Source organism: Crocodylus siamensis, chromosome 1 (assembly GCF_052110815.1).
Source record: "Crocodylus siamensis isolate JL-2025a chromosome 1, ASM5211081v1, whole genome shotgun sequence".
NCBI classification, from domain to species: Eukaryota; Metazoa; Chordata; order Crocodylia; family Crocodylidae; genus Crocodylus; species Crocodylus siamensis.
This window is the reverse complement of record NC_143395.1, coordinates 289,156,941-289,301,119: the sequence shown is the minus strand read 5'-3', so window position 1 is coordinate 289,301,119 and position 144,179 is coordinate 289,156,941. Positions and strand designations below refer to the sequence as shown.

General features: G+C 43.2%; 2 protein-coding genes across 3 annotated transcripts; both read left to right on the top strand.

The window, feature by feature from the left end:
- Positions 1-48,928: 48,928 nt before the first annotated feature.
- On the top strand, positions 48,929-97,136 carry LOC149874584 (CD99 antigen-like). 2 transcript variants are annotated; one of them, XM_090064230.1, is made up of 10 exons: positions 48,929-49,084; positions 69,839-69,874; positions 70,929-70,982; positions 72,865-72,891; positions 78,456-78,509; positions 85,617-85,673; positions 89,803-89,841; positions 90,814-90,924; positions 91,759-91,815; positions 95,183-97,136. In XM_090064230.1, the coding sequence occupies exons 1-10, from the start codon at positions 49,024-49,026 to the stop codon at positions 95,215-95,217; spliced, it is 531 nt and encodes a 176-aa protein (XP_089920356.1). In that variant the 5' UTR covers positions 48,929-49,023; the 3' UTR covers positions 95,218-97,136. The 2 variants fall into 2 exon arrangements, with proteins under 2 accessions (XP_089920356.1, XP_089920346.1); XM_090064220.1 differs by having other exon boundaries at positions 72,865-72,909.
- Positions 97,137-104,292: 7,156 nt separating this feature from the next.
- Positions 104,293-138,238, top strand: LOC149874583 (uncharacterized). Its single transcript, XM_090064207.1, has 8 exons — positions 104,293-104,599; positions 121,549-121,590; positions 121,989-122,039; positions 129,418-129,477; positions 132,111-132,167; positions 132,865-132,903; positions 133,242-133,361; positions 134,805-138,238. The coding sequence occupies exons 1-8, from the start codon at positions 104,539-104,541 to the stop codon at positions 134,819-134,821; spliced, it is 447 nt and encodes a 148-aa protein (XP_089920333.1). The 5' UTR covers positions 104,293-104,538; the 3' UTR covers positions 134,822-138,238.
- Positions 138,239-144,179: the final 5,941 nt, after the last annotated feature.

Here is a 144,179-nt window from a genome sequence, read left to right as displayed (position 1 = left end):
ATACTGAGGGTTTCCTGTAATTTATTCTTTAGTGCACCCTACAATGATCATGCAAGCCATAATTACATTCATACTGGAGAGACAAAAGAGTCATTGTTGATAAATACAGGAGTTTCATCACCTACAACATCTTTTCAGATCAAGGAAAAACTATTTGGCTGTACAAGTAGCAGATAGTTTTTTTTTCATAGGGCCAGACACCACGAGGGAACAAGCACATTTACTGAAGTCATTTCTTATGAAGACAAGGCTGTAAATCACAGATTAGCAATCATGCTCAAGGCACTACAGATCTTAATGGCCCTGCAGGACTTATTTGCAGGAGAATGGAAAAAAGTATGGGGGTTGCCTGTTTGCTTCCTGGATTGGCCTGTGAGGAACAGGTTATGGGAAAGGGAGACTGAGGGCCTAATTCACCACTACCCTGCACCTTATAGTCACTTATACTTAGTTTGCACTGATGTGTTTTACCTACACTGTGCATAAGTGTGTAATTAGTTTTAGGGGACAGCAACTAGAGCAATTGCTGTGTGTTCCTACTAGATTGTATTAGTTCACGGTATCTGATGTCTAGGTGGGAGAAGCAAGAAACCAGATGCCTTCACCTGGGCCTGTGGCCCCCATGGGTCTAATATCTACTCTGTGAATATGATAACACAAGGTTCAAGACAGTGGTGATTCTGATTCAGGCCACAGGTGTCCAATAGGGGCTGATGAAAGTTTCAATCACTGAGGAAAATTTCCAGCAGCCGGGATATAGGAAAGAGTCAAAGGGGTTGGTCACCTGTCCATCTATCCCTTCCCACAGCAGGCATTTCCCTTGTGAAGGCAGACTTCAAAATACAAACCAGTTCTGAGGACCAAATTATTTATTACAATGATTGTTCTCCTATTAAAGACACACACATTGCACAATGTCATAGGTTTACTTGTCCAACTTTCAAATAGCAGAGAGCCACACTCCAATGGCTGCTCCAGTGAGGGAGCCAGGGCAAGCCATGGGCCCCTAGGCCAGACGCTGAACAGATGCCCCGCTCTCAGTTTTACTAGTACTCCCAACAACATTGTGGGAATAAGTAAGAATATCCAGATCCAGTACCACAGTATCAGTACCTAGTGAGATAAAGTGGCCAAGCATGGGCATTTAGGGTGAGATATCTCAGGCAAAATGCAAGGGAATTGAGGAAATGGGGCACCTAGGAAACATATTCTCCACTTAATAGGGAGTGGGGAATTAGCTTTTTTCTCATGGTTTTCAGGTAGATTTGAGGTTCTGAAAACCGTGCTCTTTTCCTCCTCTTCATTAAAATACTGCCCCTAAAGAAGAACAAAGAAGGATGCAACCCAGGACATGATTCACATACACAGAGATGCTGAAGATGAAAAATAAAGGCAATAAACACAGATTCAGATATCTAAGTGAGGTCTGTCAGCGTTCAGATTTTAGTGTTTTCAAGAGCTAGAAAGTCTGAGCTTCTCTATCAATTCCCCACAAAGCTAGTTCAATTATTTTCTTCTACCTTTTTACCCTTGAGCTTTTAAGGATACAGGCATTTTTAGAGATGCCTAACAACTAGTTTTTAACACAGTTTTACAGTGCAAAGAGCCAGATGCTGAATATCACAGACAAAAAATTATCTCTTGCCTCTTGTCTCAGCTATACTGCTTACAGGCAGTGTCAATTACTGGACACTGATGGTGCAATCCAACGTCCATCTTTGGACATACATGAATAGTTACAAACTGTGAGGGCAGTTAAAGGCTCATTGGCTCTTGGACTCCATAATGCTGTGTTTTCTCTACGTGATAACGTGAACAGTCTATAAAATAAGGCATTGGATTCTTAATTTCAGAGAGCCATTGGAAGCATGAATCATTGCAGAACTTTCATTTGATTACCTCCTTCCCACACCTATAATAATTGGGCTGCAGAAATATTAGGGTTTTCATTTTAAACACTTGATTAAATCACTTGATTAAACCAAAATAAGAACTCAAATCATACAGAGGCAATGATTATAAGATGCAGTATTTTTTCCCAAGGACTACTGAGAGAAGGTGTCCCAAATTTGGAAATTAGAAATAATAGGAAATAGAGAACTCAGTAGGCTTTCTGCAAAAAACCTTCCTTTATGACATATGCTTTAGTTCTTTTAATAAGGATAGCATATGAGAAAATTTTAGCTTAATTGGAGACTTTAGTCATAGCCTGCTGATGGCTGATAAGAGTTCATAAGAGAGAACTTTTCAGACATGAGCTGAGGCTGTTTATGGTAAACCTAGGAACTTACAAAATCTTATGAGTCTTTTCTTAAAGAGCAAAGCAGTTCTGCAAAAAACCCTCTGAGGACAGAAAGCCCCTTGTTCAATTGGCCCCAAAGGCCTATTCAGAAAAGACTAGTCCTTGGTTGACCACTTGGTTTTATAACAGTCTCTTCTAAAAAGTATCAACTTCTGGTTTTAGCTATACAGCATGATGAATAGAGGAACCTAGGGACTATGTTCAAAAGTTAGCTATACCAGATCCTTTTCTAGATCTATTTTGCATGATGTCACCCATTGTCCAAATCTGAGGAGGGAGACAGAAACTTAATTGGGGAGCTGAAGTAGGTAAGAGAAGATATCATTTTAGAATGAGTAACTGGCTTCAGAGGTGTTATTTATAAAGAAAGAAATGGAAAGAAACAGCTAGTAATGCTGATTCAAACAGGTAGTTGTTACGAACCACAAGGAGCTAAGAGAAACATGTAATAAACTACAAGAGTTTACACTTGTATACACTTCCATCTCAGAGCAATTTGCAGACATTTGGTTTCCCTTCATGCAGTAGGAAAGTTATTCTCAGTTCTTTAAATGACCCTTTTCCCTATAATGCCGTTAAGAGAGTTGAAATCGTATAGGGCATCTATACATTTGCTCCAGAGTGGCAGAGGAGGCGCTTTAATTAGGGTGGCTCTAGGAGCCACTCTAAAGTGCCTGCAGTGTCATGTGTATTCAGTATCCAAAATGGCGGTGGGGGTGCTTTAACTAAAGCTCATTCTGGTTGCTGTTGCTTTTTGTATACAGGCTGCTAGGGTCTGTGTTCTGGAAAGCTGATGTTAGAGGGCTCTGAGAGCTGCTCTAATTAAAGCGCCCACAACATCACATGCATTCAGTGTCCTGTGCTTCAAAATGGTGGCAGGGGTGCTTTAACTAAAGCACATTCAATAAGCTTTACTTAAAGTGCCCCTGCCACTATTTTGAAATGCAGGGATGCTGAATACATGTGATGCGAAGGCTGCTGGAGCATGCTAATTAGCATGCTTCAGCAGACTCAGTTAATAGAGTCTGCTCTGACACATGATAATTAGCAGGTGTTGGAGCACAGGTCTGTCATGTGTATAGGTGCCATTAGATTCCAAAGGTGATGTAGAAAAACAACTTGGATCTGTGTCCAGTGGCAAAAGTTCAGAAGGGTTTATTATCCTGGGACAGTATACCAGTTGGTCTGATTAACAGTCAGTCCAGCTTAATGAAACTTTTCTTTGAAGGTAGAGACACTATAGGTTATTCATACTCCCCTAGGTCTCTATGATGGACATGCATGCTGCTCCCCCCAGTCTCATGCCCATTCTTATCTTTATCTTTATCAGCCTGTTCATTTCTACTTGGTTTTTTTGCCAAGTTTACATGCCCGCACTTTGGTTCTTGTTATCTCTGTCTCATTAGTGAGTTTATATTTTTTACATTTTCCACTTAAGTTTTTCAGCAACTGTTTATGTAGTCCCTTCAGTGTCTTTATTTTTATTCCTCTGTCTTATCAGGTTATCCATCAGTTATGAGATTCCTTTCTCCCATACTACTTTTCAGGACCATAGCTTATTATAGTTTAGCATATCTATGGTCTAGCACAGGGGTGGGCAAAAGGCCTGCAGGCCTGATCCAGCCTGCCAATTGGATCTGGACTGTGGGCAGGCAACACAAATTGTTTGTATCCAACCTATGGTTGCCCCCACAACACTTTGCATGGGACTGAGCCCTGCTCGCTTCCACCCTGGGCAGCCCATGCCACCCTCCTGTCCTTATGCATCTGACACTCCTTCATTGCCTAGTGTGCAGCTGCAACTGCACAGGCATTGCTCAGCTCTTCCCCATCTCCAGTGACTCCTCCTCTTCCTCCTGTCCCTTCTGTACCACTCCAGGCAGCAGGGAAACTACATTCGGGTGGCTCCTTCCCCAGTGTATGGGACTTCCACCAACTCCACCTGCCTGGCATGATGAGCAACAGGTTTCATGGGCAGGGGTATATCAGGAGCAGATCATGGCTCTGCTGTGGGCCCCAGTCCTGAGCTGTCACCACCCCATGATCCTGGCCTCACCCCTGTCCCCAGCCCCATCTGTCCATCCATCCTGTTCCCAGATGCTGGTCCTTGCCCACCCATGGCCCCATCCCATCCATCTGGGCAGTCTCCATGGAGGCCCTGGGACTGCTGGGTAGTGGCAGCACAGGGCCAGGCCCAGGGCAGAGTCACTTAGGAAGATTTAGTGAGCTGTTGTGGGGGGCGGGGAAGGTGCTGACCAGCCCAGGATGAGGGGTGGGGGCGGTGCTGATGTGCCTGGTGACAGCTTACAAAAACTCCCTAAGTGGCCCTCTGGCTCAAATAACTGCCTGATTGGTTTAGCACAACCAGAACTCCTACAAATGAGTTGGATACACACTTGGCTGGAATGATTTAGTCAGGGGCAATCATGCCTTAAGCAGGGAGCTGGACTTAGATGGCCTTGTGAGGTCCATTCCAAACCTTCCTATGATCCTATGAACAATTCAGCATGTCTTCTTATTTTTTAAATGGATGCATCTTAAAAAAAGCAAAAAATAAAATACCTATTTCAGAAACAAAATCTCTTCTATTTTTAGATGTGCCCACTATATGGTAGGCATTTTCTAAGCACTAAAGAAAATGGTCCCTGTTTCAGTCTAGTCTATATGAATAATGAGTTAGGTATATTACAACCTGAATTTTCTTTAAGTACTTGCCTTGGAAAGACAATGTGAGCCAGTAGGTAAATGACATTTCATTAATCTTGCTACGTCAATGACAAATGGGTAAAGCACAAATGCATCATTCTCAGAACTGTTAACAAACTTCAGTTCTCAAGTGTCCATGACATGTCACTTTTTTATTACTAGGTAGTAAAACACATGGCATAAGTATAAAAACATTGTAAAAATGAAAGGACACAATGCCTTTTTTTTCTTGGGTAGCCTACAAGATGCATTCACTGATTTCCATATTTTGGAGAAATCTTAGAAAGTTAATGCAAACTACTTAAGGGTGTGAATTTAAAGTCCCTTAAATCCCTAGGCAGGTGCTTTCACTGAGAAATAACGTGGCCTTAATCACCTTCTGAATTAGATTAAATCCAGGCCACTTCTGAAAGAGCACATCCACAAGCCAGCAGGGCCTGGAGGATTGAAAGTAAGAATCCCTACCTGTAGCAAAACCCACAGTTTTTCTTTTTTTTTCTTTTAAAATGCATTCCCTCCCCTTCCCCAATCATTTCTGACTTTTTGTTTCCCTCTTTATTTCCTATAGATAAGTATAAGTGAACTAAGACATAGGATAAGCTTCAGCATTTTATTTTGGTAGCAAGTTGTATTTGTTTTGTTTTTTCTCCTTCTTTATGTTGAATAACTATTACGTTTATATTGATTTTTACTGTTCTATATTACTGTTTTACTGGTACTATATGATTTGGGCCTACATATGTAAGTTAGCATAAGTTGTGTCAAGTTTCCATTTTGTTTGTCAAGTCTGCATCCTATCCCCAGGCCTAACCCATGACTCACACTTACCCTTCCTATGTAACTTGGTTCCTGAATGAATGGGGATGAATGAGGGTGCTTGAGAGACAATGGCAGTAGGTCTAAAAATAGCTCCCTCTGAATGACCGAACCATGAACACCAATATCTGCATCAATGACTCAGCCCTTGAAATGACCCTCAGCATTCAAGAAACAAAAGATGAGGCAACCCACCATTGTTCCAGGCTGCATGTGCTCAGTAAGAACAGCTGGAGCCCTCTGGAACAGGATTGACATTGCCTGGACAGGCCCTCCCCATAGGAGCTCAGAGGTAGTCTGCCCCATAAAACGGGTAGTGAAGACTGACTCTTCGGGCCACCCTCCTCCATCTGGACCAACACTATGCCACACCACCTATCCACCCAAAGGCCCTGCTGGCTACCCCCCTCTGGACAACACCTACTGGACAAGGACCGTTTTCCAGCCTGGATAGGTAGCTATCTCCCCCCACTCCGTCTTCAACCAAGGACTTGGACTCTGTTTCTCTTCCCCACCTGCACTCCAACCCTTCCACTGAGTCTCTTTCTCTTGCTGCCATTGTGTGTGTGTGTGTATGTGTGTAAACCAGTAACTTCATGGGGCTGTGTAGTGTGTTGTCTGTTTAATAAACCTGTTATTTTGAAACCCTGAGTTGGGTTTTTGTCTGTTTCTTGACTGTTTCCTCCTTTGCCACAACTTATCTGCGCCCCCCAGTCTCTGAGCTGTCAGCCTGTTTCCAGCCCCAAGCTCCCAGGTTTCTCCCTCTCTCTCTCTCTCTTTCCTGGCTGTCTCCTCCATGCCACCACTTATCTGTCCCCCCCCGACAATATCTCAGCTGTCTGCCTCAGTTTCCAGCCCCAATCTACCTTAACCCCAAGCCGAAGTTCCTCAGCCAGCTTCTCTCTAGTCTACTGGTTCTAATCTCAGTTCTGGCAACTTTCACTCCCTACGCTTTAACTCTCTCTCTCACCTGAACCTTCCCCCAGGTACCCCAAGCACACACATACATACTGTGCCATCCAAGTTAAGAACTTACCTATGTGTAGGTGGGTTGTATGTGTGTGAAGTGGTTAGTGTATGTATGTATGCGCATTTATATATATATATATATATATATATATATATATATAATTGTGTGTATGATATATGAATTAGTGATCTGAATCGAATCGGAATGCTCTTAATTGATTTGGACAGATTCAACAGTTCAGACATAGACACAGCTTTATATGTTTTTTCTACATACCTCAAGGTACCAGGTGACTTGTGAATGCTGGGATGCTGGGGCAGATGGAGCATCCCACGGAAGCGCAGGGGGTGTGGAACTGGCCCCGCTCTTCACTTGTCTAGGGTTTTCTCTTTCTGTTTCAGTTACCACATAATCTTCAGTCAACCTCAGTGCTTCTACAACTGATTTGGATTGGTTTCTCTTAACCCACTTCTGGATGCTTCTCCCTAGGTCAACCAAGAATTTTTCTAATAGAATCATATCTATAACTTCTCCCACCATTTTATCTTTGGGGTGGAGCCATTGCTCTACCAGATCCTGCAGAATCTGGGGTAATAACTGTGGCCAGAGATCCTCCCCTTTCTTCCAAGCCTGGAAGAAAGGGGAGGATTTATATGATTGTCTATATGATTCTGGGGACAATTCTAGGTGGTACAAGATCACTGCTTTTACTTTATTATAATCTTTTGCTTTGGACCTGGTCAAGGCTCAGTACATGGCTTGAGCTAGTCCTATAAGTAGGGGCCCTATCTGGGTGGTCCAGGTAGCAGGGTCCCATTTAGCTGCTATGGTCACTTGTTCAAAAGCTTCCAGGAAAACCTCAAGGTCATCTTGAGGGCATATTTTGGGCATTCTGGGTCCTTCCCCCTCTTGGGACCAGTTTATCTGTTGTGCCTCAATCTTTTCGCTTAGGCCTTGCTGGCATGCAAATAGCTGGATCCTAGCCTCTGCCTCCTGGGCTCTCATCCCTAACAATTCTTCCATCTGTGCTTGCTTTCCTTGCAGGGTCAGGGTGTGCGCTTGTTGCCAATTGATGGGAGCCTGAACCTCCATGGTTTCCATCCAGCTGGGGAGCTGTTGTTGGTGTTCCCAGCCAATGTGCTACTTGTGGCCAAGTCAGGGTTGACTAACAAATGATTTCCTTTGGGAATCGCCTGCTTCTTGTTACACTCATGATTGTAGGTATGCCTGGGGCACCAGCAGAATGAACAGGAGGAGGGTATAGTCACTGGGGCTGCCTTCCGCCTGCTGAGATAAATCATCTTGGCACGGCTGTTTGAGGACTCCTGGTGCTCGGGCCACGTCCCTGAGGACTGGAAAAGAGCCAATGTGGTCCCTATTTTCAAGACGGGGAGGAAGGAAGAGCCTGGCAACTACAGGCCAGTCAGCCTCATTCCTATCCTGGAGAAGGTCTTTGAAAAATTATCAAGGGCCACATTTGTGAGAGCCCTGCAGGGGAAGTGATGTAGAGGGGTAACCAACACTGGTTTGTGTCAGGCTGATCCTGCCTGACTAACCTGGTCTCTTTCTATGACAAGGTAACAAAAAGCTTAGATGTGAAGGAGGAAGTCGATGTCATCTTCTTGGACTTCCAGAAGGCCTTCGACACAGTGTCCCACCTAATTCTGGTGGGCAAGCTGAGGGACCATGGCATTGATGAATGCACAGTCACATGGGTGACAAACTGGCCCTAGGGGCACACCCAGAGAGAGTGGTGGTGGACGGGTTGATGTCGACCTGGGAGGGTGTGGGCAGCGGAGTCCCCCATGGCTCGGTCCTTGGGCTGGTGCTGTTCAACATCTTCATTAGTGACCTGGATGAGGGTGTGGAGAGCACCCTGTTCAAGTTTGCTGATGACACCAAGCTGTGGGGTTAAGTGAAGACACCGGCAGGCAGGGACCACATCCAGGCAGACCTGGATAGGTTAGAAAAGTGGGCGGATCTGAACAGGATGCGGTTCAACAAGGACAAGTGCAGGGTGCTGCACCTGGGGAGGGGGAACCAGCATTATGGTTATAGGTTAGGGGCTGAGCCTCTCAGCAGCACAGAGGCAGAGAGGGATCTTGGAGTCAGGATTGACTCCAGGATGAGTATGAGTCACCAATGTGATGAAGCAATAGGCAGAGCCAACCGCACCCTGTCATGCATCAACAGGGGCATCACTAACAGGTCCAGAGGGGTCTTGCTCCCCCTCTACACAGCACTGGTCAGGCCGCAGCTGGAGTATTGTGTCCAGTTGTGGGCGCCACATTTCAAGGAGGACATGGAGAACCTGGAGAGGGTCCAGAGGAGGGCCACTCATATGGTTGGGGGCCTCCGTAGCCAGCCCTATGAGGAGAGGCTGAGGGACTTGAATCTCTTCAGTCCCCACAAGAGGAGAGTGAGGGGGGATCTTGTGGCTGCCTACAACCTTATCAGGGGCCACCAGCAGGGACTCGGGGAAAGTCTGTTCACCAGGACCTCCCTTGGAGTCACCAGGAACAATGTCCACAAGCTGAGGGAGGGTAGGTTTAGGTTAGATATTAGGAAAAACTACTTCACTGTAAGGGTGGGCAGAGCCTGGAATAGGCTTTGCAGAGAGATGGTGCTCTCACCTTCCCTGGAAATCTTCAAGAGGAGACTGGATATGCACGTGGCTGGGGTCTTATGACCCCTGCCACCCCCAATGCTCCTTCCTGCCCATGACAGGGGGTTGGACTCGATGATCTTTCTAGGTACCTTCTGACTCATTGATTCTATGATTCTATGATCTTGAACCAACTTGGGTACATGCTGCAGGAGGATGCTTGGGCTGTTTTGATGGTGCAGGGGATTGCCATCCCACTGACACCTACCTGGAGAGGGCACCTGTGGTGATAGTGGGGAGCAGCCAGCCTCTCATCCCAGTTGTCTGGCAGGGACCTCCCTCAACCCCAGTCAGAATATTGTGTGTTTTCCAGCAGCTGCATGCTAGCTCTGGATCATCCAGCCTATAAAGAGGGTGGTAGGGCATCTGCCTTGCATGCAAGCCTATTGTGCACTTTGGGAGGGCCAGGAGGCCAGGACTGCAGCAGCCAAGATGTGTTTATGGGCACACACTAAATGAATCAGAGGGAAAATGGATGGTCTGACAGTTGCCTGCCTACCCTGGCACCTCTGAAAGCTTACCATCCTTCCTGGCCACCTTCCTTGAACTGCTTTGTATTGAACTGAGGCTGGGAACAGCTGCGGCCCCTGTTATGGAGCATCTCATCTGTGCAATGTTGCAATCTAGCACAAAACCCCTGTGTGTATTTCCTGTTCATCGTCAAGATCTGGACATGGGGGTGAGGCAGAAGGGTTTTGGGGTACTGCTGTATCAAGGGTGCCTTTCAATACCCACAGCTTCACTAGATGAGGCACGCACCAGGGACTGGATCCATATCTAGATTTGGCTTCAAAGGATGCTCAGTGGTATCATTTGTGATTGTGTCTCATTCACTGACCAAATGCCATTACAAGTGACTGAAAGCCACCTGATATCTTTTCACAGGACAACAACCACAACTGAGGTTCAAAGACATAAAGTGTAATTCAACACCCAGACATTATAAAATTATATTACTACCACCCTAGCCCTACCAAAATGCACACCAACTCTTATCTAAACAAGGACTGCACCCTTGAAGTTAGAAATCCATGAAAGGCAAACTTTGTTAACATGAGACAGTAATACAAACTGAGAACAGAACAGGAATACAACTAAGTATGAGTCAATATTCTTAATGGTATTAGGCTATTTTAAAGCAATTACTACAATCTAAAATAGACTAACCAAATCTGTGAAATAAAAAATGAAACTAAGAACTTGATTAAAGAACTTTTAGAAACAGCAAGGCAGTCTCTAATCAGAGCTTGATTGAGAGCTCTCCATTGTGAGTGGTTGAATACTGGGGACCCATGGCAGTGGACTGGCATGAGAAGGTGCACTGGGGCCAGATGTCTCAGTTCCAAGGACCATCAGCACCAGAACAGTGTGCAGTACACCTGAGAGCCCCTGGCAGTCATCATGATTTTCTGTATGTTTCCTTGCAGCTGTGTGGCTGCTTTCACGAATGATCCACATAACACTGCCTATATACTGTTGAACCTGTCTGACCAGTACTTTGATCCAGTATGCGTATTCGTTAAGGCTTCTCACCAGCTTGTCTGTTCTCACATCAGATGCATGGCTTATCCACCTAATAGTTCTTGGTGGGGGGGGGGGTTGTAATCAGAACTGGAAATGAACAAAAGAAAAAAAAGTAACACAAATGTGATTAACAAATTTAAGAGTGGTTTGCACTGCACAAATGACACACTGCATGAATCCTGCAGTCTATAAAGCAAGAAGTTTTACAAAAAACACACAAGACAAGTGGTCCATGATTATCTGTAAAGAAGTTGGCTACATAGGCATAATTTGGGGCAGTTAAAAAAAAATATCCCCTACCCCAAAAGCTCACAGCCAATTATAATCAGCTTTCAATGTAGCTGACAGTTTACCGAACACTGGCCAGGGCTTTTGCATACCTTGTGTGGAGGTGGAGGTCCCTGGTCTCTCCTTCTGCTGTTCAGAACTGGCCTGTGACATGCCCCCGTCCCCTGTGCTGTCATCTGAACTGGAGTCACTGACAGGAGCACGAGTGGCAGGTGTGGTGGGAAAGCTGGCCGCAATCAAATTGGCCACAGGAGAGGACACCCTGGTGGTCTCAGTGGGTTGCACTTCACATCCATCCACTACCTCCATAAGTGGCTTTAGAGGCTGGTAATGAAGCACATGATGATTGGGGGTGCCCAGGCACTGTGCCTTGGCAACACCCCTACAGAACTTTGCCTGCAGCATATTTGCCTTGTCCTGGCAGTGTTCCATGCTCCTGTTGTGACCACACTCTGATATTCTACATGCAACATCTATGTAAATGTGCCAGTTGGCCCTCAATCTGATCATGAACTGTCAATGACCTCAGGGTGCCCCAAAGCATGAATGAGGCCCTTCACTTCAGGAAAGGTCCATGCCCTATGTGGTGATGTCTACTAAGTTCTTTCACGCTCCTCAGACATGTTGGGTTGCTTCAATGGGTATGCCCCAAAGAGTTCTGTGGTCACAATTCATAGATCTTGAGGTGACCTCTCATTCAACCCTCTCTCCCCTCCTTGTAGCGTAAAGGACCAGACATGGGGGACAGGGAAGTAACTATTTTGGATGCCTGGCAAGGATAGATGAGGAAACAATGAGAGGGACGGCAAGGTTCAGCAGGGTCAAGGGGAGCTGTTAAAGTGTGCCTTCACCTGTACACTTTGGGGGACCCCAGGTACCTAAAGGTGGGGTACTGAGTGCAAATGTGAGTGAACCCCATTTGTCAATGAGGGGGGACTTGAATGGAAAGAAAGGGTACTTGGCTGCTGTGTGGTCTGGCATGTACAGGAGCCTTATAGGCTTGCTTCACCTCCAGGCAGCTGCATACTTTGGGGGACTCTGCAGACCTGAAGGTCGAGTACCAAGTGGAAATGTGTACCAATGAACACACCCCATTGCTGAGTGATGGGGAGACCAGCTTGCAAACACAGGTACTGGTTGGCATACTTTGGGGTACACATGGGACCCAAAAGTTGGGGACCATTTCCCATTCTGTAATGCTGAGTGACCACACACCATTTCTCAGCAATGAGGGGGGGACCCATTAAGACATCAGTAACCAGCGTGTACCCACTGGATGTTCAGGTTGGGATTCAGAGGAATAATTGTTTTGCTGAGTGTCCATCCTTTTTTAACTCTAAGGGGTATGATGGTAAAAAGAGGGTAGTGGGAGGGAGACATCTCCATGTTCCCTCCCCCACCCCAACTGTGCAGAGCTAGGACAGCAGACATGGTGCAGAACTGTTGCAAATTTTGGCACCACAACCAGGTGTTCACAGGGAGTATTTTAGGGAAAGGGTGGTTGCCCCCACCCCCCAGCCCCTTCACCAACAGCAGCAAGGACATGAGTACAAGCCAGAGGCAGAAGCCGAGCCATTGTTAAGTCTTCTGTTGCAGGGGCCTTGGGGATATGGTAATAGGGGAGACAATGAAAAAATTGCTTAGTGTAGGTATGGACAATTCAGGCTAAATGTTGTCTTTCTCTGACAATTACCCAGATATGCATCGCTTGACCACAGACACAACCATACAGACCACTGCTGTAAGGGGAGGGAGTAAAGAGTTTGGGAGTATGGGACAAAGACTTCTTTCTTCCACTGGATCACGCCACGTGCTTGTCAACCAGGGTCCCCTGTTTTTGTTGTTTTCAAGACACAAGAGATGATAGCACTGAGGGAACATTAGTGATAGCAGGGTGGGGAGGGGAATGGGTATTTTTCCTATGTTAATATTTATAAAGGAAGTAAAGTTTGATTCTTGTAAGTTTCTGTGTTTTCTATCAATGCTTTAGTTGGGGGGGAGGGGGAAGGGGAAGGGTGTCCCATGGCATCCATAACAACAGGGGTATGGGAAGTGACACACACATTAGCTATTGGAGCCTGAATTTGGAGTTTGGGTGAGAAGCCGTGAAGACATGCTTGTTCCAGGGGAAAATTTAGAGTTTGGGGTACACATAAGACCCAAAAGTTGGGGAGCATTTCTGACTGTATAAAGCTGAGGGCACCCGATTTTTCAGCAATGAGGGACCTGCTTGCCAATACAGAGACCTGAAAGTTGTGGACAGTTTCTGATTGTGTTACGCTGCGCAAACCCCACTTTTCAGTGTTGAGGGAGAGGCCTGCAAAAACTTATATCTGTTACAGATCAGGAAGCAGGGAGAGGGAGACCTGGATCTGGCATTGTCAGGAGCCTCATTTAAGACAGGGGTCATCAGTGTTGAACTGGATGTCAGCTGTACACAGGAGACACCAAAGTCAGGGACCATATTTGAAAGTGTTTCTTTGACAGACACAGACAGTATTACCTCAGAGGAGTTCACATTAACAATTGCAGGGCAGAGTACCTGGCATAGTTCCAACTCCCTGATCTTTGACACATCAGCGCACATTGTAGCTGTCAATAGGGAAAATTTCAAGACAACCAGTAGTAAAAGGTTTCATTAAAAAACCCCAAACTTTTCGTTTAGTTAATTAACTTATTAAGGCAGAAGGACTGATCCGGCTGAAGGACATTGAAGCCATGTTGGCTTCTTTAGTTTACACCTGCTGTGATAAAGCATTCGTTACACGAGAAACCTGCCAACCAAACTGCAAATTACATGAAATTACCAGTGAGTTACAGTGGCACCTGGTGGCCAAGGGTCATCAGAACACGTAAACTGGCAAGTTAATCTGTACACGACAAGTACACGTGACAGATTTGCCACGATAAAACTAAAATACTTAGGAGGTGGTCTAAGTTGCCACCCTCAAAGAAATTGTGACATGACAAAACATTGGCACATGTACATGGTGACACCATTATGCTAGACAAATGGCAATTTTCCTCACTCTTTGTCATGTATACATGGTGAAATCATCACATGTACAAGCCCCCCTAGACATACTTTTAGGTGGATTATAATGCAACCATTACTGCTATCTAATAATCAGAATATTTGAGTACTAAGGAAAGGCAAGATTCTGTCATAGTTCCAATCATTTTCTTCAAGCCACTTACAAGAGAGTTTTGCTGAAAATGTAAATACCATCTAACATCAACTTTTAGACCTGCTCTCCAGTATTTCCTTTCTAGTGTTCTATAAAGGTAAAAGTAATGAGGGCACCTTAAATAATTCCAACTGCATGTAGTTTACTTACACAGGATGAAGTAATATTTTTTCTTTTGATTTATAAGCTTACACTGAAGAGCCGTTAAATAGGTTTTATGGAGCAAATCTGAAATTGTATGTTACCAAATGGAGAAAAGTAAAAGGTGTATTTCATTCAAATGCAATTATTAAGGTATCAGAGTCATTTTAAAGATGCTGCAATCTGTGCACTCTATCACCTAGTCACAGGAAGAAGGAAACAAAAATTCTATTAAAACAGGTGTAGGGTTCAGATTTATGAAAATTGCAGCAGATAGCATAAATTTAAATTATACATTAAAAGGAGTGTGTGTTTACATACACACACACATATACACTCACTAGTAAGAGGATGCTTGTAGCATGAGTATACATGCGCGCACGCACACACATATATACACTCATGCTATAAGCATTCTTTTAATATATCATTTCAATTTATGCTATCTGATACAATTTTCATAAATCTGAACTCTACACTTGTTTTAATAGAATTTGTTTCCTCTTTCCTCTGATTAGGTGATAGAGTGCACAGATTGAAGCATCTTTTAAATGACTCTGATGCTTTAATAATTGTATTTGAATGAAATATCCTTTTCACTTTCCTCCATTTTGCAGTATGCAATTTCAGGGTTGCTCCATAAAAGCTAGAATTGTTTCTTAGTATGTCCAATAAAGCTGCACTGCTCCCCAGGCACCTGTAGTGCGTGGCTTTGTTCCTAGGGGATTCAAACCCACAACAAATCAGAGAAGGGGGAGAAATAGAGAGGGGCATGGCTAAAAGCAAGCTGAGCTGTGCAATGGAGCAGAAGTCAGAGGTAGGAGGGAGTTGCAAAGTGGTGTGGGGTGAGGAGGATTAGGGCATTTTGGGTCTGATAGGTCAGAGAGGCAGATGGGGTTTGCACCTGAGAGGGATGGTGAGGTCTGTGGGGGTGAAATGAAATCTAATGAGGGTTGGGAACAAGAAGGATTGTGGGTGAGGGGTCCATATGATGTAAGGGACTGCAGTGAGGTTTGAATGCTCAGAGGAGTACAGGAGACTTTAGTGGGCTATGAGGGTGGATAGTGAGTTGTCAGGGGGCCAGAGCATGACAAGTCTATTGAGGATACAATGGATTTTTTTGGTGGGAGGATGTTAGGCCCTGGTAGGGCATAAGGCAGATGGTAGAGTCTGATGAATTTGGGGCATGGTAGGGTGGGACTAAGCATAGGAATATGTGACATAACAGGAAACAGAATACAGCCAGGGGCAAATTAAGTGACAGGAACAATGCATAAAGGGCAGTGAGGGGCATTTTGGGGCCATGGTGGAGTGTTTGCTTATGCAGCTTATGCAGGGGTTCAGGGAGCAAGTCTGTCCTTGTGGGGGGGGGGGGGGAGAACAGCAGAACCCCTTTGGTACCAGGTGCCTGCCTCACCTTGGAGGTGGTAGTCAGTAGGCCTGTGTGAAGCAGCTAGCGTTCACTTTGGATTCGGATTCAGCCAATTCAGGGGACAGTGATTTGGGACAGTGATTCAAATCACTGTCCCGAATTGATTCAGCCGAATCTCTGAATCCCCTGCCTGCTCTCTCAGCCCCAACAATGGCTACTCCACCCAGCCCCAGCTCCTGACTCTTTGAAAAAAAAAAGCCCAGCACTCACTGGCTGCTGCCAGGTGTAGGGGCGTAATTCCTGCTGCTTCCCACTACCTCACACTGTGTGAAGGGGTCTGTCACAAGCCCCCATGCCCTGCCTGGCTCTAGCTCCCAGCTCTTTTAAAAAAAAAAAGCCCTGACTCACCAGATGCTGCCAGGTCAGGGGTGATCCCCACTGGGGGGCGCTCTACCACAAGACCCCAGAAGCCCCCAGTAGCCACTGCAGCATCCGGTGAGTCTGGGTCTTTTTTTTTTTTTTTAAAGAGCCATGAGCTGGGGCCGGGCAGGGCAGCCATGGGGAGGGCTGGGAAATTGGGCAGAGTCAGGGGGCCCGTGGCAGAGCCCCCCATACAGCAGGGGGTAGTGGGAGCAGCAGGGATCACCCAGTGAGTGGGGCTTTTTTTTAAAGAACTGGGAGCTAGGGCCCGGTGGGGCAGCCATGGGAGGGGGGGCTGGGAGAGCAGGCAGGGGATGGGGCACTCAGGGAGGGCTGGGGGGAGTAGGCAGGGGATGGGGCCTGGAAGAGGTCCCCCCATGGCCCATTCCCCACTCCTCCAGCCCCCCCACTCCTCCTACTTACCAGCAAGGACCTCTGAATTGAACCAACATCCGAAGCTTCACACAGCCCTAGTAGTCAACTCATCATAGACTCAGTTATTTGTTTTTGCTTGTTTATTATTAAACTAAATAACACAGCCCCAGGCCCCTAGCATATGAGTAAAGCTTCTAGTTTCTGTTTAACTGGAGAAAAATACTCATTGAGTTACAGGATGATGTACCACCACCTGCACACCCCTTTTCAAAACCCTAGGTCATGCTGTGTTTGATTCTCCCTATTTACTCCCCAATTGGTTTATATGAACACAATCCATCACCTACTGTTTTTAAAATCAAGCTAAGCAGATGTTCCCCATCCCTAAAAAGACAGCGTCAAGGACGTACTTAGTGAAGGACTGCCTTGCTAGATTTTCCAGTACCAGGAAAGGCCAAAGCTAATAACATTAATAAAAAAGGAAGGAGTGCTGAGTCACAAAGCCAATAGCCGAGGTACAAGATTAAAAAAATGTTCATGCTCTCTGAATAAGCAGTTTGCTAGTTTACCAACTTTAATGCCTCTACACAATTTAAGGCGCAGTAGCCATTTAAGGCGCAGTAGCCATTTAAGGCACATTAAGTGTGTGGGTCTACACATATGCACCTTAATGCACCTAAAAATGGTGAATTTAGGCTACTTTCTAAAGCACTTTAATGCACATGTAGACATGCTAATGTGCATTAACACTGCATATGTCGACTGTGGGACTAACTTTAGTCCCAAATTAGTCCACGCACTGAGTTAATGCACCTTAACACATTCATGTGTAGACACATACCTAAATCATCTTAATGTGCATTAGGTAAATGTACATTAAGTTTAGGCATGCATAAAAGCACATGTAGACATGCCCCTACACATCTCCCCCCTCCCTTTTTTTTTCTTGTTAGAAGCAATGTAACTATTCCAAATGGTCAGATCCTACTTGCATTGGTGAAACTGTTAGGTTGAAATATGACATATTTTAAAACTTGGGACAAATCTCTGCCTTTTTGATAAAACTTCCATTTTTATAGTATCTCTATTTAAAGTGGTTCTAGGGAGTTAGCATGGCTGTTTTGCAAATATATTATCCATCTATGTTAAATGTGCAGTATATGATCACAGTGCATGGTGCTAGATAAATGGACATGCAATTTAGCAGAGTTAAGGTAGAGGGAGCAACATTAGCGGTTTGAAACTTCTAGACTAGTGATATTTCAAGCAGACTGTTATACTTTGTACTTTGAGACTTCATCAGAAAACATATACAGCTTTTACATAGGCACTAAATCAGATGTCACATGAAAAGCATGCTTACAGTTTTTACTTTTTAAAATACAGCATTTTAATGTCATCCAGTATACCATGTATTTCAGTATTTAAGCTAAAGTAAAAACTTCCTCTACCTCTTTTAATCTATGTACTGTTTCACACCACTTCAGCAGTGTGAATGCAGTAGTCACTTTGACAACTATGATCATCTGTTAAGAAATACAAAACTACAATTTGACAAGTTCTCAGTACACATGCAGGTATATGAATTCTTACAGCTAATTATAGCTTGCTTAAACTACTGTGACAGTTCAGCTGGTGTTCTCACATTAATATTTTATTGAAGAACAACTTAGTTGGAAGGATAATACCATGATTTACTTTCAGTCGACATTGCTGTAAATTGTGTTACTTCCTGTAACAGGAAGGAAGCATTGTAATCTTTAGTTTTCTGTGAGTAATATCATTGAACAGGCAAATTACCATGAGATGTCACATGGTCATTCACAAAACAAATCAAATCTTAACAATAAATTTGCAAAGAGTTGGAAGTTTAATTTTGCTCTCTGGAAGATAATGTAATTTTTTGTATAGGATAGTAAAGATCAAACTCTATTCTCACATAAAACATCATGATGGCAAAAGAGTAACTTTCTACCATAATTGCCCTTAGTAAAATAATTATTTGATGCCATTAAAAAAACGCCAAAACAACTTTATCCCTTGTGCATGCAACTAAGGGAATAGATTTACAGTCTTCTCTGCGGGTTCATTATATTTCTGTTTATACATCAGATCTTTGGCTACCAGTTTAATATACATGAGAAAGCAGCTTCTATTAGTTATGGACTAGATCCACTTTGGGATGAAGTTTCTACTCTGAGGAATGCATTTAGTACAAGTACTGGTGGCTGGGTAGTAGAACTTCTGCCAACCCTGGGGGAGTGGTCAGTTCAAGTCCCACCTGGGGTGAGTGAAATGACAGGGAAAAGTTCTTATGCCCTTGTGGGAAAACTGGAAGATTGTGGTTCAATGGGTGGGAAACTGGCTACAGGTTAGGACCCAGAGAGTTCTCATGAATGGATCTGTGTTGTCCTGGTGTGAAGTGGCCAGTGGTGTCCCTCAGGGGTCTGTGCTTGCATCAGTGCTTTTCAACATCTTTATCAATGATTTGGATGGGGGAGTGAAAAGCTCGCTGGCCAAGTTTGAGGATGACACCAAGGTAAGGGGCAGTGGGGACATGTCAGAAGATAGGTTGCTGATACAGGCAGACCTGGACAGGCTGGAGAGTTGGACAGACTAGAACCAGATGAAATTGAACACTTTAAAGTGGGGACAAACAACCCTCAACATACATATAGGCTTGGTGGTGACAGCTTGACTTGCACCATGGCTGAAAGGGACCTAGGGGTAATGATTGACCATTGCATGAATATGAGCCATCAGTGTGAGGCGATGGTCAGTAGGGCAAACAACACGTTGGCATGCGTCAACTGATGCATCTCATGTAAAACTAAGGAAATGATACTCCCACTGTACTCAGCACTTGTGAGACTGCAGTTGGAGTACTGCACCCAGTTCTGGGCACCGCACTTCAATAAGGACATGGAAAAACCTTGAGAGGGTCCAGAGAAGAGAAGTATGATTAGGGACTTGCAAGGCAAGCCATACGAGGAAAGGTTGAGGGACCTGGGCCTCTTTAACCTAAAGAAGAGAAGGTTGAGAAGGGACTCGGTAGTGGCTTACTGCTATATCAGAGGAGTCCAGACTGTGGAATAAACTCCCTCCAGAGGTGATGGATTCACCTACCTTGGAGGTTTCCAAGAGGAGACTAGACAGTCACTTCACTGGGGTCACCTAACCCCAGTTGTCTTTCTGCCTAGGGCAGGGGGGCTGGACCCAGTGATCTGCAAGATCCCTTCCAGCCCCTAACAATCTATGAAATCTATGACATGCACAAAATGAAAACAGTCCTGAGAGCAGGGACCAGAACCCAAGTGCCTCATGCCCAAGTGAGAGTCCTAATCACTAGTTTTCAGTCACATGCCCTCTGACTTAGGAGTCATTCTTTCCCACTGGCCCCAGAAATCTTGAATTTTGTTCTGAGCAATGGCACACCTTCAGTTGGAGAGCTGAGGAACACTTTATTGCAGAAGACCTGTTGACTTAGGTTCCAAAGAGATGGGAAACATGAGTCTGAATGCCTGAAGCTGAGATAGCAATTGAATCTTGGTCTCTACAGCAGAGTAAATGATTTGACTACTGCGATATCACATGGGAGAGGGAAGAATGTCATTATGACAATCAAGAATTAGAATGATCCTTGCTCTGTTTTTGGAAAACAAAAACCTCCTATCTCTCATTTGGCATGACTTGATCTTTAGGTCTTTTAACTGGGGAGACTGTCTCTAGAGGCCAGAGTAGTCTCTTCCTAGGTGTCTTTATTTGGTGTACAGTCCTCTGGGCTTCCCTGCCCTATACTCTATGGGGTGGGGATCCCTTAAGACAACCCCAGTTATGCCTTAGAGGCAATAATCATGACCTCCATAGTCACACCCATGCCTTGCAGATATCAGTGAGTGTTTGGGGTGGGGGGAGGGTGGGAAGGAGGGGAAGCTTGGCTCCAACTTTCTACTCAGTCCCTCAAACCTTTGTTGAGGCTTCTACCTTCCTTGCTTCATCTCCTTGCCTCTAGCTGGGCCTCCTAGCCCAAGGGCTACTGTCCTGGATGTCAGCTTCCGGGCCCTTGTCTCTTACTCTGGGCCATCCCTCTGTAGGCCTGATCTCAGGCTAAGCTGCCCCCACTGTCTCTACCCTCAGCCCTCTGGTCCCTGACCCTGGGCTGGGCAACTTGCTTCTCCAGTCTTCAATCCTCTGGGCCTTGACACCAAGCCAGGTTGCTTGCTTCCTCCACCCTCAGGTCCCTAACCCAGGCCAGGGTCAGGCACCCCTCCATGGCCTCATCTTCCCAAGAGCCCTCAATAAACATAAACATCAGCATAATAGAAATCTTGGCAAACTGCTAACATAAAGTTCTTCCCTGCTCTGGTCAATAGCCTACCCCAAGCTATACTTCCCAGTGCCAGGCTCACTCCATCTCATGGATAGCTTAGGCATCCATGGGCCTGCTCCCTACAGACAGCTTCTCTAGGGAGCTCCTTTCCCCACATCATGCAGGGCCTGACTGCCAGCTCAAACTCAGGTCCTGGGCTGATATGCCTTGATGCCCCACCCTGTTCTGTCACCAGCCACCTGCAGTAGGTTCCCCTTTTTAATTAAGGGCCACCCTGTGCTTCTGCTGCTGCTGTCCCACACAGCCAGCTTTGCATGCTGCCTTCCCTTAAAGTAACCTAAAGTGACTGGTGCCTCCTGAATCTGAGGGGCACCCACAGAAGCTGCCAATGGCAGTGAACCTGTCAGGGGAGGACAGCAGCCCTACCAAGAGCATCAGTGTTGGCCGTCAGGGGGGCACCAGCCCCATCGGGGGGTACGTGCATCCCCATCCACTCTCTACCAGTTGCCTATGGGTACAGGAGCCTTCAGGCTCCCTGTTATAGAGCCCAAATGGAGTGAGGCACCTCAACCCAAAGATTTCATGCAGTGATAGTTGGGGTGTGGCAAATATAGGACACACCCTTGCTCCCAGAATTCCCCTGCTGACCAGTTGTAGGTGGCTGCATCTCAGCTTGCTACCGTAAGCAGCTCCCTGATCCAAGTGCTGGGTGTTTTGACTTGCTTTGGAGGTGCTTTAGTTTTCCCATACAACATAGAGGGAGTCCAGGCACTTAACCCAGAGTTCCCGTGCTAATTTGAGGGCCAGGCATTTAAACTGATTTTGTTTAGCATCTAGCTTAAGTCTTCCCTTCTCTGGATTTATGCAACAGACTAGGTAGATTTTTTTCTTGTTAACATCTTAGTAATACACAATTTTTCAGTTTTACTCTGTGCTCATATAGAAGTACACTCATCGAGATCACAAATCAAAGGTTTCTCTTTCATGTTCTTACCTACTTCTGAAATGGTAGTAACAGTGAAATGATGCAGAACAACAAATAGCCAACATAAAAAACCCCTCCTCAATTAATTTTTTATTACCCTCCTTTTCTTCTCTGAATAGGCATCCATATTATTTGCTTCAGAATCCATTATGTCCATGAGATGTTAAAAAGGAAACCTAGAGTGGTAGATCTGGATTTTAACTGAAAAAAGTAGCAAGCTGCACATTTAAGATTTTCTTCCTCTGGGTGGAAAGGAAACATGAGTGCTCATCGCTGATTCCGGAGTGAGTCATTGCACATTAACTAAAACCAAACGAGTATGACTTTTTTAAAAACACTTGGGGCCTGTTTCTCTTCTCACTTTACACCAATGTATCTCTGGGCTTATAAATGTCTCTGCATAAACCTTTCAAAAGCTTATCTAACTCCATATCACTATACAGTTGGTCTAATAAAAGAGCTCACCCTGACAAATCTGTGTCTCTACCTAAACCCAGCATTGGTCCATAAACTGGCCAGGCAACTTCTCTTACATGAATGAACAGCAACACTATACTGGAGTACACTGTGGACCCATTTCCCTGAGTCACGTAATGAGGTCAGAATCTCAGCTTTTGTTTAGGAAAAGTGTTCAACTATCATGACTTGAAGAAAAACTTGAAAAACTGAACTCCATTCAATTAATGAGCTGTCTGCTGGAAAACAACGGTTTTTAAGATGTACATTATCTTAAGGGCTTTCACTCCATGTCCCAGTACTCAAGGGGACTGGGCATGCAGTAAGAAAAAAGATCAGTGTGCCTATTTCCAACATGGCTAAATTCTCCCAAGGGGCACTTCAGTGGAGGTAAGACTGTTGCTATAATCTGGCCCTCCCTTCAGCAAACAGATATTAGGGTTCGGAGGCACGACAGTTGCTGGATTGTTACTTAATATTCTATTAGTTACTGTATGCAGTCTGCAAACTTATCACAAGAACAACAGAGGCTGTTCCACATATGTTTGACTCATTTGCCATTTTTTCTAGTATAGCCTCATAGGCAGCAAAGCCATTGTTGTATCTGGGAAGACAGGGTATGGAAAGCCTGTTCAGAACTTGACACTGCCACTGAGACTTTCCCAGGGGTTCTCAACATAGCATCAGAGACAGACAGAGAGTTTTGGGTAGGGCCAAGTTCCCATACACACTGTGTGCGCTGTAGAAGCTATAGCTTTGCTTCACAAAAGCTCTTTGAAGAAGGGCTATGTATTCTGTTCACCACAGGAGGACCCCCTAGGCTGTGCCCATTTATTTGAGTTTAGCTGAGTAACCCTCTTTCATGTTCAAAAGATTATGCATACACTCAAAAGCATTTTTCAGTCCCAGGAAAAAAGAGCTGGGGAAAATTAGCAGTCACTCTTACTTCTGGTAAGACAGAGACAAGAGACAGATTGATGACTGTGTTACTACAGTTTTCTGCCAGTTACACTGAACACAGGACTGAACTAATGCAGTTGCGTGTCTAGCCAATGTAATACAATGAAAAATGAAGAAAATACCCAGAGGTACAGATGACTAATAATCAGTATTTGTTTCCATATTTAGTTCAGTCTGAAAACAGATTTTTAAGGGTGGCTTGGTTTATAGAACACCACACCCTTTTGTTAAATGCCACAGGGTTTGAACAGGATGGACCATTATTTACAGATGATGAGTGCTTTAACCAGATACTTACATTTTTAATGGGCCAAAATCATTCCTTCTGTAATATCAATTAAGTCAATTGGCCATATATTCATAAAGAATATTCAAGTCAAAGATACCCTCAAAGAAATACAAAGATCCCTGCAACTTGTGCATTTATTTCCTTCAACTAAATAGCATTTTACTGTCCTAAAAAAAACAAACAAGCAACCCCTACCCTAATTAAAACAAAAATAAACAAACCCTGTCCAAACCCCTCACCCCTCCCATCCCCCAAACATTCCCAGACTGAGCAAGGAAAACCTTAGTGTTATCTCTGGTACCCTTGAAAGCAACTTGCCAAATTCATCTGCTTGGTTTATAATTGAGCCCCGTATATTTCTCAGTATTTGTCCAGTTGGTTCTGTCTTCTTTAGTGTTTGAACAGTGCCAGACATCAAGACAGCACTCATGAATGTCCCTAGATGTTAACAGGTAGCCATAACAGTGCCATTTGTTAATACTGCAGCATGTAGCAGGGAAAGTGCTCTGTAACTTAAAGAGGAGCTAAAGAATGGAGACCAGTCACAGTTCTCTCCTTCCCCCCCACTCCAAAAGTAACAAACTGTCAAATAACAGGGTTTATTGTCATGTCATGCGTATGTGTATGTGTGTACACAAATGAGTATGGTACCTCTTAAGTGGATTTCTGCTTTTTTGTGAAGGAGAAATCCACTTAAACGTAAAGCAAAAGATTCTAAATCAAGGGTCAAAATTCATAGTCATTGTCTTGATGTGTCTGTGTTTAAATAATTAGACAGCTGTTCTGAACTCCCCAAACCACAACATTTTAAACAGTTTAAATACAAGCTGAGTTTATAAAAGTAATTACAGAAGTGCAATCAGCACCAAAATTGCTGCTTAAAATGGCTGCTTGTAATGTATACCATAGAAACTGAAAACAAAATTAGAGCTGATGTTATAGTCTCATATTTTGCCTGAGGCAAAAGAAAAAAAGAACATAGCTTTGGCCTCAAGGATGTCATTTTGTTTTGGATATGGCTATATACACTTTACAACAAGCACAGTTATCCTGGAATCGATTTCATGTCTATATTGTTTGTAATTAGATGACCAAAGATGCCAAGTCATGGCTCTGGAGATTCTTCATTTTGTTTTGAAACTCTCTTTTTATACTATATTTGGAGAATAGGCTTACAAACCTATTGAAAGGAAACAGTGAAGTTTTTTCAGCTTGAAAGAGAAAAGCGCCACAATGTGTGTTGACCTTTTCCAGACAATTTCACAAGGCAGCAGTGATAAGCAGTAGGGATCCTTATTAAAGACAACCTATGGCTTTTTCCTTCCAAAGCTACTAGCTAAATCCAGAAAAAGAGTTTATAAAGAAAATCATAGAAGCTGGAAATTCCAAGAAGATCATGCTTCAAGGTCTGAATGGAAAACAAAATGCTGGTTTTTACGCTGGAGTTCTTGCTATATGAACAGGAAGGAATCCCCTGGCTGGGCATTTTCATAGATTTAACAGATATTAGGGGCTGGAAGGGACCTTGTGAGATCATTGAGTCCAGCCTCCTGCCAAAGGCAGGAAGCCTGCAGGGATCAAATGATCTCAGCAAGATAAACATACAAACACCTTTTAAAGGAGTCCAGAGTAAGTGCTTGCACCACCTCTGGGGGGCAGTCTGAGATGGTACTTTTCTGTGATGTACTTTTGTTTTGGAACCTGCTGCCTGTTTTGTGAATCTGGGTACCCTGTCTAGCTCATGTTTTTCCCTCAGGGGTCCATGGAGCTGGGTGCACTGATTAGCAGAACTTTGTCCCAGTAATTTTTAATGGGTGGGGTATGCACCCGTTTAATTGGATTGCGCAGCAGTAGTTGCATTTTAGAAATTTAAACCAAGTAAAAATAAATTCAATGATGATGCAGTGCTTTCACTGATGCAGTGCTTTCTATATGTAAGAGGTATTAAGTGTTGTCAATTCAGACTTGGGCTGCGGCTGTTTCAGCACTTCCATATGGGGAATAAGGAACGTTGAGTCCGGTGCTAATGGAGAAAGCACACCTCCATTAGTCTACTGAGGTGACAATATCTCTTTCTCCATAGCTCGAAGGAGCTCAGATTTCAGTCTACTGGCCCTGGCTCTTGCTGAAGACAAAACCAGTAGTTTCTGTTGTGAAGAACATATAGAATTTTAAAATTTGTGATATTTGTCAAATTGTACAACAGAAGGATAATGCCAGTTTTGCTGGAAGACAGATTGTCTGTTTCCAGAGTAATCAGTATTGCTTTAATCACAGTCCTCATCATGCAGTATTAAAAGTTTATTTTATATAAAATAAAGCCCTCTGGAAAAATGTACTTAGACTTGTGATAGAATGTACTGTAACTTTAACATTCTTTTGTTCTGGCTGGTTAATCATTTCCTCCTGCTTCTCCATTCTCCTCTGTGGTGAAGTTTTTAGAATTAAATGTCACTCTACCCCATATTAATGCTTCTAAGTGAATGTAAAATAACTAGCTATCAAGGGCTCACAGGCCAGCTGCCAAAGGATGAGAGGTTGGGCAGGCAGTGAATGTGAATTCACTTTACCTTTCAGTATAAATCAACCATTGGAGTTCTTGTGCACATTTTTGTTTGTTTTAAACAAGCTTGTAAAATGCTAGCAAGAATTGCATCCAATCTTAAGCACCCTATCCAATAACTTGTTACTCTGTAACATTTAATGCAAATACCAAAATACTTTTTAGATGTAATAGTTAGATGAATATATGAGAGGGGTGGGCAAAATGTGGCCTACCAGGCCATTTTATCTGGCCCGTGAGGCCCCTAAAAAATATAGAAAATTAACATTTATCTGCCCTCGGCTGCCTGTCATGTGGCCCTTGATGACTCGGTAAGCGGCACTCTGCCCAAAATAATTGCCTCCCCTCCCCCAATATATGAGGAAATGCTGTCTCATTAATATACAAGGAAATGCTAGGAACTAAAGAGAGGATAATTTGCTATGTTGTACTGTAAACCAATATAATAACAAACACAATCTGACAGGAACAGAAACACACTGGATAAGGCAGCAAAAGAATTACAAGGTTTAGATAATGCAGTAAAAACCATTAATTTCCTAAACCAAAAAACCCAAGCAGTTAATGTCTCCAAGAACTTGACTTATTCTAACATAAAATATAAATTAGAAGTGTACTTGAAGAGTAGGAATTGTGGCAAGATCAGGATGCTGTTGAAATGGCACCTATCAATCACTAAGTGATTCATTGTAATGTGACACTGTCAGTAAAACTTTTTCTGATGTTTCCTGTAAATCCTAGTCTGACGAGTTAGAAAAATTCAGGGTACAGGGTTGGAACATAACCTGTCAGTTTTGATGCTTGTTTATTTGCTGTTTTCACCCTATGTGCATTCTTCTCCCACTAAACTTTGATACATTAAACTTAAGATGCTTATCTGCAAAACTATTAAGAAAAATACTCAGAATCTCTTTAGCTTACAGGCTTAGCTTAATAGCTTAGCTTGTTATAGGAATGAATGAGTGTGAGAGAAGAACAAGGTATTTTGAGGAGTTTTCTGTTTATGTTTAGCTGCACTCTAGGCCATAAGATTCTCAGTTCTGTGGCATCCTACTGCTACCTCTCTGGAAACAGAAAAGGGGCAAGAAATCTGGGTAAGGAAAGCTGACTAAAGGAGGCAGCTGGAGTTTACACTCATGTAAACTGGGGCTTGTTGAAAACCTAGAATTCTTGAGAACCTATTATTACTATTAATAAGTCATTGTTCATTTATTCTGATTTTTCTAATGTTGCAGAATCCTCATGTGACAGAATCCAGTGTCATTGTCTCATTAATATAAGGGCTAAATCCATATAGTCAAAAAGCCTGAGGCTAAATCTATTCAGTCTTCACAAGTTAGTCTAGGATGTGTAGATTAAACTAATAAGCAAGTGAACATTCACTTTTGATTCTGGAAATGCCACATGCCTGGTGGCGAACCCCAAAGTGGACCAGAAGTACGTCCAGTCCACTTCCAGTTCTGCCGGGCAGCACGCTGGGGGCCCCCTTGTGCCTCCCAGCTCAGCGATCAGCCACAGGGGGACCCCAGGTGAGTGATCCTCCCACGAGATGTCCGGGTAATTGAAGTCACCCATGACAACCATGGTCCTGGAGCATGCGGCCTCAGCCAGTTCCTGGGCGAACTCCTGGTCAAGCTCAGGACTTTGGGTGGGAGGTCTGTAGTAGACTCCCACTGTTGTGTCCCCTCTGCTGTGTTCCCCATGGATTTTAACCCAGTGGGTCTCCAGTCGTCCACCCTGGTCACCAATATCAGCTTGCAGGGATGCGTAGCTTTCCTTAACATAGAGAGCTACACCCCCCGCCCCTTTTATCTACACGATCCCTCCTGTACAGGGTATAGCCATCAATACCCAAGGTCCAATCATGGGTGGAGTCCCACCAGGTCTCTGTTATCCCTATGACATCATAATTATTTGCATTGAGCAGGAGGACGAGCTCCTCCTGCTTGTTCCCCAAGCTCCTGACATTTGTGTACAGACAGGCAAGTGTCCCCTTGGGGGCTCATGCCTTGCCCACAGATTGTACCAGGGCTGGGCCAGGGGTGGGATCCCTTAAGTGCCTTGGCCTGCTGGCTTTGCAAGGGTTGCTTAGTGGGCCAGCAGTGCTGGTAGTCCCCCTGTTCCCCAACAGACTTAGTTTAAAGCCTGGTGGAGCAGGTCAGCCAGTCTGGCTGAGAAAAGCCTCCTTCCCAGGGGAGAGGTGGAGGCCATCTCTTCCCAGCAGCTCACTGCCTCTCTCTCCAAAGATCGGGCTGTGGTCATGGAAGCCAAAGCCTTCCCAATGACACCAGCACCACAGTCTTTGGTTGACTACATGGATCCTCCTCTCCCTCCTCAGCCCAGTGTCATTGTCCCAGACCCTGAGACTGGGAGGATCGACGAGAACACCACCTATGCCCCCAGACCCTTTAGCCCCGCTCCCAAATCCCTGTAGCACCTCATGACCTGGCTGGGAGCCCTCTGAGTCGTGTCATTGGTGCCCACATGAATAAGGAGAATAGGATAGTGGTCTGTGGGCTGGAGGAGCTTAGGGATCCTCTCCGCAATGTACTGGATGTGGGCCCCTGGGAAGCAGCAGACTTCCCGGGCTGAGGGGTTGGGGTGGAAGATTGCCCCCTCAGTCCCCCTCAGGATGGAGTGTCCCACAACAAACACCTTACATTTTGTCTTGGGGAGAGCGGGGATGGTAGCTGCAGTTGAGCCTGTGTTGCCTGCAGGAACTGGCAACTCAGCAGGCTCTGCTGGAGCAGCAAGAGGTGCGTACCTGTTGCTAAGCTCCAGCAGGGCAGGGCAGGGCAGTGCAGGGCAGGGCAGGGGCCTTGGAGTGGTGGTCTATGCCCCTGGCTGGACAGAGTGGGAGGTCTCAGAGTCCTCCTTTGTCCTGGAGGGAGACTGTGGTCTACCCTCTGGCTCCCAAGGGAAAAGGGCCTGGCAGTAGGAGTCAATCTCCAGCTCACAGTCCCTGATGGTAGGTGGTCTCTGGACTGTGGCCTGGAGCTCCTCCAGCTGGCATGCAAGAGACCCCAAAAGGGAGCAGACCCCACAAGGAGATGTGGCCATGCTTCCAGACCCCAGAGCCTGAAAAAGCGACAGGAAGGGGCTCTGTCTGCATGGAGCCTGGAACCATGGGCTCCGTCTGGGTGGCCCTCTCTGAGGTGCCAGAAGTGGGGGTGGGCCGCAGAGCCCAAGGGCACCCGAGGGGTGCGGCACGAGTCCATCCATGCCATGCCTCTGGTAGGCTGGCTACCCCTGGGGGGTTTGTAGGCAGTGTCTTGGGCCCTCCCGTGCCCCCTCCTGCGCAAACTTCACGCTAACTCATGTGCCAGCAGACAAGCGTGCCTGTTCACGCGGTGCTTGTTGTGTGGCTCCCTGGGGGGCTGTGCAAAGTAGGGGCCTGGGTGGGGCTTGACCTGGACCAGCTCCACTCAGCCGCCTCCACCAACTCACTCAGGGGTTAATCCCTTCCCACCATGGGCCCTGGTTGCCTCCGGCTGTGCTGGTGGTCGGCGGGGGACTCTGTGGCTGCTGGGGGGCTTTGGAAAATTCTGGTTAGCTGAGGCAGGGATTTTCAACCTTTTTGATAACCCCTGTGGAGCAGGGGTAGGGGGGTGGGGATGACAGTGGCCACACGTGGAGCCAAGGGTGGGTGGCTACTTGTGGAGCAGCAGCAGCACAGGGTGATGCATGGCGGTGGTGGCTGCTGTGTGCGATCTTTCTCCCCCACCCCCTGTCCTTCTGTGGCTGGCCGACTAGCCAGAAATTGTGCTTAATAGAGTATTCCAGATAGTAGAATGCCGGTTAACACAGCTCTTACTGTAGTAATTATCTGACTCTAATAGAAAACAGTTGTATTGTTCCACTGACTTCTTTCCCTTCGCAATATAACCTTTGAAACAGGAAAAGTGTGTGTTAAGATATAAGGTTTATAAAAGTTTTATAACCCTTTGTTTCCATTCCCCACCCCCGCTTTTGCTTCCTGCCTAATAAAATGTAGGACCAGTCTATTTTGGATATCAATTTTCAATATGTTGAAATTAGAAAGTTTTTTTCAGCGGGAAAGAGAATTAAAAAATAGGTGGGGGCATAATTAAATAATGCAACATTGAGACTTCTTTGCTCAATCTCCACAAACCTCTGTATTAGCAAAAAGTTTACACATGAAACATGTAAAATGCTCATCTATTGAATCAACAAAAAGAAAAATATTAGCATCGAGTTACTTATGGCCAATTAATGACTTTTCCAAATGAATTCCTGCTTTTTTCCTCTGGGAAGATATGAGCTGTAAAAACAAATCAAGTCACATTGACAACGAATTGAAGGAAATTTTTGAAGAAAACTTTCTTTCTCAAGTGCCTAAATGTAACTGGAAACCTAGTCTCCTTTCCTTTCTTTAGTTGGATTTCATCTAGTCATTGTTTTTCTCAGTTAATACAACTAGTCACAAGGTATCTCATTCTTTTATCAATGCTTAGTATAAATTCAATACGTAATAACTTAAATAATGTATTTGCCTGAATTTTTTTCAACTGGACCATAGTATCGGTATTGATACCTCATCAAATTGTACGTCATGTACCAAATAGTCTATGTTAAACTTGTCACTGCCTATATCCTTGCTTGCTTCTGTTGATACACCACCTACAGAGCTGACAGCTAATTAGGTGTGTTCCCCCATGCGGTGACTAGATTTGTGTGTCATCTGACACATACAACGAATACTCAAGCCCAGAGTTTCTGGGTGGGTCTACACTGGACAACTTATTTATTCATTGGTTGTATTACTTTAGCACCTAAAACCCTAGAACATTGCTGCTAAATTAAATATTCAGACTACATAGTAAACAGTAGTGCTTATTCAATAGCAGGTAAGTATCATATTTTATGCTCTTCTTCTTACCCATGTAAGCACAAAATACTGCTTGTATATATGTACATGTCCATTTCGGCTCACTTTCAATCACTTCATGCCACCCATCAACCCCTCCTGTCTAAATTACCTTGCTGCTCTGCCTACCTGAATCACAGGAACAGCAAATAGTGGGGAAACTGATTCCTTAAAAGCCTCTGCTACACAGGAACAGGAAACTCAAGGAGAGCACATCTAGGAATCATGCACACCCCTTGTCTCTGCCCTATTCTTCATGCTTATTGTGGTCCACAGAGACAGGAAATTGGTGCAGTAGAGTCCCTTTTTTTATTCTGTCTTGCTTAGGTCAGATGAGTACTTAATACACTACCTCGAGCAGGTGATGGGTGAGGGTGAACCTTAACCTTGCATCTTAAATGTTCAGGTGAGTTACAAGGGGCAGGCTAGGCTGCTCCCAGGGGCTGAACTTTACTAAAACTTTGAAAGCCCTAAAAAATGTGTTGTTCCTGACACTGCTCTTTGAATCTACAGTTGGGGGGTGGGGAGGATTTGCAAAGGAATCTGAGAGATAGTATAAGAGTAGTCACACTCCAGTACTGCTATAGGAATAATTTATGTAACATACTTTCAAAATAGAGGCTCTACTGAATTGTTTGAGTGCTCATCTTCCTAGGAGAGAGAACATTTTGCAGCAAATCCTGTAAATTACTTAGTATCTTGGGATGTTCAGGAGCAGAAATGGTGATTATTCTAACAAGGGACACGAACATTTAATAGTTTTAGTACTCTAATTCAGTTATAGGGGCTGTATTGCTTGGTCCACCAATCTCCATAGGCATACCACTGTACCCATGGTAAATGAATACCGGGAGTATGTCTTTACACCCAATATAATGGTGTGCGGATGTACTAGCTTAGATACTGTAAGAGGGAGAGACCAAGAAGAATACCATGTGATGTCACTTCTAATACCCAAGCGAACTATTCCTGGAACTACAGTATGCTTATGGACATGACTTTGATGGTAACCTATACCAAATGAAAAGCTACTTGTGAGTTTCAAAGTTTTGACCACAAAATAGTGGGAGCAACACATGCCTAGAATCCCAAATGAGCAGCAATAGCTATGGTATATGTCACAGGGCACTAAGCTGTGCCTGCTCCTCTAAGGGAAGAAGCAGCCTAGCAAAGGTGCCCTGAAGGCTAGACAGAGCTCCACAGCTGCAGGTTGCCTGAGTATCAGGCTAAAGAGCTAATTAGCCATCACCTGCAGGCAGTCAACTGATAGGAAGGCGATAAGGCCTTGGGAACATATAAGCTCAGGGCTGGGGTTAGCAGGGTGTACTTTTTCAGGCAACTACTAGGAGAAGGAGTTTATGCACAAGAAAATGACCCCATAGCATTTTGCTGTCTGTTTTGCTCCTTTTAAGTGCAGTAAGACTCCTGGAGTTTCCTGAGGTACCCAGGGTTAAGGGGCATGCTGTTGTAGGGGTGGAAGCTTGCCCTCTTAAAGGGGTAGAGTGCTGCCTTTATTGTTAGTGTTAGTTATAGCCCAGGGACTTATGTTTGTGCTACTGTTTGTTGTAAAGGGAGGTATGGAGGCCTCATCAGTGCCCAGGGGAGGCATACAATCATCTTGAGCCCTGCCAGAAGTGGGTGCAGGGCTTGAGTGGTTAGAAAAACCTGCAATGGACAGAGAGTGTGAAGCACAGTGCTAGAAGGCCCAGTGCCAGAGGGCTGCAGCAGAGACAAGGGGGGCTCCTGCTTTATTATTTAATAGCAAGGTGTGACAGGTAAATTAGATGATGCCTTTGGGATGGAGCTGGCATGGTCAAGGAGCCAAGGGGGGCATCATGGCTACCCCAAGGGATTCTTCCCCATGACAGTCTTCTATGGGGAAAGGGGGGGGGGGAAAGAACCAACTGCAGCAGTCATATTTATTCAAATGGTGCATGTCCCAGAGAACAATAAGGAATTTGGGGAGTTTAACCACCTGAACTCTACTTAGGCTATAGATATTTGCTGTTAAAAAGAGTCTGTGACTTGACTGCAGATACTTCAATGCCCTGATGAATCTTACTGAAGTCAGTTTCTGGAAGTTTACCCTCTATAGCCCTTCAAAGTGCTCAACTCAAGGTGGTTTCTGTTTTGTTTTTTTTTTAAAATAACTCCAGGCTTTTTAGGAGTGGTCAGGAGTACATAAACCTTTGACCTCACAATATAGATACTGTGTAGGTTCCCCACTGATGTGACAAATGTAGGTTCACTACTCCCTCTGGTTATGATTCCCATACTTTAACAATAGAAACTTCATTTACTAGACCTGAAGCGTTCATATTTTTCAAATCTTGCTGTGCTCAGGTTAAAGCAAGGATTGAACCCACATGGAAGGTGAATGCCTTAAACACCAGGCTATAAGCTACAACAGAGTGGGTCCCAGCCTTTTTTTCTGAGAGCTCTGGGTGACACTATGAACAATTAATTGGACCAGACAGATAAAGATGGCTTTGGTAACCTACAAGTTACGGCACTCACCCAGGTTGTAGGATACCCAGGTAGTTGAATCTGAGTTTCCTTATCTTTGGTCTTGCTCTGCATTTTTTAAAAAAGAGAGAAATGTCTCAATTTTGTTCCAGTGCAGACTAGGGCTTTTTTTTTTCCTCGTTACTTTCTTTTTTTTTTTTTTAAAGTTAGCTTGTTTTTTTTCTGGGGAGCCACAGCTGTGGTAGCCATGTCTCTCAGTAAAGGTCTGGGAAGTCAGTTTCTTTGGCCTGTTCCTGACATTCAGCAGTTGTTCTTTCTGCTTCCTGTCTCTAACATGTGGTTCAGACCAACACAATCCATGCAATAAGTCAGCTTCCATCTGACCTCATGAAAAGGTTAAGCCTTTCCCTCTATGCTTAAATAGCTGTTTCTGGCCTGAATCTTGACTAGGAGCACTTTCCAATATGCAGGGCATTCAAAAGGGGCAACTGTTTAGAAAGCTGATCATATGTCTTCTATAAAGAACAATTTGATTTTTCTCAATGCCTAGATACAAGGTTAAGAGTGTCTTGAAGTGTGCCCCAGGCCTGCTGGTTGCAGATCTGTTGAAAGCTTTTGTAATATGTTTCAAAAGGTACTTGGAAAACTGACAATGATTGAATATATAACCCAGGCAGTACTCCAGTTGACGGGAACAAAGCAGGTGCACGAGCACTGTGGGAGGTGTAGGGACTCACCTCCCCCTATAGAGCAGAGCCAGACCACCAATGGGGCTTAACCATATACCTTTTAATGAGAGAACAGTACCAGGAACATAACCAGTATAAACTAGGGGATATAGGGAACACTACAATGCCCTGAGGGGGGCAGGATTCAACAAAGGTTAGACACTTACCATCATAGATATATTCATCTATTTGACAAAAGACAGGGTTAACAAAATATAAAACAGAACCAGCAGAACAAACAATACTGGTTGGTGAAAAAGGCACAAAATAATAAATGTCAAATGACAAGGAATATAGGGCCTAGGTACCTGGAGGGGGAGAAAGCAGGAAAACACAATGATTGGTGAGGAAAGGGAATCCCAAGTCCTCCAATTACCTTTTACCCTTTCAAAACCCCTGGGCTAAGTTACTGCCAGCTAGCCCATCACAAATAGGAATGAACTGGGGTGAGGTAGGGAGCACATCTTGAGACTTAAGATTTCAGCAGTCTGTTTTTCAAAGGCAAGGAGCTTCCAGAAAGCTTCCAAGATACATGCATGTAACACCACATCTTGGCTGGGATGGAGGGTGGGGGGAGCAGGATTTTTAAGAAAAAATATAAGGTCTTTAAAAGATATTGACATGTGTCAAAGTATCTTTAATGAGTATTTCCACTTTCATTGAAAGCCACCGAGTTTTAGACATTTATCAAAGTTTTGCCCAGTAAGCAGCATTTATATCAACAGAATCACAAAAGTAAACAATGTTACCTTCTGAAGTAAAAAAAAAAAATTATAGAGGACCTCATTATAGTCAGAATTGGAGGTTGAATTGGTTTTCCTTCAGTAAGTTCTTCACGTACACTTTCTAAAATCAACTTATTTCTCCTGCAGTTTAGAGAATTGTTGCTATTGCTTGTACTTTTAAGTAGTCTGATTTGTTCAGATATTGTGGTGACATGACTGCATAAGTATTTAAGCAGAACATATGCTTAGATGTTTCTCTTTTACTGACAGCAACATCTCTGCCTCTGTGGTAATGACTGATACCCAAACTGCATTTTACCTCAATATAATGAACATTAAATTCAAAAGGGAAGTGGCTTCTTGACATAATTGAAAGCTGGTGTCAAATTCAATACAGGCTTCTTACTCAACTTATTTTTGATATGTAAGTAGAAAGGGAAAACAAGTTGGACTTAGCAGAGGGAAAGAGAAAATACACATTGTTTACTTATTTCATTAATATTTTGTTATATAGCTGTAAGCATTTCCTAGTATATCCTTATAACGAACTACCATGGGATGTGAGAAAATGTTAAAAGTGGGTGTTTGCCATAACAGGATTATTCAGTGGCTGCAGGAGAATAATGAAAAAAACATACCTACTGTCAGGATTGTTAAAGGAAAGTAGGGGTGTTTGTTATAAGCAGAACTTTTTCTAATAAGATTGTACCATATATCTACTTATTTCTTTAGTTGCCCATTACCAATATATAACAGGAGCAAGTATCCCACCAATGAAGAAAAGGCCCCCTGCCAGAGACAGGCAGTGCAACAAGTACTCAGAAACCTTTCTGTCTTTGCTATTACCCCTTCTGAGAGATATAACTGCATTCTAAGAAAAAATAAAATAATGTTTTTAAGCAGAGTAGGGATGTATAGGCTGCAGATTTAAAAATAAATTACAGTGAGCAAATGGTAACTGAATTTCAGTAGCTTTTATAGTTAGAGAAAACTGAACTATAAGACTGGGTGCACCTCTTATAGAGTGAATCAAGTTTTTCTTCTCCTGCTCATTGTCTTGTGTCAAGTACTGAAAAAAGCCAATATCAATTCACAAACAGAATTGGAACTGCCAAGTATAATTTAATCAATTACTTGACTTCACTCATCAACAGTTTAGCAGACAGTGAAAACAAATGGTAATAGTGAACCACCATTTAAATATGTACCTTCTTTTGCCAAATGCCTGAGGCTGGGATATGCATTTAAACAGAGCAGAAGAGCAGAGCACTGTGTCACTATGGGTAAGACGAAAGGGCCAACCTCAGATCAACAGAGGTAGTTAAACAGTTGTCTTACTGATTTCAATACGAGTCAGGTGCCTAGATACCTTTGGCAGGCAAGGTTCTTTGGTTAGATGTAATATCTTTTATTAGACCAACTGAGTAGTTGGGGGAAAAAAGTCCTTAGCAAGCTTTTGGGCACGGTCTCCCTTCATTAGGCATAGGGAGACTCCAGTGCTATAAGCCACAATGGAGAAGGTCTCAACTTCTCTTCTGAGAGTTCTGGGTAACACTAAGAACAATTAATTGGGCCAGATGTGTTAGAAATATTATTAAAAATGCATTATCAATAGCTGTTAGCTCCTATCAATAGTGTTGTCCTTTGCCAGCCCTCCTTGTCTCCTTAATGAGAGAGGGAAGGGGGGGTTAGAAACTGAAGGAAAAACTCCAAGAGCTCTCTTTGTTCTGCAAATTTACTATCTCTTTGTTACACTAAATCACACTTTCCTTGATGGCTCCCACGGTTTTTAGGCTAAGATAAGAATAATTGCCATTTTAGCCTTGAAGTTAAACCCTCCATAACCTCCAGTGCTTTCTGGGCAAGCGCAATAACCTAATACATATTAAACCTATCCGCCCCGCATACTTAAGTAGTTAATTATAATACACATGGGATGCATGATCTGACGTATTCTCATGCATGTTTGTATGAACCGGAAATGAGTTGTAAGAGTTCCTGTTTCTGTACACGTGCCAGAAAAGAGGGGATAAAAGCCTGCTAATGATTGTACTCAGGGGCAGAGGGTTTTGATCTTTTGTCTTCTCCCTCTGACCCTATTTGCAAATATATACCTTTTGTCTCACCAACAATGTGTGCCTAAGGATTTGTTATTCAATGAGCCTCCAAAGAAAACGAACCGAGAGAGAGTTTTTTTTTACTTCAGATGGATAAAGACAGATTTGGTAACCTAGTGGTTAGCGTACTCACCCAGGCTGTGAGACATGAAGGGTGACTGCTCCAGAAAGCTTGCAAAGAATTTTTTTTTTTCAACTACTCAGTTGGTCTAATAAAAGGTATCACACAAGGCTCAAAGAACCTTACCTGCCTATGTCCTTAGACCAGGGGTAAGCAAAATGCAGCCCAGTGGCCAGATGTGGCCCACCAGGCCATTCTGTCTGGCCTGCAGGGCCCCTAAAAAATTTAGAAAATTAATATTTATCTGCCCCTGGCTGCCTATCATGCAGCCCTTCAATGGTGTTCAGTAAGTGGCCTTCTGCTCAAAGTAATTGCCCACCCGTGCCTTAGACCAACACGGCTACAACCAAAAACTCTAGATACCTTTGAGGATCTGGGCCTTGGTTCTTATATAAGAAAAGGGATTTATAAATTGCTATGGCTCCATAGACGTTAAAGAAGCTGTGGTAATTTTATTTCTATACAGTATAGGCTGCAGCATGGTGTAACATAGAGATATCTGAACTAGTTTTAAAGAATCTTCTCAGCAAGGTAAATTAGCCTGCACTTGTCCTGTGATATCACAGACAGTGGCCACATACAGGCATTACATTTCTCTTGGGAGAGGCTCAGCAATCTCTTGGTAGAAGTGACAAGTGTACAAGTGTTCATTTGATTTCTTTTGGAGGAAACATGGTCCCCTCTGGGAGAAGTTTTCCTGGGTAATAACTTGGAAGATCTCCTTTGTGAGAGTTTCTCCAGCAAGAATGAATGCTTATATGTCCTCTTCCTGGTCTGGTCTGGGAAGGGAGGGGAGCAGCAGGGACTGTCCTAGACTGGGGGCTTTGCACAACTGCTCTCTTCCCCTCCCAGCCCAGTCTGGAAAGGGAGGGGAGCAGCAGGGCAATGCTCCCTGCCTCTTCCCCAGATCCAGGAGTGTCTGGTTTGAGGACTAGGCTGGAGGCTTTGCCCTCTGCTCGCAAGGAGGCTGCAGGCAGCTAAGTTTGAAACACCATGTGGGAAAACAACTCTATCCCTCCCTCCCCTTAAGCACACGAATAACTCTGCACCTGCAACCACACATGCAGGGCTGTGGGCACTAGCTTTGAAAGGGAATAAAAAAAAAAAAAGAAAATTTGTGTCCACTCTCCTGCTGGGGACCCTGGTCTGGGTAGTGGGTATGGGCCTTTGCTTCACTACTTCAGTCCCTTGGGACCAGGAGGAGCAGAGCAGCCTCTTTCCCATGCCTTCTCCAGACCAATCTGGGGGCATAAAGGATGGGGGAGGAGGTGGGAGCAGCTGCAACCTGAACCTAGGGGAGCCGTAGGGGGGATCTGTATTATTCCCTCTCCTGGAATGACTTCCAGAGGGGAACACTTTTGAGAAATTTCCCCCCACTAGAAATGAATGTCTGTACTTGGCATATATGTAATACCTAAGCTAACTTGTTTTCTGCCTGTTTGAGCACATCTATACAAAACACAGCAGAATAGGAAGTAGCTATACTTACCAGAGAGCAAGCAACAAGGAAACTAAGGTTTTAAAAAGGAAATAAGGTGGAGGAACCTAACAACTTCCTAGAGGATTCCATTTAAGAAGTGAAATGCCTTTCTGTATTTGGAGCAGAAATTGTGAGAAAAATGGTAAGGAATATTGGTTTGAACGAGATAAAAAGCCATACAAAATGAATGCATTGAAACAGAATAGGGCTTGGACTACATTTTCAACTTGATAAAACCTAAACAAGTGTGTATAGACATGAAAATAAACCCTACAAACATATTCTTTTCTCCTCTTCACTCCAGAAAACATGATTCTTTGAGGAAATCAGGGATTTATTTAAGGAGAACCAGTCTACCTTACCTCACCTGTAAGAGATTAGCAGCTAAGTGCTGCTGGCAGCTAATGATAACTAGCCTGTGATAAAATGCTACCAGTTCATTTGCTTGTTAGAAATGGAGTATTGTTAGAAATGCACAGCTTGCATCTTGCACCTGATAAGAAAGAAACGCTGCCAAGGACTTTTTTCTTTGGCCAGCCTTGCCACAGCTCTTCTTATACTAAATCGCAGACTCTCCCCCAGCTTCTCCCTAGCCTTTCTCATGCAGATTACAGAAGCTGGAATTCAACTGACTGTGTCCTTGAAAGGGGGGGGGGGTTAAACTCTTGGTGACCTATAGTACTCTCTGGGCATGCTTAATTAGCTGATGCATATTTACCTCTCCACCCTGCATACTTAAGTAGTTAATTATAATATACATGCGCTATATGTAGTGATGTAACCACATGTATGCTTGTATGAAACGGAAATGAGCTGTAAGAGTTCCTGTTTCTGTACACGTGCCCAGGAGGAAAAAGATAAATACAGCCTGCAAAAATTCCTTGGTGGGTTCAGAGTAATCTGAGTTTTTGACTCTGCTCTGACCCTATTTGCAAATACACCTTCTGTGCCATCTAATGTATGTGTGTCTGTGATACTTTGCGAGCCTCCAAGAAACGGACCGCAATTTTTTGCATCATGCTCTTGAATAGTTCTGTGGAGAGGTTGCTATTGCTGTTAATAGGAGTTTGGTTCAGTGACCTGACTTAGGAGACTTCTATGGGAAGAAGAAACTGTTTCTTACATGGGGCAAAGTGCTACTTTTGGGATGTGCTGAGGCCCACAGATAGGTCTTGACTCTTTCCAAGTGCAAAGGAACTAAAGGACAATGAGGTTAAAAGGTATGGAGATAAGGCTGATAAAGGTAGGTAGCATATGACTTCTTACAATGGAGTCTTGGAGAAGACTGCTGTGTTTTGTGTTGAGCTTTCTATAATCAAAGTAAAACTTCTTAAACCTGGGGGTATATAAAGTATACATAAAACCAGACTTGAGCCTATTTGTAATCCTCTAAGGGATAATGTAAAGTAGAAAGTATATGCAGCTCTGTGCCTGATTGCAAGGAGATCTAAAAGTACATTCTGCCTTGTATCAAGACTGTTCTGTACCATCATTGGATGGATTTGCATTTGTTAAGGAGGTCAGTAAGAGGAGGCCTATAATATGCATTTCAATCTCTGGATTAACTTTTTAATATAAAACAAAACTTAAAATGTAGAATATAACAGGGGTGGGCAAAATGGTGGATCTGGCTGACAGCTGGGTTCCATTTCCCAGCAGCCCCTGCCCACCTGGCTGAGGCCAGTTTCCATGGAGATCCTAGCAGCAGCCATGCTATGATAGTGTAAGTCCAGGGTTTCCATGGAAACCAGCCCCAGAAGTGCTGGCAGGGTGCACAGCTGGAGCCCAGTGAGGATCAGCAATGTGGTCCGGAGCTGGGGGCGAGCTGCAATGCAGGCTGCAGAACATGGTCCAGCTGGTGCTGGACCATGCTGTCATGGCTGCAGGTTCCCCACCAGGCTCTGGAGCAGCTCCATGCCCTCCTGTGTGCCCTGCCAGCAGGGCCAGCACTAAGGGGAGGCTTGGGTGGGCTATTGCCACCCCAAAATTCCCTGTAGTCCCCCATAGCCCCCCCTCCCAGTGATACCACCACTGCCTGACCACCTGCAGCATGGGCCCCCACTCGGTCCCCCCACCAGGAAGAGGCTGAAGCCTCTGCTGCCTGCCAGTGCTGCTGGGGCCAATTGCCACCCAATGCTATCACAGAGCAGCTGTTGCTGGGGTCTCCATGGAAAGCATGGGCAAGGAAATGGAGTCCGCTGCTGGCTGGATCTGGTCCGTGGGCTAGACTTTCCCCACCCCTGGAATATAATCACTATAAAATAAATATTTATAATATTTGGTATCTGGAAATGTGCCAAGTGCTATTTAAAAGAACAGCTCCTCTTCTTACAAATGAAGTAAGGAAGGGAGGAACCAAAACTATGCACAAAACTTGTGGCATCTTAAATGGGGAATTAGAGAGCTGTTGAGAAGCAGTAAAAAATGTTGGGCCTTAAGGATTTATATATTTTACCTAGGAATGGACAGCATAGCCCTACAGATAGTTAACAGAAGTGTTGAGGAAGACTTATAGGTAAAAGGGTAAGGGAGTCTACATGGGGAGTTTTATCTTAGTAGTTTAAGAATTTTTGTTTGGGGAGATGGACCTTAGAGGTGGCCTTGGAGGATTGTCAGACCAACAGTAGAAGCCAAAGTGTGGGAAATGCCAAAGGGAACATTTTAGCAGTTAGGGAAGCTGGGTCTTTGTTTTTCTTGTCTCTTCTCTTCAATTTAAGTTTTTGAGATTAAAACCCAAAAACTATTCAAAATTTTATTATAAAATGCTTGAGTGATTCTTGGAAGGGCTACTGAAAGTTGGGACTTGCCATTCTTGTTTCTCCTTGGGGAATCCCCCAGACATTAGTGAGAAACTAGTTATGGAACTTCTGGAAGGACTGGATGTATTCAGGTCAGCTGGTCTGGACGATCTCCACCCTAGAGTACTGAGGGAATTAGCTGAGGTGATTGCGGGACCCCTGGCACGGCTTTATGACCACTCATGGTGCTCTGGTGTGGTGCCAAAAGACTGGAAGAGAGCCAGTGTGGTTCCCATCTTCAAAAAGGGGAGGAAGGAGGACCCGGGAAACTATAGGCCAGTTAGTCTTACCTCGATCCCGGGCAAGCTTTTTGAGAATTGTTCTGGCACATATCCACAAGGGGCCAGCAGGGGAGATTATGCTTAGGGGCAACCAACACGGGTTCATTAGTGGCAGGTTCTATCAGACCAACCTGGTGGCCTTTTACGACCAGGTCACCAAATCCTTAGATGCAGGGGTAGCAGTGGACATAGTCTTTCTGGACTTTCAGAAGGCCTTCAACAGTGTCTCACCCCGTTCTCATTAAGAAACTGGGGGGCTGTGGTGTCGACACCCACGCAGTCAAATGGGTCGCCAACTGGCTGGAGGGCTGCACCCAGAGGGTGGTAGTGGATGGGTCATTTTCGACTTGGAGGGATGTGGGCAGTGGGGTTCCACAGGGTGCGGTCCTCGGGCGCGCACTGTTCAACATCTTCATCAGTGACTTGGACGAGGGGGTAAAAAGCACCCTGTTCAAATTTGCTGATGACACTAAGATGTGGGGGGATGTGGGCATGTTAGAAAGAAGGGATAGGCTACAATCAGACCTAGACAGGTTACAGGGGTGGGCGGATGAGAATAGGATGGGATTCAACATTGACAAGTGCAAAGTGATACACCTGGGGAGGAACAACCGGCACCATACCTACAAGCTGGGGAACTCCCTTCTTGTCAGTACAGAGGTGGAAAAGGATCTTGGAGTCGTCATTGACTCCAAGATGATCATGGGCCGGCAGTGTGGGGTGGCAGTCAGGAAGGCCAACTGTACCTTGTCATGCATCCACAGATGCATCTCAAGCAGGTCCAAAACGGTGATCCTCCCCCTCTATGCAGCACTGCTCAGGTCGCAGTTGGAGTACTGTGTCCCGTTCTGGGCGCCGTACTTCAAGAGGGATGTGGACAACGTGGAAAGTGTCCAGAGGAGGGCCACTCGCATGATCAGGGGACAGCAGGGCAGGCCCTATGAGGAGACCTGAACCTGTTCAGCCTCCACAAGAAAAGGCTGAGAGGGGATCTAGTGGCCTGTTATAAACTAGTCAGGGGGGATCAGCAGGCACTGGGGGAGTCACTATTCTCCTGTGCATTGCCAGGAGTGACCAGGAATAACGGTCACAAGCTGGCAGAGGGTAGATTTAGGCTAGATATCAGGAGGTGCTACTTCACGGTCAGGGCGGCCAGGATCTGGAACCAACTTCCAAGAGAAGTGGTGCTGGCTCCTACCCTGGGGGTGTTTAAGAGGAGGCTAGATGAACACCTTGCTGGGGTCGTTTGACCCCAGTACTCTTTCCTGCCATGGCAGGGGGTCAGACTAGATGATCTGCTCAGGTCCCTTCCGACCCTGGAAACTATGAAACTATTTGGCTATAGCATCAGGCTTCTTGTTTTCTCTTCCCAGCTCCATGAATCTTGTATTCCTTTCTTTACCGTAGTACAACTTCTATTTAAAAGGTGGAGGGTGCTTCCCCCAGTATAAATAATAGCCTAGTGATTAGGGGTCTCTCCCTGGATCCTGAGTAGTGGGAGTCGTCTCCCTACAATCCTGATTCATGCACTCAAGAGAGGAATTTATTTTTTTGGATGTACCTCAAACGTTTTGTATTGGCTTGTTCTACACAGCTCTGTGCTCCGTTCTTTCTCCAGCATCCAATTCTCCCCAGTTGCTGGATAGGGAGTCTGGGTGCCTAAATTGTGTTTGTTATTCAGTTCTGTGAGCCAGGTATCTAAAAGTTGGACAATGTGGTGCCCATGTTTCTTACAAGAACTAGCTCTCCATCTATAAATTTTAGGTGTACATGTCTTTCCTTAAAACATTGATTATGTAGTTTTGATGTCCTGGCTTATGTAGGGAGACCCAGTCTGTATTTATTTTGTATATTATTCTTGAACAGCAGCATCTTGGTATATCTGATCTTATGAGTCCAAGACCACTAGAGAACTACACAACAGCAAACACTAGCATGGAGCGGACTAAATCAGAGGTCACATTTTTAATCTATTGACCTATATCTTCAGAATGTTAATTGGTGGTGTGTTTGGGTTTTTTTTTTCTACAGTACATCTGCCAGGCATTATAGTTCAGTTCTCTCAATCTCTCTGTGGATCAAAATAGGGGAAGGTGGTGAAAAACAGAAGTTTACAATTGGGTGTAATTCATGTTTAAATAACACCTTCGAATTTTTTCCCCTACTGTAAGAGCAGTAAGGCTGTGGAACAGACTATCAAGGAAGTTCTAGAATCTGCTTCACTGGAGATTTTCAAAAAGTTAAAGTAACATTTGACAGGGATTTTTTTTTTTTTTTTAAAGACTAGTATTCCTGAATTTGTGCAGGGGGTTGGACCATGTGAATGTCCCTTCCAGCTCTCCTATTCTATGATCTAAATTTAATCTTCCACTTTCAGGACAGTTTGATAATTTGCAACTAAGTAATCGGGAGTGTGTTGGCTGATAAAAGCATGCCAGACTTTCCATAGCCCTAACACTTGGCCATGCTACATGGTAGTCCTATTGAAATCCTAAATTCTGCACATATGCTTGCATACAAATGAAAGGCTGCCACTTCTCCTCTCTCTCTCTATGCCAAAATAAACAAAAAAGCGAAAAGATGACTTTTGTGTTCCAAATTTCCCTATTTTAAAAAATAAATAAAGATAATCCCTGCAGCCCAATGGCTAGGAATATAGACATATATGCTTGACTCTTTACTACAGTGATTTCAACCAGAGTGCCAGGGCATCCATGGGAGTCTGGAGATTCTTTGAAGGGTGCAGTGGGAAGTGGTAAGGAGATAAACAGATACAGGCAGCTTCAGACTTCAGGTATGAGGAAATAAGCAGGTAGGGGCAGGCTCAGGCACCTAGCTGCTCCTCCACTGTCTGTTCTCTCTGCAAGGAGGTAAGCCCTATAATAAATAAAATGTATGTTGAAATGGGGTGCCACTCAATACACAAGTTATGGAGAAGTGAATCGGGTCTGATGAAGATGCCTTGAGTCTATAAAGGTTGAGAACCACTCACTGCTTTACTAGCTGAAGCAGCATGAACAAATGTCAAGAGTAAGCTGCAACTGAGAGTTCCTCATCTACCCACATTAATGCTTTCAAGACAGGATGTCTATTAGCACTTTGACTTGTTCTCAAAAACATTTTTGTTGCTGAATGAATTACAGAAAGATCAGACATAATGAGCAGAAGTGAGGCACCTTTCTGCAAAACAATGCTGAAAGCATTTAGCCTCTGGTGGGGCCAGTGTTTCAGAATGTTCACACACCCAGTTGTATACCTTAGAGGTGAATAAGTTTAGCATCAAACAAAAATGGCATGCTTCCAAAAAATGCATCAGGAGATGCATTATTAGATGTTGATCTCTCTCCTCCCTTCTCTCTCCTCTCTAATTCATGGTCTCTCTAGTTCTTGCCTTACTTGCTAGGGGCAAGGGTTGTTTGTACTCCACTCCACTTATCACCTAAGACAGCATTAGGAAACAGAGTCAAAAGTGTCAGGTAGTATGCCGGAAAAGGAAAGCAATAAAACATTTGTCTTTCCATTGACAGCTTTCAGGAGCACTTGCAGAGCCATACTGCTGGGAAGCCTACAAATCCACAGGATATGTAGAAAGCAGAAGTTACAAGGGCAGGCTGAATGGAAGTAGCGGGGTGAGGGGAAATGGAGATGGAAACTTGCAAGTTACTTATTTCAGAGAAGCTGCGTTGGGAGGAAACTATTAATCCATCATGTTATGTATGCTTTATGCTACTTAGCTTTGTACTAACCAATGGGTGTATATAAACACTTTATATATAAACTTCTTGTAGTTGTATTTGCATACTTCTGCTAGTTTGCAAACAAAACTCCCATCCTGCCTTTATTTATGTTAAGTTGACAGCAAGCCTTAACATTCTTGGAGATTCGAGGAAAGCATACCACAAAGATGGGACTAAATGAATAATTTGGTTCATCTCCATCAGGTATATTCTTCATGCAAAAAAAGTTAAGGCAGATTATCTGTAGGCTTGCTAAGTTATAGAGTGTTGTATTCCAAACCATACCAGAAACTAGTCTGAAAACCCGCAAACCCACTCTCAGTGGCAACTCTCTCCTACTCGCCTTCTTTTTTCTGGCTTCTTGCCCCCATCTTCATTGCTTTAGTCTTTGCATGGCTGGACCAGAGTGGGTCCCTGGTGCTGCATGTCCAGGGTTCTGTCAGTGGTTCTCTGACCACTCTGGCCAGCAGGCCCACTTTCTTCACCTGCAGATGGCTGCAGGACACTGCTGATTGGTAAGGTCTCCAGCATCCCTTCTCTCAACCTGCTATGGTCCCACCCTGGCTGCCCCTTTTTGGGGCCAAAAATACCTTTTTTCATGCTCCCTCTGCTAAGCTGAAAAGAGCACATGCTGTCAAAAAATGGCTGCACACTTCCTGCTCCAGCTGGGTTCTTCCATGCACCTGTGGTAAGTACCCTACTTTCCTGATCCCCAGGGCTTCCTCCACGCCGTGTTTTTTCTCTCCTCACAGTATGTAGTCTGCCAGTGTATCTAGCTGACCCAAGAAGATGCCAGAGTTTTAGCAGGTCCAAAACCATCCACACAGAGGAGGGAAGGGAGACCACCACTCCCACCTCTCTTGGCATTGATGGCCCATTGGACAAGGTTCTTTGGGTAAATGTGATATCTTTTATTAGACCAATTGAATAGTTGAAAATAAATGTTCTTTACAAGCTTTGGGGTACAAGCACCTTCTTCAGGCATACAGAGAGTCTGCTGGTGTTGTGTTCTCTCCTGGGGGAATAGAAGTTTAAGTCAATATGCAGAATGCAGGTCTGTGAACATGCAAATGTGTGGCAGGGAAGATCAAAGGGGATACGAGTTAGCGAGTGCAAGTCAGATAGGTGGGTGGGGCCAAAAAAGAAGAGGGGAATGTTGATGGGTGAAAAAATGTAGCTGGTAAAATGTAGAGAGGCTACTTGTGGTTATTGGTGTGGAAGAAATCAAACTTTGTGTTGTGGTTGAATCAGAACAGACAGAGCCAGCTTTTCTTTATTTAGGGCTATACTGTGATCACAGGGAGAATTCCATACAGCACGGGGAATCACCCACTTGTCTGTTTCAAAGGATTTCTCAAACTGTAAGTTTACAAGCGTATTTATACTTAAGACAGAGAGAGAGGGAAAAAAAATACGACCTTGGACAGTAAATCACTGATCTAACACACACACAGACATACGGGCAGTTTACTTAAAGAAGAGTGAAACATTGTGCTTATAGAAATAGTTTTCAGTTTCTGGTTTCTCAGAGAGAAAAATAAACTTAACATCCATACACAAGGTAATATATCAAGACAAAGCAAGGCATTCAGGATTCCATATCTCAGAACATATAACTGAAATAAGCAGTATCAGCACCTCTGGTCTCTATTTTCTTAGTTGGGAGCTGGAAGCCCGACTAAATTTACTACCACATTGGACAGCAGGTAGGTTATAGTATGCCAATATCTATATTTAGACTTTTTGTATCCAGTAGATTTATGAAGTGAAGTTTGTAGGCTTGTCTGCAAATGGATGTTTTGTAAATTTTCCTCTGAGGATTAGAACTGAGAGATTGGAGAGAGAGTGGTTGTCTTCTAACAACCTGAATTTCTGTCTGGACAAACATCCTAATAATCCACTACAGTAAAAGCTGTGTTATCCAGCACTTTACTATCCGGAATGCTCTATTAACTGGCATCTGTCATAGACGTTTACGGCAGTGGATTGACGTGGCAAAAGTGAAACTGGAAGTCCCACCATGACACTTCATGTTTTGCCAAGTCCCAATTCTTCCTCAAGGACCACGGCCCAGGGCAAAGCAGCCTGTTCAGGGCTCCCCGCCCTGTCTCCTGGCACACTGATGCCCCAGAGTGAAAGCCCTGGCGGACCAGACACAGTGGAAGGGGTGGCAACTTGAACAGGCAAAGACGCCTCCAACCTGCTGGAGTTAATCGGCACCACCCCATTCCCCATGGAGGCCGGATAACAGAGCTTTTACTGTACAATGTGGAGAACTAGACTCCGTAACATGGCCCATCAGTGTCTTGTGGGGCTCTGTAAACTGTCTTCCTCTATAAGGGGATGGGTATTAAGCACCCATTTCCCCAAATGATGTATGTCAGATATAAGTTAAACCTTTAATACTGTGCAATAACTGGAAGAGCACATGGAGTCAAAACCACAGTATCTTGTGGCAAATATAGAACAGTTTGCACTGAAACGTCTACTGAGGAAAAAATAGGTGATTCTGACCCTCTACCCAGACCTCCTAAGCATATTTTGACAATGTTTTCTAGAAACAGGACATTGGCTGCCCTGGGTCCACTGCTTTTCTTGTGGCAGGGTAGGTAGGGTGTTTGGTCTGTGTTGGGTAGGGGTTGAGGACAGCTTAGGTAGAGTTTAGCTGATGGTTTGGCTGGGGCTGATCCTGCCTCAGGCAGAGGTTAGATTAGATCCTCATTTGCCAAAAGTGGGCTGCCAGAATACATGAAAGAGACTCAAACAAATTTTAAAAAACAGGTTGACAACTTTTTTTTTTTTAAATATGGATTCTTCTTTTAAAAAGAATGTGGCTTTTCCCTGGTAGGCTGGGGGCAGCAGGTCAGGTGTGAGAGGTACAGGGTTGGGACTGGCCATCTTTGAGTTTTTTGGTTTGTTTTTTTTTATACCAGGACCCACTGGGGGAAAAAGAAAGGTTGAGAACCACTGGACTAAGTGACCTCCGGAGGTCCCTAGAGACCTAGGGCACTCTAAACCCCCACCCCACCCGGCCCCTGGGCCCCGCCGCAGGCTTGCGGAGCTGATTAGACGGGCACCGCTCCCTGCAGGCGGCGCCCCGCCCTGCCCTTCCCTGGGCGCGGCTCCTCAGCCACAGGCTAAACAGGGGACAGGGGTGGGGCGGGAGGGAGAGGTGCGGCCGCGGCTCTCATTGGCTGCCCGCGCTCTGCCGCCCTCGGGATTGGCTGCTTGCTTTTGGGAGGCCGGGCGCGCTCCCCTCTGCTCTCCCCCGGGCGGTGCGTGCGGGACGGGGCTGGCGGCTCAGCGCGGGACACCCACCTCCCCGGCGGATCATGCAGCGGCGCCGGCTCGCCCTGCTGGCCTTCCTGGCTTGCCTCCTGCTCGCAGCCCGCGGTAAGGCGCCGCGTGCCCGCGGGGATGTGCCCCGGGGGAGAGGGGGGATTGTTGCGGGGCGATCGGGGAGCGCCGGCCGGGCCGAGAGAGCCCCGCTGCTGGGGGGCATGGAAATCCTGGCGGCCGAGGCAGGGAGCGGCCTTTGGCATGCGAAGCTGCTGGTTTTGGCAACCCCGGGGCAGCAGGGCGTTGTCCCCTTATGCAACACCGGGGAGGGGGGAGCCTTTGCTGCCCTCCTGCCTTTGCGGGAACAGCTGGGCGGGTGGCAGTGCGCCACCTCTGCACAGCTGGCTGCGCCCAGGCCCCCTCTGAACCCGGGCACTCACTTGCTTCCCCTCCACACACTGCCACTGCCTCTGCAAGAGGGGCAATCCTCTGGAGCAGCTCAGCTGTGCTTTTGCTTGGGTCAGAGGAGGAGCCACTGGGAGCCTTGGCAGAGCTCCTAACTTCCATCTTGTGGTGGGGGGAAAGGAAAAAGTAAGGGCCTAGGAAAGGAGGGCTGGAGGGGGCTAGTCCAGTAGTTCTTAACCTTTTGGACCAAGATCAATTTTGTAAGCTTCAGTGGCCCATTCGAACTTAGTGCCCCTCACTCCTGACCCACTATTTTCAGGCCCCAGCCCCCAGTGTGTGGGGCAGGGGGTGAGCCCCAAGCAGCCCCTGGCAGGCTGAAGCTCTGCCAGCCTACGAGGGAAAAGCCAGGGTTTCCCTTTTTTCTCCTTTAAAGTTTTTTAAAAAATTTGAAAAATTCATTTTGTAAAAGTTTGTCTATCTGTTTTTAAAGTTTGTTTGTAACCTTTTCAGATATTCTTGTGGCCCCCTTTTGGGTCGTAACCCATGGGTTGAGAAATGCTGCCTGCTCACAGTGGGATCATCCCTGCCCAGCAGTGATGGGAGAAAATATTATTGGAGGGGCTGGGGTGCGGGAGTGGTGCAGGGTCTTGTGACCTCTCCCTCCTGCAGGGCCATTACAGGGCTGGCATGCGGCTGAGGTGCCGGTGTTGCAGTGATGGGGTGTGGTGGTGGTGCTGGAGCAGTGGAGCCATCATTGTGGGGGCTAAGCCCCATTAGCCATGGCCTTATGCTGCATATGTCCCTGTCTACTCCATCCCAGCCAAGTGTCTCCCCTGCACTTCTCTTGGTCGCGTGGCTTCAAACTCCAGACAGTGCTTACTCATCAGAAAGGCAGTGTTGACCAAGTTGGTTTTATTAGGGAGAACTCCTGCATAGATATGTGTCATCGTGGTGGTGGCTGCCCACCAACGTTCATATTTTTGGGAGCAGCATTTTTCTTGTTTTCTTTCAGCTGTTTTGGCTGTCTCTCTTTCACCAAATGCTTTGTTTAGGGAATGGGTCTTGTGCCAGGATTTTAGCTGACTTTCTCCAAAGGATGTAATGTAATGCATGTGTGTATGTCAGCTTTTTTGGCCATGTTTCTTCCACTAACCACTTGATTTAGAGAATGGATCACATGTCAAGATTTTAGCTGGGTTTCTCCAAAGGATATAATGCAGTGTGTGTGTGAGAGATTTGTTAGGAAGAGATCGAGGTGGCTTGTAGGAATGCATAAAAAGCAGTAGAATATAATGCAGCGTCTGTGTGGTTTTTTTTTTTAAACAGTCCTTCCTGGCAAAGGCTTGTAGGAAGAGATCGAGGTGGCTTGTAGGAAGAGATGAATACATTAATCAAGTTGAATATAAAATAAAACATAAAACAAAAACTCCCTAAACAACATCTGACTAAATGTCTGTCCAAATAGGAAGGCCGTACTGTGCTTCCAGAAATATTTTAACTATTTATACAGGAAGAAGCAATTTTAAATTCTGATGGCTCGAATTCAAGATATGTGATGCAAACTGACACTTTCTCCACTTACTTGGGTCAAGTGCAGGATAATCTTTGTCGTGCTTCTAAGAAGCCTGCTGGATATTCTATGTTCAAGTCTTTCCTGCTAAATATTTAGCAAAAAATCACTTCTTGTCGGTGGTCTGATATCACATCAAGTAAAAAGTATGTATTCTCTGTAGAACAATAGTAGTAATTTAGATTGAGGTTGAATTGTTGTCAGATCATCATATCGGCTTGAGTTCAAGCCTAGTCTTTAATTCTGTCTTGACCTGAAATACCTGGTGCAGGTCAGCTAAGCTATGGCTTTCTGATTTCTAGTTGGCCAAGGGCCCTAAACCCCTTCTTCCTAAGCCACTTGCCATGCTGGCCTCATGTTGTGCCACATATGGGCCATGTTTTTTTGTTTTGTTTTTTTGCTTGCAGTCTAGATGCACCCCACATTCTTGATAAGGTTACTGCAAGGTTATAATGTAAGGTTATAGGCTACTCTGTCAAAATTAAGTAGTGATTTTTTGGAGTGCTTACCTTGAGACATAAAAGCTGAGGGACCTCCAAGTCACTAGTTGTCTTTGAAACCCGAACTTCAACTTTTATCAACAGTTCGTATGCTTGTAAGCAAGAGAGGCTGCACTGTGCCATCATCATATGAAAGCTTGGGGCGCGGATAGTGCCTGTAGTCCCTCAGGAAAAACTGTTTATACAGATGTTTTGAAATGAATGATTTCCACGCAGGCTTCTGATTCACGGGAGGAAGAGTGTTTGAGAGTTCCTCAAAGCATAATCAGAAATGCCCTAGAGCAGTGGTTTTCCACCTGTGGTCTGCAGACTGTGTTCCCCTGGGGATCTGCTGGCTATGTCTAAAGAGGACAGTGGTCAACGGTTATGGATCACTGTCCGCAAAAGGGGACAGTGATCAATGCAAATTATGTGAATACCCACACTTACAATTCAAAGGGCTCCACACCTCCATTTGAAATTTCCAAAGGGGTCCACAAATGGGCGGCGGGGGGGGGGAGTAAAAACCATTGCTCTAGAGAGAGGAGGATTGTATAACAGATCTGTACAAGTAGGCTAAGTGATCTGACTAGCAGTCCCCTTCCTTTAGCTTTTTGCCTGAGGATTCATAGTATGAACCAAATGCATAAGATTTAAAATCTAAGATCTAGTCTTTGTCCTGCCAACCCACACCCACAAGTAATTCTTAACTCACAGATAACCATGCAGGTGTATCCTAACTGGTCTTTTTTAATCTATAAAAAAAATTAAAAGATAATTGGTTTCTTTAGTTATTCAATGTATAATAATGGTATAAAAGATGCAACTGTTCTGTCACACTTTTGATATTTTAACCTCTGTTTACTTCTCCTTTGTCAGCTGGTGTAACTACCAGTGACAGTGGTAACTGATTTAAAGGCTCTCTAGTTACATTCACTATACTCGCTATAATATTGTGTTCAGCAAGCCAAACTGTTTAGGGTTGGGTCCTGGCCAAACCAGCCACTTACAACAACAGTACCTCCAGGCACCTGGCATGGGGTTCAGATAGTGATTTTAGTCATAGACTTAAGCACCTGAAGTCTGGCATTTTTGTATCATCACTAAATAAGATTTTATTGGTTCAGAGTTTAATGGGCACATGCAAAGAAACAACACCCTTCACTGTACTAGTAAACAGACAAAAAACATTAGTAACTTAACCGGTAAGTAAGTCCACATGTTAACTGGTTTCTATACTTCTCGCATCTTGCACCATTAAGATCTTTGCCAGATGTTCAGCACAGGTCTTTCCCCAAAAGGGAATGTTTGTGCAGGATTTGGTGTAAAAGTACTCCACCCACCAGATGTTTTGGGTGTTTTTGTTTGTTTGCTTTTTTTAAATATTAAGTTCACTTTTAATCCTTCTTCTCTGCTGAGTAATACAGTTCTGGTTTAGCTAAAAAGTAACTCTTTGTCCCTTCATGTTGCCTTTTTTGTCAAAAAAATCTTACTTATTAATCTAAAAGGCTTCAAGTTGGCATTTTTACAAAAATGTTTATTTTTGTATTTGTAAATCACATTAGAGTGAACTAGTGGATTTTCATCAATGAAAAAATATGTATAGTTATCTTTTCTTATTGGTCTTTGCTTTTCATCTTTCAAATTAGATCACACAAGGCATTTGTTTTTAAGTTCTGTCTCGGATATGAAATTTTTAATTGAAGCTGGAACAGTCCTGTGAAGAGTTCCTGTTTTGATGAATGGAAAGTTTAGGATGAGAAATCTTTTTTTTTTAGCTAGTATATTTCTAACCTTTCTGTACACTAGAGGACTAAAGAAGCTCAGGCCTACTATATATCTCTTGGGAGCATTGTGGTTTAGTAGCCATGCTTATTAGGGCTGTGCAAACCTTTGGGTGCTGATTCAATTCAGAAGAGATTTGGCTCAATTTAGCAGCCAAATCTCCAAATCCGAATCTAATCAGGAGACTGATTGTTTAAAAAAAGGTCCGAATTGATTCAAAGCTCTCCGAATCAATTTGGATTCCGTGCCAGTAAGTTGGGGAATGGGGACTGGAGAAGAGGGGAGGCTAAAATGCATGGGGGGGACCTCCACCAGGCTCCATCCCCACCTACTCCCCCACCTCTCCTGAGTGACTGCTGGCTGCTCCTGGTTCTTAAAAGCCCTGCACTCTCTGGCTGCTGCAGCAGCCATCAGGACTTCTGGGGTCTTGTGGCAGAGTCCCCCACACAGCGTGGGGCAGTGGGGATTGCCCCCCTGCCTAGCAGCAGCCAGTGAGTATGGGGCTTTTTTTTTTAAGAGCCAGAAGCTGGGACTGGGTGGGGCAGCTATTGACAGGGCTGAGAGTGTCGGCAGGGGATGGGGCCTGTTTGATTCCAAGATCCAGCCAATTTCAGCGGCAGCCAAATCTCCGAATCAGATTTGGCTGAATCGATTCGAGACCGTGATTTGAATCACTGAATCAAATCACTGTTCCCCAAATCGGCCAAATCTGAATCCGAAGTGAATACGGTTCAGGCTTGCAAAGGGACTTTTGGGAAGGCAGTCGCTCACTGTCTTTGAGTTTCTGAGAATGCTCAAAGGTTTAAGTCACATCAGAGCTACTGGACAGATTGGGGGAGGGATTGGGGATGCTGTGTCAACTTAGTGACTCTGATATAATTAAGGAGCATCTACAAGTGACTGACAGTGCATTCTAGCAGTTCAGTGTAACTTTTGATTGCTTTAATTGGAATACAGTCCAGATCTTGGGGTGGGTTTACATAAGGTGTGCTAAAAAAAAGTAATGATGGAGGGAAGTGTTTGGGGCAAAGTCTGACAGCTGGGATAGTATCCCAGCTCTGCCATCCCCTTGTTCAGCAGAGGCGAACCTTTTGGGCAGGTGTGCCACATATCAGCCGTGCACACTTTCCCAGTGCAACTCTGATCCCCTTCCCCTGCTCAATCTGCTGCTCTGCTTTATGCTTCCTAGCCTATCTGCTGCTGTGCTGCTTGTTCCCTGCCTGTCTGCCACACAGAGGCTGCTTATGTCATTTGTGGCACTGGCACTACAGTTGGCCACGTCTGCCCTAGTTGCTGCTTGTAAATTCATGTCTTCCTGCTTTGACCACCTCCTGCAATTTTCTTGCTCAAATTATTTTGCTTACTGTTTTCTTTTTTTCTCTCTCTCCTTTTTAACTAATTAAACTCATATGTTGCAGACAATGGCCATTTGCAAAGGATGAATCACTAGAATATAAAGCCACATCTCCAGTTTCCAAAAAAGAAGATGGAAGGGGTAAAACTTTGTTTTAAGGGTGGGTTTGTCAGAGTCCCAGTTAAATGAAGAGTTAGTTAAACATTTAGCTGAAAATACAACTTGCATTAAACCTCTAATTTGTGAGCAGTGCAATTCCTCTCACTTTAGGGAAATGAAGATTCAGTTGCATATTGCTTCTACTGCTGTAAGAACTTTTGGGGGAGTGGGGGAAGCAGTTATAATTCTCACAGGCTGCGACTGAACTGAAAGTCCTTCTTGAAGTAATTTGAAATGGCAGCTTCTGGTAAATATCCAGAATGTTTCATTATGTCTGGGAACACGTAACATTTCTTGTAAACCAACTAGACTGTCACATTCGTGCTCCAGGATTTTTTGGATATGGAGGATGTGTTATCCTTTGCCTCAAAGAGGGACATGAAAGGTGGAAGACTGGGATGCAACCTGTGTGTTACTTGCATTAAATTCCTGGTGTCCTGCCCACAATTTAGTCCTCGTTTCCCTTGCACATTTAATTTCAGTATTCATGTTCCAGTGCTTTCAGGTCTGCCCCCTTTACATTTGTAGTTATAGTTATTGTGTCTTAATAAAAAAGACCATGAGAGAATCTTCAGAAGGAATTTTGAGTTCTGAAAGGGCAGGAGCTACATGAACCTATTAAGGCAGAGGTGTCAGACATGGCCAGTGGTCTGTCTCTGGCCTGTGGAGCCCCATAACCCATTCCCCAGTACTGCCCCGTTGACCCACATGCTGTGGCAGAGTGGACCCACAATGTATATGACGCTTGCTGAGTCTGGGTCCCAGGCTGCACTGCTCATGGCACTTACTGGGCCCAGGTCCTGGATTGGCCCTGTGAGGATGCCACATGCACTGGATCAGGCATGTGGGCATGAGCTCTGTGGGCCTGACCTGGTCAGTGGACTGGCCCCATGGCACTCATTCAGCTCATGGGTCCAGATGGATTTGACACCCCCCTGTTAAGGGAAGAAGTTCCACTTTCCTGCTGTGATGGATCCTGGTAAAAGCTGCATGCTTGCTAAGATGCTAGCTTTATACTTGGACCTATGCAGACTACAACTTAAATTGGGGCAATATCACATGTTCACTTGCAGGGGTTGCAAATCATTTAAATATTATGACTTATTAAAGTTAAGATTTGTTAGGAACAGATACGTGTTCATGCCAAGACATGCACTAGTTGTGCTCTGCTGCTAGAGAGGCTGATGAGCTAGCATCTCAGCATGTCTTGCTGGAGAGTCATTACTTTCTTTCCCTCTCCCCCTTCCCCTTCCACATAAACTTCCCTAGTAGCAGTGCCGCCTCCTCCTACCATGCCGCCTCCTCCTACCAGTCTGGCATAGCAGCACGTGGCCAGTCCATCTCTGACCAAATGACACCCTCTGGGATCACAAGAGCCTGTTGGAACTGCAGAGCTGTGATATACAAAGACAGGATGTATTAACTGATACATTTTATCTTCAGATCATATCTGAAAGGGAACAACCTCCCAATGCTATGAAGGTGCTTATGGGCTGAACTGCTTGATTGTGCTCACTTTTTAACAGCACTCACTGTGTTAAGTTGAATGTGGGACTAGGCATCAGTCACCATGGAACAGTTTACTGACATGTAATTGATGAGCAGGGGTCCTGGTTTTCTCCAGTTAAAAAAAATCCCCAATATTCAGTTAACCCCCAAATCCATATTTTCCCATGATTTAAATGAAACACCACTAATATATGGGAGCCTTCAGGTCTCTCCACAGGTCCATAATGATGGCAGCCTAAATTGCCGCCTCTCTGGAAGCTGCAGCAATTATCACTGCTGTCTCTCCCTGACTGCCAAATTTCCTGACTTGTGGGGAGCCCTGCAAGCTGGAAGGTATGCCGGCCCAGCCACTGTTGCCCTGTGCTCAGAGACAGTGGCTGAATAAGCCCCCTCTTGCCAACAGGGAGCTGTCTCCCAGCACAGGGCAGAAGTGGCTGGGCTGGGCAGACCCATCTGTGGTGCAAGCAGCCCCTCTGTGCTTGAAGCAAGCCCCGTCCTGGCAGCAACGGGCTTATTCAGCTGCTGTCCACAGGGTCTGCCCAGCTGGGCTGCAGCTGAAGCTTGGGCAGGGAGAATAATGGAGGGCTGAATAAGCCACCTCAGTGGCTTGCCCCAGCACAGAACGAGCAGTGGGGGCTGGTCCCACCCCACCCAGCAGCTGGAGTGGTGAGTAGTGAGTGCCCAATGGGCAGGAGCCCATCACGGCTTCCTGGCGGGGCTGCGCTATGGGGCCGGCAGAGCAGTTGTGGAGTGTGGTGGCACTGCTGGGGCTTGCAGGGCTCTGGCCTCAGGCCACTGCACTGCCACGTGCAGCCCAAGCCCACATTGCAGCCCCTCACCAGGAAGGGGCTCGCTTTCCCCCACAGTGTGAGAGGGGCTGCTGTCCCCAGTAAGGGCTCTGCCTCTCCTGCCACTGAGACGGGGAGGGGGCATAGCCAGGAAGGGCCCCTGGGGTGGGCAGATATGTGATTATTCTTCTGGCCTCCAGCAGATGGGACGGCCAGGGGTCCATTCCAGGCAGGGAGCCACCCAACTACCAGTGGGCTAGAGGGGAAACTAACTCTGTTCCCTGCTCCCCTCTGCCTCAGGGGCCATGGTTTCCCCCTGCTGCAGCAGCGAGGGGGGAGCACGGGCAGACCCAGGGCTTGGGTCCCTGCTGGTGGCACAAGGAAGGGGAATTAAACTCCTCGCTGGCTAGTTCAGCCTGGGTTGGCCTTGCCCCCCAGCACAACTTCCCTGCAGGTGAGGGCTGGCTCTTGCACGCCCTGTGCCTGGTGTGAGCACCTGCAGGCATGTGCTGGCATTGTCTCAGTCCAGAGAGCATGTTTGTCCTGTCACAAACTGGTTTGCCTAGGCAGGTTAGAGTAACCTCCAATGGTTGAATCAGTTCAGGCTCTGGCTTTTTGAAAGTCTGTTCCTAGTCTTAAAATTTGAACTGGCTGCTTTGTGAACCTGAAATTACAGAAAAGAATATGCTTCTCATGCATACCTACACAAAAATGCTTGATCGGGTGTGTTTGAATTTGCAAAGCCTCTTCAATATGCTGTTGAGTATGGGTGAAGGCAATACACTGGTTTACTATAGATGGGGCATATTATGCTCTCTACCATGTCATGAGTTGCCTTGTTCTTAAAGTAAAAGTAACAAATCTTACAAAGTTCAGTTGGAATTGCCTAATATATATACATATAAGTGCTACTGAAGGAGGTAAAATAAGAAACTACTTTGCAATGACTTGTTAACCTACAAATATCAGAAGACATGAAAAGTCTCTGGTGTATTTTGCAGCTACCTTTACAGCTCCTCCAAATAATGAATATCTAAATTTGCTTTGCATGTATTGTATTATAAGTGATTACTTTTAACTAAATTCTATTTTCTGTAGAAAGGAAATGTTAAATGCAGCACTGATTCCATTTTAGGGGCTCTCAGTTTGTTATGCTATGCAGAGGCAATTCAAACTTTTTTTATCTTGATAAAATGAGGATTAATTGCACAGCTTTATTGGTAGGTTTATTGTTGAGGTTTTTGTTGTCTGTGTTACTAGCTTAAATAGCTAAATTTCTTGTTCTTTCTTTTTTCCTGCTCTATAATCTAATATATTCTCTTCTGAATGTTTAATAGTAAAGATGTACAAAATTTGAAATGTGTTTTGATCTTTATAGAACACATTGTGTAGCTTCTTCAAATTAGTACATCTGCTTTTGTATCCTGTTTAGATTTTTGCAGTTCTAAAAATTAGATTTTTATGTTTTTTAAATGGTTTTCTTTTCTTATCACTGTATGAAATCCATACAAATGACAACTGAATATTAACTTCAGTTGTTTTTGTAGCGTGGTATCAAATGTAAAATAAGCAAGCTGAAAATAAATACTTAAATGTTTCAGCTATAGAAATGGATGTTTGTGGACTTTTATTATATTTCTGAATTGCATATCTGCATTTTTATAACTGAAACAAACGTTTGGACAGCTGGCTGTAATCTTTCTATTATAGTACTTAATAGCTGACTCATTAAGTGTTGTTTAAATTGCAGCTCTCCCATCCTATTAAGTCTGGGACTTGTAGCAGAACTTAGTGCAGTGAAAAAAATGTTTGTATTAGGTGCTAAAAGTTAAATAAATTGAAGGATTGTGTACAAATCCAATAACATATTTGGTGATAAAACAGCATGCAAAATTATTTGGTGATAGGCCCAGCTCTGAAAAGTGGTTTGCATTGTAATTTGTTTCCTCTCAGGATCAGGCCTGAGAGACTGGAGGTAGAGTGTTTTTTGGCGAGGAATGTGTCCCCACAGGTAGTTAGGTTTTTTGTTTGATAGATTCTGGTATGCAGTTTGTGGGGGTACGGAGATAGTTGGCAGGTTTTGTGTTTTTGAGTTGTAGGAAGTTGGCTTCAGCTCTGGTGATGAGGTTAGGTGCTTGTTTGAATGTACAAACCACTTTTCAGAGCTGGGCCTGTGAACTGCACTTCATCAGCCTCCGAGGTAATAGGTACAGAAACTCATGGAATCAAAATACACAGTGGAATTCTGGCACACTGCGACCTGCCGGACATCTGACACCCCAGGCACTCTGCACTCTTACCTGCGCTGCTACATCCCCCTTTTTCCCCCTAACCCCACCCCCTGATGCCTCCGTTTCCATTTTCACTGACTGGCTTCCTTGCCTGCATTGCGGGCCAGGCCAGCCTCTGGCTTCTTTACTGTTCCTTCCATCCAGGACCAACTGTAGGTACTTCCTCAGTCTGACAAAGGGATTTTCAACCCTAAAGCTTCCAAAGATACATTTTTTTTTTTTAAGTATTTCTTTTTCCCCCCCATAATATACATATAGACATAAAAAAACACAAGATAAGCCATCACACTCCATGAGTAACTTCATATGTCCAACACTACACAACATCTTTACTTCTTGCTGTCAATTCCTTTATAAAAGAGTAGGCTCTGTGACAGTTCTGTTTGGGTACCTTTGCTGCTGCTGCTGCTGGTATTGAGCCAACTAAGTTATTTTACCTGTTGTCACGTAATGTGGTGAACCGGACACAAGGCTGTAGGGGAGGAGGCCTCACTGAAGCAACTGCCGCGTTGTGCAGAGGCCCAAGCGTCAGAAAGGGCGCACCTTAACACACACACAGTGTCACCCACCCGCGTCACGAGTTTTTTGCCTTTCAGTAGCTTGGGGTGAAGGGCCCCAGAAGACAGATTCCCCCAGTGAGATGCGCGCACAGCTGGCAGGCTTCATGGCCTCAGCAGGGGCTACCACCCCTGCAGTTTTCAGCCCACTGCGCCTTAACGCACACAGGGTCATCTATGTCACAAGTTTTGCCTGTCAGCAGCTTGAGGTACAGTTTCCCTCAAATCCCTGCACCTATCTTCTTGAAACTTGGCAGGCTTTGTGGCCTCACAAGGGGCTACCACCCCTGCAGTTTTCACCACCCTGTGGTGTAACATATACATGTGACAAGAGTTTTGCCTTCATGAGTTTGGGGTGCAGTTCCCCCCAAACCCTTGTATCTATCATCTTGAAACTTGGCAGGCTTCATGCTCTCAGCAGACGCTACCACCCCTGAAAGTTTCACCCAAATCAGAGACAAAACAACGAAGGTATAGCTATTTCATTGATTCCCCATTATACCCTATGGCAGGATCTCCGAGGCGGCTCTGAAGCTTCTGAGCTGCTTTGGCCAGACTGAAATGGCAAACCAGTCCAGAGCTCTGGATCGCATCGCTGACGTCCGAAGCGGCCAGATCCAAAGCCAGATCAAATACCTGCCTATTCACACAGGCCTACTAAATTCCCCTCCCCCCTGGAACCAACAGTGAACTTGTGTTTGATCTGGGGTAACGTAACTCAGAATGCTTTGCAAAAATCATTCTGAATTACAGCTGGGAGCTGCACTTATGTCTGCACCCTACACAATTGTCTGTTTACATCCTTTGTGGTATTCACACTTCGTCATGTTTTTGTTAATTCTTTAATAAAGGACTAAGTGTTTAATATAAAGACTCAAAGCTGCAATTCAAGAACCCAAAATGCTTTTGAAAATGGTGACACTTGTATCTGGATGCATTTTCTTTGGTATGAGACTCCTACCTTCGGTTATCTTTAAAATCTCATGCTCTACAGTTTCCTGAGAAACTTTCTGCTTGTGATTCATCTGAATCTTTGTACTGGACTGATGGCTTAGTTGTTCTAGACACTTTGATTGTCTGGAGCAGAAAGCGGGGAAAAAACTATCCCTAAAAGTGACAAAGTTCTGATTGTCTTGCAAAAGCAGAAAGCATCAGTGAACAGTGTCATGAAATGGGATTCGGATGACTAAGCCTTGATAAGCATGGAGGTGACAACGGATTGATTTTGACAGCTTGTTTGTTGGGAAGGGGATATTTGGAGAAATATGAGAACATTTATGCTTACCATATAGAATCCTTAAGTGTCTAACTGGTGAAGAAATCCTGATTGGGGCCAGGCCAGGTCAGTTTTTAATCACAAGCTTGTAAGATTTGTGAGAACGCAATATGCTAACCTTTCAGCAGAATGAACTGAAGGCAGGAGGGTATCAGACCTCAAGGTAGCTGAGGGCAGTGATGGAAGATAACAAAGACTCATCTAGAATACATAGGCAAAGATGTGATAAGGTGGAAGGAGACTAGGCAAGACAGAAGAGATGCAAGGCTGTAGTTAAGGCAGTTATAGGCCCTTGAGGCTTATGAGACCAGAGGTAGAGTTGTAAATAACATAAATAATGTCAATTTGGATTTAAATGTCTCCTGGGCAGGCAAAACAAAACGAAAGATGCATATTATGGACAGTTAGACTTCCAGATGCCAGGATTCTGGCTTTCAGAGTGAGTCCCAGGGTATTGGTGCAAAAATCAGACTACAAGTATTTCCAGAGAGCTTGATGAGCTTGAATGTATGTACAGTTATTGAACTAAAGCATATGTGCTTATTTTGGCATCTTGCACTTGCTCTTCTTTTGTGCAAGTACACATGCATCTGCAAGACCTGTAGCACCTTTTTGGAAAATATGTTCCTAAAGGCTTCTTCAATCAATCACCCACTTCAGTGGTGAATAAAATATGTGCTTTGGAAATACTATGATTGTGGCCAGTGCTCACGTGATGGGACAATAAGTTCAGTGTACGGTGCTGTCAAACCTAAACCTTCAAAAAATCATGATTGGATGAAAAGACATGAGACTTATTTTTCTCTTAACTTTTTTTTTTGCCTTCTAGTTCCTGAACTTTTGTGGAATACTGCCTTATTTTCAAACTTTTCTCTGAAGGAATGAGGGATAGAATTCTTTTAATACAATAAAAAAAAAAAAAAAAGCTGAAATTTTTTGTCTCTTGATGCAAGTTGCTGGAACTTTAGGTAGCTGGAAATATCACAAGCTGATGAAACTGAAGGTATTCATTATCATAATATCTTATTTTAGTAACATCCCTATGAGGCAGAGTAAAATTACTACCTTTACTTGACAGGTGAGGAATTTGAGACAGGCTAAGGGTCAGATCCTGTTCCACCTATTAGACACTTAACTGGGATTAAGCACCTAAGCATGATCCTATTGTATCCTGCTCAAGGCCTTTGGTTAAAAAGAAAATAACAAACATACTTTTGTAGCTTTTGTCAGATACTTCTGTATTTTAGCCTTAAGGCTAAGTCACACAAAGCAGTGGGCAAGTAGAGGAGCCATGTATAGTTTAAACAAGCTGTTTTTCAGGGACTTGAGCAGAGGTGGAATAAAATCACACCTTAGTAACTTTAAGTTCTTTTGGTGCCTAACAGGTCAAAGAGGACTGGGCCTGCTGTGACTTGCCTATGGCAATGTGTATTATTTATGTCAGAGAAGGGAATTTGACCCAAGTTACCCAAATACTTTGTTAGTGACCTAACCAGGAGATAAAATCATCCTGTGTCATAGTGGGAATATATGAGCTCTATTAGAATGGAATCTGCAGTGTTGGGAGGAGTAACTTCCCCAGGAATGTGGCAGATACTTCAGTCCTGTGTAAGGTGCTTTGGGCTGAGTACTCTAAGGTGCTTCTGAATCCTCTAAGTCAGGGAGTTAAATGTACTGCCCAGGGAGGGTGGGCCATCTGGCCTGTAGGGTGTTTCAGTCAGATCTGGTGCCATCGTGGTGTCAGCATAGCCAGCACCCAAGGAGTTAACGCTACAATTGCCCAGGTTCCCTTTTTCCCAGTGCTGCTTTTATGGTTTTTGGTCACTGCTGGAGACCAAATTTGGCAGCAGTTGGTGGGGAAAGGGCAGTAGCATTAATCAATCCTTTGCATGCTGGTCTTGTCAGCACAGCAGCTCAGGGAGAGAAAGCAGCTTTCAAACTGATTTTGCTTTGACACACCCATTTAAGGCAGTGGTCCCCAACCTTTTTAGACCACAGACTGGCAGACCATGGATCGGAAGTGACTGGCATACTGTAGACTGGCAGCCAACCCTTTTTTATACTTCGTATAAAAGTGGACTGGCTGCCGGTCCTCACTATCCTGGGCACTTCTGGTCCATGGTTTGCCAGTCCGCGGTCACTTTTGGTCCGGCAGCCAACCCTCTTACATATTGGCAGCCAACCCTTTGTGGCCCAGCATTTGTCCACGGCCTGGGGGTTGGGAATCTCTGGTTTCACCCATTTTAGACATACAGTACTCACTCTCTAACCTAACTGAGCATTGTAGACTTAGTTATGATCTTAGTTATGGTCTGTGGTACTGATTTAAAGTTTGGTCATTGGTTCTGGGGCCATGCATCAAATGAATGGCTTCCAGAGGGCCATCAGGTTTGTTGTTACTATGAGGTAGAGCTGGCTCTTGTTTCAGGATAATAACTATCAAGAGCCTTACTATTAATGTTGACTGGCTCATGCCAAATCCTATGAACTCTTCTGTACCCTACTCTTTTGTATCCTCTGCTTATCTACTGAATCAAATCACTCCACCTTTTGTCCTTTATTCCTAAACTGAAGGCTCCCCATAAATCCAGACAAGAACTTGTTTTTTTGGCTTTTGTTCCTGATGCACTTCTCTGAATAGACTTGTTCAGGCACAAAATGTGTCCCAGTTCCTAGCCTCTTTATCCAGTTTTGATGTGCACTGCTGTGGATCTGAATTTCAAATTATCATTTGCAATTGTACCCTACAATCCTGTATGTCACAGCTGGCATGCTGACACGTGAGTTCAATCCATAGGAGAAAGATAGAGTTTTGAATAGGAAGTTACTTCTTGTGTACATTTTTACTTCTGCTTAGAGATGTCTATTCTGATGCTAAGGTTTAGGAATTTAGAGAATGACAGGAAAATATTTTTTTCTTTTACTCTGCAAAATATCTCACTGCTAGCGTGAAAAGGGTGTCTAGGAATAATTCTTTATGCATAAATTTAAAGGCCTGCCAGAGACTTCTGCATGTGAACAAGTAATCTTAAGAGTGGATAACTTTTTTTTTTTTAAATGAATTATTTAAATGCACTAAAAAAACTGTTTGAAATTGAAAATAATTTCAACTGTTTGAAATTGAAAATAGTGTAATCTGTTAAAGTAATATCAGCTAATGTATATTTGCTGCCAGAATTTAGAAAGTCAAAACTGTTTGTGGCAATTGTTTGCTGAGCATGCAAACAGAATTTAATAAAATAACATAATGATAGGAGTGTGCTCTGCTCCTGGGGAAAGCATATTTTCTTCAGTTCAGTTAACTTGTTGTAGTTCTTTGCAAGGGCTACTAGTTGCATTGTTGGGCATTGCTGACATTATCTGGAAATAAATAGAAAACGATATTGTTTGTTAACACACCTTTCTTATTGTTGCAAAAAAGGTAGTCATGAAACAGCATGCTTTAATGATTGCTCTTTATTTTTCTCAGGAAATTTTAATCTTGCTTTGCATTTGCACTCTTAATTTTCCTCAGAAAAATAAAGAATGCAAATGCAAAGCAAGATAAGTTTTTTTTTTTTTACTTTAAGGTGCATACAGAAGGGCTGGCTCCATGCACATCGTGCAGCGCTGTAATTTAGAGTACTTTTTATAGCACTTAAACGTGATAGAAGTGCAGTGTTGGGGGGCGGGGAGGGGAGTGGGACTCTAAGCTTCCCTTTCCAGGCTAGGAGGCAGGGGTGCTCTGCAACCTCTTGGGGCTTCTCCACTGACCAGAGTACAGAAGTTATTTAAGGTGCTATAGGTTGCTAAAGTGCTGTAAAATACAGCGCTTCAAATTTAAGACCTCATTTAACAAGGGTTCACTTAAAGCACTATACCTGTTTTTAAAGTGCTGTAAAGTCATGGCAATAAAAGCACTTTAAATGGTGAAAAAAGGAACTTTTATACACAGTTGTCAGTATAGATTGATTTAAATTAAAGTGGTGTAAGTTGAGTATGTCATACTTAATGGTGCTAGTGAAAGTTTTGTCATATTCACTAATGTGTTTCTGATTGGAAACATTGGGTGATGAAACACAGGTTCTACCAGCATGTTGAAAATAATCTGGGGGCGAGTAGTCTGTCCGTATCACTTGGATTTGCAGTCTCTTGAGCCAGGGGCAGTCTTCGTTTTGTCTGTTCTGTACCTAGCACAGTGGGTCCTGGTCCAGCTGTAGGGCTCCTTGATGTTACCACAAAGCTAGCAATAGAACCTAAACCATACCCAGACAAAATTGTTTTTTAATAAGTAAAGTCTTAAAGAGGTACTAAACCTGGAAGCTGCAGGACTGGACTTCAGCTCTGAAGACTCGCTGGTATATTGCTGCAGAGCTAATTTTAAACTGCTGCTTGGCAATGTGAGTAAACATTGTGTCATGTTTTGCCTGCTCCAGAGGAACAGTGCCCACACAACTCTGCCCAAAATGACATGACTAATGCAGTTGCAAGTTTTCTTTTCCTCTCAGGGTGAGTCATCCTCATGCTGTGGTTACTCCCTTCAAAAGCTTCAAGAAATCAATTTTTGCAGAGGTCTATGGAGAACAAAAAAGCTCTTACTTTTTCATAGATTGTGTTACTTTTTTTTTTTTTCTCTTAGTGGCTAGTGCCATTAACTATTTTGGAAAATAATACTACTAGAATGTGAAATGAGCAGTAGATGGCTTTTGTTTAATGGATTTCTCTGTACTGAGTGGGCAAACAATTGAGCAGAAAAAGTGAGCCAAGAAGAGCTGGTTCTAAAATGCACTGCAATTTGATTATTTGAAATTTAAAAGTATTTGGGTAAAAATACTTTGGAATACATTGCACATGTGGAATTCTGACTACTGTGACACTAGCCTCATCATAGTTTGGGTGGTGAATAGTTCCATCTCTCTCATTTTTTATTTCCATGGCAAGAGAAAGAACAAGAATAGTGATGAGGTGTTTAAAAAAATGTACAGAATTGGATACCTGCTCAGGGACAGTCCTCTGTTTTCTTTTAGTCCACTGTCATTCAAGGAGCTTCTCTAAATCACTAAAACCAATTTCCATTTGAATAGCTTCTTGGCCCCCTTCAAATGCCCTTTGCCTCTTCAACTCTTCAGAGTTTTTTATTAGCTCAGTAATGGCCCTTCCCTAGACGTCATGCACCAACTTTTTTCTGTTTGAAACAAGTTGTTTCAGTTGCTAGAGATAATCAGGATTTAAAGCATATAGTTATTGCATCATTTCTTTTAGATTTGTGCTTTAGTTAGTGCTTGAGAGCTTCTATGGATTTTTTTTGTGATGGTGAAAGCCACAAGAAAGCCTTGTAGTCTTGAAGTAAACTTCATACATGCTGTTCATGGACAGACATCACTGGTGTGTCTTGCATCTGAGCAGCTGATTGGACTAGCCTTAAGCTAGACAAATAACATGTCCTTTAAGGTTTTGCCAGTGGATATTTGCATTTAACCCTTACTCTACAAACTCTACTCAGTCTCCCACCCAGTTTCTCTAGGATGAAAGATTTTAGCTTTGTTAGAATTTGGACTCTTGACTCAGGATTTGTGCACTGTATTGACCAAATTTCAAGAATTCTTTACCTGTCCTTGGAGTCAGATTTCATTTTTCATTTTCAGAAGAACTTAGTATCTTGGCTGTCTCTAGGGGTGGGCAAGTGGGGTGGCTGTTCGGGGCCCTGGGCTTTGAGGGGCCCCACAGACAGTGCCGTACAGGACCTGCTGTGGCTGCCGCATTACGGCCACTTCTTTCTCTGCTCTGCAGTCCAGCCGCTCGCCACCCCCACCCCTGGCCTTGCACAGCCTAATATGCCCTGGGCCCCGCACACCCCTAGGGATGGTTCTGTTGGCCATACAGCTCTTGAAAAACATGACCCTAAAATGCACTGCATCAAAACACTGCTCAGTAACATTAGTCGGGGCAGCGTGAATTTGCCTGCTTCATTATGCAGTATGGCTCAGGAGCATGATGTATCTGGGCCCAGCAATCTCTTCAAGATTTCCAGGGTGGGTGATTGCACCCATCTGGAGGGAGCTTATGCCAAAGTCTGGATACCCTGATTGTGAAGTAGTTTTTCCTAAAGTTGAGCCTGAATTGGTTTTCCAGGAGCTTGTGGCCATTGCTCCTGACTTTTCCCCTCAGAAGCCCTGATGAACAGTTGCTTGCTGAGCCCTTGATGTACTCCCCTTGTGTAACAGTGTTGCACAAAAGCGGTTTGTTTCTCTGGAGGCCCGCAAAGATCACAGACACGCAAACATCAGCCGGCACAAAAGGATGTATTTGTTTGCAAACAAGGTCAGAGTGGGGCATTGATGCCCAAATCAGCTAGCGGAATTTATCTTCTCTCTCCTGAGCACGTGTGCAGACACTGGAACTCTTACAGCTACTTCTGTTTCATACAAGCATACATGTAGTTACATCATTACATACATTGCATGTATAGTATAATTAGCTACTTAAGTATGTGGGGTGGAGAGATGAATATGCAACAGTTCATTAAGCATGCCCAGAAACTACAACAGTTTGCCAAAAGTTCATACCCCAAGACCACAAGTCAACTGAATTCCAGCTTCTGTAATCAGCATGAGAAAGGCTAAGGCGGGTGAGGGGGAGAAAGGCGCCTTGGGCAGTATTTCTTTCTTATCAGGTGCAAGATGCAAGCTGCACATTTCTAACAATATTCCATTTCTAACAACAGTAAGCTGCTAGCAGGTCCCCTCTCACCTTCTTTTCCTGAGGCTGAAGAGTCTCAGATCCCTCCGCCTTTCCTTGTATGGCTTGCCTTTTAAGACTCTGAACATACAGGTAACTCTTTGGACTCTCTCCAGCTTGTCCACATCCATGTTGAAATGCGGAGCCCAGAGCTGTAGTACTCCAGCTGCAGTTTCATCAGTGCTAAGTAGAGTGGATGAATCACCTCCTTGGTTTTGCTGGAGATGCATCAATTGATGCATGTCAGAGTATTGTTTGCCATACTGGCTACACAGTGTTGAACTGCCAGCTCATATTCATACTGTGGTCTATTATTACCCCAAGGTCCCTTTCACTCGTGGTGCTAGTCAGTTTGGTGCTGCCAGGCCTGTAGGTGTGTTAGGGGTTGCTTGTCCTGAGGTGGAGCACTTTACATTTCTTAATGCTGAATTTCATCAAGTTCCGATTCACCCAACTTGCTAGCCTGTCTGGGTCCACCTGTAACTGTAGCTTATCTTCAAGCGTGACCACACTTCCCCATAACTTGGTGTTGTCTGCAGCCTTGCCACCTTTTTGTTTCATCTTATCTTGCCTTTTTTTCTTTCTGTATTGTGGTTTAGGTTTAATTTAGTAATTGTACCTTTTTGAATAAGAAGGTTGTGCATACCTTATCTGAATCCTCTTTGGGTTGTCCTGTACCACAGACAAGGAAGAACCTTCTACTGTTGTATCTATCAGTGCCTTTAAATTTTTTAAATGATCAGACCTTGTTCATCTTCTGTTGTCATGTTTTGAGGGGAAACTTGGATATCTTGGTGTTTGGTGTGTGTGCATGTTTTCTGTATATGGGTAGTAGTTTGCCTCTGGCTGCCTGGCTAATCAACAGAATTATTAGTCTTGAGACCTGTTGCTTTTTTTAAGGAATGTCGGTATGAAACAATGCAGTAGTGTTGTGATACCCAGGCTATCTCTGAATGTGCCACACTGAGTAAAAGAAGGCTGATTTAACTCGTTCAATGTTAGCTTGGGAATAGAATTCTAGGGTTGGAATGGACGTCAAGGATTATCTAATGTACGTGTGCGCACTCACATGCACCCCTTTCTTTACTGGTGGAGGCTGCACTGTTCTTCAGCCATCCCAAACATGTGGAACTGGATTCTGCAAGACAGACATATCTCTACAGTCAGGAGAAATGTTCCATTTGTATTTGTACTACTTGCCTCTGTCCTGGGGTTTCATGATCCTGTTTATATCCTGATTTGGGCTTGCTGCACTGAGAGCAAAGGGATGCTGCTGGTCTGGGATAGGAGTGCTAACTAAGAGTGCTGCTTACAGCACTTCTTTTGCCAAGGGAAGAGGCCTGTTAACATTTAGCATATTATGTGGGTGCACAGTCCTTATTCATGGAAATTGGGGGTGTTTGTGGTGGGGAAATGCAGATGGTATGGCAGGGGGGAAGGGATCTTTGTCTTCCCTCCAAATGATACACACCTTGGTTTTTGGAGAGAGTCAGTCCAGAGTCTGAATGCAGTTAAACTTTCTTGGGGGTAGTGCTGTGAATGCCTACTATCCTGGGATTATATATATTGTTCAGAAGCAAAACCATTATGCTGTTTTATTGCTGGCTACATGGAGGCCTGTGGAGGAAATGCTAAAGATCACAGGTCAGCAGCCATGAGTGATAGGGAAGGATGGGGAGGTATATGTGTTACCAGAAGCAGATCACAAGTCCAACCATATTAAGATTTTTCTACAGAGATGAATCTTAATGCCCTATATTTTTCAGCTGTAAGCAAGTGGGAACAATTGGGGTATTTTATGCCTTGGATGGAAAAAGCTGTCTCCACTCCTTGCAGAAGTTCAATACTGAAAATGCCAGTTCTGAGTTCTATATGGGGCACCCTCCTGATTTTAGATTTACATTTTAGAGTCAGAAGAGCCTCTTTCCTCATTCAACTTTAAACTTATGCTCTTTTTTATTTGTTCTTATTTTTATAGGTGAGGGTGATGACTTTGATTTATCTGATGCCCTTGGTAAGTAGGCTATTTCAGCAAGGTTTTATCATCTTTGTGTAATTCTCTCCCTTTTCCTCTTTCTCTTATAAAATCTTTAGTTTCTCTCAGTCCATTCAGAGCTTCTGATGAAGTGGGCCATTGCCTATGAAAGCTCATGTGCAGGGATCTGGGTTCTCATTTCCTGCACAAAAATGTGGGTTTTCTCAAAGGAGAAAGAGATGGATTTTCTTCTTTTTAAAGGGGAAAAACACAGATTTTCTCCTTGCAGGCTAGCAGCCTTTCAGCCTGAAAGCAGCTGCTTGAGGCTGAAGGAAATGCAGGGGGGGGGGGGGAGGAAACCGCCGTGTGTGCAGTCATACAATGGACAGCATAGAGCTAGGCAGGGTGGTGGGAGCAGGCCTGGCAGCTGGATGCAGGTAAGTTTTTATGGGGGGCAGGGGTTGGAGGGCCAGGGCTGGGAACTGTCCAGGGGCCTGTGGGTGCAGGAGGGGTGGTGTATGTGTGGAGGGGATGGGTGTGTGAGGCAGAATGGGTGCTTGCCAGTTGTGGAAGGTGTCTGGGCACTGAGGCTGTGGCATGGAAGGGGGGTGGGGAGAAGGTGCTTGCCCCTGCAGTGGGGAAGGGGTCAGAGGGCCTTCGTAGGTGGTGAGGAGTTGCATGACCGGGCTGGCAGCACTGGGGTTGGTGCCCATGTTTGCAGGGGCAGAGCAGCCAGGAGATACTTCTTGGTGGGAAGGGAGCCATGTCCAGGCCACCAGGCTCAGTGCTGCAGCCCCAGCCCAGGGTGGGGGGTACCACAGGCTTCCCCTCCTCCTTCCAGCCTTTGCTGGGGCCGAACTCACTCCGCTGCCACCTACACAAGTCGGAGCTTCTGCAGCTGCCGTGTTCCAGCTGGGTCTAAACAGGGACAGTGCCGCCCTGCTGGGGGGGCGGGGCATGGGGCTGTGGGTCGGGAATGAGGGGCACTGGCATCGGGGAGGGGGCTGTGGCTTGGGAGTTGTAGGAAGAATTTTTTATAGGAAAAACATAAATGTAGAAAAACACAAATTTTCAACTTTATCATCTTTTGTAGATGTGTCAACTTCTCCAAAGCAACCTGGTATACCTACCAAAAAGCCACACTTAGGTGAGTAGTTATATGAAGTCAGCTTTTAAAACCTTTTACTATTTCAGATAATAGTTTACTTTTCTGCTATTCAGACAGCATTGTTCTTCTCAAGGTAATTGGAATGGGTTTAGTATAGGTGACTAGGATTGTTCCCTGTGCTTTCTTTTTTGTTAATTGATCCCTTAACCGCAGTGCTACCATGTTATTAGTTCTTTTTTAATAATTGAATGAGTTTAGTTATGCGGAGCATTTTAAAGATGCCACAGTTGTGCAAAAATGAGGAATACAAAGGGTATACACAAAGGATAATGTTACCATAACAAATGTTTATTTATGCATCGTAGCAAAATAGTTTAATTTTCTTGAACATACAAATTTAAGATATCAAATATTTATTCAAAATATAAACACCACACTTTTCTGTCCTTTTGAGCCAGATAAACTGTAGTTTCCCTTTTCACACATGCAGAATTTGGAATTGCTCTTCTTTTTTGTAAGAAAAAAGAGTTTTTGCATTTCTAAATTCTCCATTGCTGTGGTGAATGTTATTTTACTCCATAATCACATGAACAGACAGATACCATGAGAAGGCTGATATGTTCCCATGGCTTTTTTGACTTAATAGTTACCTAAATGGTTGTATTTAATAGATCCATCATGTCACAAAGCCTCTCATGTACAAATACAGACTGGGGAATGATTGACTAGTGCTGTATAAAGGGACTTGGGGGTTACAGTAGACCATAAAACAAATATGAACCAACAGTTGCTCTTATTTGAGTTGGAGGCAGGGGGGAAGGGAGGAGGGGGTGGGAGCCAACAGCATACTTGAGTGTCACTTGCAGGTCAAGGGAAATAATTCTTTCAGCCTGTTCAGCACAAATGAGGCCTCACCTGGAGTCCCGTGTCCAGTTTGTAGAAAGAGTCCAATGAAGAGAGATAACAATGATTAGAGGCCTGGGAAGCATGACTTGAGAAAAAGGCTGAAAGAAGTAGGGTTTAGTCTGGAGAACAGAGAACTGAGGGGGATTTGATAATAGTTTTTAAATACCTGAAGGGAGGGTCAGGGTTAAAGAGGATGGAGATAGAGTTTTCTTTATGGCTGAAAGGATAGACTTGTAACAGCAATCTCAAACTGCATCAGATGAAATCTAGGTTGGGGATCAGGAAGAACTTTCTCACTGTGAGAGTAAGCAGTAGAAACTTTGGCAACTTTCAAAGGCAGATTAGAAACATTTGACTGGGATGGCTTAGTTAGTTAGGGATGATACTGCCTTAGCAGGGGGCCGGACTAGATGACCTTCTGAAGTCTCTTCTGGCCCTAATTTTCAGTGTTTTTACATGGCACTACTGAAATAGGCAAACAACTTTGTGATATTCTGTTTGCTTTCTTTGTTTTGTTCGTTTTTGTCATGCACACTTTGTTTAAATCAAGTTTTATTTTCAAAAGTTATTCTTGATCTCTTTCTAGAAGATGCTTTGGGTGGAGGTATGTATCATTATATTTCAAAAACTATTGTAGTGTGTTGATGTGGTTCAGCATTATCTTACTGAAGACATTTAAATAGATTTGAACCCAAAAACTTGATTGAAACAAAGGTAATTGGAATACACATCTTAATTTTACCTCATTTTGAGGACTAACATTAACTGCTCAGCCAACTTAAGTTCAGTTATATTGTTTTAGTTAAGGAGGAAAAACCACTTACCTGGTTTAAGACTTAAGCCTCTTAGTTATAGCTAACAGGCAGTTATTCAGGGACTTAGCAGTTTGTGTGAGCAAAGCTTATTGCAGCATTAGAGTGAAACTATATCAAACATGATGACTCAGGCTGAGTATTCAGCTTGCTTCTCTTCTTTAAAAGCTTGTAGATTTAAACCTTTTTAATGTTTTTAATAGGTGAAGACAGTTTAAATGATCCTGAAGGTAATGGCAATTCTGGTGGTAAGAATTCTGTTCTGAATGGTATTTGTGTTTGTGCTGTTGCCATGCTGTTGGTTTTTATTAAGCATGCTTTTCAGAAGATTGTGGTGCCAAATTAATTTGCTACTGAAGATGCAGTGGTGACATTGTTTATTTAGAAAACACTGGCTCTTTATGGCTCTTTTCCTTCAGAAAGAGCATGATGCTTGGGATCTGTCTGCAAATATGCTTGGCAGAGCCATGGCAAAGTACAACTTCCATAGGAGGATTAATAATCATATAATGTAGTCATGGGTGGGGTTAGGAGGGTGCAGTCCACCCCCTCTTCAAATGCATGTGGCATGCACAGTGACCTCTCTGAGCCCACCAGCTCATTGGCATACCTCCTGGTCGGAGCTGCTGCCTTGCAGGTTCCCCCTCCTCTTTAACTCTGCTGCCAAATTTGCCAATGGGCAAGTTGGAGTGGGGATGCAATGGCAGCATTTGTCCCATGTGTCCTAGAGCCACAACAAAACAGTAATTCTGGTCAGGAGCTGCGCTGGCAAGCTGGTGAGCTCGGAGAGTTCAATGAGCCTGTACTGCATTGGGGAAGGGGGTGCGAATCCCCTTTTCTTCTGCTTCCCCCCCATGTACTTCACAGACTTGAACATGGCTGGTTTTTAAACTGATTAAGATGTTTGGAGAAGCAGTTGGGTGATCTTTGTTTTATAAAAATTGAAAAATAAGTTACTTTGTCATAGGTCTTGTCTTTGTATCTTAGAACATGCTTATTCCGTTTACCTTATGTCGAACAAATCTGTTGTAAGGTGTACAAATGAAATCATAGGGTTTTCTGAAAACTAAAATTCTGATGAATGCGCCTGAATTTGTGTCCTGTGAAGAGAGAGAAAACCAGTAGAAAAGAATGACTGTATAATTTTGTCCTTAAATTAGTTCCTAATTGTTTCCTTTCAGACTTGGCTTGGCTCTCTTATCCCACAGTGCCTTACAGCTGCACTGCGATAGTTTTTAATATCACAGATTAAATACTCTTCTGATGGTCCATATTCCCTATAGGCTGAAAGTTGTTGGAAAGGAGTTAAGCTACTAAGGATGATATCCCAACTTCTCTTAACTACCATGACTAATCATGAATGTTAACCAAGTAACATTCGTATTTTTGTTATAATTTTAGAGATTCAGACTTGTTGGATGGAAAACATCTACTGGAAAAGGGACTGGGAGTAAAAGGCCATATTTACCCAAATCCAAGAAGACTTTGAATTTAAGATGACTCCCCAGTAATTAAATTTTTATGCATAGAAAATTATAAACTGGTTATAATCTTCCATGTATAGAGTCTAAGTAGTGAAAGATCATCTTAAATTTATCCCCTTCCCCACTGCTGTGGTAGGAAGAACAGCAGTGGGGAGGGAGAGAGGCCAGACCCTCACTCCTTGTCCCTCTGCCCTTTGCCCTCCATTACCACTTACTCCCCCTGAGACCTATGTCTGCCCTCCTGCCCATGCCTCCCACCACATGCCCCTTGCCCTCGCCATACTCTTTGTCCCTTTTGTGGCTGTGCCTGAACCCTGCCGCTTGCTCCCTGCCCTCTGCTCCTCCCTGTCACCTATTGTCACGCCATCCCCCCCCATTTACTTTCTGCTGCTCTGCCCCAGGGCATACAGCAGCCCTGGCTCAGTTTGGCTTGGCAGAAGGACTGGTTTGGTCAGGGTTGGAGCTGGAGCAGAAGGTAAGCAGAGGTGTGTGAGGGCAGGCTGGGGACTGGGAGGTGCAGTCACTGGGCAGGGGGACAGGCCATTCAAGCGCTACTGAGCTGTACAAATGGGTCTCCCCTGCACTTGCCCTCCTTCACTACCATATAGTTTTCCCCAGCAGTGAGTTGCATCCCCTGCAGCGTGAGCTGTCGCAGGCCAGGTTCAGCTCTGGCTTTTGGCTTTTGGTCCAGAGACGAAGCCAAAGCTGAGTCTCTGCCTTCCTTGGGCTGATACTTGATCCAAGATGAGGGTTTTTATCTCGTGTTGTTTGGGGGAGGGAAAAACCCTTTCTTGGATTCAAGTAAATATGATAATATAAAATAATACTGAAATCTTTGAGATCTGGGGCAGATATCTTCCACTGTGGCTGTTGCAGTTTGTCTGTTCCAAGAAATGATCTAAGGGTGAAATTGATTTTATTTACCTTTTTTTTGTTGTTGTAGTGTCAAAGCAATGTGCTTAGAATTAGGATGTGAATGTGATTCTTTTTTTTTTCCCTTTTTTTTTTTTAATTCTCATTGGCTAAACTTCAAAATCACCTAAATTCCATTTTTTCCCCACATCTTTATTGATGTAAAAGCTTCAGATTTTTTCTTTTTCCATTTCCAATTGCTGTGGGGCCAGGCACCACAAGTAAGAACAGTGGGGATTCCTATGCTCCTGGTGCCTTCCTTACTAGGAAGAAGAAATGCTGGGCTTGAATTCAGGAGGGAAGAATAGCAAACAAGTAATGCTGTTGTCAGACATTGACACACAAGCACTTGGCAGACCTAACCCATGGTTTCCTGCTTTTGTGTTAGTACATGTAAGTATGGCCTCTAATGGCTACAGGTCAGTTTTTCCAAATGGTATGGGATTAGTTGGGTTTGGGATTTGTTTAATGGGCTCGCTTTCACTAGATAGCACTAATTGACTATACCTGGGAGATTATTTGATTTGAAAACCTGGCAGTCGACCACTTTCCATAGAAGGAAGAAAAATGCTTTCTGGCAGAACTTTTTAGTGTCAGAAAGCCACATTCCTTTGTGGGAGGAAGATCTCTTTGCTAAGTCTATTATGGGTTTTTTTTCAGCTCGGTAAAACAAATAAGCATACAAATGACAATATGCTTGCCACACTTTATCCAGTGAAGTGAAATAGTTTGGCAGATGGTGCCTGCTAACTCCTTAAATTACTCTACAGGACTTGTGAAACTGCTAGGTTTGAGCATTGCTGGCAGCAGTTTTCAAAGGAAGAAGCAGAAGTTCTTCTGCCGGAAGATACAAAGGCACAATTCCTGAGCAGTATAGCTTTATGTGTTCCTTGTATACGTAGCCACTGTAGGATCCTTGTCTTCTATAGGACCACTATTGTCTCTGCTAAAATGGTTTTAGTCAATTATGTGCCAACATTAGCTACTGTTAAGCTGAGAAGGGATGGGGGGAGGAGTAAAAGTGTTGGGTTGTATGATCTTCATGTGAATTTAAGAACATAAGAATTGCCATTTATGGGGCCAAACCATAGGTGGTCTACCTTGCCCACTAACCTGTGTCACACAGTGGCAAGAGTGGATGCTGAAAAAGAGAGTGAACTTGGTATGAGCAGGGTTTCTTCATTTCTATCTCACTTTCAGCCTCCAGCATTTAAGATCTAGGAAGTTCTGATTTGGAGGCTGTACCCCTAACTCCCATGCTCAATAACTACCAATGCCCCTTTCCTCCAAAAATTTGTCCAATCCTTTTTCAATCTGGCTAAACTGTTAGCTTCTACAACATCTGATGGCAATGAGTTCCACATTTTAATTACATGCTGTATGAAAAATAACTTCCTTTTGTTAGTGTTAAACTTACTACCTACTACAGCAAAAGCAGTGTTATCCGGCACTTTATCAACTGGAAAGCTCCACTTACCAGTATCCAAGGGACGCGGCAAAAGCGAAGCGGGAAGTCTGACTTCCGGTTTTAGCGCCATGAGGCGAGTTCCTCTTTTTTTTTCACTTCACTTCTTTGGCCCATGGCCTGAGGTAAAGCAGCCTGCGTGGGGCCCCCCCTTCTTGTCCCCCAGCACACTGATGCCAGGGAGTGTACCAGACGATGCATATTTGATTTACCGGCATCCCCCATGCCTGGCGGATGCCGGATAACAGAGCTTTTGCTGTAATTTCATTTGTGAATTCATTCATTCTGTGTAAATAAGGTTTCTTAAATTATACCACATAATGACTATTCAGTCACTGGATATGTATATGTAACTAGGTCTTTCATAAAGACTACAGGACTTGCAGTGCCCAGCATTCCTGCTCTTGCTTCATGACCCATTTGTGGTTTATTTTTGCCATCTTAAGAACAAAAGACTGGAAGTGACCTTACTGGTCACTGCATTCAGTCTTCTGAAGTTGCAGGCAACCATGTCATAAACCTTTTGTCCAACACCCCTCAGTATAAAAATATTTTAATTTACATTTTTTCTTTTAAAGAGCCAAGTCTCTGTTTTTTCCAAATTTGCCAGGCAGAGAAGAAATGGTGTTCTTCACAAACTGCAGTCTTTTTTAGAATCTACTGAGTGGGTGGGTTTCATGATGGAGGCCAGTGGTGCTCAACCTCTGGCCCTTCAGTGTTGAGGCTCCCCAGGGTCCAGCATTTTGGTGGTAGGGAAGTAGTGGCAATGTTAATTGCTGTTTCTCTGCTGCCAAATTTCAAGACCCATGGGGAGCACCACAGGCCCAGGTACCCCTGCATGCTAGATCATCAGTCTGCAATGCAGACAGTGTGCAGGGTCACCCTGCAGCTCAGTCCAAGTATGGTGGTGAGGCTGGGCCAGTGCACTGCATGATCCAGGCAGGCCTGCAGGGCTGGAAGACTGAGCACCATTAATGTAGCCTTTTAATTCTGTGAACACTGTTCTTTGTATATTGCATGTCATGTGTTTAATACTACCTAAATAGCACTTATGATACAACATTGTCTTTAGATCATTTCTAAAGTTGTGTGTATTTAAAAGTGGTTGTCTGTTTTCTTGGGGAGGGGGGAGTTGTGTTTGTTTGGGGGGGGTTGTTTTGGGGGTTTTATATGTGTGTTATGTGTTTTTTGTTGTTGTTAGTTTGTTTTTGGTGGTGGTTGTTTTTTAAGGAGCAAAAAGATAAATGAAAAGTGACATTTACTATGATGTTATTGCCAGTTTTGGTACCCTTTTAATTTTGCCTTTATTTGGGTGTTGGTTGAACAAAAATCTAGGCAAAATGAATAGATTACCTTCCCCCCTTTGGAAAGCCATGACACCTGAAAGCAGAAGGTGAGGGTGCCATCTGTATGGTAGTGGGCCATATGTGCACAGGGAATGAGAGGCCACCTTGGTACTGGCAGCTGGGTGGACTGTCTGATCATCCATCTTGTCATTAGACAGGAAGGGAGAGACGGAGGTATCTCCCTCCAAAGGTGATGCTAAGTACAACTTGGGGAAGGGGTTGCTTTGGGTCTAGGTCAACTGCTCTTTTTGCTGTGGACGCATATCGCAATACATATTGTATTGTGAATGGAGCACCACAATAAGCAGCATTTATAAGAGGTGCATCCTTTCATTACCACCATCTTCATTCTGGATTGGTATTTTTTTTAATCCATTATTTTGGAAATTTCTCAGCCTGAATCTGTCTTAGTCATAATTGCCTTGGATAGTCGGTAATGGACATAATGGTCAGTACAGGTGTGCGTGGGAGGCAGACTGGGAATGAAAACCAAGCAGTGCAGGAATAGCATTTTGGGGGTAGGACTATTTAGCTCATTGCTCTTCTTCTCAGTCTTGAAGCTTTCTTATTGTCTTATTTGTTTATAGGTGACCCAAGGAAGCCTCCTCCTGCTCAACCTGGAGGCACTGGCAATGGTGATGGTAAGAATTTTTTTTGTTAATGCTAGAATAGCACTTCTGTTTTAGATTATTGCCATGGTACAGCTTTCCATTAAACATTCCATTTTAGGGCTAAGTAATCAGTTCAGGTTTCAATCTCATTGAGTCTTTGTCCTGTACTGAGATTGGCCATAGGTTTGTTAAGACTAATGGGGCTACTGATGGAGTAGATTTGTCTCAAAGCAGATTCTAATAGTTACCAAAAATACTTCTTACAAAAATACTTCCTTTGTGCTACACCTCAGGGGATGGGAAGAAGCATAAGTATTGGGTAAAATTTTCAAATAAGCATGGGGCCAAATTGACAAAGTCTGTTGTTGGTATCTTACTGACAGTGGTATCTTTCCGAGTTCAAAATACCAGTCCTGTAGCTCTTGCCTGTCACCATAATTTTGAGTTTTCCTAGGTGCTTAAGTTTGTCACTGAGCCTTGACTTATTGAACCCATGACTTCTGGCTAGGCCCTCTCAAGAATGAAGGCAGAATAGGCTGCCTGAATGGAGGGATCTGAGTGGGGTCCAACTAGTAGGATTCTGGGGCCTGGTGCAGGGCTGGTGATGGATAACATCTGGATGCCATATGTGAGGCTTGAGCTGCGGGGTAGGGGAGGAATGGAGCTGCGGATAGCACCCCCTTGCATCAGGGCAAGAAATGGGCAGCCTCCAAGTTTATTAACATCAATTAAATAGTTAACAACCAGGTGTAGTGGACAAGAAGGGGGGCTGTTAGCCCAGAAACGTGGGCAGGCCACAGGAAAATTGGCCCCAAGAAGGCACCCTGTTACAGCCATTAAGAGAAAAAAGAAAATTCCATCTCCATGACCCTCTGAGGACTTTTGTTAGATTAAATCATCTTACTGAACTGGTTCAAGAAGTATCAATATCCTGGTAGAATCTTTTTTCACCAAAAGGCAGGAGGAAAGAGTTGCAGGTAGTGGGGGGATATCTGAGATTCAGTGAAGGGTGTTTCATAGTTGCTAGGGTCGGAAGGCACCTGAGCAGATCATCAAGTCCAACCCCCTGCCAGGGCAGGAAAGAGTACTGGGGTCAAATGACCCCAGCAAGGTGTTCATCCAGCCTCCTTTTTAAAGACCCCCAGGGTAGGAGCCAGCACCACTTCTCTTGGAAGTTGGTTCCAGATCCTAGCTGCCCTGACCGTGAAGCAGCGCCTTCTGATATCTAACCTAAATCTACCCTCTGCCAGCTTGTGACTGTTATTCCTGGTCACTCCTGGTAGTGCATGGGGGAAACAGGGACTTCCCCAGTGCCTGCTGGTCCCCTCTGACTAGTTTGTAACAGGCCACTAGATCCCCCCTCAGCCTTCTCTTGTGGAGGCTGAACAGGTTCAGGTCCCGTAGCCTCTCCTCATAGGGCCTGCCCTGCTGTCCCCTGATCATGCGAGTGGCCCTCCTCTGGACCCTTTCCACATTGTCCACATCCCTCTTGAAGTGCGGCGCCCAGAACTGGATGCAGTACTCCAACTGCAACCTGACGAGTGCCGCATAGTGAGGGAGTATCACCTCCTTGGACATGCTTGAGATGCATCTGTGGATGCATGACAAGGTACAGTTGGCCTTCCTGACTGCATCCCCAAACTGCCAGCCCATGTTCATCTTGGAATCAATGATGACTCCAAGATCCTTTTCTGCCTCTGCACTGATGAGAAGGGAGTTCCCCAACCTGTAGGTATGGTGCTGGTAGTTCCTTCCCAGGTGCATCACTTTGCACTTGGTGTTGAATCCCATCCTATTCTCATCCACCCACCCCTGTAACCTGTCTAGGTCTGACTGCAGCCTATTGCTCCCTTCTAGTGTTCCCATATCCCCCCCACATCTTAGTCTCATCAGCAAATTTGAACAGGGTGCTTTTGACCCCCTCGTCCAAGTCACTGATGAAGATGTTGAACAGTGCGGGCCGAGGACCAAACCCTGCAGAACCCCACTGCCTGCATCCCTCCAGGTCGAAAATGACTTGTCCACCACCACCCTCTGGGTGCAGCCCTCCAGCCAGTTGGTGACCCATATGACTATGGAGGTGTGGACACCACAGTCCCCCAGTTTTAATGAGAATGGGGTGAGAGACAGTATCAAAGGCCTTCCGAAAGTCCAGGAAGACTATGTCCGCTCCTACCTCTGCATCTAAGGATTTGGTGACCTGGTCATAGAAGGCCACCAGGTTGGTCTGACAGGACCTGCCGCTAATGAACCTGTGTTAATTGCCTCTAAGCATAATCTCACCTGCTGGCCCCTTGTGGATATGCGCCAGAATAATTTTCTCAAAAAGCTTGCCCAGGATCGAGGTAAGACTAACTGACCTATAGTATCCCAGATCCTCCTTCCTCCCCTGTTTGAAGATGGGAACCACATTGACCCTGTTCCAGTCCTCAGGCACCACACCAGAGCTCCATGAGTGCTTGTAAATCCGTGCCAGGGGTCCCGCAATGACCCTAGCCAATTTCCTCAGTACTCTAGGGTGGAGATCGTCCGGACCAGCTGACTTGAATACGTCCAGTCCCTCCAGAAGTTTCCTAACTAGTTCCTCACTAATCCTTGGCCTAGGTGCACCTCCCCTGGGATCTAAGGGGGGCCCAGACAGGGGGGGTGACTGTTTCGGTCCCTGCTCAGGAAAATAGAGGCAAAGAAATCATTAAATATGTTGGCTTTGTCGTCTGGTGTGACGACCAAATTTCTTAGCGTGTCCTGCAGGGGCCCCACATTACCTGAAACCTTCTTTTTGCCCCCTATGTATTTAAAAAGGACTTTTTATTGTCCTCGATCCGGGAAGCTAGTCTAGTTCCATCTCTGCCTTGGCCTTTCTGACTGCCCCCCTGCAGCCCTGAGCAACTGCAGTATAATCCTCCCTGGTGATGGCCCCTCCCTTCTGTTGGGTGTACGCCTCCCTTTTAGCTAGGAGACATTCCTGGATGCTTTTGGTGAGCCATGGGGGCTTGTGTGCCCTCCTGCTCCCTTTGATCCATGTTGGGATTACCTCCCTTTTGGGCTTGGAGGATCGTCTCCTTAAGGAGCGAGCACTCTTCTTGGACACCTGGCTCCCCTCCCCTCCGGGGCCTCAGTGCTTCCCTGACTATTCTCCTTACCTCTTTGAAGTCTGCCTTCCTGAAATCTAGGGCTGCTGCCTTGCTGCAGGCCTTTGCCACCTTGCGCTATATCGTGAATTCCAGCAGGCGATGATCGCTGTCGTCCAGGTGGTCGAGCACCCTCAGCCCCTTCACCAGGTCATCACCCGTGGCCAGCACTAGGTCCAACAAGGCGTCTCCCCTGGTGGGGCTGTGCACCTCCTGGGTTAGATGGAGGTCCTGCACTCTGGCCAAGAACCTATGTGAGCGTTCAAACCTGGCTGACTGCTCTTCCCAGCAGATGTCTGGAAAGTTCAGATCCCCCATGATGACCATGTCCTTTGACCGAGCTACCTCCGTGAGCTGACTTAAGAATTCCAGGTCTAGCTCTTCCCCTTGGTTGGGAGGTCTGTAGTAGACCCCCACTGTTAAGTCTCTTTCCCCTCGACTGCCTTGTATTCTTGTACCCAAAGCACTTCAGAGTGCCCCTCCTCTGATTCTTTGCTAATTAATGAGGATGCGTATTCCTCCTTAATATAGAGCGCCACACCCCTGCCTTTCCTCTCTGTCCTGTCCCTCCTGTACAACCTATAGCCCTTGACATTCAGTGCCCAGTCATGCGTTGGGTCCCACCATGTTTCAGTGATTCCACACTATGTCCGGGTTGGTGTCAGCTAGCAGGAGGGTAAGTTTCTCCTGCTTGTTTCCCATACTACGAGCGTTTATGTAGAGGCATTTGAGACCTCCTGTGGATGTGTGCACTGGCCCCCTACTTTCAGCATTACCCTGGCCCTTGTCGCTTACCTGTGTATATGTTCCGCTCGTCAGCCTAGGCTGGGCTGTACTTGTGGGTGTTGCTTGGTCTGACAGTCCAATGTTTCCTCTGCCCTCGTCTTCCGCTTCCCCCAACGAGCCTAGTTTAAAGCCCGCTGGAGGAGATCCATCAACCTAGAAGAAAACACACTCTTACCTTTAGGGGAAAGGTGGAGCCCATGTCTCTTGTTGTGATGTGCTGGTCATTGTTGAGGAAGCCAGAGCCCGCCTCGAGACACCATTCCCGAAGCCGCCAGTTGGTCTCTGCAGTGCACGTTGCATGCTATCTTCCATGTCCACTCACTGGTAGGATAGAAGAGAAAACCACCTGTGCACCTATCTCCTTCAGCATGCACCCCAGAGCGTGGTAGTCCGCCATCAGGCGATCAGGGCTTCTCCTGGCTGCATCGTTAGTACCCACATGGATTAGGACCATGGGGTCGTAATTGGTGGGCTGGATCACAGCTTGGATCATCCCCTTCACGTCCTGAATCTTTGCTCCAGGTAGGCAGTAGACCTCACGTGTCGAGGAGTCCTGGTGACAGATGGGGCCCTCTGTACCTCTCAGGATGGAGTCACCTATGACGATCACGCGATGGTTTTTCCTCCTGGCCTGCTTAGCTCCTTCAGCCTGCTCGGAATGTGGAGAGCATGGAGTTTCCTCCTCTCCTTCCTTTTCCTCCAGAGTTGCCAGGGCCTCGTACTTGTTCTCCAGCTGGATTGGAGGAACTAGTACTGCTGTGTTATGAGCAGCCCTCGTTCTGGAGGTGACCGTCTGCCACTGCAGTGGAGGGCACCTCCTGGGGTGCTTCTTCCTTGGGTGCGTGACCCTGCAGGGAAAGGAAATAGCTGTCAATTTCTTCCTCTCCCTCCCTGATTTCCCTCAGCCTGCTAACCTCCTCCTGGAGCTCCCTCACCTGCGCCTCCAGGGCCTTAAGGCGGGCACCTGCAGGACAGGTGTGGGGGTCCCCAATCTCTGCCTCCCCAGGCCTTGCTGGGCAACTCCTGCAGGTCAGGGGGTGAGGGGATGCCAGCCCCCCCATGGGCTGTGTCTGGGTGGAGGCCTCAGACAAGCCCCAGGAAGACTGTGCCCCCTGGGCAGGGCCCTGGCAGCACTCCGTGTCGACACCATCGTAGGAGTTTTCCTCATCGTATTCCTCCCTTCTAGCGTGCCCACTTCTCCCCACATATTAGTATCATCTGCAAATTTGAACAGGGTGCTTTTTACCCCCTCGTCCAAGTCGCTGATGAAGATGTTGAACAGTGCGGGCTCGAGGACTGAACCCTGGGGGAACCCACTGCCCACATCCCTCCAGGTCAAAAATGACCCATCCACCACCACTCTCTGGGTGCAGCCCTCCGGCCAGTTGGCGACCCATCTGACTGTGTAGGTGTCAATGCCACAATCTCCTAGTTTTTTAATGAAAATGGAGTGAGAGACCGTGTCAAAGGCCTTCCTAAAGTCCAGGAAGACTATGTCCACTGCAACACCTGCGTCCAAGGATTTTGTGACCTGGGCATAGAAGGCCACCAGGTTGGTCTGACAGGACCTGCCTCTAATGAGCCCGTGTTGGTTGCCCCTAAGCATAATCTCCCCTGCTGGCCCCTCACAGACATGCTCCAGGATAATTCTCTCAAAAAGCTTACCCAGGGCTGAGATAAGACTACCTGGCTTATAGTTTCCTGGGTCCTCCTTCCTCCCTTTTTTGAAAATGGGAACCACGTTGGCCCTTTTCCAGTTCTCTGGCACAATGCCCAGAGCACCATGAGTGCTTGTAAAGCCATGCCAGGGGTCCTGCAATGACCTCTGCTAATTCCCTCAGCACTCTGGGGTGGAGATCGTCAGGACCTGCTGATTTAAGTATATCTAGTCCCTCCAGAAGTTCCCTGACTAGGTCCTCTCTGACCCTAGGCCTGGGTGCACCTCCCCTGGGACCTGCGAGGGTCCTGGTGAGGGGGAATGACCTGGTCCCTTCTCAGAAAAATGGAGGCAAAGAAACTGTTAAATAGGCTAGCTTTGCTGTCTGGTGCGACAACCTGGTTTCCTAGCGTGTCCTGAAGAGGCCGCATGTTACCCAGTACCTTCTTTTTACCCACTATGTGTTTTTAAAAAAAGGACTTCTTGTTGTCCTTGATCCGGGTAACTAGTCCCAGTTCCATCTCCACCTTGGCCTTCCTGATCGCCCCCCTACAGTCCCATTTCTGGGAGATGTACATATGTTTTGCATGCATTTTCTCTCTCTCTTTCTAGAAATACTTTAAAGCCAGACTGAAACAGGATATATTTTCAGCTGGCTTCTATAGTTTACATCTCAGAAAAAAAAATCATTTCTACTGAACAAATACATTTGACTGGAACCTGAGGCACATTAAAAGAGAGAACAAATCTGTTTTCACTTGCCATCTTAATTTTTTGTTTTTCATTATGGGTCTCTTCCTTCTGGCAGAATGAACACAGTGCTTGGGATTTGTCTGTACTATATTTTGCTGTTTCAGTGGATGTGTTAATAGTCACACAATTGGCACCTTGAACTCATCTGGCCCTGTTGGCTGGCCAGATGAATAGTGCGAGGCTGCCCTTCTTGGGCCTATGGACCCCTCCTGCATGTCAGATCCAGTGCATACAGCACCCACCCAAGGCAGTCTGAAACCCATGCTGCATGGGGCACCCATCCTAGACTGGTCAGGGTAGGCACAGTGTGCAGCACAGGCCCTGGACTGGCTGGAGCAGGTGGCATAAGTTCCAGACCAGCCAGGAGAAGCAGTGCGTGGGTCAACTCGAGAACAAGGGTATTATGAGGGGCTGGATGATGGCGCTATGCAGGCTGGATTTGACTCAGGCCATATCTTTGACACCCCTACTATACGATGTAATTTCCAAACTGTAGAACATGGCTAGCCTGGAAAATGATTAAGATGTTTGGAGAAGAAATTAGGTGATCTTTACTTATGAAAATTGAAAAGCAAGTTACTTTCCTATAATTCTAGTTCCTCTGTATTTCAAGAGCACATTTACTCCACTTGACTTTATTGTGTCCCTGATTATTTATCATTTTCAGAATAATGTTTAAGGTCCTTACAGTGCCATTCTGACCAAACTTGCAAATAAGCTGAAAGATGGTACCCAGGTAAAAATGTTAACCATTAAAATATGGACTCTGCTGTAAGGATTAAAAATAAAATTCTAACATCTTTCTTATAGGAAACTTCAAAGATACAGACTTGTTGGATGGCAAGTATCCACCAGAAACAAGCGGAGGTAAGATGATATAAAATTGTTATGCATACTGAAATCTCTTTAAGATGCAGAGGCAGCTATCTTCCAGTTTAGCAGTTTCATGTTTTGATCATCCAAGGAATAGATGATCCAGTGGTGGAACTGCTTTAATTTACAATTTGGCTTGTATTGTCAAAGCAGTATTCTTAAAAGTAGGATATGCACGTTGGGTAAACTTTAAAATCACCTAAGTTCCATTTTTCACGCCTTTACTGACTTAAGTGGTTCACATCTATTGACTTTGAGATTTACACACCCAAACGACTAAGACACGTGTGTGTGTGTGTGTGTGTGTGTGTGTGTGTGTGTACACATGTATGAGTTCATAATACAGGAACGTGGGGTGGGCGGAATTGTCAGCAGAAAAAAGTCTTCCTAATTATAAGGACAGTAAAGGAAGCTATTCTGGGGGATAGCTTCATTGCAGTTTTTCATGAGGCTAGATAGGTGCCATCTTAAACTGATTCACTGTTTTTAAACCTGCACCTGACTGGAGGGCTCTAGATGAAGTCATCCCTTCCAACCCCATGATTCTGTCAGCTCAAGCATTTTCAGGCTTTGCAGCAGAGACTTGAAGTTAGGCTCTGACATCAAGACTGTGCTCTTTGCTATTACTTTCTTTCCGAAACAGTTTTTTTTGTCCATTTGCAAGCCTTTAGAAATCAGATTTGTAGATGTTCAGACACATGTCTGTCACAAATAATTCTTCAAGGCTCTGGTTGCAAAGAGCATATTTTTTTTCCCCTGTTTCCAGTTTTTGTTAGGTCAGACACCATAACTCAGAGGAGTGAGGATTCTTATGCTCCTGATGCTTCCCTTACAAGGAAGAGGAAGTGCTGGGCTTGATTCAGAAGGGAACAAGAGCAGGACAGGAACAGTGAGGGGAGAAATGTTTTAGGAAGGGCAAATTGACACGGGGAATGGGATGGATCAGAGAAATGGCACATTTGTAGAGATCAGGCAAAAAGGTGGTATCATAAGCATGCAAAGTCCTTTAGAACCTAGAATTGAACCTAGCATTTCTCAGCCACCACTCCTTTGTTATCAGATGCCTCTACAACCCATTAAAGTTAATTTGTCTTCTGATTCTGGCTGGTTCTCATATAGAATGAAAACTAGCTATTGCTGGGCATTTCTACATGTATACTTCATTGTGCAGTAGACTAACTGTCCTGAAAGTGTCACTTCCTACACATGCTCCACAATTAGGGCACAGTAGATTAATTACATTTATGCTGGTGAAGGATAGTCCCATCAGACATGGGTACTATCCAATGGCAGAGTAAATTAGTGCACTTTATCAGTGCACCCCTAGTTTAAGATTTTTTGGGATGATACCAATGGCTGATTATTAACGAGCCATATTAGTCGATACTGATCTGATTGCCAATATGCATCCCAGTAGCTTGGTGAGCAATGTCCAGCTGGTAAGTCTGTTGGGAGTGGGGGAGAGGAGAGGGGGGAAAGGAAGGAGAATGAGGGGGTGCAGATCAAGGTGCCTGCAGTGAGGGAGGGAGTGGGGCTGGGACAAGGGCAAGCGTGGGCAGGGTGGAGCTCAGGATGGAGCTGCGTGGCTCATCCAGGAGCTATAAGGGGGACTTCCACAGCTATGTGCACCCTGAAAGGGAGCCACGAAGGGTGGGGTACCCCCTGGATCTGTGCCACTGCTGTTTGCCTCAAGTGCAGCCCACCCCCCACACCCCTCACCCCTCCCACTGGTGGGAATAGCCTGGTGCCGGTCCCATCCCCAACCCACAGAAGCTGCCTGCCCTTGCCCTGCACACAGATCTAGAGGGCACATGACCCCATCTCCCCATGGCTCCCCAGGGATACACATAGCTGCAGGATCTTCCCCCTTTCCCCCTGGACTCCCTGGATGAGCTGCTCATGGCTCTGTCCTGTGCCCCAGCTCCACTCCCTCACTGTGGGGGGCCTCCATCTGCCTCTTCACTCTCCATGCCCCTTCTCCCACAACAGACTTACAACAGACTTACTAGCCAGACACTGCTCTCCAAGCTTCTAGGCTGGCCATGTGCATGCTGCAGCTGTGTGCATGCAAGCGGCACATGTTGGCAACATTAACAGCCTCATCAGCCAAAAAAAGCTAATGGCCAATAATGTCAATTTTCCTTTTATCAGTGCCGCTACAATATGGACCGATGTATTGGTGCATCTCTAACTTTAAATGCATGTGTAGTTGGTGACATCGGGATTGGTTTACAATTGGGTCAAATTGTACCAGAGTTTACTCAGTTAATGTAACTGCATGTGTAGATACATCCACTATCTATTAGTTTTGGCTTAAATGACACAGATGTATAGTAGATTTAATTGTTTGAACCTTGCTGACAAACCATGCAGTTGTCAGTGTGGTTCTGCTTTATAGATATTGTGTAGTTTTTAAAATGCCATTGGAAATTTAACATTCTTTTAACACATTTTTTTCTACAGTATCGTAAAGCAACTTCTCAAATGAGGAAAAGCCAGAATGCAGACTGTATATATCAAAGTGCACAGATAATTTTTTTTATGCTGCTCTGTGGGGTGGAGTCTAATCTTATTTAAAGTATGGGACAGGTAGTGCAGTAAGGATGAATCGGGGTTTGTAGCGAGTAAGGATGTTGGTGATCAATCCCATTTCTTATTTGTGGTGGATGCTGAAATGTATATTGTGAAAGAATAGTTTCATGGGGCACATCCAGGTGAGCATGCATATGTGTCTTGCAGCATCTCAAAGCCCTTTGAGATGCTGCAAGAGGCACATGCAAAAATGAGAAAATGTTCCCCATGCTGCAAATATGCAGCATAGGGGCAAGATTAGACCCCTGACTGTGCAAGGGTTAAAAAAATCCCAGTGGAAAAAAGCAGGGGAGGGCATGGTCCTGGACTGTACACTAAGGTAATAAGAGGCTGGGTCCTCCACAGAGATGCTTTGGTAGCAGCCAGAGCATCTCTATGGCTGGCCGTCACCCTGGTGTTGAAGCACTCTGCCTGCCCATGCAGGGCAGGCAGTATGTCAGCTGCAAGGGGCAGGACCTGGGCTTCTGCTGGTAAGGGGGGGTGGGGGGGCTGGAGAAGGGGAAGGGAACCATGGGGGGACCCCTGTCAGCTCCCCCAGCCCCTGATCCCTGCCTCTCCTGGCCCCACCCTCTGCCTACCCCCCATTGCTGCCCCTCTCGACTCCATCATCCTGACAATTACAATAAAACATGCCCCCCCACCCCGCACTCACCAGCAGTAGCTGCTGCCATCAGGGTCACTGGGGCCTGCCCTGAAATAGTGTGGGGCCAGGTGACAGACACAGCAGCCCCAGCCCAGTCTCCATTGTCCCCCTCTACACCATGCTGCATTGTGGAGGCTATGCCAGAAGCCTCCAAAGCCCCCACAGCCCCTGCTACTCCTGGTGAGTAGAGGCTTTTTTTTAAGTGCTGAAGGCTGAGGGTGCAAGCAGGGGATTGGGCCAGGTGGGACAGCCATTGGAGGGTCTGGGGGAGTGGTCGGGGGGAAGACTGCAGGAGCTGGCAGGGGATGGGGCCAGGCAGGACAGCAATCTGGGGAGCTAGGGAAGCAAGCAGGGGTGTGGGGCATGTGGGCCCTGCAGGGGGGTGGTAGCGCCTGCGGTGGCGGTTGTGGCCTCTCTGCGGGGCAGCAAAATGTATAGGTATTTAGAATTCACTTTATCCCTGATCCCTTCCCTGCCAGGCCCATTTCCCCTCCCAAGCCCTCCGCTCCCTTCTTCACCTGGCCCCATCTCCTCCGATCTCTTCCCTGTTTTCTAAGTGCTTTTTACAAAAAACAAGGCTGCTGGGCTCAGGTGGACCTTTGGCCTTTTATTATGTTGCATATGTACAAAGTTTAGTTTTCAGTTACAAGGTAGCTAAATTTATAGTTGTATCAACAATCTTTAATAGTAGCATATTTTGATTTTTTGGCATTTCTTAAGTTTTGATTAGTTAACTTTTCAACTTTAAATGTTCTTTTAGTATTTTGAAGCCTTTTTATTGTATTCTTTCTCAAAGTTGCATCAGCAGGTGAATTGTAATATTGCATTTAACTTGGATGTAAGGGAATTGTGGTAGGGCTCTTTTCTGAAACTCTTATATTCTTTCAGGGGAAAGTGACAAAAAAAAGAGTGATGGAGATGCTGAGGGTAAGTGCACAGATTTCCACATACACTGCATCCGTGCATCATCTTTTAATGTCTATAGGTGTCAGAAGTTTACTTTTTAAACACTTTTCCCAAATAATGTGGCAGACAGAAAATGAGTACCTTAATTTGTAGTGTTATCCTAATAAATTCTGACAGTGCTTTCAACATTTAGCATTTTTATTTCAGGGTTTGCCCTTGCAACTGTTTCACTTAGCAGGTGAATGATAAGTAGAGAGCCTACTTTTCCCTGGTTTAAAAAAACAGAAATCTGTGATAAAACACGTTTTTCTACAGTGAAGCCTCTCCCCCAACACTGATTAGCTGCGATGTCCCTGCATTGGCCCTGCCTTTCATCTCTGATTGGCAGAGAGGGATGGGGCCACATGACAGGCAGCCCTCTCTGCCAACCAATGACAAGGAGGAGAGAGAGGGTGGCCACCATCTTAGCTACTTTCCTTTGCGCTGGTGACTTTTCCCCCCAGGCTGGGCATGAAAACCACTGGCTCCCACTGGGGAGCCAACATTATATTTTCAGTAAGGTTTTTGTTTTTTGGAGGTTTTTTTGTTTGTTTTGTTTTGGTTTTCTTTTCTGGTAGTTACAAATATTCTCTGTAAAAACACAAATTCCACTTTTTCCATGGCAAACATTTCTAGGATCCCTGATGATAAGCTGTTGAACCAGTATTCATGTCATGAGATTTATGTTTATTGATTTCTTTTTGCCCTATGAATTTAGTTTATATTATACCAGTTGCCACAAAAGCATGTGCCCATGTTCTTTAACACCTGTGGAGACTGGTGGAAATCAGTTGTCAAATTTATATTTGAGTTTTGCAAAATCTGTGAAAGCAGGGCACTTGGTTGCTCCATTAATTTCATATTTACATGTTTGAAATGCTTGAAAACATTCAGAGGTTTTATGCTCTTTGAGAATATGGAAGGTCTGTTTTTAAACTGAAAAAATGTTCACAGCTTCTCAAGGAGTAATACCAGGAATCATAAGTGCTGTGGTTGTGGCGGTAGTTGGAGCAGTGTCTAGTTTCATTGCATACCAAAAGAAGAAACTCTGTTTCAAATCAAGTGGTAAGTGTTGTTTCCTGTGAATTTGCTGTAGCTTTCAGACAGGAGTGTAGAAATGAATTGAATACAGTAGATAGTTTTAATGGCCCAATGCACTGGTAATATCAGTTATGCTACGCTAAGATTTATCTATCCAAGAGTTTGTTGCCCAAAAGTAGACCCTTGAAGGAAAGAGAAAGGGCTTAAAGTCAGAAAAAATGTTTTAAAGTCATAAACTGTGCTTTTCCAGATGTTTCTAAAAAAATTTCTCTGCCCAAAGAGTCACTGTAAGACAGTTCAAACACTTGAAAATGGTACATTTGATGGGATAGAGGGTGAGCATCAATCTGTTATGTAAAGGAGGCTATCTTGCAGCTCTTTCTGGGAAATCTCTGCTATGGCATTATCGCGTCATTTACCAAAGCCATGATACTCTACTGTGTTAATAACATAGGTGGCCGTTAAAGTGTTTGTCTTCCTCCTGCTGTTTCCTAGTTCCTGCTTGCCCTTTCCTCTTAAACAAAGGATAGCAAGGCCCAGGCACAAGAAGAAAAATCATGTAGTACAAAATGTTAAAAACTATTTGTAAGGACAGAAGTGCTGTCACTTGGTCATGCATACGTTGAACTCTTGACAACTAGTATTCAAGAGAAAATTTGCTAGAGTCCTGTCATTTTGATACCTAGGCAATATAAGGAGAGTGAAGCTGTCTTATTGGCCAAGCCATCTCTTAGTTGATTTGAACCAAAGCATCTCTAGCTCCTCTCGGATTAGCTTTTGTGTCTGTGCTCTGATCCAATCTTGGGGGGAAATGGAGGAAATACAAATGCCTTACCATATTTGTGTTTTGTATTGCAGGCGATCAAGAGAATGTTAACATGGAGAGTCATCAAGGAGCTCAAGCAGAACCACCTGGTAAGATGAAAGATCTGGAGAGCTGAACAGAATTTTAGTAGGGATGAAAGTGAAATAGTGCAAAAAGAAAAAGCCCTCTCATAGATTAGTTGCTTTGATGTTATGTCTCTTTTGTAATTAAATGTATTTAACAGCATGACCAAGTAATTCTGAAGTAAAACAAGTTCTAAGATTCAATAACCAAGTACATTTGGTAAGTGGTAAATCAAAAGAAATGTAAAAGTTCTGCTGTCTGCCTTGTTTCCTTCCCCTTTTTGGTAGCTGGAGGAAATATTAAACGAAATATGAAGGGGCAAGGTTTCACTGTGTTAAGAAAATACTAAGCATGGGATGGAATAATTGCATGCATAAATACAGACTGGAGAATGATTGACTAGGTTGCAGTACTGCAGAGGGTGAGTTAGGGCTTTTGGTGGACCATAAACTGACTATGAGCCGATGGTGTGTTCTCGCAGTAAAGAAAGCTCATGGTGGGGCTTGTTGTATTACAGTATAATACAGGGTTACCTGTCATTCTTCTACTATTTGGCACTAGTGAGGCCTGAACTGGAGTACTGTGTTCTGTTTTGCACCTTACATTTCAAGAAACATTTTGACAGATTGGAAAGAGTTCAGTGGAGAGTGGCAAAAATGATTAGAAGCTTGGGAAGCGTGACTTATGAGGAAAAGCTGAAAGAACTAGGTTATTTAGGGTGTTGATACAGGTTACCTTTACAAAATGGCTGCCTGGTGCCAGAACCTCAGGTAAGGGGGAAGGGTAGAAGGGACCCACGGAAAAGTGGCCTGGGGAAAAGCTAAGTGCAGGAAGTGGGGAAAAGCAGTCCTTTGCCCACACCATGGCTAGCTCCCTGCGCTGCAGCCTCTTGTAGCCTGCCTGGGGTTGCCTGTAGAGAACCTGTGGAATCTCCATTCTTCAAAATTTTCAAGAGCAGGTTGGACAGATAGGTAGCTGGGATGGTACAGTCAGGGATGAACCTGCCTTAAGCAGGGGGATGGATTAGATCATGATTTCTCAACCTGTGGTATGTGTACACCCGGGGGTACATGAGACATGGGCAGAGGGTACGCAGGTACCCCAACACTCTCTCTCTCTCTCTCTCTCTCTCTCTCTCCCTCTCCATCTCCCCTTCTTCCTCTCAAAACTATAGCAAAAAATTTGGTGCGCCACATATTGCACTGCACTTTACATTCCCCAGTAATAGTTTGGCATGCACTGGGTTCAGCCCTCCTAGCTTTGGCCTACATCACCTCTAGCCCAGGTACATACTTGAGTTGTGCGCCCCGGTGTAAAAGATGGCAACTCTATCCATGCCAAATCAGGTATGTCATATTATGGCCTTATGTACACAGCCCTTCCAACATATGGCACACATTAGTCTGTAAATATAAAAACCCCTGGAAATGTGAGTGTTGGAGTACTTCTGAAAATTTTAATAAGTTAGGGTGTACTTGCTACTTAAAAGGTTGAGAAACATTGGACTAGATGATCTTGTGAGGTCCCTTCCAGTCTACTTTCCTCTGTGTGTGTGTGTGTGTGTGTGTGTGTGTGTGTGTGTGTAGTTGCATCTATATAGATATGTAGATATTGGTTATTATAATATAAATTGTGAACCTAAGGAATGCAGAGCTGCTGTCTGGAGTGGAAGGAAGTGAACACAGCAGCATCATTTGCTAAAGCGTGTGTGTTATGGTTCCAAGTTGGGAGCCTGACTGAAATCTTAGTTATGCTCTCTAACATTAGAGAAAAATATTCCTCAAGTACTGGCACCAATAAAATGTTAGCAGTCATTGGAAAGAGATACAATTGCATAAGAGCCAGCTGGAGGCAGGGTAGACTGGTCTGACTGGCATATTGTTGTTCAGGACAGAGAATCTTTTATAAAAGGAAAAAGGAAGCATCAAACAACAAACTTGTTTCTGGTCACTAGGAGAGAGCTGATTATGAAGAGCTTTTAGTGCAGTGCAGACATAGATGCTTTAAAGTGTTTTGGCTAAGGCAACTGCTGAGAACTTGCCCAGGTAGGAAATCTGACTCCAGGAAACCTTGAATTTACTCAGATTGGAGAATTATTGCAGAGCTGTGGGAGGTAACTGGGGGAAGCAAAGTTGGTTTCCATCTCTTTTACCCCCTCTGATTGGTCAGCGAAAGAATTAGCGTGGCAGATCTTGTAGAGGATTCTGAAGGCATGATATTTTCTGGATTATTTTAAGAGCACTACATAGCAATATAAATTAGGAATAACTCTATGTCCTGCTGTGTACCTCATTTCAAAACTGACATCAGAGTGGTGCTAGGCCTCTTACTCTCCTTCACCCAGTCTTAAAGTTACATATCTTATAGCTCTAAAGAAGTTAAATTTCCCTAAAAGATTATTTTAAGGCTCTTTAAGACCTCGTTTTTTTATTCCTCTGATGCATTATAAATTTAGCAAGCAGGGTAACATTTCTGTCCTCAATTTCTTACTGAAGTAAAGTGCAGAATGTTCAGACTAGAGTATTCCCATCAGTCTGACATAAATGGGCCTGTTCAAACAGTGCTGGAAAACTTGGATGACTATATGTTATGGGTAGAATAGATTAAACTTTAGCCAAATATTTTGGACTCACTTATGCTTTTTGTCTCACCTCGCAGTTGCTTTATTTTTAAATAAGGTAAAACTAAATCCTGAATATACTTAAATATGGCACTTTTCTTACAGATGCAAAAAAAATGCCAGTTTTCAGGCAGATGTAAGGCCAAACAGCAGCCCAGCAGTCCTATTTTTATACAAACCTTGTAACTGTGTGTTTTGGTAACCACTGGGTTGCAAGGGAAGTTCTTAGTAGCTCTGTAGAACCTAACTGCAAAGGCAAATCAAGTAGCTAGTCGTATCTGCTAATAATTGTGCCTTTAAGACATTTATTGGTGCAAAAATTCAGGCACCACTTTTCTGCTAAGCAATTTTTTCCTCTCAGGTCAAACATCAAACAACCCGAATTTTTCCAGCAATATAGTAGTTTCATAGTTTCTAGGGTCGGAAGGGACCTGAGCAGATCATTGAGTCTGACCCCCTGCCATGGCAGGAAAGAGTACTGGGGTCAAATGACCCCAGCAAGGTGTACATCTAGCCTCCTCTTAAAACCCCCCAGGGTAGGAGCCAGCACCACTTCTCTTGGAAGTTGGTTCCAGATCCTAGCCGCCCTGACCGTGAAGTAGCGCCTCCTGATATCTAGCCTAAATCTACCCTCTACCAGCTTGTGACCGTTATTCCTGGTCACTCCTGGAATAATATAAAGTGTCCCTTTGTAAAAGAAGTATTGATCTAAATGTTTCATTCATGTGTATTTTCCAGAATACTAATTTGTGTGTGTGTTTCCTTTTTTTCAGTTCAGCGCACTCTTCTGAAGGAAGATGCAAGATAAAGTGAAGAGCAGGATAGAGAACCTTCATATCTTCCTGGAAAAAAAAAAAACATATTGTGAACGGCAGGATTTGGAGTTGCAAAATTGCATGAAAAAAAGATGTAGTCCTGTTGACATATCTTTGGAAGAAAGAGAGACTATTTAAAATACCTGAGTGTATTTTCTTTGGTTAGCCCTGTGAAGCACAGTGTTGCCCACAGATATTTGGCCTTAATGACAGCTGAAATACTTTGTGCCTTTTTAAAGTTCTGAGCTCTGCCTTTGTGATTGATTAGAGTTGTGTGTCTTGGAAATGTTGTAGATATCTTTTTCCTTATTTCACCAAAAGTCCATTAATGTATCATTGCTTTGAAACAATGCTAGCATCACAGTGCCATACTTCTTAGCATCTTATACAAGCTGAATGTACCAATGAAGGTGGGCTCATGACTTTGCTTGAGAATGAAAATCTACTAAATACTACATTTTGTGGGCACCTGAATGCAAAATATTGCATAGGTAGATGGATTGTATGACATATCATATCATGATAGTCTTTGTGTACATATGTGTATATGAGGATGTTTTGACAATGATATATTTTCCATGCATCTGAATGGGTCAGCCAGCAGGAAGGGAGATGTTTGTATTGGTCAACTCTGAGGAAGTAATGTTTCCTTTGTTGTCTGTTTGGTACAGATTTGTAGAAAATCCAAATTCATTTCAGCTCCTACAGATCCCTCCATCTCTTTGTCATTTTACTTTTCCCATAAAACTTGAGCAGAGCTGGTCAAAACAGGAAAATCCTGATTTGCAAATTGGAATAGTAATTTGTTTTCTCTTCTTTTGAAAATTATGACTGACTAGCATTTTCATTGCTACTCATTGAAATCATGAACAAGTTATTAAATCATTTTTGTATCTAGAGGACTTGAGTCATTGTTGGAAGACAGAAACAATACCCCTACTTCAGTGATAACTACATAATCTGGATAAATAATAGGACCATTAACATAGCAATTAAAATTAGGATATTAGGAACTACACTCCTTGTTGTTCAGTGAATCCTTCTAAATAGGAGATTTGAAGAATTCAAATGAATTAATCAAGAACTTGGAAACAGAAACAAAATGCCAGAAGCTGATTCTGCTGTTTACAGCATTTTGAGACTTCTGTGCTTATGAGCCCTCAAAAGCATTCCACCTGAGCACAGCCAACTTTTTCCATGCTCTCTGTCAGAGTAATGGAGATTTGTAACTGTTGTTTGTTGCAAGGAACCTATAGGAGACTTTGATTCAAATGAAACATCTGAATAAATATGTTTTACTTTTTGTGCAATTTTCCAAAATACTGTGCCAGTAATACTGCTTCAAGTACTATGTGACACTTTGAAATGCAGTACTTCATGCAGCAAACTGGTGAACCTGTTTATATAATTTTTATCATTTGGAGTAGAACAGATTTCTTTCCTACTAAAACTCTGTTGAAATATTAGGAGCCTAATCCATTTCAAAGACCTTCTTGTGTATACATGGTAGCAAGTTCGATACAGAGCTTTACATGAATCTAATGTTTTAATTATGGAAATCAGTGGCAAGCTTGTTTTTTCCCTATTTTTATTTTTAGATAAATGTAAAAAAATATTTTAAGTGCATCAACAATGGAAAATTACTATTATGTAGGTGAGATTCTTAGCCTGTAAATCTTTAAGCGAATGAAATCACTTTGTTTACTTTCAATAAACTTGTTTTATATGTGCATTGCCAAGTGTTAATCAAAGTGAAAAATACCAGTAGCCATTTTTGGATTTTTTTTAAAGCTTCCAACTAATTAGTTTTGAATACTCCTTTAATTATGCAATTTGTCAAAAAATGAGGTCATTTAAAAAGTCAGACTCAACGATGTGACTTTTTAATAAACAAGTCAAAGTATTGAGTAAATGGACTCCTCCTTTCTCTTATTGTATCTGGCTGTTCCAGGGGAGAGGGGGGTGGAGAAAGGGAGGAACCAAAGTTTGGAGCAAGAGTGGAGATGAACACTGTGGTTTGGAGAAGAGATCTTATCTCTGCACAGATAACTGGATTTTATTTGTGCTGGATGTTTTCTTTCTTGGTGGTGTTGGACTGATCACAGTTGTGGCTGTGATGGTCCAGAAATTATGTGAGAAGCAAGGATGTTTTGGGGGTAATATCTTATTGAACAAACTGCATGTTTGGAATAAAGTTGGACAAGGTTTTGAAAAATGTCTTGCATTCATCTGTTTTCTGTTTAAAAGATTGCTGGCTCCTACACTGCCAGAAAATATATCCAGGGAAGCAAACAATGACACACGCGGATGGAGTTTATAGGCTTCTCCAGCAAGTTTCTTCAACTTTAACAGTCTTAGTGGTGAGGGAATTCCAATTTAATGGTAATCTTTGCAATGATACCTGTATCATTTTTAATAAGAAGTCCATCAAAACTGAAATGAGAGAATAACACAAGTGTTTCCAAGTGATACTGTTTTCAGAATAACATGCATACTGAGTACCTTGGCATGGGATGCTGCAAACCGTTAAGTGAAATTTGAAGCAGAGAGAACACTATCATTCATTCCCCTGTCCCTCCCTGCCCCACTTCTTAAGCCTGAATCATACTTGGGTGAATAGACATGACTGTCTTAATACTTATGTCAGCAGCCCTGTTCAGCTCTGTAGTTGCTTTGTTTCTGGCTCCATAGACTGCAAAATATGTAACAGGGAATGAATGTGACAATTTACATTGTAATGTGGCTGGCCCTACAGTTGAGGGGACCTAAAGGCTGAAACAAGACACTTGTTTTGCTGATACTATTCTTATGTGCCTCTGCCATCCTGAGTATGAGAGCAAGATCTGGTAAAACTTAGACTTTCTGAAGCAAATCTGTTTTGTGTGAGCAAGGAGATTATACTTCCTTGTATTAGCTGCCTACAGAGAGGAATAGCAAGTTCTACCTATTTTTGGTTGGAACAGAAACTTTGATCTTGAATATGACATTTAAAAGCACTACATTCCTTTCTCCCTCTCCCCATTTAACCATTTTGTCATATTCCCATATTAAATCCTCTAATTTCTATGAGTTGTTTTCAGCCCAATGAACCAGAATGACGATGTCTGCCTACATTGCTGTCTCCTAGTCAAAACAACTGCCAGTTTAACGGTGAAATATGCATTGAATATTGCAACAGCATTTTTAATTATTAGTGAACAAACAGATCTCTAATGGAAACCTTCTGGATGGAGGAAACTTGGAAAAACCCTCTCTTTTACTCCTAAACTCTTCACTTTCATGCTGAAGGGATTCCCTTAAGGCAACTACTGGGCTATCTTTTATTCTCAGTTTTCTTGTCGTTTAGTATATTACTGCCCTTCCACAATACATGTTAATCCCTGTCTTGATATTTCTTAAAGTATCTCTGAATCTCTTGCTTCATCACCTATGTACTTACCAGAGTTGTGTAACATCAGAAAGGAAATGTTAGCCAGTCAATCTACCACGCTTTAACAATCCATAAAAAAAAAAATATGAACATTGCACAGAGCTTTCAAACGCTGACGTGCTGAATGCCTGTTACCTCATTATTGTGTACAAGGATTTATAAGCATAAGGGTAAGGATGTTTTCCTTGTATTCTTTTTTTACAATAGATCATACCCAGTTAAGATGTTTTTGGAATGCTAAATTCATTTCTGAGATAAATTTCTAAGTTAACTTGGGCTAACCAATAATACTAAACTTATATATTTGATATTGGTAGTTGAAGTGATGTTGTAGCTGTAATGATCCAGACAATATGCAAGAGACAATGATTTATATGGGTGAAATCTTTTATTGAACTGGCATGTAGTAGGTTCAATAAAAGTTATTCACAAATCCTCCTTTCTTGCATATTTTGATATTTTACAACTTCAGCAGTTGGTATGCTTGTTGAATTGCTTTAGGCAGCATCCTAAATGTGTGTCATTCAGATGACATTGTGGAGAAAGAATATAATAAAGGTACAAGGAAGTAAGTAGATGTGAAACACAAACTACAGGAAAGGTAGGAAAGTAACGGAGGAAAGAAAATAATACACACAGAAATACTACGTGAAGCAACTGAGAATGAAGAGATGAATAACAGTAGAGAAAAGAGAAGACTTTACCCCAACTAAGAAATGTGGAAAATTAATTTTAAACGTGCATACCAAATTCAGACTGCTGTAATTAGAAAAATACTTTGAGATTCACAAATAGAAAAATACAAAGAACTTTGTATTTCACCATTCTGAAAAGCTGTTAGGACTTTCAATGTAAAAGTTACCAAAAGGACCAATTGCGTATGTCTGCATGCATGTGCACCTGTGCATATACTAGTGAGCCAAATTCAGATACTGTTGCAACATGTTTTTTCTTGCAACTCCTTTCACTGTCTTCAGTATGTACATTGTGCTTAGTCCTAGAGGCACACCCTGTAATTTATACTTCAAATTTCATCTGAATCCAAGGGGAAGAGCATAAGAAGGAATGCCAAAGTTTTAATTAAAATACTTAAAATTATTATGAAAATAGACCAATATTTTTAGGAGGCCACCCACAGAATGGTGCAATAGCTCACCCTGACAAATCCAATGAAAGAGAAGGTCTATTGGTTTTTGAAGGTAGGCCAGGTCTCCTGCTCCAGAAGGAGCAAAGTCTAACTTCTGCCCAAAAGAGATAGTAATTGGATGGTGACATGGGAGCCATTCTCTCCATGTCTAGCTGCTCAAGAGAGGCCAACAATTAAAAAATGAAGATAGGAAGAATAAGGAGAGGACCGCTATTATGCCAAGAGACAGTGTACAAAAAAATGAAATGCATCAAGAAATATCATGCTATGGACCAACAGGCTCACAACTTTAATTTACAAGAACAAATAAAAGGATTTTCATTCTGTAATTTCCCACTTGTTTTCCTTTAACCTAAAATTTTCCAAAGAAAAATCATAAAATGAGCTATTTTTATTTACAATTAAAATAATTCTCCTTTTTTAGAATGCTTTATATGTTCACAGCATTGTACACACCATCCCTAATAAATAGCTAGGCTAGTGGGGAGGGGGAGTTCGTCCTTTTCCCATCTCATGGTGTCATGATGATAGTTACATGCCTAAAAAAAACCTCAACAGGCATGTCCATGCATACAAGCACATGCGCTTGCAGCAGCTCAGATAGAAGCAGTGCAAATTTGAGCCAGGGCTTTTTGCCTCAGCGCATATGCTCTGACATACACTTTGTTGTGAAGTAAATTGTGCCACTTGGGGCAAAATAACCCTGCCTGGCTCCTCCTGGATCTCCAGCCAGGGGGAGCTAGAGCCCGGGGCCAGCACCTATGCTGTTCCGAGCAGTATAAAAAGCTGCCCTGTCCTGGCCTCAGCAGTATGAAAACCTGCCCTGGCCAGTTCCTCAGGGTTACTTGCCCTTAGGAGATTCTAGGTAGTCTGTAATCCACCCTCATCCCACGAGCCCATGGGGACCTCAGCTGGCAGCTCCTCAGTGGAGCCATTGCCACGGGTGTATATGTGGTGAGCTTCATGGACATCCTGGTCTCCTGCCCCTTCTGTGGGCAGAGAGAGACCCTGGCATACATGAGCCTCAAGTGCGCCAGGCTACAACCCGTCCACCACCACCTCCAGAACCTCCTCTTGAGATTCTGGTTGAATTTCACCCTTCAACTTTTTGTCTTTGGTCACTCCATTCACAGCCCCACCAAGTCCCAGGACCTCCTGGTCAACCTCCTCCTGGCCCTGGCCAAGTGGGCCCTGTACTTGAGCAGGAAGGAGGCTTTAGCCAGGAAGGTGCCCGGAGACTGGGGCCACTTTGTTCTCCCTTGTCTGTATACATTTCCAGGCAGCGCGCCAGTGGGCAGAATCCACTGGCTCCCTGGATGCCTTGGAGGACCGGTAGGGCCGCCCTCAGACGAACTTCTTTTCACATTTTGAACTTTTAACCCCACATCACTCCTACCCTTTTCTTCCTTAGTTGTCCCCCCACCAAAGGAAAATTAGTTGTACCTTTCAAACTGTGGCCCCACACAGTAGTGGAGGCTATTACGTAACTAGGTGGGCCTTAAGGCCCATGATCTCCAGAAGATACAAATGGACACGAGTTTCTGGGGCCCAGCCAATTGGACACTAGCCCCTTGTGGCAGCTAGGCTGTTGAAGTAGCATCCCAAATTCACTTTTTAAAATACCTCAAAATCCACATTCTTACATAATTAGAACAAAAGAGAGAGAAAAAGGGGGATTGATCAGCTGGGCAATGTTTTATTGCTATATTTACAATGTTAAAGAAATTTGGAAGCCTATCAGTGTCTCTAGCATCATAATAAAATAAATTCTAAATATCTATGTGTTTTAATGTTTGCTTTGGGTTTCCTTATCACATGGTGGGTGTGTGATGGGGGGATGTGGGGTTTGCAGGATGGGGTGGGGGGATGTAGGTGGGTGTGGAGGGATGTGGGGGGATGTGAGTCAGTGTGTGGGTAGGTGTGGGGGGGACTGTGGGTGTGGGAGCTGCTTAGGAGGGGTGGGTTCATTGCATGAATGCTGCAAGCCCCCGGCAGCTGGCAGGGCACGGAAATGCTGGTGGTGGCAGGAGCGTGGCGGCAGTGGTAAGCAGGGAGCTCCCACAGATGCCACCAGCACTGTCAGCAGTGGTGGGGTGGCAAGTGGTGACTGCTCATGGGCACCACCAATAGTGTCGGTGATGCCTTTTCTGAGGGGGTGCACTGCTACTCTCAGGAGGTGCATGTGGTCCCCTGCTCCCCACAGGGCAGATCTCCCTCCCACAGCACATGGACTACCCTGCCTGCAGGGTCCCAGGCCCCCCCAGGGGCTATAGCTCTCTTCCTGCCCCACAGGCTCTGGTCAGCAGCCCTCTGCTCATTCCCCTGCTCCAGAGGCTGGAGATGAGCAGGAGAACAAGCAGGAGACTGGAGAGAATACAGGAATGAGCAGGAGGCTTGTTTTCCCCCACCCCCAAACCCATTGGTTTCCCCAGCTCCCTGTTCATCCCCCTGCTCCCCTTTCATTCCCCGAGTCCCATTCATTCCCTCTGCCCCATTTGTTCCCCCTGCCCCTGTTCATCCCCCTGCTCCCCTTTCATTCCCCGAAGCCCATTCATTCCCTCTGCCCCATTTGTTCCCCCTGCCCCTGTTCATTCCCCCAGCTCCCCATTCATTCCCCTGCCCCCCATTCATTCCCCCATCTCTTGTTCATTCCCCACACCCTCTGTTCATTCCCCCAGCTGCCCACTTGCTCTCCCGGCCCCACCACACTCACTAGCAGTAGGAGAGAACAAGCAGGAGGCTTAAGAGAGCAGGAGAAGTCTCCAGCTTATCTCCAGGGACTTGCTGCCAGTCCCCAGCTCCTTCCCCTTTTTCCAATCAGGGGAATGAGCAGCAGGCTGGAAACAGCCCCTGGAGACATTCTTCTTTTCTCACCAGCCCCCTGCCCCTTCCCCTGCTTTCTCCAGCCTCCCTATGCCAGAGCGTCTCTGTGGAGGACTGAGCCTCCAGTTGCCTCAGGGCATGGTCTAGAACTGTGCCCTGTCCTGCTTTTTCCTCCCGGGGTTTTGTTTGACCCCTGAATAGGATCTAATTTTGCTCTCCCGCTGCAAATTTGCAGTGGGGGGAACTTCTTTTGTTTCCGCATGTGTCTCTTGTAGCATCTCAAAGGGGTTTCAGATGCTGCAAGAGGCACATGTGGGCTCATCTGGACATGCCCAACATGTTAGTGACAGAGATGGTTGTAAGACTTGGGACTTCTAGCACTGTGCCTATTCTTCCACACTGTATGACAAAGCACCTATGAAAATAGGGATAAAGCCAAATGTCACATCTGCTTGTGTTCCTACTTGGTGCAAGAAATGAGGTGCTGGATCCAAAATAATTTTATCACATGCTAAAAGAAATTATAGTACAAAGTGAGAGTTGATATAGAGCACATAGAAAAGATTCCTACCAGAAAAATAGCTGTTTTGATATAAAGCTTTTAAGTCTTGCTGATTTGCCTGTGCCTGCCTCAGATTGTCTGTTACTCAGATGTGCTAAATTCTATGTTTCCTTCAGGGTGATTTGATCATTAAAATCATGTCTACACATTTTCATATGCCTCATGTATACACTAGTCTGAAAAGAGACATTCAAATATTTTATGACAATTGCTTGAGTCCCAGTCTAATCTTTTTGTTGAAATAAAAAATATCTTCAACTGCTTAAAACTAAATGTCAGTAATCTTAGGTCTGATGACTAGGCCTAACAAGAAAGAACATGTTTATTTGTCTTAGCCAGAGTAGGCTGGCAATAATTTCCATAGCTTTTGCTAGAACAAAATCTATTCATTCATTTTTTTCATTTATTTTTTCTGCTGCTCTCTCCAAACAGACTCAGAGCAGGTTACCAAAAAGTAGATAAATTAGAAAACAATAATAAATAATTCTCACTAAAATACCTAGATGGTCAACATATTCTTTATTTTACTTGCACAGTTCCCAGAAATTAGACTCTTACCGCTTTCAGCTCAGAGCATCATATTAACAGACTTATTACAATAAACAGACTACTTTTTAATTCTAAATATATCTGTATATTTTATTTATATTTAATCTCCTGGTCAGTGGAAGATGAATGCAGGAATATTTACAACCCGTTTGTTTTTTTAGTTTTCTCTGCTCTAACACTGCTTACTCCTGGATTAGAAATGCAGCCATGCTTTCCTTTCTTGCTGATTATGGCTTAGCAGCCTAAACACCACCTTAAAACTAGTCCATAAGCCCAAGAAAAGAATACTTAATATAGGTTTCTGAGTATGCTTTTGTAAAATTGCTCTCCTGGGATGGAGTGTCTGACTGCAGAAGCACACCCAGCTCTGCAGGCGAGGTTTGAAAATAAGGTATCTTGGTTTGGGAGAGGAGTGCAGTTGATAGCACAGTAGTTCTCATAGTCCTGTTTTCTCATTAGTTGTTTGGAGGAGTTGACCTGCCATCTTTGCAAGTGGAGGATCTTATTAAACAAATTCCTTGCTGGGGAGGAGCTGTGAATGTACAGATTTACATGTTCACAGTTGTGTTGTAGACTTGCTATAGGGAGGCTTTGTGCCCGGCTGGATTTTAACGTGTCTCGTAGGATGGGCTTTTCTCTGTGGAGCTGTCTGTGTTTGAGGGAAATGGCATGAAAAGATATCTGTGAGCTAGCCTACTTCAGAAATCATTAAAAGAGGCGGGGGAAGTGACATCGCAATTACAACTGTTGGTCCTATTACTCTGAGAAAGAACAACAACAATAGGTGGACTGTAGAGAAAACCATGGTGAGGTTGAGAGCTACCATTCTTTTTTACCTAGGTTTTCTTCTGGTTTCTGTTCAAGGTAAGTGATCTTATACCTTGCCATTCTATTTCTCGGGTGGGAAGCTGAAAGAAACCAAAACAAAATCAAAACCAACAAACCTGAAGCCAGCATAATGTTAGTACAGTTTGGTTATTTAAGAATAATACAAAGAGTTGTTGTTTTCTAGGTGGGTTTCATTATTTATCACATTTTGTAATACTTTCTGGAAGTACCCAACATTCAAAGTAGATGTATCTTTATGTCTAAAGAAATGTATGATGTATTGAACAACAGGCAAAAGGAAAAATTTGGAAGAGTGGGTAAATACGGATACAAGGATTAGAGTTTGTGATCCCTTATTTGAGACTGTTGTGCTTTCTTCCCTAGAATTGTTTTAATATTTTAGGCTTGACTTGTCTTGACTTGAAAATATCCATCTTAAGCCTGTCAAGGAAGCTTTGAACATCTGGAAAGATTTTTTTTTAAATTAATTTGACATCAATAGCATATTTGTTTCAATTTTCAGTGTTTTGTCCAGTGTCTTGCTTATCCTTTATATTGTAAAGAAGAACGCTGCTATTTTGAAGCTGGTTGCAGTTTAATTGGTTGTTTTACCAGCTTTCATAGCAGTACTGCTAAACATATCAAATTTACATACTGCCTGTAGATAGTTTTTATTTTTAGAAGTAATACGAATTGAAAACATTTTTCCCCTGAGGGAAATAGATGGTAGGGGATACTTTTGTTAAGAACAATTATAATGGAGATTAAAGGATTGGGGGGGGGAGGCTAACATTGTGTAATAATTGTCAGTGTCCCCTAATAGTAAAAAGTTCTGTGAAACTTCTACTGACTTCAATTAGTAACATAAACAAATATCCAAAATGAGGTGTCAACTGTTGTTCGATATTTTCTGTATTAAAAATAAACTATAGCCTTTGGAAATATGATGCAGCATGGATTTCTTATTTTAAATAGAATTGGAAACAAAAGGCAACCCCTCTTAAAATTAGGCCACACAAATAGCGCAGTTGTATGCTTTTTGGTACATTTTGATCTTTCCCAGTGTGTTTAAATACATATCTGTCTGAATGGGGAAGAGAAAAAAATGAGTAACCAACAGTTACTAAAAAAGCCTAGTTATAACTTTTGGGCAACTTGCAGCGATAGCTGGCATCCCGGCTTTGAGGTCAGTGACTGAAATGATGCCACTTTAAAATGAGGAGTCAGTATAATGGGGCTGGAATAGAAATACAAGGAGGTATAAAGCTAGATAGTGTAGTGTGTTCAAAAGAGTGGTGATCTATATTGTTTTTCATTATTGGTCTGCAGACTTCCATGTTCTAGACGATTATCTTTCCAAGTGGGAATTGCTCATTTAGGCTTAATTAGTGTGGGAAAGCTAGTTACTATATGCTATAGTATATATGAATTATAATTTATGGTTTAAGTACTTAGAGCATGGAAAGGGCATTTTAAGAAAAGAGAGTATTACAAATTATAAATAGAAAGTCAAAGAATCAGAAAATTAGGGATGAAATGGACCTCGGGAGGTCATCTTGTCCAAGCCTGTGCTCAAATAAGGACCATCCCCAACTAGATTATCCCACCCACAAGTCTTTGTATCGCTATGTTGCCCAGTCCTCTAACCATTATTGTCCTCAGCTGGACTTTCCAATTTGTCCACATCCTTTCTGTAACGAGAGGCCCAAATACAGACACAGTACTCCAGATGGGACACCAGTGCTGAATAGACGGGAATAAAACCTTCCCTTGATCTGCTAGCAACACTCCTACTAATGTAACCCAGGATGTTATTAGTCTTCTTGGCAACAAGCACATGCCAATGACTCTTATTCAGCTTATTGTCCCCCGTAACATTCAGGAAGGCTTCTTTTTTCACTATCATTTTCTATCTAGACAGCCTAATTGGGGGGAAAAGGAGCCTGGAGACACACATTACACTAGATATAAGAGATTGAGAACTTAATCTAATTTATAAATTGTAAAATTGGGTATTTCTCTGCCCCCAGTTTGCTTGGGCACATATATAATAGTTATATTCTGATTCTCACTTTGTCTGGCTTGCACCAGTGAGGAAAGGACTTTCCTTGAATGCAGCTGTGGAGGTTTGGCTTAATTGGAGAACTCTAAAATGTCTTAGCTTCCATCTTAGAGAAAAGAAAAAAAAGAGAGAGAATTGTTCTAAGGCTACCCAGTAGCTGTTGAATTTTATGTTGTGCATATTTTTCTTGCTTTGCTGCAAATTTGAGAGGAGCATCCTTTATCTCTAGCTAAGCTGTGATTGGTGCAGTCCTGGGAAAACTGGGTAAAAATATGTTATATTATTACCTCCAATGAGCAAAGGAAGTGGTGCGGGGATAATTCACTTATGCAGTCTTGGTTCTAGTCATGCTAGTGGTGAACATGACCAAAGATTTCTACAGAGTAGCACCTTGACCACCGCATCCCCATCCAATCCCTATAGTATGTGGGGATACCTATTTTTGTTAAGTGATTCCTCAACTAGTTGGTTAGCTCAGCTTTATGGCCTCTCTGCGTACCTGAGCACCATGAGAAGACTGTATCGGATCTTAGAAATGGGACCCAAATGATCTACATTTTCCATATTTCTGCTGGTGATTTTGCCTGCTTTACTGGTTTTCGAGCATGCTGATGGCTTACAAAAATGTCATTGCCTTAAGGCCATTCAATAAACTTCAGGGAAAAAAAGTCATACAAGAAATCAGTGAAAAAAAAATGTCGTTCCCCTGTTGCATTTAGAACACATTAAGCTTTATTCCATAGCCTGTTTTGAAGTTTGGGGATGGGAGAGGTCACACATTTATAGCTATCTAGAAAATTCTGCTTCTGTCTCAGCTCATTGAAAGGTCAAGAAGTTCTTTATGACTCAAAACCAAGAGGATCCTTATGGTAATTGCATAGGAATCTTATGAATACAAAATTTCAGTCCCATTATCAGCAAAAAAGATGTTATTAGCCTAATGTAGTTTCACTGGAATTTAAAGGCAAATTACACCCCTTTTGCCACTTTTTCCCCATGCTTATCTGCTAGACTCAAAACCATGAAACCAGTGGAAGATTCCTGTACTTGCATTTAAATCATGACCTAAAAGACTTAAGTTTTACTCTGTGGGCCTGTGTAAGATGATGGCATGTCTCAACTGCAGCACAAAGGCCAGGCACAGACATTCAAAAAGCCAGAGGCAGAAGTGATCTAAGTTTTATGCTTTACTCTAAGCACCCTAGTCTTGTTCGAGAGAGAACAGAACATATGCTGTCCCTTCATTTGGGGTATGGGGACATGTGGGCTGCATGCACTGGAGGAGGCCAGCAGTTAGGAGGCACTCTTGTTTGCTTCCCAACATGCTCTGCTGGCACCCTGGGCTGCCGGAGACATTAAGCCACCCCTAATTGGCTGCCAGGTACATGGGAGTAGTTCCCCCCCGCCACCTCATCCCCCTGCTCCACCCCAGCCACAGGAATCATAGAGAAGCAGGGATGGAAGGAGTCACTCCAACCCTCTGCCAGAGGCATGTTTAGCCCTACCCAAACCATCCTGTACAAAGCCAGACTAAATTATAAATAAGACTGCCCTTAGCCCTGGCTTAAAGCCCTGGAGCTCCCGAAGGGAAGGCAGCTGGGAGCAGGCTAGCCGGGCAAACAGTAGAAAGCTCTGGCTCTGTGTTCCAACTTTGGGAAAGGGGAAGGGGGAGAAGAAAAGGGAGGGGCTGCTTATATGTGGGGCTTGGATCTAGCAGCAACTGCTCCCCGCCGTGGATCCAATGCCCTGGTACCTTTGTTTCTTATCTGCAGTTTCACAGCCAAACAGGAGCTGTTGGACAGTGGAGAGCATCTCTGCCCCACCCAGGCTGTGGTGTCCAGGAGCTGCCAGTGCTTTCAGGCACTGGGGAATTACAGCTCGAGTGGCAGTGGCAGTTGCTCCAATCCCTGCCCGACCATGCTAGTGGCTCCATGCACACAGATCACAGCTGGTGCTGCTTGTTCAGTCTGCCCTTCCCTGCTGTCAGGTGCCTGCCATTGGCTGGAGCTTGAGGGGCCCAACTCTTTCTTTTTGCAAAGTACCCTGCCTGCCTAGGGATATCATATAAAGATAGAAAAATACAGAGCAACAGATGCTCCCTCCTGTCCCCGTGCCCCACCCCTGCCTGTGGCTGGTAACTTGGAAAGATGCCTGGGATGCCATCAGACTGAGTCAGAAGGGGATCTGAGACAGAAGTTCAATAGACCAGTCAAACCTAAACTGATTAAATCTGATACTACATGCATCCAGGTTTATCTTAGACTGGGTTCCACCATTTTTAAACCAGTATATGTGTGCTGTTCTAAGTTTAGATTGGTTTCAGTTTATGTGAAATGTCTGAACCTAGCCAAAGTTGTCATGTAGAAATAAATGAATTGGCTGCATTGCTAGTGGTTTAAATTAATGGCGGCAGAGCTCAAGCTCTTGGGTGAGTTTTGCTGAACTCTGTTTCAGATCTGAATTGTTGTTAGCTTCTGAGGAAGCAGCTAATTTGCAAGTGTCTCAAATATGTTTACCTGAGCTGCAGTCATACCTTTAGACTTAGTGTTGACCTACATTAAGCCACATCAGAGAAAGCCAGTTCCCATTTTCATGAGGAAAACAACCTATTTTTTTCAGAATACTTTCACAATTCTGTATAAATGAAAATAAATTAAGCTGTCTATTGTGTCTATGTGCCATTTTGCCTTGTGATGTCATTATAGGAAGACAACTAAAATGATGAAGAATGCCTTGCATTCAAAAGCTTGTCCAATTCTATCCAAACCATGGAGTTTTGATAGAAGATCCACAGAGATCCAATAAAAGATCCACCCCACAAAATTCCTCCCCCCTTGCATCGTTTCTATACTTCTGTAATTTCTCAGCCTCCCAGTTCTTCTAATGGCTTTGCTAAAGTAATAGGCTGGACTCTCTCTGCAGTCATCTTTGAATCTGTTTCTCAGAGGATAAGGCTCTAGGGTTTATTTATCACAAATCTTCAGGTCAGGACATTCTACTATATTTGTATATGGGTTTACTCAGAAACCCCTGGAAAGGCTTTCAGCAACATCCACTGGTTTGGGATCAAGTTCTATAATAGGTAATATTTTGGAATTCCAGGTTAATTGCTTCACTATGACAGTTTTCTGTCTGTTATCTTATCTACAATGGTCTCAGATGGCTAGTGACATCTAAGGGAAAATAATATCTAGCTTCTGATCTGTGTTTTTAAGGAGCTGACACCAGGCATTGCATGTAATATTGTTCTCTCCAGATGCCAGTTGAAGAGACATCAAGTGAAAGAATGGACCCATGTGGTTTGGAGACCATAAAAGCTCTAAAGAGTAATATATCTGCAGAGGGGTCTGCATTATCTCTGGTGATATACCAGATTGTATACACTGAGCCAACTGTCATTGCTGTCTTGCCTTTTCAAACAATTTACACTGCGTTGGAGCCATAACATTAAGGAAGGAAAATTCACTAAAGCTGCCAAACAATAGTAAAATGTATATAGAGGCTAAAATATTCCTTATGTTGTAATGGAAAAGAAGACCAGACATAGGCATCTGTGAAAGTACATACTCTTAAGGGTCTTCCCTGTGGTCCAACAGGGAAAGACTTGGTGCTCATTTTAGGCTAATGCACATTAGGGTGATTTAGCTGGCATGCTGGCCAGGGGTGATGGCCTGGTGAGGGGGCTGTGGGTGCTTGACCACCTGGGTGACACTAATCATCGCCTGCTGAAATTCACCATCCAGCGCAAGGTAGCAAAGGCCTGCAGCAAGGCAGCAGCCCTAGATTTCAAGAGGGCAGACTTCAATGAGCTAAGGAGAATAGCCGGGGAAGCACTGAGGTCCCGGAGGGGAGGGGAGCCAGGTGTTCAAGAACAGTAGTTGCTTGTTAAGAAGATGATCCTCCAAGCCCAAAGAGAGGTAATCCCAACACAGATCAAAGGGAACAGGAGGACACAAACCCCACCATGGCTCACCAAAAGCATCCAGGAATGTCTTCTAGCTAAAAGGGAGGTGTACACCCAATGGAAGGGTGGTACCATCACCAGGGAGGATTATACTGAGGTTGCTCAGGGCTGCAAGGGGGCAGTCAGGAAGGCCAAGGTGGAGATGGAACTGGGACTAGCTTTCCGGATCAAGGGCAACAAGAAGTACTTTTTTAAATACACAGAGGGCAAAAAGAAGGTTCTGGGTAATGTGGGGATCCTGCAAGACATGCTAGGAAATTTGGTCGTCACACCAGACGACAAAGCTAACCTATTTAATGACTTCTTTGCCTCCATTTTTCTGAGCAGGTACCAGATCAGCCCCCCCACCAGGCCCCCCTCAGGCCCCAGGGGAGGTGCACCTAGGCCAAGGGTCAGGGAGGATCTAGACAGGGAACTTCTGGAGGGACTGGATGTATTTAAATCAGCTGGTCTGGATGCTGTCTGCCTCAGAGTGCTGAGGGAATTAGCTGAGGTCATTGCGGGACCCCTGGAATGGTTTTATGAGCACTCATGGTGCTCTGGTGTGGTGCCAGAGGACTGGAAGAGGGCCAACATGGTTCTCATTTTCATATAAGGGAGGAAGGAGGACCTAGGAAACTATAGGCCAGTTAGTCTTACCTCAATCCTGGGTAAGCTTTTTGAGAGAATTATCCTGGAGCATGTCTGTGAGGGGCCAGCAGGGGAGATTATGCTTAGGGGCAACCACTCGTCAGGCTGCAGCTGGAGTACTGCATCCAGTTCTGGGCACCGCACTTCAAGAGGGATGTGGACAACATGGAGAGGGTCCAGAGGAGGGCCACTCACATGATCAGGGGGCAGCAGGGCAGGCCGTATGAGGAGAGGCTACAGGATCTGAACTTGTTCAGCCTCCAGAAGAGAAGGCTGAGGGGGGATCTAGTGGCTTGTTACAAACTAATCAGAGGGGACCAGCAGGCACTGGGAGAGTCCCTGTTCCCCCGAGCACTACCAGGAGTGACTACAAATAACGGTCACAAGCTGGCAGACGGTAGATTCAGACTAGACATTAGGAGGTGCTACTTTACTGTCAGGGCGGCTAGGATGTGGAACCAACTTCCAAGTGAGGTGGTGCTGGCTCCTACCCTGGGGGTCTTCAAGACAAGGCTTGAAAATCACCTTGCTGGGATCATTATGAAACAATGTCTACATATGCACACAGCACTATACATTAACAGGGGTGTGCAGACTAAGTTGGGACTAAAGTTAGTCCCAAGTCAATGAATGCACACTGCGTTAATGTGCATTCATGTCTACACATTCACTAATGCAATTTAGCTCCTTGTGCATAAATTGGTACCTGCTTAATGCAGGTATTAAACTTATGTTTGAATAATCTTAAATCACCATTTTAAGGTGCATAAAAGCATGTGTAGACACATCCACAGGCAACAAAGCATTCCAGGTTACAAGTCACACTGATTGAACCTGAAACTCCACAACAACTAGTAAAATAGTAATAGTAGTGAGAGTATGCATACCTTGCCTTGGAAATATTACTTCCTATATAGCGAGCAATGTAGGAGTGACTCAAATGCCACCAATTCCCTTAATGCTGACCTCAGAGACATGGGTAAGTCAATAAAGAAAACTCATGGTAACATCACTAATCAGAAATCCTGATATATTCTTAAATGGCCTAGTGGACCTTATTTTTGAATGGCAGAGTGAAGGAAAAAAATGCATTCCTTGTAGTAAGTAACTGAGTAGCAATAGCTAAGGAGCCAAGCCTCCTCATTGTTCTGCTCGCCCACGAGTCACATGCAGATTTTATTTTCACTTTTATCTGGTAACTAGCAGAGACTGCCCTTACCATATTTCTCTTGTTTAACATGCAATGAAATTCCCAGCATCTGGCTTTTGGAAAAAAGTGTGCATAGTATGCAAGAAAATACAGTAAATGATTTACATTCACAGATTGACAATTTTTTACCTTTTACAACTTCAAATGGTACAAACTTTAGTTTTGCAGTGGAGATCGTTGGAATACAAATGTAACTGGATGCTAGTTGAAAAGCAACATTACTCAGATCTTTCCTACCTGTTGTGCATCTCTCTGACCTCCCCACAAAATAATTTGACCATTGGTGTTTTTATTTATTTTTTGGTAAATTGGATGAAAATGACCCCCTTAAATATATATTTAAAACTTAGACTCCATCTGCTGTTTCTTTATGTACATTTAGGGCAATTTTTGATTAAAAGGCTGCTCTGGGGGAATTTGGCAATTGGCTTATTGGTCATATTAATATATTCAGCCTTTCCTTCAAGGAAAAATACACCAAAGTAATGTAACATGCTATGTAACACTAGCAGAAAAGTCCTGACAGCAGCTATTATTTTTTCATATTCAGCATTAAAAACAAACATCCTGAAGGTACTTGTTAACAGTAGATTCTTCTAAGAAATCTGTTTTTAAATACAGCTTAGACTTGGATAACACTGCCATTGTTTTTGTCCTAGTAGTCTTGATTACTGGGAGTTTTCAGTCGTTTTTTCATATGGAAACATTTAAAATGTTTTGTTCAAATTATGATTATTATTTTTTAATTCAAAACAGTAACAGTAGTGGCTCATATGGATAAATTTGTAATTTTTCCTGTTTGCAGTCCTCTACTGGGCAGAAAGCTGGTCTAAATCTACATTTCCAAGACAGGAAGAAATGCAATACAATGTTAATGTACAATAATCTTATCAGCCTTACTTCAAAGAAAGATTATCTGGTCACTGATATTTTATTCAAAATATCCACTCTAAAGGAATTGAATGCAATTGCTTACACAAGCAAGGTATTTCGTCTCTAAGTGTTTACTGGAGCAAGACTAAATACACCGAGGGAAAATGATCCAAATAGTTTCTATATATGAAGTGAACTGTGTACAAAAAATAATGTCCTTCACTGTCTTTCTAAAAAGAAAGAATTGGAGAAGCCAATAGCAGCTTAGCTAGCATTTTCCCCCACATTTTTGCTTGCATGCCAAGTTCATCCCATGAGCTGCTCATTTCTTCCTTGTTCTCTGCCATATTCATAGGTTTTTATATTCATTTTATAAGTATTAGTACTGCAGCAGAAAAAACATCCCAATTGCTTAGGACACATTTTGTTTTTGTTCTTGTTTTTTCCAGTGCTTACAAGATCTATTTCTTTTGCCCTGGGTGGTTAAGAAAATGATCTTCTACAGGTAATCAATTACCTGTTATTTACTACCTGTATAAAGTAAACCAGTTGTATGATTACTGGGTACAAATATATGGTTTTAAACCTCAAATTTTAATCTTATCAAAACATATTTGTAACCCGGTAACACCCAAGGGTGTGCCCATCCTCAGCTGGAAGGGATAGATGATGTAGGAGACAGTGCTGCGAGAGGGACACCAATGATTTGAGTGTGGGTCCCTCTTTTCTCTATATAGTCAACTCCATGCCAATCCTCTTAAGTGTTTACAGTTTATTGGATTACATTATAAATATTATTTCATATTCAATATATATATACAGGTAAATATTTTAATAGGTAACAAAACCAAACTTTCCCGAAATATTTTTAGCAATATCTTTTAACAACACCAGAGGTATACAGATAAATATTTACAATACGATAAGCCCAAAACCTATTATAACAAATTAACTGAATTCTATAACATTTTGTACAACATATTCATAATTATGATAATAATTATACAAAATATGAGGTGCAGTGTTACATAATACAATTTGCGTTTACCCCTGGATCCGAACTAGCAAGGGGCACTTCCACTTCTATGGGTCTAGCTGGGAGGGAAACTTCCACCAGGGGCTTCCCTGGGGGGCAAAGGGGTTGCCTTATTTCCAGAATGCCTCCCCTGCAGGATCTGATTCTGCCAGCAACTTACAATTTTCTTTGAAGAGCCGTCAACTGGGCCTCAGAGCCCTTCACTCAATCAGAGACCTCCACCAGTGTTGTCACTCTGAGACCTCCCCTCCTGTGTGCCAGTCTGCACACTGCGTGGGGCACAAGCAGCCTTGACCTGCTCCCAGGGCTGGTTCTCCATGTGCCAGTCTGCACACCGCTATGTCCATTCCTCTGCTGAGGATGCAGGCTCCTAGAGCCTGAGCCCCGTGCGCTGGCCTGCGCACCGGTGAAGAAGGGATCCTGTGGAGGCTCTTCTCTCTCCAATGTCCCTCGCCGTCTTTGCCCAGCATGCTCAACATGCTGGGCTTTTCTGCCAGACCTGCAAAGCGCAGTCTTCAATCAGGTCCAGGGGCTCCTCACCCTGCCCCTCCGAGCAGGGGCAGGGCAAGCCCCTACCAGCTGCTACTTGATTGGTAGAAATGTTCCACCAAGCCAAAGTGTCCTTCTCCAAGCCGGGCTTTATTGATAATTTTTAGAAAACCTTAGAATGTTTCCATTTTTAGAATGCATCCACTTTCTAATATAATTTTTAAAACTTAGTTTTTAATACAAGTTCAAGTTAGATTACTAAGATGCCTATTTCACACACACAGCAGTCCTATAATTTGCTTCACTATACTGGGAGTATGTTACTCTAGCCTATGTGGCAATAAAATGAAGACTGGGGCTTTCCATGGTCAAGTCCATTTGCTCATATGTGTCCATATGCAGGCCACGCTTTAGCTATGAAAAGCCATAGGGGTAGATCTACCAATAACACTTATGCACTGCCATACCAACACTGCAGCCTCTAACTTGTAGGTGGCTTGCAGCTTCCTGATATCCACAGGTCCAACTTAAAAACCTAAGCTCCCTCTACAAATGCTTCAGGAGAATTAGGTGCCTAAGAAATCCCAGAAGCCAACAGGCTGAGGCCAAGAATGACCTGAGCTGTTAGAAAAAACTAAGGATGAAGTATGTGGCTTCATCGCTGCTCCTCAAAGAAAATCAGGTGCTTAACTCCACATTGCATGTTAGTACATTTCTCAACTCAGGGGTTACAGTCATTAATTCCCTCTTGGACTTTGGTACCTAAAAAAACTTTTTTGTGAAAAGTATGTCTAGAAAATAAGGTGATGATATCTTCTGTTTTACCTACTGATAAGGGCATTCAGTCATTATGTGGGAGACATTGATCAAATCTCTTGGGCAGAGGAGGGGATTTGAACAGATCTTCCTGCTTACGATTTTGATTATGAGTTTCAAGAGGAGACTAGACAGTCACCTTGCTGGGGTCATCTGACCCTCAGTTATTTTTCCTGCTTGGTGCAGGGGACTGGACCCAATGATCTTCCAAGGTCCCTTCTGGCCTTACAATCTATGAATCTATGAGGCTAGGAAGTGTGGTCATCCTCCATTCCCTTGAAGCCATTTCATTTTTCATGGAATACTTAAATATTCATTGGGTGAGAGAAACAGAATTTGTTACTCTACCCTAGTGTTTAGAGCACTTACTTGGGAAAGAGAAGCCTGAGTTTCAGTTCCAATGAAAGGTTAAGTATTTTTATGCACTAACAAAGACAGGTTGATGATGATGACCCTATTTTATTTCTGCTGACTTGTTCTATCAATTTACACCTTCTTAACTGAGAAGAACCATCAAATATATCATTTGAAGAACTTTAAGACCAGGATTATTGCAAAAGAGGTAATTATGAAGCTTACTAATACAATATTTCATTCCCAAATGGAATGAATATACATATGAAACAAGCAGTATCTAATCTTCCCTCCCCCCTGGCACAAAGGCCCTTGTGTTACCGCACAAATTCCTCAAGACTTCACTCGGTATCATTCACTTACTGGAGAAGTACTGCTGTCAAATGGTTTAACATAGCCTTTTGACAGACACTATAGAGGCACTTACAGAAGCAACATTTTCAAAGTGCTGCTTATTTCCATCTCTAACAGCTGAAAAACAGGTAAAAGCAACCCTATGCTCAGAGCATTTCACTGAAAAGTATATGTGCAAATGTACTACAGACCCATTAGCTCTTGAAAGTCCTTGTTTATTTATTAGCTTATTAACCTAAAAGGCAGGCTTGCTGCTCTGTAGATGGACTGATCATTTTTTTGGGCTCCAATTTTACCCTTTACCAGATTATGCAGAGCGCCATGCTCTCAGCTCTTATTGTTAGGGGAGCTGTTGGCTCCCTTTGAGAAACTAGATTGAAAAAGACCTCCTGGGCAGTTAGGAAGAGTTACTGTAATTGTTTGTAGACATGCTAATGTGGCTGTTTTCAGAATGAAGGCAATCATGATCCCTATTCAGTGAAAATGTCATCAGAAATTGATCAGCAGTCACAGAAACTAGCCAGGTTTTCCTATGAATCCTCTGAAATGCCTTATTTGATCAGTGATCATCCAGCTGCACAGTTAAAATTGGTGAGGTTCGTAGTGGGTTAATTATTTTTATAATGGGCTAATGAAATTAGACCTTTAAATTAACCACACATTCAGAATATTGTTCTCTATACAAATCAGTTATTGAGTGTTTTGCCCAAACTTTTAAACAGTGGGGATGGGCAAATGAACTAGTTGTATGCAGCTAGCTTTAGGGTGTGGCTGTGTTGCACTACAGCAAAGAGAGCCAAGCTTATTTTTAAATGAGCCATTTGGGGTCCTAGAAACAGTGTCCAAGAACAGCAGGAGCAGAAAGCACCAGCACAGAGTTCCAGATTAGGTAAATTACCCTGGCAAGAATCAGGCTTCAATAAATGAAGCTGGTGGGGTTACTGTAAATATTACTGAAGGCAGAATTTAGCCCTTACTCTTTGATTTCCTATTTGAAAGATTCATGCCTAGAAGTATGAAATAGAATTGCTATGATGTTTAAACCAAAGATGCCTCTTAAATTCATATTTTGCTTTAGAAAATAATATCTTTTTGAGTGCATGCCTAGCATTTTTTCTTGAGAGGGTGTGCTCCTGAAGGAATGTGTGCAGAGGCAGTCTAGAACAGGGGCAGGCAATTGTTTCAGGCGGAGGATCACTTACTGAGTTTTGGCAAGCCATTGAGAGCCGTAGGACAGGCAGCCAAGGGCAGATAAGTATTAATTTTCTAAATTTTTAGGGGCCCCGTGGACTAGATAAAATGGCCTGGTGAGCCACATCTGGCCCATGGGCTGCATTTTGCCCACCCCGGTCTAGAGCTAATGATTTTGGCGTAGAGGTTACATTTAAGGCTGGTATACTGGCACTGCCATATAGCTGTGTTGGTTAGAAATATAAAGGGGAATCAGCACAGCTGTATAGGGGGAAAAAATCCCTTTCTTGCTGCCTTTTACTGTGTTTGGGGACTTAGTATAATACATAGTGTTCAAACTCCTTTGGTGATAAAAACTGTGCCTCCATGAGGAGGATTTGGCAACACAGCTGTGTTACAAACCCTTCTTATTTTGTAGACAAGGTCTACTGAATGCTGTCAGGCGGCAGTTTGTAAACATCCTCTTAGCCTTGATAATTCTCTTTAGGATATGACTGATCCACCCACAGTGAGTCACAATCATAGTCAACTTGCTATATTTAAAGCACAGATGCTTGCTAAAAACATTTTGGAAGTGATGCAGAAAAATAAGATTAGAAAGCATTGGGCCTTGGTCTCATGCCCTCAAGCTGGTGCTACCAGCCCTGGTGGTTCTGGTAGCATGAAGCATGAAAAACTGGGTTAAATTCTCTGAGATGTTAGTGAAATCTAGTTACATAAGAAAGATTAAAACACTCATAACCGGGGATCCTGGTTTTCTCTGATTAAAAAAATCCCCAGTTTTGGGGTTAAAAACAGTAACTCCAAATCCAGATTTCTCCATGATCAAAATGAAACACCACTATACATATATCTCTATATTAGTAGCAATTCATTTTAATCATGGAAAAATGTGGATTTTAGATTAGTTTTTTAACCTGAAAATTGGGGATTGTGTTTAGCAGCGAAAACCAGGATCCCTGGTTTACTGCTTTTTTCAGTTACAGCTGTTTCCTTTTTCCAGTTTCCTCCTTTTACTTCTAGTTATTCCCATAATAGGGGTTGGTAAAAAAAAAAAAAAGAGCATATTAACATTTTTATAATGTAGAAAAACATGTTTTTCAGTCTGTTTTCACTTAGAAGATCATCTGGATTTATTTTCATCTGAATTCCCTAAAGTAATTGCATAGCATATTGAGCTGAATTTTCATCTGAGCCTCTAAGGATTTTTTTTGTTCATTTGTGAACCAGCAATTTTGCAAGTGTTTCAGATCCAGTCTCAAAAATTAAGTCACCTATTATCCTCACAATTGCTTTTCTTAAGATATTTGGCATGAAAACAGAAGTTAATTCTGCACCATTAAATTTGCCTGTATGCAAAATTATCTAGCATATACAATCAGGATGGAATTCTTAACAGTCTTTTGACTAGCTGGATATTTTTAATATGATACCGTCCTCAGCCATCTGTATGTCAGGATAACATGTGCCATCCCATCTATCTTTTTTATTTTTGACCTGTTGCTCCCCATTAGAATTTGACAATCATTGATCCTTTTGGATCATGGTGTATGCATGAGAGGTTGCCGGGACGTTTAATGCATATGCCTAGGCAGGAGTTGGGGTTATTTTAAATCGTACTGTAAGAAACTATTGAGATAACAGTAGGTGGGTAGATCCTGGTTGCTGCTCCAGATTACTGTCTCTTTTGTGGGTTGGCCCTCTTTGGCTAAAGCTCCTGTACAATGCTGTCATCCTGTTTTGCTTCCTTCATCAGTTCCAGTTCTTTTTCCTCTTTTGTGTTTTTCTCCTAAAGTTGAAGTATACTGAATGTGATCTAGAAGTATATTCTTAAAGTCTTAATTCATAAGAGAAATGCTGCATTTCTCTGGTATAAAGCTGTCTTTGATCCTTTGGTAGCTGGTCTTTGTATTAGTAGTTACTTCTTACTTGTTAGAACCTGTCACAAAGCAGCCAGCTAAGCCAAAAACTTTTTGCAAAGGGCAACACAATTTCTGCTGACTCATTCCGATGTCAGATCAGCTGAGCTCTATTCACTTCATCCAGGATGATAGAAACATAGTGAGAACTAGCGAAGGAGTAAAGAGAAAATTTACAAAGGGAAAAATCATAAGGACTGTCAAGCTTAAAATCTCAATAGTGAAAAAACTCTGGGAAGGGAATCCAGATCAATTTTCTCTATACTGGGTTTGAACCAGGATCTGTTACGGACGCTAGCGTCCTTTGCTCCTTCTGGTTGTCCTCCAACTCTTTCATATCACTATAGACTGAGGGGAGTGCTCCTGTGGTGGCTTTTTGTTAAAATATTTGGTAGCCCCTTCTCTTCACTTTCTGAAAAATCTTGTTGTGTTCAAGGACCCAAACCAATAATAATAGAAGTTACTGTCAGACTTTGTCAACTGCCATCTTTTCTAGTATGCAGGGTTGGCCCAACCATTAGGCGGACTAGGCAGTCGCCTAGGGAACCAGAATTTGGGGGGCACCAAAATTATATGCAGAACAAAATAACAGGAACATCATTCTAAATAACACCCCTGGCCAGCTACGGCTTCACCTCGGTCTAAGACCTTTGGTTTGGTAAGGGGAGAAAGACCTCCAAACAGATCTCAGAGGAAAGATGACTAGAATCGCAACTCCTACTTTTTCACCCCTCAAGAGGACTTATGCTAGGGTTAATGAAAAGTGTGAAACAATTCATAAAAAAAGTTTGTTTTTTTTTATGGTTCATTTTGAATATCAAATAAGTACATGGAAAAGTTTATTCTAGACTTCTTATTTTCTTCTATATTGGAAGTAGTGGGGGCACTGAGGGACACAGTTCACCTAGGGTGCCAATTACCATTGGACCAGCCCTGCTAGTATACAATATGACCTAAGATGCACCTTGTTTCTAAAAAGCAGAATGAAGGGGAATAAAAAAGATCTTTCCTTGAAAATACTGGTATGTAGCAATAAGTGACTGAGTGGTAGCAACTGGAGAGCCCAGTGTGCTCTTTGTGGAGATCCCTGTAGAACATGTGCAGCATTACTTTTTTTCCTGCCTGCAGAAATAGCTATTGCCCTATTTTCCCACTTAAAATGTGTACCCCAATCAGCAGCAGTTGATTTTGGGGAGGAAAAGTGAGGAAAATATGGTAATATGATGGTATTGGATAAGTTCCCAAGGGAGGGGAAGGAGATAATTAGGGATGCAATCTTCCAAGGTACTGGGACAATTAAAAAAGATTATGTTAACTGGATGATCTTGTTTTGTGACCTACTTTTCCTTCATACCATAGGTAATATTTCTCATTCAGGTATCTCAGAATCTTCAGTTAAGATTTTGAAGAACTTTGTGCTATAGCCATGTGCTACTATTTTACTATTTATTATTACGGGAGCCTACATGGCCTAGTGAATAGAGAAAGTACTGAACTGAGACTTGGGAGCAGGGCCATCCCTGGGAGAGCCAGGGGTGGGGGTGGGAGGGCAGCAATCAAGGCAATTGTCCTGTGTCCTGCGCCTTGTGGGACCCAAGCCACTTGTTTTGTGTCTGGCAGCTCGCCACTCCCTCCTCCCTTCCCAGCCGCTGCATCTGGGACCCGTGCAGGCTGATTTGCCCTGGGCCCTGCACCCTGCTATGATAATCTCTGCTTGGGAGACATGGTTTTAAATCACTGGGAATATATAAAATAGCTGGATGATCTTGGGCAGTATGTTTCCCTTGTGCCTCAGTTTCCTATTTTACAAAATGACCTTTTAAATACACTTTGAGACCTTTCAATCAAAAATGCCATATGAAACCTGGGATGTATTACAGAATGGAATAGGCTGAGGATTGTATGCATCTTGCTCTGTCATGTGCCCGTTTAGATCGGCTTTCTATTACTAAAGGTCTGTGCCCTGATGTTTGCCAGTAGAGTTCTGGCAGTAAATCACACTCATGAAAATAAAACAAAAGGAACAAAAATTGGCATAAATCTGACTTACACATTAATTGTTTTTAATATTTGTTTCCTTTTGGCAGGTCAAGGTGACTTTGATTTGTCTGATGCTCTTGATCATTCCGGTTGGTAAACCTGTAAACTAACCATATTTTTTGTCTTTGGATATCTGTTGTGCTTCAGCTAAATTTTAAATACATTTTTACGGGAACTGAAATACAAGATGGATAGTGTTAAAACTAATTTATTAGTTTTATTAATGTAAATATCTAAAAGCATTAAAGTAAATGTCTAAAAGCCAGTGGGAAATGCTGGGTATTCAACAACTTTGAAAGACAAGCCCTTTTCAAAATATGCTTAAATTTAAGCTCTCTTTTTAACATCTTGGGCCTGAGAATTTAGTACTTAATTTTTGGGTTTAATTATGCTTGCCTTGTTTATTATCTTGATGTACAAGTGCCTTTTTCAATTAGTTAAGAAGTGTTTCACTTTATTGAGTTAGTGACTCACTGTGTTTTCATAGAGCAACTGACTACCAAGAAACCTGCACCACTTACCAAAAGGCCAGCATCAGGTGAGTGATCAAATTAAGATGGCTAATGGAGCATGATAGTGATTCCAGGTTTGTTGTGCCTGTGGTCTGGCATGATTAGCACAGACAACTGTAGTTGCTAAGTACTTTGCTACTCAGGCAATGCAAGAAGATAATATACCAGAACTGAAGAACTTGATTACATCATATAGCATAGGCAGTATTTAAGACCAATTTTACATCTCAAATATAGGTAAATATATACATATACATTAAAGTCACTCATTTGTACAACTGCCAAACGCAACATCCTTTATGGGTACATCATTGCTTTAGGCAGTGACTGGCAAAAATTAAGATATTTATTTGCTAACGATTCTCTTCGTAATTTTATGTCTATCTTAAAATCCCTAAAAACATACAAATAGAATTAAAATAGACAAGGGCTTATGCCTCTGTCCTTGCAAATATGTGTGCAGGGAAAACGACGTGTGCACAATACATGACTAAGACAAAATGTGATCAGATGCAGTTCTGGCATTCTGCCTTCTTGCACTGCGGTAGCAAGGTGTTTAACAGCTCTATGCTGTCTGTGCTAATGAAGAGGAATGGCTGTGACTAGTAAGGGAGGACTAGAAGGTTTTAACTCCAGACTTCAGGAGGAGATTGGATGCAACAAACTAATTTTTAAAGTGATAAATTTTTTTGTCACATTCTCTTTCTCAAAAAATACTTTTTATTTGGTTGCTGATCATACCCACAACTGTACATGATGGCTGTACTGAAAGAATGTTAAAGAATGAAATGCTTAGCAGTCAGAAAATGCCTTGGGCAAGCATTCCACATGATGCTAAGTTGGCACTCCTGGGTTAGATTGCATTCCACCGATTAGGTACGTAAGTGGACTTAGGCACCTAAGCACGACTGCATTCCACCCTGAGTCTCTGATAAACAGTTCATTCCAAAGGCAGGCGTGTCTCAGTCTTAAAGATCAAGTTGGGGGTGTTTCAGAAGTAGATGCATTAATGGATTTTCAAAGACTTGGGCGAGGTGGAATAGAATCCCACTTAGGCATCCAATAAACAGAATTTGTTCCGGCCCCATGCCTGTGCGTTGGGATACAATCTTTATTAGCACCCAGTTTTGCCCCATGGAATGTTAGTCTCCTTCACTGATCTAACTGAACTGCTTCATGCAAGTGACAGCTATTAAATATTTAAGCCTCACCATTCAGCATGTGGCCTCAGATTTCATAACCTGCCCCACCATTCCAGCCCACCCAGAATTTCAGTGCATTCTTTCTGCCTTTTTTTTTTTCATGTCCTTGTGACAAGGTATTTAGCAAAATCTCCAGATGTGTAGAATGTGACAGGCTGTGCCATAAGTGCTTCTGTTATGGCTTCAAACTTGAAATCGCTGGACTGTCAACCATGCACCTTGGTGCTTGTGCCACTGCAGCCCCTGTGCATATTTACTCAAAATAGCCAAACAATTTTCTACCTACACAGTCCAAAATTATTTGCCATTACATTACAATTGTAGCCCACAGGATAAATGTTTGAAACAAGTTATTAACATCTGTAATATTACTTACTAGTAATAAAAAATCACACCAAACCTCAACTGTACCTTCATACTGCAGCAGTCAGGAAATCAAGGCAAGTGTTTTAAAAATATTTTTCTCTATTAAATATACTTCCGGCCAGAAGTAGTTAAATTTGCATGGTTTTGGATATTTTTCCATAAAAACAAAAGTTTTTTTTGTCTGTACCTACCCTAAGCCACTAACTTTAAAAAAGCCTGAGGTGGAATTGATCTAAGTTTCATGGTTTTCTGTAAGCGGAGTAGTTAGATCAATAGCAAACAGAACATACGTTAGTCCTTTGTGCAGGGCAAATCTTAAACCAGGTTCTGCCATTTTTAAACCAGTCTGTGCACTGAACTTCTGTTCTGATATGGATTTTTTTTTTTGGAAAAATATATTTCTCTCTCTCTATCTATATGGTTATATATATCTAAACCAATCCCGTTACAGAAAAACCGCACCCATACAAAGGCCCGCTGGCCACCCGTACCCATTACTATGTCCACAAACCATGCACAAAACACACAAAATACACTCAGTCCTATGTGGTCTCTCCGACCAGCCCTCCCTTCACATCCACTGTGTCCTGCTTCCAGCGTCAGGTACTCAGTTCACGGGGTCTCTTTGTCTTTGTTGCTCCAGTTTCCGCTGGAGGACCCGCTGCTGCTGGTGTTGTCACTGTCGCTGTCCTCCGTTCTACTCATCCATTCCTCTTCTCTGCTGCCATCACTCTCTGCTACGGATATAGACCAGTTTCTATAAAAGAGTAATGTCAAGGGTTTTCTGAATTTTATGCACTCAGAGGTGTAGGGAGACTCTGCAGTGCCCTGGTCCAAGTGCTGACCATTGGAGAGCTAGGAAGGGGCTAGGGAGTCTTACCTGGTTTTATCTCTGTCTCCACTCTGGCAGCAGCTACTGCTGCTGTCATAGCATGAGCACAGACAGCTACAGCTGAGAAGCAAGCTCACTGCAGCAGGAGCACGAGAATGACCCTCTCCCCACTCCCCTGGGTCTCAAAACTGACTGCAGGTCAACTTAAGAAATATGCCCTTGTAGGTGTCACCTTGTGGTTATGGCTACCTAGCTGATATGACACAACCTTTTTTAAAATGTGCTTTTTCCTTATTCGACATAGTATTAGTGAATCCATCATCTGGCTTTTGGATGAATATTTTGGACATCAGATGAACAGTTTGATACCTAAGCTTTTATTTTGAAAATAAAGTGCTGTAAGCCTCCACAGCTGTGAAGAAATACTTTGAGCTATAAATTATATGCTGTTTATTTCCATATTCCCATCACACAGTAAGGTTAGGGCTGTTTTGAAATATTGCTAGCAAAGCACTGGAGTATAATGTGGTAAATAATCCCTCCCTGTAATGATGTTGAAAAAAAATCTTCAAAATGCTGAATATATTTCTGTATGAAGCTCATGCACTTGCAGAAGACCTGGCCCAGCAGATTTTCTGTTCTTAAATAATAGCCTTACATTTTCTGTTTAAAACATATATTTTACTCCTTCTATTGAGTATGCTCTGCTTTTTCTCTGCTTTGCTTTCTTTTAATGACCTTTATTTAGGAGATGCCGTTGGTGGCGGCATAAATATTTTCTAAAGGTTTTGTAGCATTTTAGATCTTAATCTTTCTTTTTTTTCAAAAAATAACTGCCTCCTTGCATTTAAATTGGTTAAAGTAATAGAAATGAAAGGTGGAAGGAAAAAGAAGGCATCCATAAAGCCCTGTTTTCTAGAAGGATACCAGCATATAGGTCCAGGTTTTGAAGATATTGATTTCAGTGGGAGTTATTTGTCTGAACACCTTTTAAAAATCTGGCTCTTAGACCTTAAGTGCTTACTTGGCACTTGACAATGGAATTAGGCTCCTAAATCAAAGACATTTTTGCAGATTTTATATCATAACACATATAACCTGTTGTGCGTTCTCTTAGTCCTCTTTTAGCCAAGCTTGTTTATAACAAACCAGTCCTTTTGTTCCTCTCTTTCTATTTTAGATGTTTCTTGAACACTATTTGATTTGTCTGTATCATTCTAGTAATAAGATCTTTGGGAAACCAAATATTAATTAGTCTAGGTATGGGATCGTCACTTTGGCAAGGTGTTTACACATAATATTTTATTTTAAGCATGAGCATACTTCAGAATAGTAGCATGCTTTAGTGCTTTGTAACAGCAAGGCTAGAGAAAGAGGTTATTAACTTCATGTCCCGATGCCTTCATAGTTGTCTTTTCTAAATTGAATCTTTTTATACTGTCTCTCCTATACCTATACCTGTCAGCTTTTTAAGGTGCCCCCCTCCCCCCGATATCAGTGCTTGGGTTTTGTTTCTTCATATGTTAGTTTATAGTTTTTCAGTGTTGAGTCTAATATTGTTTTCAATTCTTATATTTGCAGTCTCTTTAGATCCCTTTATGAGATTCTTTTTCCTGTTTTAGTTCTTCATGTTATTACTTTTATTGTTTAATTTTATTGATTGGTTGCCTTAATTTCTCAATTAGATCATTAACTCATAAATGAAACACCCCAATAAATGCCACCTCTTAATTTGATACATTGCTCTCTGTACATTCTGGCTTTATCTCAGTTGTTCATAGAGGGTACAGTAGTTCTGAATGTTATATGCCACATCATCAGTGGTTCTTAATTATTTTTCCTTTATCCATAGCAGGGCTCCAGTTCTAGCTCCAGTTTATTTAAAGTATTGTTATAGTGTCATAGAGAATTGGATTAGGGAGTTCATAGTTTTCTGCTTTTTGATCCTAGTGAACATATTGGCCTCTGGGCTGGGTCACAGTCTTTCCTATTAAGAGGCTGGCAGAGGTAGACCCAGAGGCATACAGTGGTGCAGTTGCACTCCCCTTTAGCTGTGTGCTACATGTGAAGTGAACTGCCAGAAACTCATCAACATGTCAGCACAGCTTTACATGTGCTCTGAGCTCTGTGAGCTCACTGCCATGAGGTCTGTGCAGATACTCTACTTTCAAGGAGCTCTGTAGCCTTCTACTCTTTGTCCTTTCCTCCCCACCCCCTGCCCTCCCACTCCCATTACATTCAACAGTAGGGAAAGGAGGGGATGAGCAACAGTGGCAGCAGTAGCAACGCTTAGGTCTTGCTTTCATTGAGTCCAGGGTCTGCACACCTCTTCCTCTTACTCCCTTTCCCCTGATACTTAATTGTGGGTGGGGTGGAAGGAAGAAAAGAGGAAACAGCAGCAGGCTTAGGAGCTGAAAGCAGGATCTCCAGGCAGACTAACCAGTGAGCTCATGGAGCTCACAGGACATGAGGGGCTATACTGACATGCTGGTGAACTCTGAGAGCTTACTGGCATCCAGGATCACAGCAAAGGGCTGCCTTATACCTACAATCTTTTCAGCTATGTGACACTTCTGCTATGAGCTGTCTTCACTTTGCATGTACCATGCAGCTGAAGGGGGTGTGGCTGCACACAGGTCACTGCAATCCTGGATCCATTCATGGAGGCAGGTAATTTCATGGCTCACAGTCTGATTCAGCAAAGAATGTAAACATGTGTTTAAATCCCTATTTGCTCCAAAAGGCTAGGCTCATGGTCAAAATTAAACATGTGTTTAAGTTCTTTGCTGAATTGAGGCCTAAAATACCATTCTGAAAAGTTATTTTAAGCCGAATGTTAGGCTTTCTGTGTCTTTTCTACACTGAAGGAAAAAAAGGAAATATACCTCTGGGTGAGGAATTTTCTTAGCAAGGAAGGAAAAGTTTGGATTTTAGTTCATAGTTTGATTTATTTGCAAACTCACTTCTATGGTAGAAACTATTTCCCTGGTTCTGTAAGGAATTAAAATAGTGTAAATGCAGTGGGCCAGTTGTAGCTGGCTGGGTACAGATGAATATAATGATGACTTATAGACTAGTTCAAATACATATATAAAGTAGTAATCCTGGGTCTTCATAGTCTGGCTGGGGCAGTGTTATTTCTACCATCAGCCCTGTGGTATTCCAGTATTATGTGGCAGGCCTGGGATGTTCCATTCCACATCAACTGAGAAACTAATACAGGTTCTTACATAGAAGTAATACATGCTACTTTCTTTAAAGTGGATGTATTAAATTTATTTGTGTGTGTGTGTGTGTGTGCGCACACGCGCGTGCGAGTGTGGTAATCTCACTCTCCTCCCAACATATATTCTCCTAGGGCATGTCTAGATGAGACTGCACGTGTTTTGCAGCATCTCAAAGCCCTTTGAGATGCTGCAAGACGCACATGTGGGAATTAGATCCCTGGATAAAAAACTGCAGCAGAAGAAAGTGGGGCCTGAGGCAACCAGAGGCTGCGTCCTCCACAGAGTCATTCTGGTAGCAGCCAGAGCATGTTTATGGCTGGTCCTCACTCTGGTGCTGAAGTACGCTGCCTGCTCGTGCAGGACAGGCAGTGTGCTAGCCACAGGGAGCTAGACCTGGGCTCCAGTGCCAGTAAGTGGGGGCTGGGGGGGGGGGACTGTAAGCTTTATTGTGGGGCTGTTTCCCCTGTGGGGGGGCTGTGGCCCCTGGTGGGGGGGCTGTGGCCCCTGTTGAGGGGGCTATAAACCCTGTTGGGGGGCTGTAGCCCTGGGGGAGCTTTAACCCCTGTTGGGGGAGCTGTGACCCCTGTAGGGGGGCTGTAACCCCTGTTGCAGGTACTGTGGCCCCTGTGGGAGGGCTATAACCCCTGTGAAGGGCATGCCTTGACAGTTCAAACATCTTCCGGGTGACAGCTGCTCAGATGGCAGGGCAGGGATACACATGGCAGTAGTGCCACACAAAGGCCAGCTTTGTAGCTACAGCCCACTGGCAGCTGGCCCAGAGGGGCAGGTGCCTCATCCAGGTCTGGCAGGTGCACAGCAGGTCACAGCCAGGCAGCAGCCCCCCCCCCCCCCCACCAGACTGCTGCAGTGGGTAAAGGGTGCAGGGAGCTCTCAGGGCTGTTTCAGCAGTCCAGCTGGCACAAGGGGTAATGAGCCCAGGTACCAAGTGGCTGGGCCCCAGAAGCTCCTGAGAGTGAGTAGTCCTGAGCTACTTGTCAGGGCAGCTTTTTGTATTGGTGGAGCCAGGACAGGGAAGGTTTTTATACTGCTGGGAACAGCACAGGTGCTGGCTCCAGGCTATAGCTCCCTCTGGCTGCAGATCTAGGCAGAGCCAGGCAGGGTTATTGTGCCCCAAGTGGCACAATTCACCCCATACCAAAGTCCATGTCTGGACACCTGCACTGAGGCAAAAAGCCCTGGCTCTAATTTACACTGCTTCTATTTGAGCTGCTGCAAGCGCACATGCTTGTATGCATGGATGTACCCCTATTGTTTATAAGCAGGGATACTGGTTTTCTCTGATAAAAAAAAAAATCTCCAATTTTTTAATTAAAAATAGTAACCCAAAATCCATATTTTTTGGAGATTAAAATGAAATGCCACTATGTATATATTGTGGTGTTTCATGTTAATCATGAGAAAATGTGGATTTTGGGTTACTTTTTTAAATCTGAAAATTGGGGATTACCACAATAAGACTAACACAATAAAATTGTCATAGAATCCTATGTAACCAGATTGCTGTCTTCTTTCCCATTGTATTTGGCATTGAACTGGCATGAACTGGAATGACGTCTCTTCCATTATAGATGCTAATAATCACTATTTCCTGTATGATCCTTATATCACACCATTTTTCTTGGAGCCCTTCTCTGGCATATTCATTAATCAAAGAGCTGACTGAAGAAATGGACATTTTTTTTCTTGGAAATTGTAGTGTGGGATACACATTTTCATAGAACGTGAAATTTTTCTTCTAACAATTATTTTTTAACAGATGACCACCCAAAACCCCAGCCACATCCTCATCCACAACCAGGGAGCAATAGCAACACTGGTAAGAATATTTCCTCTTAAAAATTAAGGAAAAAAACCCATTTAGCTCAGATTTTTATTCAGTAATCAGATTATATATTCTGTGTACTTATTTAATCATCTCCTTTTGATAACTATTCCAGATCTAATTTGGAACCCTAAGTGCTTAAAACATTAAGATAGTTTGGGTTGACATACACAGTTGATCAAGATTCTGATTTTACATGGTATTTTTTTTAAATCACTAAAGAAAAAAATATGGTTATGATGGCCCAAAAAGTAAGCAATGAAGAGAAAGAGGGAAAAAAGGAGGAGGGAATAGGAAGGGGTAGAAGAAGAAAAGGGGAATGTGCAATGAGCAACAATTTAATGACCAAAATATTCCAACAATTCCTTCCAAATTGCACCAAACATTTTGGGCCTACGTAAACCTGCTAGACATGATTCTCTCCATGAATGCCAGCTGTACCATCTTATTTTATCAGATTTCAACCTTTGGAAATGTCCTACTTTTCCAGTGCAGCAATATAAACTTGCATGTTTCTAATAAAACCGGCTGTCAGAGTGTAATCTCAGATGGATTTGGTCTGGATTCCTTAGGGATATACCTGAGAACACACACATATTTGTCAAAGGTATTAGTGCTGTGTTCAAAGTCATGTTAACTTTAGTTATAGTTTCTTTCCAAAAAGAATTGATAATAGGGGATGACCAAAACATGTGACCAAGCGTTGCCTGCAATGCATTGTATCTTCAACGTGTATCTACTAACAATATTTTACCTTTTTTTAAGGTTAGAGTGAGCCCAGTGCAGATGAAAAATGACCTTTTCTTGTATGAGAGGAGGTCTAAGTTCAGTTGTTGATGGTTGAATATTGTGAATTCCTGATTTCCACTGAGATTCTGTCATCTGGATAACTAGGTCTTCATTACACTTCACTCTTAAATTGGCTGCATCAGGTCTGTTATGCAACATCATATATTCATAGAATGATGGCACAGAATGGAAAGAGAAACAGATTTCAAGGGAAAAAAACATCTCTCTTAAGTATTTGCTCTACCTAAAGCCTCAAATCCAAGCTGATTTTTTATCTAGTACTTGATGCAACTATATATAGATAGATAGATAGGTAGATCTCACCATTCAAGTATTATCGAAGTTCAAATTCATCACAACTGAGAAAAGGACTTAATATGAGTTCCTACTAGAAGCTGTTCTACATACACAATACCCTTACCCATTCTCTATCTCCACATCAGTGTGTGGGATCCATACTTCAAAAAGAGATTGGAGGTCAAATAGACATCTTCTAATGTAACAAAGGATGACACTTTAATACATTAGCCGAATATTTCCAAGCTCGTTGGGCTTCAAAAATTATAGGGATTAGAGAGTTAGAAAAACAGTGAAAAGTAGACTTTATGATGCATAATAGTGGAAGGGGAAACAACTGCCTATGCAATTTTCACCCATACAGGAGAGATACCAGTTATATCAGTTGTCCAGTATATAGCCTAATTAACTAAGAAGTCATTGTAATACTGTTGAAGGTTTGGAAAATGAAAGCCACCCCTTTAAATTGGTAGTTATGTATTCTTTTTTTTTCCAATTGAAAGCCATGACCTTTTTTCTATTGAAAGCATTCTCTGGCGTCTGGGACAGTAATTTACTCAATTCATGACTCGAAATGGTAAGAATGAGTAGGTTATCAGGCAAAGGATGTGTGATATAATTCTAATCTAAAGACATATTTTTTCTTATTAAAGTATCTGTTTTTGTATCCCCTCTTTTCTTCCAGAAGATATTATACACTCTTATAAGAAGGCTTTAGTAGTTTTCCATAATATTGAGTTCAGGAAAGGAGTAGGTTCATTAAACTCCATAAATCTTTTTAACTCTTACACAATGAATTCTTCACATTTAAATCATTCATCAGAGAGGTTCTGACTTGCCAGTAATTATTTACAGCTAGTCCATCTACAGGAAAGAACTGAAGCTCTACCTTTGCATTTTGCAAGATAGGTATAGAGTAAATAGAGGCATTGACACCTGAATCTAATTACTGGTCACATCCGTACATGCTCCTGACTGTGCATTTGGTACTGCGCAGTTGTTTATTACTTGTTAAACTACCTGCTGGTACTGTGCAGTCCTGGTGGCGCACAGTTATTTTTAGATGCTGCACCGCTGTAGCAATGAGCTACATTGCCATCGTTACAGCAACCTAATGTCTCGAGTAGACCTGCCTACTATATCTAAATCTTGGTGGGACCAAGTATTTATTGACTAATCCATTTACAAGGTATTGAATGCTAGAATAGCACAATGCTGATAATCATCTTGCTTTCTACTCCATTCTCTTAATAACAATCTAGTTGTCCCTATTGCAGGATCAAAGATTTACTCTCTGAATTCATGGCATTTTTGCTTTTAAATGGATTTTAATGAATGACCTTGAGGTGAAAGCAGCTGACCCCCTTTGCACACAATGGGCTCACTGGACAAGAGTTCCCTCACTGTATAAGAAGATTCTGGGAAAATTTTCTCTTAAGGCTCCAAGAACATGCAGGATATGGTAGCTGAAGGCAGATGATGAAATTAAATCAAATTTAGAAAATAATAATTAAAAAAAAGATAATATTTTAATTTTGCAGGTGATATCAGTGACTTAGATCTCAATGATGGGAAGCCTCTGCCACCAAGGCCACCAGGTATTGTGTGCCCATTATATTGTTATTTTGCAGCTGCTCTCATATACCGATACCCAGAGTCATCGGGCTTTGCTTTAGACTTAGGTCTGCACGTCACTGCCTAATATAAAAATGGATTCTACAAGTCGTATTATGATGAGTGTATCCACCAGCAGTGTTACAAGATGTTGGTCTCTCTAGCTTGGCTCCATAAATCAGTTTAAGCTCATCCATAAGCACCCTACTGAGCTGAGGCAGAATCTTCAAATCTTTCGGTTTCAGCCCCATCTGGCCATTGAATTTTGTGGGTCTGTTCAGAGGGAAAGGAGATTCTCCACAGGATGAAGAGGAAAAACATGAGGCCAATAATGATTTAGATTGTCTCCCCCCCAGTGGTCTGTCAGTAAAATGAAGCTACAATGTAACAGCGCTGTGGCCACTTCCCCTCCATGCACCCTGTAGGAGGAACTGCCTATGAATTGAAATGTACAGAGCGTTCTTAGAAGGCAGCTAAGGATGTTTTCCTCGTTTTATGAATTAGTATTATTAAAACATTAAGGCAGAGAGGACTTGTAATCAAGATTAGAACCCATGTATCTCCAATTTCCAGTCCTCTACTCTAATCATATGTTGCAGGACATTTTTGTCTTCAGCTAAATAAAAGAGGTGACTGTTGTCAACAAGTTTCTTAAAAATAACATTTTCTTCTCCCTTTCAGGAGAAAAGGAACAGAATTACAATCATGAAGGAAACACTGGTATAGTAAATACATGTTTTTTTTATCCTGTTATATTTTGGGTAAACAACATGTTTCATCTTTATCAAATTTTTGCATGTTCAGCATAATTTTATAAGATGGTATTTTCTTGCTACAAATAATTTTACAGTTTTTAATTTCATCACAAATCCAGCAATCTAGCATTTTTAAGGATACTCCTAAAACATTTTGTGTCATGCTGTGTAGATAATTCAAAAGTTATATCAATACTTTCTTCACACAGATCTTTGCAAACACACTTTTTCAGGGTATGTATATACACTTAAATGAGAATACTCTTTTTTTTGCTTCAAGTAAAACATTCCCTCTGTCATTAGATACTGGACTAGCAGCTGGAGTTGCATCTCCTGTGGTTTCTGCATTTGTGCTGTTGATTGTTGGATCAGTAGCTGGCTACAGAGCTTACAAGAATAAGCAACTTTGTTTCAAACCGCGTGGTAAGTTTGAACTCTGTTTTCATTTCTATTTGAGAATTGTGGTAAACACATATTGAAAGAAAAGTTTCTATTTTCTTATGACACAAGTTTAAAATCTATATGTTCTCTTTGTATGACATGCATAGAAAACATTAGCTAAACTTATGGGCATAGGCATGGAAGGAATAACTAAATGAAAAGGATCTGTTACAGTCTTTGAGTTTTAGATAGTGAAATATGGTGCACCTGGGTACAGATTTCATTTGACTTGCATCAACTTTTTCAAGACCAATAATCCCCCCAACAGGGATTAATTGGAACTCATTATTACTTACCTTTACTATTTAAGTTGTAGTTGTACCCTGAAAATACTATGGCTTGCTAAAATTAGACTGGAAGACTAAAGGCATGTCTATATTACAATCATAACATGGGTCCTAATATTTACCCAGGTTCTCAGGCAGATATTTCAGCCCCTGCTGAATTCTATGCTATCACAGAGACAATACGATAGCATTGACGAGCAGTCGTGTTATTCCAATTATTTCTACATAGTCTGTGGTCACAGCAATGATCTTACTCTAGTCTTACTCATTCTCCCATATAGGGATGTATGTGTGTGTAGAGAGAGAGTCCAATTTCTTAAAAATGAAAAAAAATTTAACAATACCTAGATGCATAATGGTCCCTGGTGCCTGATAAGCACTGCATATATGCAAGAGTGAATTAGAATATTTAGGTGAAATTTTTTTCAAAGTGCTTGGAGCAGATCTGACACTCAAAGTAATAAGAATATTATCATAACTTTTCAGTGAAAACTCACTTAAGCCTTTTAATTATTTCAGCCTAAATATTATTCTCTAGGTTTGTAAAGGATATTTGTTAACTGTTAGCCTGTATTAAATGCTATCTTTCTTTTTATGGCAAATAAGCTATGTTCATCTATCAATTTGCAATAATAATCCAAAACATTCAAATTTATTGAATTCCCAATTCAAGTCTCACCCTCTCCCTTCACCCTATTATTGGAAAACATGATGGTAGTTTTGACTAGAGGCTTTTGTGATACAAAGTGGTTGCAATTTTACATTTACCATGGGCACCTACAAGAAATCAGCATAGACTCAAAGGAAGGTCCTTCATCATCTTATGAAAACTTATTACCTGATGTAGTTGCCTGTGATAGCAGAGACTGGACCTTTCATAGTCTTGTGTTCAGAAAAAAGGCACAGTTAAAATATCACTCCATCCCTACTGCTACTGCTGCTATTAGAGGTCCTGTGGAGTCTCTAGAAGGATTGTTGTATAGGGCAGAGGAGAAAAAATTCTGTTTGTCCTTCCCTAGGGACGTACAGACCTTGGCTGATGCACTTGGGGCTGTAGAAAATGATTATAAAATAAAGAATGGACTAAATAACCCTGGGCAGAAACTTTTCAATGTTTGTTTTCAATTTTTCATTTTAGGTGAGACATCTATATAAGCTGCCAGGACATGACCTACACAGTGATAGTGATTGATAAATCAATCCAAAATGTAAAAAATACATATATTGCTCTCCTGAAAAAATAATGCATAAAATGTTTTTTTTTTCCTTGGGACAAAAAAAAAGGGGGGAGCAGCTAAATCCAAAAGCAAGTTTTATAAATCTTTTCTATGCTTTTTTTATCCTACACTGAAAAACCCCCCACCATTCACTGAAAATCTTGAAAACTCATCACACTTCTTCTCTCCTCAACTTACTGACACAATTTTATTCTGGACTTTATGTAATTAAAGATACATTTAATGTATGTATAAGTAATATAGCACAATCTTCACGTTCTACATTTTGTGTGTATATTTTGGTTCATATGTTAAATCAGGTCAGTTTATTGTTTATAAAACTATATAATAACCTTCTGAGGTTTAATGTTTTGCACTGAGCATTTTAACCACAGAATAGGTAGTACTTTGTTTGCTTCCTTAAACATAATCCTTCTAGTGACAGAGTCATAAAGAATTTGCCATTCTCCCCTGTGCACATAGATATACTCTTATGTATTATATGTATTTTTATGAGATTTATGGACTTATTCAAGTTGTATAAAAAGGATTAAGTATTTATACCTTTTCTTTTGACCCTTGCATCTGAATTCTGTTGAACGGAAGAATCAATACTTGAAAACTGTTTTTCTTAAAAAAAAAAACCCGTTATGGGTGACATACTAACGTTAAAATACCATTTTTTTTTTTAATGAACTCCAAAGGACACAAGTTGATCTCTAAAGAATTGTGTTAAACTCCACTTAAATTCTAAAAGTCTGAAGTTAACTTTACTTCTCTTCAGTGACACTTGATGTAGAAAGAGCCATTTCTAGAACTCTTTAAAGGCAGCAGGAAGCCCTTGCATTGACTTTAATCAGTTATGAATCAACTCCTTAAGTACCAGCTTTTAGGTAATTTGGAAGCTCTGTAATAGAGACCAAGGCTACATGGAGCAATGCAATTTTGGGCAGATGCACAAACTAGTATAAATATGAGAAGCAGTCTAGTCAAATTTAATGTGATCCTTTGCCCAGGCTAATGTATGCTGAAGAAAACTACCTAGCTTGAATAAACAAGGTTCACACTGAATCTTGCCATGCAGATAGACCCCTAATCTGTGCAAGTCATTAAAACATACTTTATAGGATATATTACAGAAGAGGAGGTGTCACCACTAAGAGCCAGGTTAACTGTTTTCTGGACTCCCAACTGCTGAAGCTCTGTCTGGTGAGCAAGTCAAGGCTCCAAAGCCCTGGCAACAGCTGCAGGACCAGAGGAAGATTAACCTGGCTCTCCGCAATGACACCTGACACCTTCCTGCCTCCATTCAGGAGACTCCTTTTTCTGAGTGCCAGGGACTCCTGTGCCACTTGTGCAGGTCAGGCACCTCTGTTACAAGCACTAGCTATGGAGTTTTGGCCTTTCAGTGATAGCTGTGTCTCCTCATGTTTTTAACTCTGGAGACTTTGGTTTAGTCCTAATTTGGCAGCAACACTATGTTGACCATCATGTAATGAAAATACAGTATAAGGAGTAGGGGTAGGAAACACAGGGTACATCTACACATGCACTTTACTGTGGAGTTGACTAATTAGCTCTGCAGTAAAGCATCACAGTCTACATGTATGCCAGTATCAGGGGACAGTAAACTAATTAACTCCACCATAGGATAGTATTGTTGGGGACAGTATTATTTTACAGTGGAGTACTTTACTACACTGAAACAAATGTCTAGACAGTGATGGGGGTTTAAATTGTGCCCAGTCAATCTAGCCAGCTGGGGGCTTGCTCCACTACATCTCAAACTGTTGCTGTCCTGAGTACATGTGATGATGCTGTGCCTGGCAGTAGTTGACTCTGGCACAAACTACTCTGGAGTTTATTGTGTCACCTTAATTTCATGTGTAGATGTACCTGCAGTGTTTTCAATTAGAAGCCCTACCTTGAAGCACCCTATATAATCACCCTGCACCTTTTTAGCTTCTTGAAATGTAGGCTCTACCTACATTTCAAATATATGTTCTCTTCTCATTCTTAAACTGATACCTAGTTTACACTTAATTTCCGCTGAGTATGATTTTGTGTTTTCCTCTTCTTCATCAGCATAGCTATGCTGTCTACGTGCCTCCCAGAATAGAAATACTTTTATACTACAAAATGTGCTTTTGTCCACAGAGTTTACTTGCTTTGGAAAACTGGCTCTAAACTATAACTGCAAAATTATTTTTGGCTCTTAAACTGCATCAGCACTAGTTGAGGCCTGGTGGCATAGCCATGCTAGCAGAACTGTGTCAGCAAATCCTTATAAGTGTAGGCAAGATGTAATTGTTTTGACCTTCTTTTTACAAAAGAACAATGCTTTGTCTTGTAAACTCATTAAATCACATAGTAATGGCTTTAAGCCTGAAGTGGGACTTTTACCTCTCCAAAGAATCCCTAATGGAAAAAAGAGCATGAAGCTTTGTTTATAAAGGTGATAAAAAAAAGATGTCAACTGCAGAAAGAGGTTTTCCACAAACAAACCCAAACCCTTCTAGATAAAGAATAATTTCAAATGGTAGTAACTGAGGAAAGAGACTATTAAGGGAAGGTTATTTTAATAATATACTAATATGTGATCTGAGTTTATAAACAAGCAATTATAATTGTATGTATCAATTAATATAAAATGCATATATCTGAACAAGTAACAAGAATAATGACAGCTTTATGATTGTATTGTTTTTAAACATCATCATGAGAGCATTCATTGCATTTTTTTAAAATATGTTCTTAAAGAGGAAAGAGATTTCTGGAAAGGTGTCAGACCACAATGCTGATGGTTATCTTGAATTGAAGTGTGCGATAGTAAAGCAGAGCTACAGCTTTAATTTATTGCAGTGATTCTCAATGAGTGTGCCATGACATGCTGGGCTTCCTTGAGATCTTTCAAAGGATGTTGTGGGATGCCGTGCCAAACTAACACTGTTAGGTGTGCAAACATGATTCACAAGATAAATTTGTAGTTTTCAAAATTGAATCCATACTGGTAAAAAAGAAATCCACCCTGTTGTGATCTTTCTGAGTTCTTTGCAACAGAAGAATTGCTCTTTTATTTTTCCCTAGTCAAAAAAGTGGAAACTAAGAATTGGAATTTTTCAAGGGGTTTTTTTTTTTGTTTATCAGAGTGCCTTGAGTCTAAAAAGGTTAAAAATCATTGACCTATTTAAATGCTACAAGGCTTCTTTCATGTAGTGGAACAGCTAAGCAGCAGAATAACATATGATTGTTATTAAGCATGGAAAACATTTTGTAATATCTGAATTGTTTAAAATATATATATATATATATATTCTCTCTATTGCAAACTTCCAATAAATGCTACTTTTCTTTTATCTAAGATGAATTAGTTTTGTTTGTTTGTATACATTTTGAAACTTTTTGGCCAATGCCCTTAAAATATGGTTCTATAAAAAGGCAAGGAAATATTCATGAAGCTTCTGTTCAAGGGTTTTGGAGAAAAATAAAAGGACCCCTGAGTACTATTAAGTCTTTCTTCAGTGCCAGAAAAGAGCCTGTGTGTAAAAAGCATTAAGGCTTGAAATGTTGTTATAACCCACTTTTCATTTCCTCAGTTTTCTCCAAGCAATTCCCTATTTTGTTGAAACTTCCTATGTTTGTTTTCTTTCTACATTATTTTTTCTGTTTATTAGTGTTTGAGCTGGCCAAACAAGGGGAAAACAGAACTAAAAACAAAATTAAACCTATTTTGTTAAATAATAAGGCTTTTAGTGGTCTAAATAGCATCAACAGAAAGCTTTTTTCTGTTGCTTTTGATTGGGTGCTGTTATTTAAATTTGGTTGGGGGGATATTGTCATGATTCTGATACAAATGACCCACTAAGGAATGTCACTAAAGTTTTGGAAAGTTCTGAATCACAATAACAGCGGGAGTTATGTGGAAAAGCAAGAACTGTGGTTGTGATATAGAAGAAACTGTGGGAAAATAAACCATTTTAGACATCTATGTAACTCATTAAATGGGATCCTTTTTCCCTCATCCCACTAAAGACAGAATTTCCAGGACTCTCATGAACTAATTTAGAACTAAATTACTAATTTAGTCATTTAGATTTCAAAAATGGAAATGTTAAAATACTTGGACTAATATTGGGTGCATGATGGGTTTGTACACTGCACAAGGGAATGTTGGCACTGGATTTATGACCCAGATACCTTGTTCCAGGTGGACCCAAACCCTTAGACCAACCACAACCTCTCCATTCAATAATAGGCAAATGTTATTGATACACAGTGGGCATGTCTACACGAGATATGTCAGTATGCATTAGCCTAATTTAACGTGCATTGTGGGCATGCATCTACATATGCATGCCCTTAATGTGTATTAAAAATGACAAAATTAGGCTACTCATGCCTGAATTTTATACCTGCAAATGCAGCTATCAAATTTAGGCATGATTAGTTAAAACACATTAATGCATGTATAGATGCCACCCGGGACTAACTTTTAGTGCTGGATCTTCCAAGCCACTAGAGCCACATGGCAGACGTTCAGGGACTTGGCACTGAAAATTAGTGCCAAGTCTCTGCATGAGTAGACACCTATCAAAAATCACTTGATGTGCATTAGCTTAATATGCCTTAAATTTAATTGTGCTTAAATGCACATGTAGATACTTCCAGAGATAGCAGATAAGAATAATGCAAACAATTCTATATTTGCCAGTCCTAGAGCTGTCACAGAATCAAGGTACATCTGATCAGTATGCAAACTTCACTCTGAGGTTCTTTTTTGAATGTCAGATGTTAGCAGGTTGGAAGCCAAGACCCATCCCCACCGTGGGGTGGGTGAGACGGGCTGGTGGTATAACTTCTCCATGGTGGCCTCAGGTTCCCCTCTTGGGGGATCCTTTGCTGCTCTGAAATCCCTCTTTTTGTATTTTTTCTCCCTCCTGATGACTCTTCATCTCTAAGCATCATTGATTGGTTTCTCTGTGTTCCCCATACTGCCCATGTTCTGTCCTTTGAACATATTCCTTTTTTTCAAAAACCCATAACATGCACACATACTAATTTGGTTATCTACCAGTTTCTCCCAGTTAGGTCTATCTACCAAAACTGGAAAATCCCAAGGGCTCTACAGTTTGGCACTGTGACCTGCAGAGTCCTTTATTTCTGTTTGGGTACACTGTTCATGATAGGGAACAGTGTGGTACAGGTCTTCAGTTTTCAGCTTGTGTACCTGCTTGCTGCTTGCCTGTCTCAGACACAGTGGACCTTGAAGGAATCTTTGTCATAAACAGGGTTTTAGAAATCAATAAAAGGGTATAGTGGACACTACAATGCCCCAAGGGGGCAGGATTCAACAAAGGTTAGACACTTACAATCATTGACAAAAAACAGGGTTAACAAAATATAAAACACAAACAGCAAAACAAACAATACGGGTTGGTGAAATATAAAAAGGCACAAAATGCAAAATGTCAAATGACAAGTAAATATAGGGCCTGGGTACCTGGAGGGGGACAATACTATGACCCCTTTCCACTGCAAGAAGATTTGCTTCTTGTTAGTTCACTCACTCCACATGACCTCAGCTGGGACTTGAACCCAGATCTCTCATGTGGTAGGAAGGAACCCAGCTAAACAGCCAGTAGTGGTGGCATGGCTCCAGCCTGCTAAGGTTATTGATCTTCCTGGAGCCCCAGCCTCATGTCAAGCTGCCTGGCCTCTGATTGGAGGAGCTGGAAGCAGAGCTGGGAACCCCTCAGGTCGCTGCTCAGATCCTTCCTGGAGTGGGGGGAGCCTCTCCTGCTGGCTGCAGTCTCTCATAGGGGATCCTGGAACCCAGGGGAGAGCCTCTCCTGCCAGCCACACGCCACGCTGCTGAGCTTCCCACTGCTGCCTGCAGGTTCTGCTCTTTCAGGCTCTTCTGCGGCACTGCTCCTGCCCCACTGGCTCAGCTCTTGCCAGCTCTGTGAAGCTCCTTCCTTGTTGTCCCTCACTGGTATCTCTCCTGAGTCAGCCCACGCTGCCCCTTTTATCCCGCTCCAGGTGACCCAAGGGGCCAATCGGGACATGGGGGGGTGAGTCTCTGGGGCCTTATTGGTGCAGAAAGGGAATCCCAAGTCCTCCAATCATCTTTCACTTCTTCAAAACCCCTGGGGCAAATCATTATCAGATTGGTGAGGAAAGGGAGTCCCAAGTCCTCCAATCATTTTTTGCCCTTTCAAAACCCCTGGGCCAGGTCACTGCCAGCTAGCCCATCACATCAAGAACTCTTGGAGATAATCTTTGGACTATAGTTCACATCAAGGTGAATTACAAAGGAAAGAGACCCCTAGCTCCACCTTTCTTGGTGCTGTAAGATTTAACCACTTCCTGATCAGACTGGCTATTGAATCCAAGTTAGTATTCAGGTGAGATTCTGACTTTTTGGGCCAATATTGGCTCATGATCTTGCCAACATTTATTTAAGTGACTTATTAACACGTGAGTCATCTAAGGGTATAGTTACAGGTTGCCTTTCAAACATGTTAAATAACCTTAAAATAGGAGTGTCTGCACATTAAGGCAGGAAAAGATGAGCTAAATCCCTTTGAGCATCTCAGAAATAATCCTCTTCAGGAGAAGATTATCTCTGGCAGGTATTAGCAAGCTCAGGTTGCAGTAACATCAGTCTGGTGAGGCACTGCTTCCAAACCTCAGAACTCTACTGCCATGGACTGACAGCTGGAGAGGGTGGGACACCTACAGGTGAGTGGTCATTCCTGACCAATAGGGAAGAACTAATGGAGGATGTGAAGTGATGGGCATCTTGGGAGAAAGAGATCATAATATGATAGAATTCCAGGTCCTGAGATATGGAAAGCACAAGGTCAGCAAAATTAGGATCCTAGATTTCTAAAAAGTTGGGTTCCATCCAACTCAAGGGGTAAAAAGGTATGGTGCCATGGGAAGACAGACTAAAGGATAAAGGTGCCCAGGATGGCTGGGAACTTTTAAAGGGCATGGTATTGGAAGCCTAAGAAGAATATGTTCCCATATGGTGGAAGCACAAGAAGAATACCAAGAGATCAATACGGTTGCACAAGGACCTTCTAGAATGCCTGAAATATGAAAGGAAGGCATACAGGCAATGGACAAATGGGTAGATCACCAAGGAAGCATATCAGGAAATAGCAAGAACCTTCAGGGACAAAATCAGGAAGGCAAAGATGAAGAACGAGCTGCACCTGGCAAGGGAGTTTAAAGACAACAAGAAGATATTCTATAAACATGTTGGCCCGAAAAGAAAGACCAAGAAAGCTGTGGGCCCACTGTTAACTAGCCAGGGGGAACTTTTAACAGAAGATGCAAAGAAGGCTGAGCTACTCAACAGTTACTTTGCCTCAGTTTTTACAAAAAAATTAATCTGCAGTCAAACAATAAGCATTATATGGATAAGGAAGGAGACAAGCTGAAGGATGAGATAACAAAAGAGACAGATTTTGTTGCATCTGAGACAGCAGAGCCTGGTGAACCCAGGATACTGAAGGAACTGTAGAGGAAATCTTAAAGCCCTTGAAGTATTGAAGTTGTGAGAGATGGGCCAGATACTGGAGTACTAGGAAAGGGCCAACACAGTGCCCCTCAAAAGGCAAAAAGGAAGACCTAGAGACTGCATAGCCTCACCTCAATACCCAGGAAGATACTGGAGCATATCCTAAGGAAGGCTATTTGTAAGCATTTGGAAGAGGAAAGAGTGATCACAAACAGCCAGCATGGATTCACCAAGAAAAAATCATGTAAAATAAACTTGATCTCCTTCTCTGACCAAGTAACTACTTGGGTGAATGAAGGGGAAGTGTATCTGGAGTTTAGCAAGGTATTTGACAAGGTCCTGCATGACCTTCCTATAAACAAATCCAAAAACATACTGCTATAAGGTGGATAGACAACTGGCTAAAAGCTGCAAGAAAAGGGTAACTGTAAATGGATCACTGTCAGAATGACAGGAAGTTTTTAGTTTGACAGCAGTCTGTCCTAGGCCCACTGCTGTTTAACATGTCTATTAATGATTTAGATGCTGGCATCAAAAGCTTTGGGAGTGAGTTTGCAAATGACACAAAACTACGAAGGATTATGAACACATTAGAGGATGGGAATGTATCTTGACAAATTAAAAATCTAGGCTGAATCTAACAGGATGAAGTTTATGCTGACAAAGCAAGGTACTACACCTCAGGAAGAATAATTAAAAACACAAATACAAAATGGATGATACCTGGGTGGATTGTAGCATGATGGAAAAGGATCTAGCTGTCTTAGTAGATCACAGACTATGAGCCTGCAGTGTGATGCATCTGCACAAAAGGCAAATGCAGTTTTGGGATGCGTCATTAGAAGTATTAGGTACAAGCCTGGAGCTAATAGTCCCTCTCTAATTGGCACTGATTAGGCCTCATCTAGAGTACTGTGTGTAATTCTGGGCTCCATATTTTAAAAAGGACATGGAGAAGTTACAGAGGGTCCAGAGGCAGGCAACAAAGTTGATAAAGGATTTGGAAAGCAAGTCATAAGAGAAGAGGCTGAAGGAGCTAGGCATATTCAGTTTGCGGAAAAAGCACTTAAGAAGGCTGCCATCAAGAAGAGGGAGAACAACTTTTCTCCCTTGCTGTAGAGAGTAGGACACAGCTCAATGTCTTGAAGTTATAGAAAAGTATGTTTGGACTGTATATCAGAAAAACTTCTTCAATGTTAGAACAGTGAGGCAGTGAAATAGATTGCCAACACAAGTTGTGGACACTCTATCACTGGAGGTGTTCAAGAAGATGTTGGACAGTCACCATTCAGGGATAATCTCAGCATAGCTATGCCTATGTTCTACTATGGATATTCTTCATGCTCTAGGCTTTGCTTGTTGCTCACTCTCCTGCTTTCTGCTACATGTGTCAGGGTGTTTTTAAGCCTTTCTCAGAATCCATTGAGTGCTGGTTTGCAGCCAAGGCTGGGGATTTTGATGAGGGTGTGCCAGTCCTGTTCTTGGGACTTAAAACCAGAGATTCCCAGAGGGTCTTGCCCCTCCAGGGTCATATCTGGGGTCAGGAAGGAATTCGAACTCATGGTCGAATTGGTACAGACTGTGGGGGGCTTTTGCCTTCCTTTGTAGCAGGGGGCATTGCCCTCTTTCTGGGATCACTTGGGTGTATATTAACAATCTTTTATAGCAGGAAATTGGCTGCCATGGTTCCCCTGCTTTACTGATGGCAGGTTAGAGTGTCATGTCTTGTGTTGTATCAGGGTTGACAGTCCTTTTACGAAGAGTTTAG

Bases quoted from the DNA above. Each gene is read 5' to 3' on its own strand.
- LOC149874584 (XM_090064220.1), top strand. From the start codon at position 49,024: ATGCAGCGGCGCCGGCTCGCCCTGCTGGCCTTCCTGGCTTGCCTCCTG. The intron at 72,910-78,455 runs GTAAGAATTCTG...ATTTGTTTATAG, and splicing joins AGGTAATGGCAATTCTGGTG to GTGACCCAAGGAAGCCTCCT. The intron at 91,816-95,182 runs GTAAGATGAAAG...CCTTTTTTTCAG, and splicing joins AGCTCAAGCAGAACCACCTG to TTCAGCGCACTCTTCTGAAG.
- LOC149874583 (XM_090064207.1), top strand. From the start codon at position 104,539: ATGGTGAGGTTGAGAGCTACCATTCTTTTTTACCTAGGTTTTCTTCTG. The intron at 104,600-121,548 runs GTAAGTGATCTT...TCCTTTTGGCAG, and splicing joins TCTTCTGGTTTCTGTTCAAG to GTCAAGGTGACTTTGATTTG. The intron at 122,040-129,417 runs GTGAGTGATCAA...ATTTTTTAACAG, and splicing joins TACCAAAAGGCCAGCATCAG to ATGACCACCCAAAACCCCAG.